At 38.7% G+C, this 121,896-nt stretch overlaps 1 protein-coding gene and 1 long non-coding RNA gene across 3 annotated transcripts; one reads left to right on the top strand and one right to left on the bottom strand.

The window, feature by feature from the left end:
• The first annotated feature begins 204 nt into the window (after positions 1-204).
• Positions 205-95,268, top strand: MIB1 (MIB E3 ubiquitin protein ligase 1). Of its 2 annotated transcripts, XM_019986554.2 has the most exons (21): positions 206-558; positions 18,452-18,623; positions 20,425-20,554; positions 27,195-27,299; positions 28,595-28,661; positions 30,035-30,239; positions 34,803-34,986; positions 36,237-36,381; positions 38,496-38,629; positions 43,114-43,221; positions 52,437-52,634; positions 53,736-53,887; positions 70,748-70,880; positions 72,830-72,916; positions 74,562-74,723; positions 76,814-76,995; positions 78,483-78,675; positions 82,968-83,046; positions 85,919-86,032; positions 87,411-87,511; positions 89,864-95,268. In XM_019986554.2, exons 1-21 carry the CDS (start codon positions 330-332, stop codon positions 90,002-90,004), a joined length of 3,021 nt encoding a protein of 1,006 aa, XP_019842113.1. In that variant the 5' UTR covers positions 206-329; the 3' UTR covers positions 90,005-95,268. The 2 variants fall into 2 exon arrangements, with proteins under 2 accessions (XP_070634945.1, XP_019842113.1); XM_070778844.1 differs by lacking the exons at positions 87,411-87,511; positions 89,864-95,268 and having other exon boundaries at positions 205-558; positions 85,009-85,967.
• Positions 57,692-63,844, bottom strand: LOC109577766 (uncharacterized). The gene is made up of 3 exons (XR_002183579.2): positions 63,568-63,844; positions 62,848-63,013; positions 57,692-61,686 (listed from the first exon to the last, which is right to left on the bottom strand). It is a non-coding gene; the product is annotated as an uncharacterized lncRNA (long non-coding RNA).
• Positions 95,269-121,896: the final 26,628 nt, after the last annotated feature.

Raw genomic sequence — 121,896 nt, 5'->3', positions numbered from 1 at the left:
CGCTGTAGCCCGGCCGGGGAGCCCGGAGGAAGCGGGGGAGTCCCCGCCCACGGCCCCCTCCCCTCTGCCCGCCCGCCGCCGCCTCAGCCTCCGAGCCGCTGCCGTCCGGCCTCCAGTCCGAGAGGGGGGCGCGGCGGCGGCGACGACGGCTGGGGAGCGGCTGCGGGCTCGGCGGGGACCGCGCCGCCGCCCCCGTGAATTATTCCCACGTCCCCCGGGGCTCGCTGCCGCCCCCGCCGGCGCCGAGAGTCCGGCCCGGGCCCAATTCCCTTACGGGCCCCCCGGCGGCGGCGGCGGCGGCGGCGGCGGAGCCCGCAGCTCGGGCCCCGATGAGTAACTCCAGGAATAACCGGGTGATGGTGGAAGGAGTCGGGGCCCGCGTAGTGCGCGGCCCGGACTGGAAGTGGGGGAAGCAGGACGGCGGCGAGGGCCATGTGGGCACGGTCCGGAGCTTCGAGAGCCCAGAGGAGGTGGTGGTGGTGTGGGACAACGGCACGGCTGCCAACTACCGCTGCTCCGGGGCCTACGACCTGCGCATCCTGGACAGCGCGCCCACGGGTAAGGGCGGCCCCCGGGGCTCGGGGCCTGCGCGTGGAGCAGGGGCAACGCGGAGTGGGTGGGGGGCGTCGGGCGGCCTGGGCGAAGCCCCGCGGTCCAACGCCTCCCCCGCCGCGCCCGGCCGGAGGGAGCGGGTAGGGAAAGAGCCAGAGGGAATTTTAGGTTCCTTACCTGGTAAACACAAACTTACAGAAAAAAAGACTCCCCTGCTTCCCTTCCCTCCGCCCAGTCCCCAAGGGAAATGATGGCTGCACCAGTACAAGGATGCTTTCAAACCTGGAAGGCACAAAGCACCGGGAAGACAGCAGATCCCTCCCCTCTTCCAGGGAAGGGATCTGGAGAGGCCTGTCCAATTGAATTGAAATAATCAGCCTCCAAGTGATAAGTGTCTGAAGGGAGGCTTGCCTTGCCATATGGTGTTTCGTTGGCCGGTAACAATTACCGAGGGGCCGTTGGTACCTCGGTTTTGTTGCGATTCCCTTTCTTCCTCATCTGACATGCAGAAAGACTTGGAGTTCTGTAGCTGAATGCCACTTGATACCCTGTGGACTGATTTTTCATCTAAATTGTTTCCTTGTGTATCTTTATAGCAATAGAACGAAAAACAGTCTCAATATTGAACCCTTTCTTTGTGTTAAATACTCTCTCAAGTGGAAGATAGGCATAGGGTCACCTGGTATCTTTTAACATCTCAGTTCATCTGTAAGGTTAAGGCAGAGACTTATCCATTAACAAGGCTCTGAGTCATTGTCTTTCTCGATTCATCACATTTCAGGGAACTGTTGGTTACTGATTCTAGAATTTTTCTGTAATGTAATCACCTGAAAGCTTGTTCTCAGAATAATTTAATCGAATTCGTTTTCACGTAGATTTATCCTTGGGACCCTGTTCAGTAGGAAATAGTTTCAGATTTCATATTTGATAGTTTTCAGCATGCTTTAGCTATTTCTAAAGCTTTATGATTGAGTTTGGCAAAATCTAACAGATCCTGTAATGGGTACATAGTTATTATTAGCAGCCAATAGAAAGGAAATTAACACAAAGGCAATTCAGTTATTGAATAGATAATGCCTAGAATTGTGTTTCTTAGCTGGTTGTTTAAATGTTGCAGAAGATTTATGTGCAGGGCCAAAAGAAAAGATTTCCCGGTACAGGAAGGGACCACCAGTGTGTTCTTACAGAATACTCACTGGAAGCATATGTAAATATCAATGTATTGTAAATCTGCAACCCTTTTAAAACAGTGTTAAGAAACTACTGTATTACTCTCTTCTGTACTTCTGCTTCTTATCTTAATAGTACCTATTATTGATTGTTATACTATGCTATGCTAAGTCGATTCAGTCGTGTCCCACTCTTTGCAACCCTATGGACTGTATAGCTTGCCGTGCTCCTGTGTCCTTGGGATTCTCCAGGCAAGAATACTGGAGCGGGTTGTCATGCCTGTTTCCAGGGGATCTTCTCCATCCAGGGATCGAACTTGCATTCCTTATGTCTCCTGCATTGGCAGGCAGGTTCTTTACCACTCGCGCCACCTGGGAAGCCCCTTGGTGATTGTTCCATGTTAGCAAATATAGGTCTACCTTATTATTTTATAGCTGCATAATATTCCAGTGATTGTATGCCGTACTTTATTTAACCAGTGGTGTGTTGATGGACATTTGTATTGTTCCAGGTCTTATTTACAATGATGTTTTGAATGAGTCCTTGAACATGTATATGGATGTGTATTGAGCGCTGCGGAAGTGGAATTGCCGCATCAAAGGGTACATATATGTAACATTTTGGTAGATGTTGACTAAATGCCCTGCAGAGACATTTTTACCAATTTGCCCTCCTAACAACACTATGGGGCATATTCTTGTTTCTGGACACTCTTAATTAAAACTTTATCCTGCTGGCGCAAGCTAAACTTTGACCACAACTCAACAATTTGAAGGCATCTTGGGATCCGTAATGGTAGGTTTATGGGAAACTTTAAATATCTTTCCAGGGTAAAGGTAAAGTGTAACAAATCCTCTACTGCAGCAGGTTTTGAAGGGATATTCCTGTTCCCTGCATGCTTTATAGTATGGGATATATCTGTCCTATAAATAGTTTCATTATCTTATGTAAAAACAGGTATTTTTCAGAGGTTTAAAAATCTTAGTTTACAAGATAATTTTACACATTATTTAATCTGTTGGTATGTATCAGTTCATCTTGTTCATCGGATGCTGTTAGCAAACGTTTTTAAAACCCCTATAGAAAATTAGTGTTGCAAATAAAGCAAGAAAGTAAAGTTTCTTAAAGGAGGCAACGTCTGCTCTGTTAAAATGTAGAGCAGTCCTGTTTACTGTTTGGGACAGGGTTTCTCAGTTTTGGCACTATTGCTGTTTGGAACTGATTAGATAATTCTTTGCTGGAGGGGCTCCCCTGTGCACGCGCCTCTGCCCACTGGTAGTAGCCATGATAACCCAGAATATTTCAGACAGTGCCAGGTGCCCCCTAGAGAGCAGGGTTGCCCCCAGTTGATACTCATTAGTTTCAGGATATGTGCTTATGTGGTAAAAGTATACCAAAAAGTAATAATAAATGCCAAACTCAGGGGAGTGGATATCTTTACATTGAAGGAAGTGTAGTGTGGTAATTTTTTTGGTAAATTTTATGTCGTAAACTGGGTCGTGGGTGTGTAGGTGTTTGTTATATTTTTATGCCTTTTGTGTTCTTAAGCTTCATTGTTTTTAAAATTCTTACAATATTTACCAGGACAACTGAGATTGATTATTCAAGTTTTTGTTTCTTATGTGTACTCACAGTATATGAATAGAAAATTTATTGAAGTCTGGGAATTAAGAAATGGGTACGTTTTAAAATAAAATTCTGTGAAACTTCCTAAGAATTAAGGATTCTGGAGTGGTTGAGTCATTTTGAATCTTTCTGTTATTCCTTTACTGTGTTTTGGAGATTTTGTCCAAGGGTTGTATGTGGGGTCTGTCACGTTTTGGCACATAAGCTTTATTTTATTTCTTTCGGGTGTCATATGATAAGTTTGAATTTATGGCTAGGATAGTCAAGCTTTGAAAAGAGGAGCATTTAGTGTATATTTGAATGATATAACTTCTGTCTTGTATCCAGATATATTTGGTTAATTTGTAGTGAGTAAGAAGATTGTGGAAATACCTATGTTATTGAATTCGTTGGGAGTTCATTTTGGGAACTGTGTAATCAAGTAGGTATAGTCAACATTTTATCATTTAGATACTGACTTTATAGGATTGGGGAGAAATGTCTTTTTACTCACTGCTCGTTTTTTGGTCACTTGACCTCAGTGTTGTATTGTTACCAGAGAAAGAGTGGAGAAGATAATTTGCGTTGCCCATTAAGGTTCTGTCTACCCTCCTGAGTATGGATAGTGAAAGTTAGAAGTATAGATGATTTTATTTAAAATCAGCTTCTGGTATTGTTGGTCCAGGCTGTCTTGGGGTGGTTCTTTGTCGTTTTCTTCCACCTCTGGCAAAGAGTGCTTCTTGGTCACACGTGGACCAACTCCTTAGACATCATGACTCAGTTGAAGGCCTAGCAGTGCTCACCCTGGTTAAAAAGTGAAGTCAATTAATAACCCTCAGCATTTCCTTTCCGAGCCCCCTTATTTCTCTTCTGATCTACAGGAGAAAAGAGTGTTATCTGGGGAGAGAGCCTTGGGAAAAAACAGGACTTTTGTGAACAGTGTTTGGAGAGTAGGATGCCAGACCTGAAAAGGATGAGATATTGTGAGATGAAAGTGAAAGTGAAGTCGCTCAGTCGTGTCTGACTCTTTGCGACCCCGTGGACTGTGGCCCACCATGCTCCTCTGTCCATGGGATTTTCCAGGCAAGAGTATTGGAGTGAGTTGCGATTTCCTTCTCCAGAGGATCTTCCCGACCCAGGGATCGAACCCAGGTCTCCCGCAGGATGCTTTACCGTCTGAGCCACCAGGGAAGTCCTAACCATTGTGAGATGGTTTTTGCTAAAGGCATCTGTAAGGAGAGCTTGATTTTCCTAAAGAGCCTATCTATTTTGAAGACTTAGATAACATACCTTTTCCTTTTTTATCTTCATCTACTAAAACGACGTTCTAAATGATGAAAGTCCATCTAGTTTTAATACTCCCTGTAGATTGCAACTTGGTTGAACGAGGACCTCAAGAAATCAACTTGAAGTTCTCAAGAATAGTTACCCCTCTATCAGTACTTGTCAGAGAGTAAGCATGGCTATGGTTTTTCCAGTGGTCATGTATGGATGTGAGAGTTGGACTGTGAAGAAAGCTGAGCGCCGAAGAATTGATGCTTTTGAACTGTGGTGTTGGAGAAGACTCTTGAGAGTCCCTTGGACTGCAAGGAGATCCAACCAGTCCATTCTAAAGGAGATCAGTCCTGGGTGTTCTTTGGAAGGAATGATACCAAAGCTGAAACTCCAGTACTTTGGCCAGCTCATGGGAAGAGTTGACTCGTTGGAAAAGACTCTGATGCTGGGAGGGATTGGGAGCAGGAGGAGAAGGGGACGACAGAGGGTGAGATGGCTGGATGGCATCACCAACTCGATGGACATGAGTTTGAGTGAACTCCGGGAGTTGGTGATGGACAGGGAGGCCTGGCATGCTGCAATTCATGGGGTTGCAACGAGTCGGACACAACTGAGCGACTGAACTGAACTGAAGCATGCAGGTCACCTGGGAACCTTTAAAAATGCAGATTCTGATTCACTAAGTGTGGAATTCAGCAAGGGTAGTTTAAAAGCTCCCAGGTGATGGAGATGATGTTGGCCCTTGGACACACCTGGTCTTAGTTGTGGCATGTGCTTAGTTGCTCAGTCGTATCTGACTCTTTGCGACCCTGTGGACTGTAGCCCACCAGGCTCCTCTGTTCATGGGATTCTCCAGGCAAGAATACTAGAGTGGGTTGCCATGCCCTCCTCCAGGGGATCTTCCCAACCCAGGGATCTAACCGGGGTCTCCTGCATGGCAGGCAGATTCTTTACTGTCTGAGCCATCAGGGAAGCCCTAGTTGTGGCATGCGAACTCTTGAATTGCGGCATGTAGGGTCTAGTTCCCTGACCAGGGATTGAACCCAGGCTCCCTGCATTGGGAGCACAGAGTCTTAGCCACTGGACCACCAGGGAAGTCACCTGTAATGCTGTCTTAATATATGGTGGTGGTTTAGTTCCTGCTGCTGCTGCTGTCACTTCAGTCGTGTCCAACTCTGTGTGACCCCATAGACGGCAGCCCACTAGGCTCCCTGTCCCTGGGATTCTCCAGGCAAGAATACTGGAGTGGGTTGCCATTTCCTTCTCCAGGATCAAACCCAGGTCTCTTGCATTATAGGCGGATTCTTTACCAACAGAGCCATCAAACTACAGGCTTATCTCTGTGGTTAGATTAGATATTTCTTTTTGGATGTGTCTCCAGGTAGCCTCCCACAGGTTCTCTCCTCCACCTTTAATTGCTAGACAGTATGATTGCAGTGTTCCCTGTGCTCCTTTCTGCTGCTCCAGGGATGCTGGTTGTAATTGTCTTTTGCATGAGATGATTAGTTGAGGGGGAAGGAATGTGTGTGTGTTTGTTCCTTGTATCTCCATTTTCTATCAAAACCATAGCTTTGGATGAGTATTTTCTGAATAAATCGCTCTTCTCAAAGAGCTTTGGACTCATTAGATGTACAGGTGGATTCCTAACACAGATAAAAAGAAACTCACGCTTGGAGAGATGAAGAAACTTGTTCAGTCCCAAAGCTGGTGAATGGCAGATTATAGGGACGAAAACTCAGTTAATTCATTGCTTTTCCTCATCATCCTCTCTTCTGTTTATAGTAGTTCAGAAATGATCACCATTTGTACCACTTTTCCTGAGGGAAAGTTGACTAGAAAACTGAGATAAATTGTTCTAGTCTGTGATATGGTTGTTTGATTAACTTAATGTAACACTATGGTTGGACATTAATGGTTTACATGTATCCCACATGTAACATGTAATCCAGCCCTATGGGACCCCTCCTTTAAGCCTCTTACATTTAAATAATCCTGTTTTTTCATTGTTTTCCCATTTTTAGAAGTGGTGGATTTGCGTGGTTTCCTGTCTGCTGACTGGACCCTGATTAATGCAGTGTGTTTACCTAACTCAGTCTTATGTTTCTATTTCATTTACCAGTTAAGTAAACATTTTTATTGAAATTTAGCTGGTAGTTTTCCATCTTTTCTGATCCTGATCATTTCTTACAAACGAATTGGAAGGTGTTTCATTTTTATATTTTGAATAAATGAATTCAGAATCCACTGAATTTAAGATGAAATAAAATGATTTTCTTTTATGGATGCAGATATTAGAGTTTATTGGTGACACACAGTGTTTCAGCATTAAAGACCACATAATGAGGGAAGTATCTTGAGATGTCACTTTTCACCTTGCTTACTCTAGTTCCCTTTAGACTGCATTTATTTTCTTATTTCTTGTCAGACATCACCTTTACCTGGAGGGACAGATTAAATGGTATAATTAAAAAATATATGTATCTTCTAGGAAGCATACTGTTAGCAACCACTTTTCATTCTAGAAAAGGTGTGCAATTTGGGAATACTTACTCTTATTTTGTAGGAAAAAAAAGAAACTTTAAGCACTTTATCTCAAGATAATCAACGTGTGGTTTCATATCATTCAGATGTATTCTGCAAGTCTGCCTAGCTATGTCTTAGTGTGCCAGAAGTGAGCGACATTGTTAGACCCTCAGCTGTCAAACTCCCACCCATCCTCACTACACCTTGTATTGTGTGTGTTGTATGATTTTTTTTTGTTTTTAGTGACGCACTGAGGGTTCTAGTATCAGCTGAGTAATGTATAATTACTAACCTAATTTAATTCTTAGATTTTTAGAAAATAGTAAATGTGAACGTTTTAATGGAAGTCCATACCCTTTTTCAGAATGCTTGGGACTGAGTTTATAAACTTTTGGAATTTAGAGCTGTAATATGGTATTCCACAGCGTACATATCACCCACTTCCAGGTTCAGAGCAGCACCCGTCATATCAGATACACCAGTATTTCTGCAGAAAGCGTATGAATAATTATACTAAGGGAAAAACATCTGCTTCACTGAATACACCGAAGCCTTTGACTGTGTGGATCATGACAACCTGTGGAAAATTCTTAGAGATGGGAATATCAGACCACCTTACCTGCCTCCTGAGAAACCTGTGTGTGGTTCAAGAAACAACAGTTAGAACTGTACATGGAACAATAGATTGGTTCAAATTTGGGAAAAGGAGTACATTAAGTCTGTATATTGTCACCCTGCTTATTTAACTTATATGCAAAGTACATCATGCAGAATGCTGGGCTGAATGAATCACAAGCTGGAAATCAAGATTGCTGGGAGAAATTTCAACAACCTCAGATATGCAGATGATATGACTCAAATGGCAGAAAGTGAAGAGGAACTTAAGAGCCTCTTGATGAGGTTGGAAGAGGAGAGTGAAAAATCTGGCTTAAAACTCAGCATTCAGGAAACTAAGATCATGGCATCTGGTCCCATCATTACATGGCAAATAGAAGGGGAAAAAGTGAAAACAGTGGCAGATTTTATTTTCTTGGGCTCTAGAATCACTGTGGATGGTGACTGCAGCCATGAAATTAAAAGATGCTCCTAGGAAGGAAAGCTATGACAAACCTAGACAGCGTATTGAAAAGCAAAGACATCACTTTGCTGACAGAGGTCTATATAGTCAAAGCTACTGGTTTTTTCTGAATATTCATTGGAAGGGCTGATGCTGAAGCTGAAGCTCCTGATGTGAAGAGCCGACTCATTAGAAAAGACCATGATGTTGAGAAAGATTGAAGGCAGGAGGAGAAAGGGGACGACAGAGGATGAGATGGTTGGATGGCATCACTGACTCAATGGACGTGAATTTGAGCAACCTCCAGAAGATGGTGAAGGACAGGGAAGCCTGGCATGCTGGAGTCCATGGCGTCGCAAAGAGTCGGACACAACTGAGGGACTGACTGAACAAAACAACAACATAGCCTTTTGTTCATTCAGATCAGGATTTACCACTCAGTTTGCTGCTCATTTACAAACAACTTGAGAATTTTGGGATTTTGGAATAGATAAGAGATTGTGGGCCTGTCTCTTCCATTTCAAAGCACATTCTTTTGTATTTCCTGGGTCATGTACCTCACTTTGGAGACTGTTGTACTGAGTCACCAGACAAGAGCTTAAGCATGTGAAGTATCTGTGGGAAAATGGCTCTTTTAGAACATTGCTCATTCTCCTAAGCCCATTTCTTTGCTCATATACTTTCAGATGTCCCCATGGCCAGTTTAGCTTGCCCCCCACCCCCTTTTAAACTGGGATGTTTGCATTACAATAAACCACCTCCTCGGACTGAACTAGGAACACAGAAACAATTTGATCTTTTTCCCATAGATTAGCTCTGTGTAAATAGGTTCTTATGAAATAGTCTGGTATCTAAGTTATCTTTACAAGTTCATTTCTGAGGGAAAATGATCCTGAATTCTAAACAACCAGCTTTTAAATGAACTTGTAGAACACAACTAAGATAAGGTGGGGTTTAAACTAATGGAGGAGATAATGGAACGTAGCAGGTAGTCCAGACACTCACTTCTGGCTTGGAGTGACTTTGGGAGTATATTTACTTTAGTAGATGCTTGCTGTGGTTAGGATTAGTTTATATTCTCTATGCACACTCATGATAAGAGTATATGGCTTTCTCCCAGGGGTGGGTTTATTGTCTTGATGATAATTTTGTTCCTAAAAAAGCAAAAAATGGGGTGGAAACTTCTGATATTAAAAAAATCATTATTTGGACTTTGGGAGTTTTGTAGGGCTGCTGCTGCTACTGCTGAGTCGCTTCAGTCATGTCTGACTCTGTTCGACCCCATAGACGGCAGCCCACCAGGCTCCCCCGTCCCTGGGATTCTCCAGGCAAGAACACTGGAGTGGGTTTTGTAGGGCTAGTAGTAATAATAAATCGTGAAAGCTTGGGATTGTGATGTTTTACATTATGGTGCCTTGCTTACCTCCCTTTGCCAGCCTCTCTTCGTGGAACAGTGGAAAATGCACCGGGTTAGTAGGGAAGTTAAGGTGTTTGTTCATTCTCTGTTTCCTCATGTGGACTTGTTAACTAGAGGATCAGACATTTACCGGACTTGCATCATGTGTCAGAAATTATGCCAAGCTTTTTACATACTTTATCTCATTTAGTCCTCATAAAAGTGTTATTTGATAGCCTTCATTTTACCGATGAGAAAACAGGCTATGGGAAATGAACAAGTTTGCCCAAGATTTCATAAGTAATTGGTTGATGGTTGAGGTTCACATCCAGGCTTGTCAGTTCTCCCCCACCCCCCATACTTTATAACATTAATCTCTCTAAACTTTAATTCTTCATCTGTCAAATGAAGTTGGAGTAGGTAAAGTTACATAGATGTTTTGCTTCTAAAATGAAATAATGAAGTTTTATCTGTTAGGAGGGAAAAAAGTGGATGAAGTTCTCATTTTTGTTTCATTTCATTTTCTACTCTCGTGTAATAAGTGCTAAAATAGATAGCAAATATATTACTGAAATTGCTAGTTGTGTGCCTAGTTTGATACCTTGTTTCTTTTGTTTGAATTGTGTGAGGCATGATTGTTATGCAAGCTTTTAATAAAGTAGAGTAGAAAAAATAGATGAGAGAATAACTTGTCCAACAGAAAAGATGAGAGAATCGTAGATTTTGAGTGAGACACTTTCAAAGACATCTCCTTAACTCAAAATAAGAGTTGGTTGGAAGTCGATGGTGTTTCACTCTACTACACTATTGAAATTAACTAAGAAATAGATAATTTTTTCATTTTCCCAAGGGGCACTAGTGGTAAAGAACCTGCCTGCCAATGCAGGAGACCTCAGTGACAAAAGTTCAGTTCTTGGATGGGGAAGATCCCCTGGAGAAGGGCTTGGCAACCCACTCCAGTGTTCTTGCCTGGAGAATCCCTTGGACAGAGGAGCCTGGTGAGAGGAGTCCATGGGGTTGCAGAGTCAGGCACGCAGACAATCTTTTCAGTTTTTAAAATGTATCTCTCTGAGATTTATTTGGTTATTAGAATGGGATTCAATAGCTTTTATTTTGAGTGTAGTATGTTAAATGAGAAACATGATGCCCTAGATATGTAATTATTCTTCAAACAAAATCAGAGCTAAGTAAAGAAAAAACCCAGGTGGAGTCAAGAGCATAAGAGGCCAAGCTTTGTAATCAGACTTACATGGTTTGAATTTGAGCCCGCATATCCTCAATTTCTTCATCTATAATTGAGAATAATAATGCCTACCTTTTAATATTGTTGGGAAGGTTATGTGATATATGTGAAGCACCTAGCTTGGTGTACTGATTTAAGTAGTAATTAGTATTAATAATAATCTTATTTTCACTAATTTACTGTTTCTCAAGAGTAAGGAATGTGGAGTATACCAAGCAGCTGGCAGGTCACAAAGGCCTCACCCTCATCAGGAATTTTAATTACACTTCAGTCAGTTTCTAAACAATAAGTACTTTGATGGTTCAGGGAGGATAAGATGCATATTCTAGTTGGTTAACCCTCTTTAATCTCTGTAAACTTTTTGTCACCCTGATTTGGCTTAAAATTGAGTGAATCCATAAATCAGAAATAGGAATTCCTGGTTAGTTGAATTACATCAGCAAATAGTTACGCCACAATAAGTAATTGCGTTTAAACACAGGTTGATGGTTTGTATATTACTTCTTACTGTTAGGTGAAATCTTTTAATTAGGGCAAAAAGGTAGAGGGTTAACTAGGCACTGTACTAGTCTAGGAATGCTTATCTTTTATTTTAAAAGTTTATTACACAGTATTTAAGGTATACTGGTACATGAGTGATTAATAAATACCTGTGCACCTATCTACAAATAAAGCATTTCTGATGTTTGAAACACTGTACTTCTTCCCAATTTCATCCCCTTCCTCTCGTAAAGTAACCACTCTGTAGAAATTCTGCTACCACTGTGTAGAAATTAGTAGTTCCTATGGATTTCTTTACATTTATGCTATGTTGTATATATCTGTAAACAATCAACATTTTTGTATTCTTGTATAATTTTAAAATGGAGCATTATGGTTGAAGAGTTCATCCATGTCGAATTGTGTGGCTCTTAAAGGTTCATTTTAGATACTCCATTATATACCTCATATATGTCTGCACTCTCTTGTTAATGAACATTTACATTATTTACTCTTGCTTCACATAATGAACTGCTTATAGTGAGAAACTTCTCTTTTTCGATCATCTTTTCTCTCTAGAAATTTAGCAGTTTACTTAAATCAATGCTTTGTGGATTTGAACTGTTTTCCTTGCCTCTTTTAAGAACTTGTGGTTATTGATTTCAATTAGCATGTTTTACCGTTTTCATAAAATTAGCCAACAAAAAGACTTAAGCTATGTAAATTCTCTAAGTTACTGAATTTAGGCGAGATGTCATTAAATGTAGAGCAGATGGTCATTTAAATATTAGAATGAGTCAAAAGCTATCATCAGGTGGTTCATTTAACAGTGGCAGATGTCTTCATAAAGCTTAGCAAAGGGAAAGAGCGTTACTCTCTAGGGTGATGTGGTATTCTATAAGGAGAAAAAGCACTAATGGGGTTAGTTAAGGAATTAAATTTCAAGAAAGGGAAATTTTAAGGAATAACTCTTGCTAGGGCTGAGGAGATTTTGAATGGAAGAGGACAGTTTTAGGTGAGAATGAATTGGGTGGATGAAGTAAGGGCAAACAAAAAAGCTACCACAGTAAGAGGTTACTAAAATGTTGGCCTTTTCATTTAAGGCTCTTTCTCCTTTTTAATGTTTTCTTTAAATATCAACTTTTGTTTTAAAGTCAATTCATTGCATTGTCATTAAAAATTCTCTCCTGCTCATTTTGGTGTTGGAGCAGCTGCTTTGTTGACTTTCTACAGTTCTCAGCATTGGTCGGTTTCACAGCTGTTCGGTAGCTTTGTTGGCATTTGAACTGTGGGAACCAAAAAAGGATTTGGGTGTGCTTTTGTGTGCATTAATGATTTTCTTGAAGTATTCTTAAAACCATGAATTGTAGGAGGGTGTTTTGTTTTTAACCGGTTATCATTGTGTGTTTAAATGGTTCCATTTAAAGAAAGCGTATACTCAGATTATGAGCTGATGAATGTTATTCTTGTACGTGTGGAAAATGCACTTAGAGATGAAAAATATGTAAGTAGGGGACTAGCTGAAACCTGGACTTGTCTTTTTTTGGTCAGGTGGGGATATGTTTTCCCTTTGGCTCTCATCAGTCCACACTGCTTTGAAGAGCTGGGCCAGTAGTTTAGGGTGTGCCTCTCAGTGTGTGTGGGGCCAGTTTGTTTAGTATGCTTGGCTTTTTGTGATGGCATAGGAGACCTATCTTAGACCTTGTTCAGAAATGTAACTGTTGTGTGGACATTTACTGTCACTGCTCTTTGATATTATGCAGTTTTGGGTCCTGGTGTTTTCCTGAGTTAAGACAGATTAAGGAGTGTACGTGTTAGGTATGCATTTTATTTTCATAAGCATGGAGTAACTAGGTTAGGCTATGGGTTAAAAGAAAAAAACTTTGAGTTGTTAGGTACCACATTGCTAACGTAACAATTTGAAAGTTGGTTTCTATAAATCATTGGAGTTCCTCGTATTTTTATTTTCAGCTTTTATTTTAATTGTAAGGGACATATACCAGCATTTCTGATGCTTATACTGCATATTAAATGCCCCTTCTTACCCAGATGCTTCCTACAATTAATACACACTGAGTGTAGAAAACTTGAAAAACCACAAAGGGGAATGAATCCCATCAAGCACATTTTGGGGGTTATCTTTCTAATTTTTCTGTGCATATGTGTTATACATATAATTTATTTACCAAAGTGCTGTATTGTAATTCTTAGCAAACTACTTTATAAAATAATAATATTGTTTACCATCTCAGTAATGTTTCTTCTGCAATGTAGTTTAATAACCACAGAGAATTTTCCTTTATGGATTACCTTAGTTGATACATAAATTGTCTCCTATTTTCAACATCAGTTATGTTAAATTTTTATTTACTACAAAAAATTTGGTATCACTGGGTGTACCTTTTTAAAATTTTCAAGGCGGGGTCAAAATCTTTAAAAAGCATTTAAAACATTTTGCAGGTACCTTCTCTGTAGATATTGTATCAATTTCTGTTTCCCTCGCAACAGTATCCATCTGACTGGCTTTCTTGACACCATCTTCACATACATGGATGTGTTATTTGTAATGTGTGCTGATTCAGGAAGATAAAGTTGGTATCTCTTGTACTTCCTTTTTAAAGTTATGAAATTATAATAAACAGACACTTCTCCAAAAAAGATGTACAGATGGCTAATAAACACATGAAAAGATGCTCAACATTGCTCATTATTAGAGAAATGCAAATCGAAACCACAATGAGGTATCATCTTACGCTGGTCAGAATGGCTACCATCAAGAAGTCTACAAACAGTAAATGCTGGAGAGGGTGTGGAGAAAAGGAACCCTTTTACACTGTTGGTGGGAATGCAAACTGGTTTAGCCACTATGGAGAACAGTGTGGAGATTGCTTAAAAAACTGGAAATAGAACTGCCATACGACCCAGCAATCCCACTGCTGGGCATAGACACCGAGGAAACTAGAAGAAAGAGACCCGTGTACCCCAGTGTACATTGCTGCACTGTTTACAGTAGCTAGGACATGGAAACAACCTAGATGTCCGTAGGCAGATGAATGGATAAGGAAGTTTTGGCACATACACACTATAGACTGTTACTCAGCTATAAAAAGGAATGCATGGGGCTGAGTCAGTTTGAATGAGTGGATGAAATGAGCCTCTTATACAGAGTGAAGTAAGTCAGAGAAACACCAATACAATATATTCATGCATATATATGGAATTTATAAAGACGATAAATTTATAATGATGATCCTATATGCAAGGCAGCAGAAGAGACACTGATGTAAAGAACAGACTTCTGGACTATGGGGGAGAAGGCACAATCATTATATATGGGATGATTTGAGAGAATAGCATTGAAACGTGTATATTACCACATGTAAAATAGATGACCAGTGCAAGTTCGATGCACGAAGCAGGGCACTCAAAGCCGGTGTGCTGAGACAACCCAGAGGGATTGGGTTGGGGAGGGAGGTGGGAGCGGGGTTCAGGATGGGGGACACATGTACACCCGTGGCTTATTCATATCGGTGTATGGCAAAAATCACCACAATATTGTAATTATCTACCAATTAAACAATTTAAAAAACCAAAAAATAATTCAAAAGTGTACAAACAGCAAACAAATGTGGAAGCGCCCTCCCCTTCCTCATCTGTGCTGCCTCGACCCACTGTGTGCAGTTGGGAGGAGTGGCTTGGTTTTCTCCGTTTGTACACTTTCTGTATGGGTGTGCTAACATGGTTATGTGTGTGACTTCTACATTTTGTGTCATGCTTAGACTTTACTCAAGATTATAAAAGATGCTGTTCAACTATTTTTTCTAGCACTTTTATGATTTCCTTTTTTCATATTTAGCTCATTATCCTTATTTTTGCTACACTGTACTCCAGAGAACTATAACAAAGATTGTATCTTATTTTTAACTTGCTTTGTTTTAGTTGCAATGGTTGCATAACAAATAGCCCAAAACTTTGTATTGTGGAAGATATTTGTGTGCTCGAGGCTTAGTGGGGAATGGCCTGCCTCTGTTCCACCGTTGTCTGGGGCTTCAGGGAGAAGAGTCAACAGTGGAGGGGCTGGCCCAGCCAGGCTTCCTTGGGCATGTCTTTCCACCTCTCTGTGGCAGCTTCAGGTAGCCAGACTTAGTATGAGAGAGTGCCCACGACATGGCACAGTGGGGGCGGTGGGCGCCATGAATCTTGAAACGGGGAGAGAGAGAGACACATGGACAGACAAATGGCACAGAAATCATGCAGTGTCACTTTGGCCACCTTCTGTTAACCAAGGCAAATGTCCCCTCTGGTTCAGGGGGGAGGAAAACAGACCTGCCTATTGATGGTCACTTGTTATTCATTGTCCTGTTGTCAGAGGAGCACTTGGGGTGGATATAGTTGGTGAGATTTTCTTTAGAAAATAATCTGTTACACCTTTCCTCCATTTTAAGTATACACTCAGTTTTCTAGGAATGTAACTGATATAAAATCTTAAATCAGGTGTATATCTGTATTTCAGTATTAAAATGATGAATTAAAAAACTCATATAGTGATTTTTGCCATTATTAAAAAGTGCGATTTTTATGAAAATTTAAAATTCACTTTAGTAGCCTTGCATCAGATATGACAGTTGTTCAAAGTCTTTGTTGATAGGTTTTAAAATTTACCTTAAAATCTTAATGTGAGCCAGGATAATTTCTTTCTTAACTCGGTAGACTTTTGCTATTTGTGTTGGGAGATAATAATTACAAGAATATTTACAAAATTATGTTTTCAAAATGAACACTTTAAGGAAAGGTTATATATTGGTTTAAATCAAAATATAGCAGATTCTTAGTAACCCTTGTGATTAGCCAGATTATGGATTCCTTGCTACTTAGGGGAAAAAAAAAAACAACCCTCCTCATATGATTGAAAAACACCAAACAAATCCTTTCTCTGTACACATTTATACACCCCAAAAGGAAGAATAGATGCAAATTGCATTTGGCTTTCTGATTTATATTCTAAAAACACTAAAGCATGCAGTACCAGTGAATGCTGGTAGCTCTGAGTTGTGCAGCCATAAATTTGGTTTTTAATTTTAGTTTACAGTCTGTTAAGCTGGAGTCTAATCTCCTTTGAGCCTGTGGCAGATGATCACTTCCATGATTGAGGCAGTCAGAATTAATTAGCCGTAGGCTAGAATGGGAAGGGCCGGATGAGCTACCCTTGAGTAGGTCTGTCTCGAATGGCAGGTGTGCCCTCTGTTGCTGTCGTGGAGTGAACACAATGAAAGGAACCCAGGGGATAGGTACAGCTCAGGGAAGCTATGAGCTTTGGGGGAAAACCAGAGATAAAATAGTAATTAGTGCATGGAGAGGGTGGGTAATTTGCTAAAATGAAGGTCATCCACACATGAATTAATTGATTATTCTCCATATGTAGTCTCTGGGAAATTGAGAAATTTGTTCTTTAATTTTTGTATAGAGTATTGCTATATTTGCCAAGGATATATGACAGCTTTGATCATTAAATTAGAATTGGTTGACTAGTACATTTAATATATCTCTATTAAGGTTAAGTGCAGTCTAATTCCTTATATTTGCCTTTTTGCTCTAAATGCCTTTCTAAGTATGTTTACCTCTGTTATATCACTTCAGCTTCACAATCTCTCTTTCCATATTGTCCTGGTCTGCTTGGGCTGCCATAACAATCTACCACAGACTGGGGGATTTGTAAACAACAGGAATTGATTTCTCAGATACTAGGTAGTCTGAGTTCAGAGTGGTGATGGCTAGTTCGGTTCCCTAGTGAGGGCTCATTCCTTCCAGTGTTCATTTCTCCCCACCCCATCCCTCCCTCGCTTTTACATCTTAACCATCTCAGCGTAGGCACTTAATTTAGAATCTGGTTACCATCCTTATAGAGATTTTAAATTTGGATATAGACAAGAGTTCAGTAGGGTTTTTCTCTTTTCCGGGAAGTAGCAGTAGTGTATGAGTTCTTGTTTAGTTACAGCGGTACTACTTTTGTGTTATAGTTCTTGCGTATTCTGCACATTCTCATTTTATTCTTAGAACATACCTTTCCTTTAAAGATCATATCACTTCCTCCAAAGGGAATGAGGTTCTGAGAACTAATAGGACTCATATTTAATTTAATTATTGGAAATTTTTCTAAATTTATACAGAACAGAGAGTATAATGAACCCCCGTGTTAACTGTTACCCAACTTCAAATGAGCAGTCTTGTTTCATCTCAGCTCACCGTACTTCCCCTCCTTCTCCACTGTGTATTTTGAAATAAATACTGTAGTTTTACATGTAAATATTTTAGTTAAAATGACTTTTGTGGACACAGAGAAAGCTATTATTGACAGAGCCAGAATTTGATGTAGGAGGGTGTCAGCATCGGGCGTGACCACACAGCATGTCATAAAGTAGTGACACTGATGTTCACAGGCCACACATTGTTTAAAAAACCCCTGGTTTTAATTTACGTGAACAAGTGATCTTAGTGTAACAGAATAGTAAAGGAGCAGTATTCCCTCGTCTTCGTACCATACAGTGTCAGTAGTGGTATTTTTGGTGGAGGTTGTTTTACCAAGTGCTTGTTTTCTTTTTCTAGCATTTATTACTTCTTTTTCCTTAAGGAAACAACAACAACAAACTCAGCTATGTTATTTCCCATTAAACTGGGAAGCAAAAAGTTGTCATTACCTAGGGATAAAAGCTTAAGTTAATTGACTGTTTCTGGTATTATGAGAATAAAACTGTCTTCTTCTTTGGAATTATTTACCTGGAGAATAGGTTTGTGTTGCTCAAAAAGTTTTTAATGTGTTTGAAGTCTGAAACATCTCCTTGATGATAAAGGATTTTTCCTTCTCTCTCTGGATTGAACGTAAGTTTCAGGTTTGGATGAGAGCAAGGAAAGTGCTACTGAGAAGTGTTCTTACTAATGACAAAAGAAGGAATAGAAAAGGTTTAGTCTGTAATTTGTACTCTTTAGAATATTTGCTGTTATCTTGAAACCGTATATGGTTCATTTGAAATATTGTTTCTTGCTTTATTGAGCTATTTTGTAAAATGCTGTGTTCCTATTTTTTCCCTCAGGGAATACTGTTCAAATAAACAGTACTTGAAATTAATGTCAGCATGCATCTCTGTTTTAACAGGCATCAAGCATGATGGAACCATGTGTGATACCTGCCGCCAGCAGCCTATCATTGGCATTCGGTGGAAGTGTGCGGAGTGTACAAATTACGACTTGTGCACCGTTTGTTATCATGGAGATAAACATCATTTAAGGCATCGCTTTTATAGAATTACCACACCAGGGAGTGAGCGGTATGGGAATCAACTTTTCTTTTCCAATTGCGATTCTTTGTCTCTGTTACATTTTTTGTACCATTCAGCCTTAAAAATAGGATTAGGAAATAGCTTCTGACAGCTGGTTTAGTAGGAAGTAGCAGATAGCAGGCTAGATGGGGACCAGGGCCACCACAGACAAGAAGAGAACTGGTGCAGCGGAGCTAGGTGCGTTTTTCCAGGATAATCGGGGCTGTTCGTTCTCTTGTATAGAGACGTGGCCCTGCTCAGTGTTTGGATGTGCAAGGGTGGCCCAAGGAAGGCTGATGGTTTTCTCCGTATGCATTCTATCCTGTGAACACTAGGGCACAGTTACGGAATCAAGAGACATTTATTCAGACTATAGAGCTTTAAGACTGTACTTGGGTAAATCTGAAGATAAACAGGGCATGTTATTCTTAAAGCAGTTTACAGGTTAAGGGATTGTCATTGATCAGCAGTGATTATCATGTGATGTTTCGGACTGTATATACAGATACATAAAAAGTGTCTTAGGAGCAAAGAGAGGAGTGTTGAGTGTGAGTGGGTGCAGAGGTTTCGCTGATGGAGTATTCTCAGGGAGCTGTGACTAATGCAGAGAAACGAGTCAAGTCGGTGAAGGGAGGCGGCAACAGGAGTAATAGAAAGATGGATTTTTGTGTCATACTGTCCTGGTTCAAATCCTGGCCCTGCCATTTGTTGAGTCATTTTCTGCAAATTGTTTAGTTTTGTCTTTTGCTTATAGTTTTTAAAGTTGGAGTGTAGTAAAGACATTTTGAAAATGAATAGTGAGATGAAAGTAGAATTTAAAAATCCCAGTTCTGTTTGATTTTTTAGGAATGAGAAAGCTGTAGGAAAATAAGGGATGGAAGGCTTTGGAGAACCATGCTTGTCTAGGTAGCTGCATGTACAGTCTCTTTCAAGGTCCGTAGTCTTTCGTAGGTGTACACTGCTTTAGAGACAGTTTGGTGTAGATCAGATCCAGGCCACAGATGTATTTTGCTTGACTTGCTCTCAATTTTTGAGCAATTACTTAGCTTGTAAAACCTGTGAAAGGTGAATTTCTGTGAAAGGTGATTTCACAGAAAGATCACTTTATGAATTCTAACTCCCCCTCCACCCAGGCTGTCACCGCAGGGCCTGTATTTGTTCCTGGCAGCGGCTGGCTGAAGCCCAGGAGCATCTGTCCCCTTTAGACAAAGCGTCCTCTGGTGCTCACCAAAGTCCCTACCACTCCTTATTGTCTTCCTCTGCCCAAGGTCGAGTGCCATTCGTCATTTGCCATTGCCGTGGTGCCGTCTCTCTCAGGCCCTCGTTTGCAGTGTGTGCCTGGCAGTTGTCGGGTTTTGTATAGGCCATCTCTAAAGTAGTGAAGAGTTGCAGTGATACCCTGCAGTGGTCAGACTGGATTCATGTGTTGATTCCATTCCAGTTTAACTTTTGTGACCTTGGGCAAGTTATGGATGCTTACCTCTTTGGGACTTTTTGTAAAATGAGTAATGTAATAAATAGTACCTTTATCTTAAGGTGGGTAACAGAGTTTATATCTCTGTTTTTATGTATAGGAAAAGCTAAGTGAGTATAAACTGTTGTTATTATTCCAACTACTAATGTCTTCATCAGCATACCTTAGGGAATGTGGAAAGTATTCCTGTTACTTTTATGGTGTTAACCAGAGCAAAGAAAAATCTTTTGTGTTTTCAAAATAACCTTTTATATAGTCGTTATTTTAAAAAATAAATTGCCACCCATTACCAATTTTATTTTTATATAAAATTGAAAATAGAGAATCTTCTTTTAGGGTTCTGTTAGAGTCTCGTAGAAAATCGAAGAAGATCACGGCCCGAGGGATCTTCGCAGGTGCCAGAGTGGTACGAGGAGTGGACTGGCAGTGGGAAGATCAGGACGGAGGGAATGGACGCAGGGGAAAGGTAAAGGTTGTTTCTGATCCGTCATGTTATTCTCGAATACTGTGTATTCAGTAGATGTTAAAACTACTGTGATTGAATTTCGTGGCCCATTTTCTTTAAGGCCAATAACAGTTTCTTAAACTTTTTATTTTTTTTCCCCTGGGAAGAAAAACGATTGTTCCCTCTCTGCTGTACACGTTGGTGTTCAGTGAGAAGATTGGTGGGTAGAAAGTTTTCTTTTCCTCCTTTAGGCTTCACGTTGCTGTTTTGCTGTCCAGAATGCCTTTCCGAACATCCTTTTTGGGCCAGTCCTCCTTAAGCAGTATCTCATGCTCTTGGCTTTCTTGTTATTAACATTTCATGTGAATTTACTTGCTTTATGTTCCATTCCCTCACAGATGCATTTCTGAGAGATCATAGGTAGAGTGGTCTGGGGGTCAATTACGGCAGTTATTCTGAAGGGAATTTTGTAGTCTCTTTAATGGGGTGGGATAACCAGAGATATCAGGGTAAGTGGGTTGTTGGTTTTGCTTATTTTGGATTTCGTGTTGCTTTTGCTGATGATGCAGTCGTTGATCAGTCAGCAAATCCTGAACGTATGTTCTGGGTGTTTTGCTCGGTGTACTGAATGTGTTTTCAAATCCTGAATGTGTGTTCTGGGGGTTTTGCTTGGTGTACTGAAATTAATAGCATTTCCCTTTGAGACTTCAGCGTCAGTCCCTGTTCCACTGTTACCTTCTGTAAAATATTGTTCTTAGCATTAAGGAATGATGACTTTAAAGTCTGTGTCATCTGAGGAATTCTTCCTAGGGACTTGAAGGCCTCTTGTACTACTTGGTGCTATGTAAATTCTTTTGAATTTAAGATTTTTAAACATTTGTCAAATAAAATGTTTTCCAAATTCAGAGTATTGCTGTATTGATTTCATTTTTAAATGATAAGGTCTAATGTTTAACGTTTGGAAGTCAGACAAATAATTTAGTCTTTTATCTTTTAAGTACTTTGATTTTTATTAGGAAGCAATGCTTTTTAAGAAAAACTTTAGTAAATATTTACTGACCACATAGGTGCAGGACTGCAAGGAGATCCAACCAGTCCATTCTAAAAGAGATCAGTCCCGGGTGTTCACTGGAAGGACTGATGCTAAAGCTGAAACTCCAATACTTTGGCCACCTCATGAGAGGAGTTGACTCATTGGAAAAGACTCTGATGCTGGGAGGGATTGGGGGCAGGAGGAGAAGGGGACAACAGAGGATGAGATGGCTGGATGGCATCACCGACTCGATGGACATGAGTTTGGGTGAACTCCGGGCTTTGATGACGGACAGGGAGGCCTGGCGTGCTGCGGTTCATGGGGTCGCAAAGAGTCGGACATGACTGAGCGACTGAAGTGAACTGAATTAGGTGCAGGATTCTGTTCCAGGCATGAAGGTTGTAGGAATAAACAGAAAAGACGAGGCTCCTACTCTTGGGAGGCCTGTGTTCTCATTAGAGGAGATGGAGAGCCAGAATTCAAATCTAAGTTCTGTGACCAGCAGCATTAGTGTCACCTGACAGCTTGTTACAGGCATGCTAGGTAATAGGTCACCTTCCTCCTGGACTTGCCAAATTAGAATCTTCATGTTAATAAGATACCGAAGTCACTCAAGTGCACGTTAAAGTTTGAGAAGCACATTTCTTTCTTTCTTTCTTTCTTTTTTTGTATTGGGGTATAGCCAGTTAACAATGTTGTGAAAGTTTCAGGTGGACGACAGAGGGACTCAGCCATATATATACATGTGTCCATTCTCCTCCAAATTCTCTTCCCATCCAGGCTGCCACATAACATTGAGCAGAGTTCCCTGTGCTGTGCTATACAGCAGGTCCATGTTGGTTATCTGTTTGAAATACAGCAGAGTGTACATGTCCATCCCAAACTCCCTAACTATCCCTCATCTCCCCTCCCCACCTGCACCCTGGGCAAGCATAAGGAGAAGCACGTTTCTAGAAGCAACACTAGACCACAGACCAGTGTGAGTTTGGGGAAGACGCCATCTGTGGCTGAATGGAGTGCTATCGGGGCATGCTTGGCAAGCCAGTGGCAGAGCAGAGGTATCCCTTGGGGGGTGGGCACAGGAACAGCCTTGTCCCAATGCAGAGGGTCTTGGTGAGTGGAACTCAGGCTGGATGTAACCCTCTGCTTTCCTCTTTGGCAAGGCCTTTTGTGCAGTAAACAGCTTCTGCAGTTGTTTACTGCAATCCTGTGTCACATGGGGTGTATAAAACATATGTTGAAGCTTGAAGAATAGTAGTGAAATTTTAAAAGGTAAATTTTATTCCTACTCTACGGATTAAAAAAGAGTGTTACGAATACCTGTAAAAGCCTTCTGTTTACTCTTTCCCAGCTGCAAAGCCCTGCAAGGTAACTAATTCTTCCTGTCATTATTCCCTTGTTTGTCTTTATTACTGTATGACTTAGTGCTCTGTATTACAACATTTAGGATTTAAGTTTTTGAGAAACCAAGTAGCAAGCAGAAATCTAGCCTTTGTAAAGACAGAGCAGAATTGTGCTTTTAGACGAAAGCTTCTAGGGAGAAGATAAACTGAATTTAGTCTCTGGATAATGACATCCCTGGGAGCTTGTAAGAGTCTTTCTGGGGTAGTCAGTAGACACGGTCATTAGTAGGTCCTGGAAAACACGGGGCTCAGCACGGTCAGGACACCAGGAAGGGCAAAAGTATGGACCGCGTGCTGTACACTGAACAGGAATGTAGTCAGAGGGCATGTGTTGTTTGCTTCCAAGCTTACCATGATACACCTCAAAGTTTTAGGAATAAGGCAAAGCAGAATATTCTGTTGAGTGGGATGAGAAACCTCGGCTGGTTTAGGTGGCAGGGAATGGGGGAATGCAGGGGAGAGTGGGAACCTCATCATTACATAGTCCAATAAGCCAAGTTCAGTTGAGAATTTGGGTCCGGCTCACTCAGGCAGTGTGTCCTTACGTCGATAAAGTGATATGATGGCAGTGGACATCTTGGTAATGAAAGCCTTAAGCATGTCTGGCCCGTGAGTCACGTGGCTGCAGTCAGATTGCCCTTGACACCTGGTACCCAGCAGGCATCTTGGCAGCCTTTGATGGATGCCTTTGTCTCTTTCCTGGCTGGATCTTGTGTTTTCTGTATCCCATTACATCATCTTCCTTAGTTACTCTTCCTTTTGATGGAGTACATGTCCTATTAATGTTTTTTGAAAGAGTGCATGAGAAGTAAATTTTTTAATACTTTCATTCTATAAAGTGGTTTAGCTTTATATTCTTCCTCACACTTAATTATGTGGTCAGAGGGTTAAAAAAAACTGTTTTTCATCACCTTTTCAAAAGCAGTTGCTGCTAAAGCCTGAAGCCACGTAAATGGCACTTTTCAGGATTTGTGTTATATTGACACTTCTTAGGTGGAATACAGAGTAGCAGTTTTGAAGCTTTGAGTCATCAGTATTACATTTTTGGTTTGTTGATTTAATACTTGTTACATTTTAGGAACAAAAAGAAAAATAAATGAAACCATCTTGCACATATGACTCTGAGTGAGGGAACTTAATGTAATAGGAAGTCTTCAGGGTAACATTATTTAAGCACATGTTTGAAATGGAATATAATTTTTGTCTGACTCTTTCTGACCCTGTGTGTGAATGAATAAAGTTTTTAATTCCCCCTTTTCCTTCATGGCTGGCGCCTCTCTCTCCCAGTCCTCTGGTGTAACCCACACAAACCTGGTGTAACCCACGTGAAGGTGGTAGTGTATTCTTATCTTTTTTCCTTGGGGTTCAAGATTCCCCATTCTCATTACTCTGTGTTCTCAACTGTAGGGTTAGTTTGAGCCATATTAAGGGATAGATACCAAATTGGGTGATGTTGTATTAGTACTGATACCGTCTATGGCCTGTCACATGCCTGCATGTACCATGGTGTTTTGCATGGTGACAACAGCGTTAACACAAAAATAAGCAGGTCAAGTGCAGGCTTTGACAGACATGATGTAAGGATAGCATAGAAATGTGTAGTATGGTCTTAACTATCTGTGTTAGTATTTCAAGACTGTTTTCATTTTACACATGCTTTAAATATATGTTAATTGCCTCATACACATACACTAGATATATTTTCTTGTTTTTAAAAAACTTTATTATGGAGAATTTCAAACATACACCAGAATGGAAAGCATAATATAACAAATACCTGTGCACCCAACATCCAACTTAAGAATTTATCAGTGTTTTAAAAACTGCCATTTATTTGTTGAAGAAATCTTTGTATTTTTCTGATTGATTCTTTATGGTATTGTTTAACGTGTTCTTCTAACTGTTGTATTTCTTATAACTTGTTAGATGTAGAGAAATGAGTAGATTCAGGGTCAAGTTTATTTTGGCAAGAGTACCTCACTTCTGGTGTGTGTACTTAGATCGCACATGAAGAAGGCCTATAAAGTCTTGATTATCCTATTAGTGGTGTTAAGATTGATCAGTGCAGAACTTGTCAGTTTGATCTTTACAGAATTTCTCAGTGACCTTCTACCTAATGGTTTTAGTAGCCATTCCACACATATTTATTAATCAGAATCGAAACTAAGAAATTAATGAAGTTATTTTCTTATGCTTTCCACTTTATTTCCTCCTTGATAAACTGAATCACATTAACAAATGAAGTGATTTCATTTAGTGATTCACAGTTTGAGTAATGAACTTGCTTATGTTCCAAGTAATTTGAAATTTAGGATGAATTCGATTTAAACAAAATTTGTTTTTTAAAAGTTGATCAAATGCTTTTTTGTCCCTCTCATAAAAGCACAGGCTTATTTCATCTAGCACTGCATTTGTAAAAATAAATGAAATAGAATCTGACTGTATTATAATCGAAAGCGATTTTTCTTTCCTACCAATTGTATGTTTCACTTGAGAATGTTAGAAACTCTTGCTTTTGGAGATTATTCAGTGGTTACTTGTGAAAATCATAAACCAGCATGGCAGCGGTGGACCCCACAGTCAGGATGCTAGTTACCTCTGCTAGGAGGCAGCGGGTGGCGTTGATGAGAGGCACGCAGGGGGGACTCCACAGTCAGGATGCTAGTTACCTCTGCTAGGAGGCAGCGGGTGGCGTCGATGAGGGGCACGCAGGGGACTCACAGTCAGGATGCTAGTTACCTCTGCTAGGAGGCAGCGGGTGGCGTTGATGAGAGGCACGCAGGGGACCCCACAGTCAGGATGCTAGTTACCTCTGCTAGGAGGCAGCGGGTGGCGTCGATGAGGGGCACTCAGGGGACTCCACAGTCAGGATGCTAGTTACCTCTGTTAGGAGGCAGCGGGTGGCGTTGATGAGAGGCACGCAGGGGATTCAAAGTACTGGTTATTTTCTTTTTTTTAGTCTAATGTTCGTTTCATTTTTTAATTATTTTTTAAAGTTTGTGTTAGATTTTTATAACATATAATTTATTTTAAAATTAGAAAGAATACTTATTTACTAATGCTTTGAAATATTATTCAAGTATTTAATTAAGTCCTAAGCATAAACACTTTTTATCTCACAAAAGCACTGTAAAATACATGGCATGCAAAATTGTTTCTTTAGCACAGGGTGAAAATGAAGCGGTCATTATGTGTCTTATTTGAAATAGTAGTCTGGTTTTAAGGGCATACCTTAAAGATTACGCTCAGTATCAGCCTGGCATTCTGAGAAACTATGAAGGGTGGTTGGTAAGTGTCCAGATGGAGAGTCCTGAGTTGCCACGTACAGCCTCCCAGTCTGGGCTGTAGACTGGGTCACTTGAAAACCCCAAGTTCAGTGCGCACTGTGTGTCGTTTTTGTGTAATTGATTCTTGGCCCTAGATCAATGGCAACTCCAGTTTTTGTTTTTTTTTTTAAATATTGACTGCTCTAACGAATCCGTCTGGTCTGGTGGCATGTGGGGCCTGGAGGTGGTGTCTGGGTTTCTGTTGTAGTCGGGGCGTTTTAGCTTGGATGGCCTGGTTTTCAGGGCAGCTGAGGGGCACTGCTGGAGGAACCAGATCTCTCAGGCCTTCTTTAAACATGACCTTTGAGCCTGTGCTCATCCGCATTCAGCTAACCAGAGAGCTGGGTTATCTTGAATTGTTCTAGGTATTTGGTCAAAGATTTTACATTTTGTATCAAAAAACAGGTTTAAAAGAATAACACTGCTGTTAGAAGGAACCCTTTAAGAGTACAGATTTTAAATTTTGAATTGAATTATGTGTTTGCTGATAATCCATCACTGTAATCACTAAGCCTCTCAATATAAAATTTCTGCTGTAGTTTTAGGGACTTCCCTCGTGATCCAGTAGTTAGGACTCCATGCTCTCTCTCACTGCTCTGGCCCCAGGTTCAATTCCTGGTCTAGTAAACTGAAATACTGCAAGCCATGCAGCATGGCCAAAAATAAATAAATAAATAAAGTTTCTGTAGTGCTTTTAGAAATAACCTTATAATATTCTGGAAAAATATCTCTAATTCAACTATATGTTAGAAGTGACATATATTTGGCAAGTAAGTGTTTTTCACAATCCTGTTACACAGGATTGTAACTGAAGTAATTTTAAAGATTTAAATATGATTAAAAGAATCAGCCTCTTCTCTCTTCTTAAAGATTTTTTTTCCCTCAAAAATTTCCCTTAGGTAACAGAGATCCAAGACTGGAGTGCATCAAGCCCGCATAGCGCAGCCTACGTTCTCTGGGATAATGGTGCTAAGAACCTGTACAGAGTTGGCTTTGAGGGCATGGTAAGTGTAAGAACCATAAAAGATGAAAATATTGGATGGGTGAAAGAAAGGAAATTAAAAATAGCCCTTATTGTAATCTTTCATTTTTTGTTGTGTCATTTCCTTTTATCATAATACAGCCATCTGAATCATGAGTATGCAGTAGGAAGGAACATCTGTAAAGTGAGAATTTAATATAATAGGTGTTAACATTATTTTTAAGGCGTTTTTTCCCTGTATTTTTAAAGTATACTGTTGATAATTGAACATGACTGACATAGAAACATTACTCAAGTGCTTAAGGAGTAGTATTTATATATTGGTTGATTCTCATTCTTTTTTGATGGCTGAGTAGCACTCCTTGTATGGTTATGCCATTGTTTATGATATTTCTGTTGATGGGTGTCTGGGTTGGTTTTTTGTTTTTGTTTTTCATTGTTGCAAGCACTGTTTCAGTGACACACATCCTTGTGCATATGTCTTTGTACATTTATGGGTATATTTTCTTAAGATAGATTCCTAGAAGTGGAATTGCTAGGTTAAAGTACCATATTAAAACAGCTTGACCCATGACTCTTTGGCTAGGATTGAACTAAATGTGAAATCCAGTGGCAAAGGAGGCTGTAACTAACAGAGAGTTGGATTGTGTGTGTGTGTGTGTGTGTGTGTAAAGGAGCTCATTTTCTTAATATAGTAAGTATATATTGGTCACTTTATACATATATATATGTGTGTGCATATATATATATATATATATACATATACACTAAGTCACTTCAGTTGTGTCCGACTCTATGCGACCCCATAGACAGCAGCCCACCAGGCTCCCCCATCCCTGGGATTCTTCAGGCAAGAATACTGGAGTGGGTTGCCATTTCCTTCTCCAATATATATATATAAAATGAGTCAATGCCTACCTTGTATATCTCATAAAATTGATTAGAAAGATCAAATGAGTTGACCTCTTTTTGGTAAAAGAATGGAATATATTTTAAATGGAATGTATTATGTACTTTTTAAATACAAGATTTTTGTTTTAGTTCTTTTTTTCCAACATGTATTTTTGAAAATATTTCAGTGGTAAAGATCCAGACATTTTAATTTTGAACTATAAAGGAAAGCTTAAAGTATGACATATCTGAAGATCAAGTTTATAGTTGTTGATGGGTGTTTATGAAAGCAGTGTTTAGTGTGATTATTAACCCAGAGCTACTTCTGCTGAGGATATGTTCTGAATGAACATTTTTGCCTATTTTAGGTGTTGAGCTATACTTGAAGCTTTCAAGGGTGATTTTTTTGGTTTCTTTTCTTTGTAGTCTGATCTGAAGTGTGTCCAGGATGCTAAAGGAGGTTCTTTCTACAGAGATCACTGTCCTGTGCTAGGTGAGTTAGCAGACGAGAACATTTCTAAATAATGGGTCAGAGTTCATGGAATCAGAAAAGCGTTTCAACTGGGCTTTAAGAAAATTAGTTATCATTAAAGATTTTTAAAGGCACGCTCTTGGTTATGTTTGGTTTTAAAAGCATTTGTTCCTTTTTAATGATTTATTTAGTCTCTGAAAGAGTTGTCATGTCTTGCTAAATTGATACATCATTTATAGGGCATACCAATACTGTATGAAACTTTTTTGTTTTAATCATGAGCTTGTTGAAAAATTTTGTGTTGTATTACCATACTTATACATACTTACACTGCTGAGAATAAGACCTAACAATTTAATTTACCATACTTATACATACTTACACTGCTGAGAATAAGACCTAACAATTTAATATTTATAAATTCCTTAGAATTTAATTCCTTTGAAAATATAACAGCTCCAAGATTAAGATAATATGATAAATATAATGTATGATTAAAATAAAGAACAAGAAAACCAAAACTACTTTCATTTTATAGATTCTTCATTGTTGCTACAATGAACATTTGCCACATTCTTCCGATTAAGCCTTTAGGCTCTTCTGATTTAGCTGTTTTGGTGTGAACTCTGTGTTCTTTTCAAATCATTTGTTTTCCCTTATTGCCCCAAAGTGCTGTTTTCTTGCAGCATACCTTAATTTTTTAGAAAAAAGGAGAATATGGAAGAAAATCTTACGGTTTTGATGAGAGATGAGATCATCTCTCTTGCATTCAGAAACATTCTTCTTTTGTATTTGGGCTTTACAAGAAAAGTGTAGAATCAACATACACATTTAGGATCCCTCAGCATAGTGTTTGATGATCATGCATCCTTTGTCCCAGAAGTAGCTTTGAAAATAATCTTGGAAATGGGCTTTTAAAATATTTAAAAATTCTCTTGAGGCAAAAGTCACAAAAACCATTTGGTAAATAATAATAGTAAGCACTTCAGAGAAAACAAAATTCCAGGAGTCTCTTTCATATTCTTTAGTTAGCTATTCCGACTCTTCAACAGGTCATCCAGGCAGAAAGGTGAATATTACCAATGCCCAGAGCTTTGTGTTCTGATAGTCAGTGTCTTGTCATCTGTAGATGCTGCTCCTCTTCAGTCATTGTTATAAATCATTACTTTATTTCTTCTTTTGAGTCTGTTTGTTTTCTTTTCTTTCTTTTTTAAGGCTGTATAATTCTAGATTTTTATACTCACATTTTATTCTCAAAACGTTTTAAGATTAGATAGTAACTGAAACTCAACTGTCTGGGGCTTTTTTTTTTTTTTTTTTAATTTAAAACAGTGCAGTTGCCTGTTGTTGCTGTTGTTTTCCTTGTCCTTGGTCACCTCCCTCTGCAATTACAGGTGAGCAGAATGGCAACAGGAATCCTGGTGGACTGCAGATTGGTGACCTGGTCAACATAGATCTCGACCTTGAAATTGTACAGTCTTTGCAGCACGGTCATGGCGGATGGACTGATGGCATGTTTGAGACCTTGACTACAACTGGAACAGTTTGTGGCATTGATGAAGATCATGACATTGTAGTACAGTATCCAAGCGGCAATAGGTTGGTTGTATTTCTTAATTTTCAGTAATGGCAAGTGAAATTTGTCTACAGAGGAACTCTGAGCCTACAAAAAGCAAATAATGTGACATCACAAAGACTTCTTACAGCTAACTCTTCAGTAGTAGAAGAAAACCCAGAATACCTTGGTAAAGTGGAAGGAAGCAAGTAAGAACTGTGTGTGTGTGTGTGTGTGTGTGTGTGAGAATATTCTGTGCACTTTTTTCTCCCTTTAGTGAGCAGAATACATTGTATCAGTATTGTGTCCAAGTGTAGCTAAAAAGTTGTCTGTTCCTGGTGGACTGTATCAATCTACCCTGAATGAACAGGGTAATAACAGTGAACTCCTCTGGTCCCTGTCTCCTGTTGTCTCATGGTGACACAGCTCTACCTTGCCACACACTCATCGGTATCAGCAACACAGCACTGTGTGCATTTAGTCATTTCTGTAACCTTACTTATACACCATCCTTCCACGCTCCTTGTCTTCCTCTTCTCTGGATAACTCCTCTGCCTCTGTAAATACTGAATATATGCCTGCCTCCTCTCTCCAGCTACCCTCCCTGGTACATGCATACAATATTTGTCTGTTTAAGCCTCCTATTATCCACTAAAATGGTTATTTATTTGATCTCTAGGTTTCAGGTTTCTTGGAGACTTGGGCCTGTGCCTTTTATTTGTTTATCCCTAGGGGCCAAAATGTATCCAGTTTACTAATATGTTTATAGTATTTTAGAGAAAAAATAATAGTTAATTGTCAAATCTTTATTACTGCCATGTACTTAAAGAAACTTAACTCTCCAAGTTTCTTTAGGGGAGGGTTTATATATAGAATAAGAAAAATAAACAAATTGCTAACCAAAGTATAGAATTAGCTCTAATTGTGTTCAGATCTGGAGAATATACGTGATCATATCAAGAGATGCACAAAAAACATTTGACAAAATCCAATATCCTTCATGGTAAAAATACTAAATAAACTAAGAAAAGAAGGGAAATTCTTCAGCCTGATAAAGGGCATCTCTGAAATCCTACAGTGAACAGCATCCTCAGTGGTAAAAGACTGAATGCTTTCTCCTTTAAGATCAGGAACAAAACCAGAATGTCTGCTCTCCCTGCTTTTATTCCATCTTGTCCTAGAGGGTCAAGCTGTGGCAGTTAGGCAAGAAAAAGAAACAAGAGGGAGAAGAAAGAGAGAGAAGAATTTAAGCCATCTCTGTTCACATGTGATGTGATCTTGTGCATAGAAAAATCTAAGGAATCAACAAAAAAAATCTGTTAGAAGTAATAAATGAATTCAGCATAGTCATGGGATATAATATTAATATAGAAAAATAATATAAAAAGTGTGTTTCTCTACACTACAAAGAACAACCTGAAAATGAAAATAACAATTCTGTTTATAATAGCATCAAAGAATAAAATACTTAAGAATAAATTTAGCCCATTAAGTACAAGATGTGTACACTGAAGACTATAAAACATTATTAAATAAATTAAAGATGACCTAAATGAATGGAAAGATGTTTCATGTTTATGGATCAGAAGACCTATTATCGTTTAGATGGTGCATTCGTTTCCTAGAATTGCCACAAATTACCACAGAGTGGCTTAAAACAGCAGAAGTTTCTTCTTTGACAATCCTGGAGGCTAAAAGTCAAGGTGTTGGCAAGACTGAGTCCTTGTGGAGACTGAGGAGAGTCTGTCCTGTGCCTCTTTCCTGGCTTCTGACGTGGCTGTAACCGTTGGTGTTCCTTGGCTGGCCAGTGCGTCACTTGTTTCTCTGCCTCTGTCACTTGGCCTTGTCCCCTGGGAGTCTGTCTGTCCCTTTGTCTTCACATGACCTTCTTTTTTGGGGTGAGATTCCCTGTGTCTTCACATGACCTTCTTCTTTTTTGGGGTGAGATTCCCTGTGTCTTCACATGACCTTCTTTTTTGGGGTGAGATTCCCTGTGTCTTCACATGACCTTCTTCTTTTTTGGGGTGAGATTCCCTGTGTCTTCACATGACCTTCTTCTTTTTTGGGGTGAGACACAAATTTATTTTTAAATTCATTCAAATTAATCCCTGGTTAGTCAAGTTCAGTATCAAAGATTATCTGCTTCTGAGAGCCACGTAAACTGTCCTCTGGCCCACTATTTTCTTTTCATCAAGCCAGCACTTGTAGCTTAGCCATCCGTGAGGAAAGAACCCTAAGGAGGCGTAGAAGAAAGTTAATTGAGCTCATGGAAATTCTAAAATGTTTTACATAGAAAATTATGAAAAGATGGTTGTATATGACCTTTTAAGGACACCAGTCATTGGATTTAGGGCAAAGGATTTAAAAAGACGTTTTTTAACAGAAGATACTAATGTTGCTCAGTTGTATCCGACTTTTGCAACCCCATGGACTGAAGCCCACCAGGCTCCTCTGGCCCATGGGATTTTTCAGGCAAGAATATGGGAGTGGGTTGTTATCTCCTTCTCCAGGAGATTTTCCAAACCCAGAGATTGAATCCTGGCCTCCTGGCAGGCAGATTCATTACCATCTGAGCTACTAGGGAAACTTCTTACAGAAGGTACAGAAATGGTCAATGAATGCATTGCATTAGTCTGCTAGGGCTGCCTTAACAAAATATCACAGACCGGTGGCTTAAACAACAGATGTTTATTTATTTATTCTTTTTTTTTTTTTTTACTGTTCTGGAGGTTAGAAGTCCAAGATTGTGCCATCAGGGTAGGTTTCTGGTGAGACCTCCTCTAGGCTTGGAGAGGACTGCTTTCTCATTGTCCTCACATGGCACCTCGCCTTTATGACATCATTTAACCTTACTTTTCTCCCTAAGGGCCCTGTCTCCAAATACAGTTACATAGAAGCCATAGAGCTTTACCATGTGAAATTTGGAGGGACACAATTCATTCTGTATCACCCTTGAAGAGATGCAGGACATTATTAGTTACTAACATTATTAGTTCACAACCACAATGAGATATCACTTCACATGCTAGAATGGCTAGAATAGAAAGGTAGGATAATTACCGGTGTGGTTGAGGGTATAGAGAAATCGGAACCAAGCCCTCCTACATTAATGATAAGTAGGTGAAGTGGTCTAGATGCTTTGGAAAACAGTAGTTTCTCAAAATGTTAAATATAGAGTTAACATATGACCCAATATGTCCACTTCCAGGTTTATATCCAAGAAAATTACAATGTGCCCACACCAAAATCTATACACGAATGTTTGTAGAAGCATTATTCATAACAGCCCACATGTGAAAATAAGCCAAATGTGTATTGACTCCTGAATGGATAAGCAAGTTGTGGTATATCCACCCAATGGAACATTTTATTTGGCTATAAAAAGGGATGGAGTACTGACATATGGTGCAACATAGATAAATCTTGAAAAAATTTGTTGAGTGAAAGAAGCCTGTCACAAATGGTCATATACTATCTTATTTTATTTATAGAAAATGTCTAGAATAAGGAAATTCATAGAAACAAAGTATATTACTGGTTGTTAGAGGCTGGGAAGAGAGAGTTGATTTCACAGTGACTGCTGATTGTTATGGGGGTATCTTTTTGTGATGATGAAAATAAAATTATTATAGTGGTGGTTGGTTATACAACTGAATATACTAAAGCCACTGATTTATACACGTTAAATCAGTGAATTGTATGGTATGTGAATTACATCTCAATAAGGAAGGGAAAAAGAAATCTTAATTTAAGTTCAGAATAGTGTGTATTAACACATGTTGTCTTAAATGGCCTCTTATTTGGAAATGGTAAATTAACACAGATTAGGATTATTACTTGCAGAATTCTTCCTTGGTCCAAATTCTCTTGGGTACTAGTGTTATTAGTAACATAACATTTGACTTTTAGAAAGAAAATGTTTTTATTCTTTAAGAACATTTTATTAAGTACTTATCCTGTATTAGGGCCCGTGATTAGTGTTAGAATTACAGAGACAGTTAAGACATGGTCCTCTACTTTGAAGAAGTTTCCCTTTAAATTTGGATAGATAAAGTCTGAAATAGCTGCATTGAAATGTTTTAAGTAGTTGTGAGAAGTGAATATTCAGGCTGTTCTGAAGCTACAAAAGAAGAGCGATCATTTCAGCTGGGCAGATTAGCTCTCTGTTACAACCATCACTCAGCATATTAATAGAAGATCTGCATTCCATATACAATGGAATATTAACCGTGGTGTCTAGTGGTGTGCAGAATGGCGATCCAGGTGTGTTTGTGTGCAATGGAACTTTCACTTTACATGTTTCTGACATGTTTTAATCATTAACAACGAGTGTGTATTACTTTTATAACAGTTTTTAAAGCATGCAAGTGATAATAAATCTAGACAAAAGGGTATCATACTAGTATGGTAAGATTACGGATGACTGTTCTCTCAAATTTGTGTAATAAATTCTAAAAAGAAATACAGATCATTCAAGATGTAATTGTAGAGGATTGTTTTACACTTTGGATGTGTTATAGTGCTTTTCTCCCTCCAGTGGTTAACCATGAATGTTGTGCTGAAGTTAAGTAAACTTACCAATTTTGAATTTTGGCTTTGGTTTTTAGGTGGACCTTCAACCCTGCTGTTCTCACTAAAGCAAACATTGTCCGAAGTGGGGATGCTGCTCAGGGTGCAGAGGGAGGCACCTCTCAGTTTCAAGTGGGTGATCTTGTGCAAGTTTGTTATGATCTGGAGAGAATTAAACTTCTACAGAGAGGACATGGAGAATGGGCAGAAGCTATGCTCCCAGTAAGTGTATATTAAGTCCTTTGGGAGTCGGAACTATAGCTTGCTTATGTAGTTTTGAAAAGCTTTGATGACTTTAATTTTAGAAACTATAAATTAGCTTAATCCTTTGAGAATTGTACTCTTCACTGGCAGCTTAACATCTGTATGCCTTTTATTTTCTAAATTTACTTCAGTTAGAGTAACTTTGTTGTTGTTGTTTAGTTTTTGAATTTATTATTTTTATTGAAGGGTGATTGCTTCATAGAATTTTGTTGTTTTCTATCAAACCTCAACATGAATCACCCATAGGTATACATATATCTCCTCCCTCCTGAACTTCCCTCCCATCTCCTGCCCCTTCCCACCCCTCTAGATTGATAAAGAGCCCTGTTTGAATTTCCTGAGACATATAGCAAATTCCTGTTGGCTATCCATTTTACATATGGTAATGTAAGTTTCCGTGTTACTCTTTCCATACATCTCACCCTCTCCACTCCTCTCCCCATGTCCATAAGTCCATTCTCTATGTCTGTTTAGTTGGTAGGTTGTATCCAACTCTTTGTGACCCCATGGACTGTAGCCCACCAGGCTCCTCTGTCCGTGGGATTCTCCAGGGAAAAATATGGGTAGCCTTTCCCTTCTCCAGGGGATCTTCCCTGACCCAGGGGTTGAATTCGGGTCTCCTGCATTGGCAGGTGTAGTTGTTGCTGCTAAGCCACCAGGGAAGCCCTTAGATTAGCCTGGGAAGATCCTTAAAGGGCTATAGTTAATACATGATAGATAAATCTAATTTGATAGAGCCTTTAGTGGAGAATGTAATGTTAAGGTGAGACAAAGAGGCTTCCTGATCCTTCACCCCAGAATGACAGTGACTTTCATACTTCTGTCTTGAAATTAGGCTTGATTCCAAAAAGGATTTAAACATAGATGTAAGCTTTGAGCCCTTTTTGGTTTAAGTTTTTTTTTTGTTTTTAGAAATCAGATTTTCTTTAGTTACAAGTTTTCTAGAGGTATCTTAAAAGGTTACTTTTTTGAATAAGATTGTCATGATTATTTTTATAATCTTGTGGAAAGGTAATAGTTTTATTAAAATATTTTTTAAAGATACTCTATAAAGTTTGTGGCTAGTAAATAACCCATTTGAATACGATTGTTCTTTAAAAGTTTTTAAAATTAGGAATCAAGTAAAACGAATACTTCAAACATGTAAAAACTGATGATTGATTTCTATAATGTAAACTTGGAAACATAAATCTAATCTTGTTGTTAAGACTTTAGGTAAAGTTGGCCGAGTACAGCAGATTTATTCAGACAGTGATTTAAAGGTGGAAGTATGTGGAACATCTTGGACGTATAATCCAGCGGCGGTGTCCAAGGTGGCGTCCGCGGGATCAGCCATCAGCAACGCGTCTGGTGGTATGTTCTGTTTTGTGTTTCTTTAAAAGCAATGTGGTTTACGTTAGAGCCTTTCCTCATTCCCCAGTTCTGGTACACAGATAATGTTTTATGTAATCTTAATTTTCTCTCAGATCACATTACCTCACTTGTATATTAACTACCTTTTCAGTTCAGTTCAGTTCAGTTCAGTTGCTCAGTCGTGTCCGACTCTTTGCGACCCCATGAATTGCAGCATGCCAGGCCACCCTGTCCATCACCAACTCCCAGAGTTTACCCAAACTCACGTGCATCAAGTCGGTGATGCCATCCAGCCATCTCACCCTCTATCGTCCCCTTCTCCTCCTGCCCCCAATCCCTCCCAGCATCAGGGTCTTTTCCAGTGAGTCAACTCTTCGCATGAGGTGACCAAAGTACTGGTGTTTCAGCTTCAGCATCAGTCCTTCCAATGAACACCCAGGACTGATCTCTTTTAGGATGGACTGGTTGGATCTCCTTGCAGTCCAAGGGACTCTCAAGAGTCTTCTCCAACACCACAGTTCAAAAGCATCAATTCTTTGGTGCTCAGCTTTCTTCACAGTCCAACTCTCACATCCATACATGACCACTGGAAAAACATTTTAAACTTGCGCTAAATGTCTCTCTTTTTTTTTTTATATGATGAACCACCTTTGTACTGGCTGAGGTATACCCTGTGAAAATTCCATAAACATGTTCTTTTTCTCGGATATATCAAGGGCTTCTCCATGTCAAAGAGGAGATACCTGAAATTCAGCATGCTACTCTTTAATCAGAACATTTGTTTTCTGCCACAGAACCATCACTTTCTTTGACTGCCTTATTTATTTTTTTAATTTCCAATATTATTGCTAGCAGATGGCTTTCTTTCAGATATTTTTATATATCAGCCATACCTTTTCTCTTGTCATTTTATGAGAGGTATTGTACAGGCCACAGTGGGTAGAGAGAGCTGTGCTGAGATGTGAGTATGCTGGATGCTTGGGTAGACTCAGGCCCAGAGCTTTTCTTCTCGTGATCCACCTGTATATCTACACTCAGTTCATTAGACAACTGGTTACAACTCACTGTATGAATATAGCTGACATCCAGAAGAGAAGATGGAGCCATAACTGTGCACAGTAAGAAAGTAAAGGAAAACATTGGCTGACCTCCAGCTTTATTTTGTACTGCCTCTACTTCCTCTGCTTGTGTCTCATCTTTCCTGCTGTAATTTGCTAATGTGTTTGAGGTTAAATCAGGTGGTGTTTATTTTTACCTTGTGGTTAGATAGCATCACAGTAGGCTGACTTTTATCAGGCTGGCCCAAAATTTCATCCATAACATCTTACAGAAAAACCCAAATGAACTTTTTGGCCAACCCATTACATATTGAAAGAGTGAAAAATTGTTAATATCCTTTTCTCAAATAATGTGGATTTGGTGTTGGGCCTCACTTTGTGACTTCTTTCCTTTCCAATAAGTAGATCCTAGAGTTGAGGAGAACTGGGTAGATTCTCTACTGATCAATGCTATTTGGAGAAAAAAAAAAAAAGCCTTATGAAAGGGTTTATATAAGCACATATCTGGTTCTTTCTTGTTTTAGTCAGAACCAGTCAGTTGGCACCTTTGAAGTATTTTATTTTAATATTTTCAACTGAAAATTGGTTTGTCCCTAAAATATTTCCCCAGAGACTATAGAGATTATATTGCTTTTGTATCATAATCACTGATTTGTTGCATTGAGGTCTGAGAGCAGTAAGATACGCTCAAGACCTGAAAGGCAATTTGTATCATTATGATACTCCTGTGGTAGTGTGTTCATTTATAATGTCTTTGGTATGACTCCAAAATCTTGAATCATAGTTTATGTGTGACTCTTTTTCTGAAATTTTAACTTGAAGTACATGAATTGGAGTAAACCAGGAATAATTGTGGGCTCAGATTGAAAGCAGTTTTATATGGTAGTAATTGTAACTTGCGAGGGTAGTATCTATAGCTTAGTACCAAAGTAATATTAATGATAGACATAATAAAACAGGAAAAGTGTGTATTATAGGCATGTGGGTAATGCTTGTCTGTTAGTAGTTAAGATTTGAGATCCTCCTATATTAGCAGCTTTATTTGATGCTTTACAGAAAGACTCTCCCAACTCTTGAAGAAATTATTTGAAACCCAAGAATCTGGTGACCTCAATGAAGAATTAGTTAAGGCTGCTGCCAATGGAGATGTTGCTAAAGTGGAAGATTTGCTAAAAAGACCAGATGTGGATGTGAGCATTTTAAAATTTATTTGAAGCATATGCAAAAATAGAATAGTTAAAACAAACCTTTTACTCAGCAGTTATTAAGATATTGCCACATGTGCTTCATCTATTCCTTCTTCCTTGTTTTTCTAAGGTATTTTAAAGATGACACTGGGCATTATTTCTTCATTGTGCATTTCTAGAAGATATTGACATTTTCTTATTTTAGTACTGACTTTTGAACTTTATGACTTCAAAATTTACTTTTAGGTTTTTAAGTAGTTGGTGTCCTTTGGGGAAATTCAATGAAATTTTCTCATGTAAATGTTACAATGTTTTAACAATATATTTTAGTAAATTTTATAAGCAATTATCCATCCTTCTTTTCAAAACATTTAACCTAAGCTTTCCCCCTCTCCTTGTGAAAGTTGACTGTTTCATGGTTCATAATGCAGTTGAATTAGGAGTCATGCATTTTGTACATCTTAATAGTTTGTCTTGTAATGTTACCATTCACCAAAGCCATAGTTTAAATGGGTTCAAACTGCAAATTGTGGTTCTCACTTAGTTATTCACTGGCTTTAGCATCGCTACTGTTCTGGAACCAATACGATGTCAGTCAGTGCTGGCCAAAGGATTGTAGGTTGAATGTCACTTTGAATCATTGTCACTGTGCAGTCAGGGCTTTCGTTACCATATCTTTGTATGTAAGTATGCCAGACAGTTTGACAGAGATCAGATCTATAATTTATAAGGTGAAAGTGAAAGGTGCTCCATTGTGTCTGACTCTTTGCCACCCCATGGACTGACTATACAGTTAATGAAATTCTCCAGGCTAGCATACTGGATAGCCTTTCCCTTCTCTGGGGATCTTTCCAACCCAGGGGATCAAACCCAGGTCTCCCGCATTGCAGGCAGATTCTTTACTGCCACAAGGGAAGCCCAAGAATACTGGAGTGGGTAGCCTATCCCGTCTCCAGCAGATCTTCCTGACCCAGGAATCGAACTGGGGTCTCCTGCATTGCAGGCGGATTCTTTACCAACTGATCTGTCAGGGAATCCCGAAATTATTCCTATGATCTCATGTGGCATTTCAGGTTTGTTGGGGATCAGTTGCAGCAGCATGGCACAGTAGTTTCTTGATTGGTTGTGAGCTATGTCACAAATAGTTTCAGATATTAAAGTACCAGATGTTTTTTTGTGTTTGGAACGTAGAGTCAGACTTCTTTTATATTCACTTATGCAGATTTACATTTTATTATACTTAATTTTTTCTTCATTACATTTAGAATGTAGTACATTCTAAAAACTTAAAGGGAAAAATAGTTCTCCAAGATTTGTTAGGAAAAGCAGCATCTCCTTCTCAGTGCTATTTTCCTTTTCTTCAGAGGCAACTATTTTTACCTCTTTAAGCTGATTTCCTTCATACAATTACCTCCTCATCTTTCAGTAACATACTTCTATTGTTATTTCTTGACTTGAAGTTATGTTTTGATACTGTTCTATGAAGGCGAGGATTCCACTTTCCTTCTCCACTTTTAGCCCATCCTTTCCACACACATGCATACCTCTTCCAAGTTCTTAATGTGGTATTGCATTGTAATTTTGTTGATGTTAGAATTAATTTTGCATGTTATTATTCAAATGGCATGCATATCTCAGCTGTGGAGGATACTCGATTGCGTTTTCTTGCACAACTTTTTGCTTTCCTTGGTGTTCATCAGATCAGATCAGATCAGATCAGTCACTCAGTCGTGTCCGACTCTTTGCGACCCCATGATTTGCAGCACTCCAGGCCTCCCTGTCCATCACCAACTCCCGGAGTTCACTCAGACTCATGTCCATCGAGTCAGTGATGCCATCCAGCCATCTCATCCTCTGTCGTCCCCTTCTCCTCCTGCCCCCGATCCCTCCCAGCATCAGAGTCTTTTCCAGTGAGTCAACTCTTCGCCATGACGTGGCCAAAGTACGGGAGTTTCAGCTTTAGCATCATTCCTTCCAAAGAAATCCCAGGGCTGATCTCCTTTAGAATGGACTGGTTGGATCTCCTTGCAGTCCAAGGGACTCTCAAGAGTCTTCTCCAACACCACAGTCCAAAAGCATCAATTCTTCGGCACTCAGCCTTCTTCACAGTCCAACTCTCACATCCATACATGACCACAGGAAAAACCATAGCCTTGACTAGACGAACCTTTGTTGGCAAAGTAATGTCTCTGCTTTTGAATATGCCATCTAGGTTGGTCATAACTTTCCTTCCAAGGAGTAAGTGTCTTTTAATTTCATGGCTGCAGTCACCATCTGTAGTGATTTTGGTGTTCATAATTGTTCTTAAAAAAAAAAACAAAAAAAAAAAACACCTGAGATGTAATTTACATATGGTGAAATACATGGATCAGTCAGTTTTGACAAATGCATACACCTACATAATCCACAGCCCTATTGAGATGTAGAACACTTCCATTGTTCCAAAGGGTTCACTTGTTTCTGTTAACCCCAGGACATAATCTAAACACTTTTGTTTTCATTTGTTAGTAATCTGTATTGTTATTATTAATTCTTCTCCAGAATTCTCTCTTAACTGTGTAATCTCTTAAGACATTTAGCACATCAGATTATGTATGTGTTTCATCTGAGAGAGATTTCTCTCAGTGCCTCTGACGGGGTCCATCTGAAATGTCTCTTACTCATCATCCTCCAGGTTCCTTTCCCCTCTCTCCTGTGCTAGATTTCTTGTTTTCTTTATCCTCTGTCCCTCTGTCTCTAATTTTATTCTGTTTTTTGTGAAGTATGGCTTTCAGTAGCTTCTTCAGAAAAAGGGTGATGAGAAATACACCTTCAGTATATAACTTTTTTAACCTTACAGTTAAATTTTAGATGGGAGGAGAATTCAAGTTTAGATACCATTTTCCTTCAGAATAATTCCATTTTCTTCCAGCGTTCAGAGTTGCCCTCTGATTCCTCATCCTTCATGTGAGCTGTTTTATGTTTTCAAGCATGAAGATCTCTTTTTTCACCAGTGTCTGAACTTGTACAGTGTTGTGGATCTGTCTTCATCCGTTGCTTTTAATGTTTGATCTTTTTATCCTGGAAATCATGTCTTTCATATATGGAAATTTTAGAAAAGTTTTTAATTTTGGATTTTAGTTTTAGAGCAGTTTTAGGTTTTATAAACTGTAATTGAAAGATATAGCGATTTTCCATCTGTTCTGTTTGTTGAGATTGTTTTTGCTCTGTTGTATTACCTTTGCTTCTTTGTTAAAAATCACTTGACTGTATTTATGAGAGGCTGTTCCTGGGCTTCCTGTTCTTTTCCTTTCTTCCGTTGGTTTATTCTTCGGCCGGTACCACACTGTCGTGACTACCGTAGCTCTGTAGTATGCCTTGGAGTCAGGCGCCACACTGTCGTGACTACCGTAGCTCTGTAGTATGCCCCGGAGTCAGGCAGTGTCAGTCCCCCAGCTTTGTCGCTCTCCTTTAATACTGGGTTGACTGTTCTGGGCCTTTTGCCTTTCCATATAAACTTCCATCCAGTAACTTGCTGGGATTTTGATAGTGATTATGTTGAATCTGTGGATCAAGTTGGGAAGAACTGACATCTTGACATTATTGAGTCTTCTTATCCACGAACATGGAGTATTGCTCCATCTATTTAGTTCCTTAATTTCATTTATCAGAGTTCTGTACTATTCCTCATGTACATTTTATACACATTTTGCTAGAGTTATGCCTAAGTGCTTAATTTTAGGGGGTGATAATGTAAATGGTATTGTGTTTTTACTTGCATTTCCTTGTTTTATTAGTAATATTGAACATCTTTTTTATGTTCATGTCACCCATTTGAAATGTCTTCTTCAGAAAAAATGTCCATTTTTCCATGTTGCATTTCCATATCCATTTACACAACACCTGAAGTGAAGAAAAGATTGGATGTTACTGCTTTATAGTAGAACAGTTGTAGAACAGGAATTGGATATTGCTGCTTTATAGTAGAGCAGTTGAACAGTTGTGTATAGCTGCCCTGGTAGCTCATTTATGTACCCTTTGTGGTAGTTTGGTTACCATTGACATTTGGCTGTATTTGTTGAATTTATTTATACTATACTAGACAGTATCTTTTCTAAAAGTCTTCCATTCACCTCATTACTTTTTTTTTTCATTGAAACAGACTCTGAGGTTTAATAATAATTAAAGTAGACACATATTTAAAATAAATGTAACTTCCCTTTGTCCCTCCTTCCCTCTCAACCTTTTCTGTTTTCAACTTTGCAGATTGGCTAAAAGTTCTTCCATAACTCTTTTAACAGTGGAACTCTCAGAGTGCCTGAATCCCTCCCTAACTTAGAAATGTGATACAGATTACGTTTCTGGTGATCTGTATCAGGAAATACAGAACACTAACCTAAATTGTTCTCATAGGATCATTCAGTTTGTTGGGTTTAAACCTACACCATGTGTATGTATTGGCTCTTCCCTTTTTGTGACATTCCTTCATCCTTTCTTTTTGTGTTTAGGTGAACGGACAGTGTGCTGGTCACACAGCTATGCAAGCTGCTAGTCAGAATGGACATGTTGACATTTTGAAGTTACTTTTGAAGCAAAATGTGGATGTAGAAGCAGAGGTAATTAAGTTTTAAAAATATTTAAGTAAAAATTAATGTCCTAGAAATGGTCCTTCTGTATCATTGAGATGGATTCTTTTTCATGTTGAAATTTAATATTAACTCAAGGCTCTTCTGATTAAAAGGAAAAAAATTTGAGAAAAGACAACGTGAAGCATTTTGTGTTTTTCTGTGATCTCTTGATATTCTAGGCATAACCCTAAGTGAAGAAGGTTGAGTTTCCTTTTGCTTTCATAGGACTACTGTGCTGTTGAAAGCTCAGCGGTATTTACCCATGACTCATACTGGGGAAATTGAGGAAAGAGGAATATAAATCACATGGGGCAAGATTTTCCCTGATCTATGACACACAGAGGGCTTTCCTTGTTTTTTTGTTTTTTCACTAGGGAACCAGTAAATTAGAATTTGTTTAGTCTTACTGCTTCTTAACCTTAATATGGGTTTTAAAAGATTTTACAGTGTGTGTTTATCACACTATGTGTGTATATGTGCTTAATTTAATGTAGAACATGTTCTTATTAAAGGAGAAATTAATGATTCTTACTGGCATTGAAATTTCATTGGCTGGTGTGGGCAGAGGGCTTCCCTTGTTGCAGTTAACTATAACTACATCACTTAAAAATATATTAGAATTGTATTTGTTTTAGTCTAATGCAGAATTATTTAGGAATAAGCCAAATTCTATCAAATTCAAACTGGGCAAAATGTTGCAATTTTGTCCAAATGACACTCCCATCTGAGGAAGCTATTTAATAAGGATTTCAATGTTAGAGGGCAAAATTTGTGAATCAGCCTGGTTTTACTAATTATAAAAATTTAAAGACATGTTTGAAAATAGAAGTCTTACATTCTTTTTGCCTTTTTCCCCCAGATATGTATATCTTGAGTTGCTGAATAGCTACTAAAGAACCAGTGGTATTTTAGGTCATCCTTGGTGTTAGCATTTTCTTTTGCCTAGAGCTTGAGTTTTACATTAGCATATTAGACATTTGTAAACTATACACTAGTTTTATTACTGTGATGTATTTCTAAGTGAGATTATATAATTTGACTTTGCGTTTACAGAGTACCTTTAAGTCACATCTATCTTGGTTGTCAATTTAGGAGCCCAGTATGTGTTATAAGGATTTTTTTTTTTGGTGATGCAAGAGAGACTTAGTATCATGTAATATTTTGTAAATATTACATTTTGAACATCCCATTTTTTAATGAATCCAGAAACTACAAACTAAAATATTACAACCCTTCTGACTTTTTTTTGGCCATGCCTTGCAGCATATTAAAAAGCAGACATATTACTTTGCCAACAAAGGTCCGTCTAGTCAAGGCTTTGACTGTGTGGATCACAATAAACTGTGGAAAATTCTGAAAGAGATGGGAATACCAGACCACCTGACGTGCCTCTTGAGAAATCTGTATGCAGGTCAGGAAGCAACAGTTAGAATTGGACATGGAACAACAGACTGGTTCCAAGTAGGAAAAGGAGTACGTCAAGGCTGTACATTGTCACCCTGCTTATTTAACTTATATGCAGAGTACATCATGAGAAACACTGGACTGGAAGAAGCACAAGCTGGAATCAAGATTGCCAGGAGAAATGTCAATAACCTCAGATATGCAGATGACACCATCCTTATGGCAGAAAGTGAAGAGGAACTAAAAAGCCTCTTGATGAAGGTGAAAGTGGAGAGTGAAAAAGTTGGCTTAAAGCTCAACATTCAGAAAACGAAGATCATGGCATCTGGTCCCATCACTTCATGGGAAATAGATGGAGAAACAGTGGAAACAGTGTCAGACTATATTTTTGGGCTCCAAAATCACTACAGATGGTGACTGCAGCCATGAAATTAAAAGACACTTACTCCTTGGAAGGAAAGTTATGACCAACCTAGATAGCATATTGAAAAGCAGAGACATTACTTTGCCAACAAAGGTCCGTCTAGTCAAGGCTATGGTTTTTCCTGTGGTCATGTATAGATGTGAGAGTTGGACTGTGAAGAAGGCTGAGCACTGAAGAATTGATGCTTTTGAACTGTGGTGTTGGAGAAGACTCTTGAGAGTCCCTTGGACTGCAAGGAGATCCAACCAGTCCATTCTGAAGGAGATCAGCCCTGGGATTTCTTTGGAAGGAATGATGCTAAAGCTGAAAGTCCAGTACTTTGGCCACGTCATGCGAAGAGTTGACTCATTGGAAAAGACTCTGATGCTGGTAGGGATCGGGGGCAGGAGGAGAAGGGGACGACAGAGGATGAGATGGCTGGATGGCATCACTGACTCGATGGACATGAGTCTGAGTGAACTCCGGGAGTTGGTGATGGACAGGGAGGCCTGGCGTGCTGCGATTCATGGGGTCGCAAAGAGTCGGACACGACTGAGCGACTGAACTGAACTGAACTGAACTGAACTGAGTCAAGGCTATGGTTTTTCCAGTGGTCATGTATAGATGTGAGAGTTGGACTGTGAAGAAAGCTGAGCGCTGAAGAATTGATGGTTTTGGACTGTGGTGCTGGAGAAGACTCTTGAGAGTCCCTTGGACTGCAAGGAGATCCAACCAGTCCATCCTAAAGGAGACCAGTCCTGGGTGTTCATTGGAAGGACTGATGCTGAAGCTGAAACTCCAGTACTTAGGCCACCTCATGCAAGAGTTGACTTGTTGGAAAAGACCCTGATGCTGGGAGGGATTGGGGGCAGGAGGAAAAGGGGACGACAAAGAATGAGATGGCTGGATGGCATCACTGACTTGATGGATGTGAGTTTGGGTAAACTCTGGGAGTTGGTGATGGACAGGGTGGCCTGGCGTGCTGCAATTCATGGGTTCACAAAGAGTTGGACACGACTGAGCGACTGAACTGAACTGAACTGCAGCTTTTAGGGTCTTAGTTTCCGGAACAGGGATTGAACCTGGGCAATGGCAGTGAAAGTGCTGAGTAATGACCACTAGACCACCAAGGAATTCCCCAGACTTTTCTGATTAAAGAAAATCAGCTGAGAGGCTTTAAAAATCAAAAAAAATTTTACCTGATTTTTAAAAAAAGCTATACTTTGTGATTCAGCATTACTAAACCTTACAAAGTGAGACTATCCATAAATGTGTGTTTCTAAAGACTTGTTCACATGAGAGGTTGTGTAGAGTAGGGCTGCGGCTAGGGGGCTGGAAATGAAGTTGGCACTATTTTTCAAGAATAGGGTTTTTTTTTTCTTTTTTAATTGAGCTCAAATAAGCAAAACAGTTATTACTCTCCATGTAAGATTGGAGTTGGAGTGAGGCCAGTAGTTTGTAAATAACATCATTCAATTTGGAAACTCCATCTGTTACTAAACAGATATGTGTGGCCTTCTACCATACTGCCTCTTTTATTTCCATTCTGAGCATTTTCTGTTAAAAAAACCATTGTAGGAAGATGTAATTTGTAGAGATAGTGTGAAAAAGGGGTAATTACACATCTGATTAAGTTAATAACACAGTTTCCCAGTGGGTAAAGGGAAAACTACATTCAAAAATTGGGTTGAAATATAAATCATTGCCTAAGACTAAAGCAAAAGTTCAGCAAAGTTTCATATTTCTAGAATGTAAGATTCAACATTGTAATAAATAGCAATATAATTTACTTAAAACAGTGATTCTTAATTGGAGGGCATTTCTGTCCCACAGGGGACATTTTGTGGGCACATTTTTGACTGTCCCAACTGTTTGGTGGGGAGCAAGGGACTGACAGGCGTGTAATGGATAGAAACTGAGGCTGCTACTAAACATCCTTGAATGTACAGGGCAGTTCCCACAGCAAAGAATTATCCAGTGCAAAATGTCAGCAATGCTGATTGGAAATCCTGGTTTAAAAGAGAGAGAAAATAGTTAGTTTTTCAAATGCACTTAAAATTGTGATTCATCATTTATAAATTAATCGATCTGTTTGTAAATTTATTATTGGAAATTTAAAACATTTGTAAAAATAGAATAGTTTAATGAATCCTGTGTACTCATTATTCCACTTGAGTTATTTTTTCTGGCCAAGTCTGTCTTATCAGTACCCTCTTAACTCTCATTTCCTCCACTGAATTATTTTGAAGCAAATCCAGATATCATATTATTTCATTGGTAAATAGTTTTAGTATGTATCCTAGAAGATAAGTGCTCTTCTCTTAAAACCTTTATTATACCTTTAACACACCTAGACACAATAATTTAACAATGATTTTTAAAAAATCCAGTTTTATTAAAAGCTTTCAAGTTAGCTGAAGAATAAAGAGAATAATATATTTTGTTCTCTGGGAATCTCATTCTGCATCCTTTAATTTTATTCTTCTACATCAGGAAGTGAGCTCAGGATAGTATAGCTCACAGATTGCAATCTATAGCCCGAAGGCCAGGTCCAGCCCTTCATTTCTTTTTAAAAGTATTATTGGAACACAACACACTCATTTATTTATTTTATAGTGTAGTCTGCTGTTGTGCTCCAGCTGCAAAACTGAGTGGTTGTGTAGTTGTGACAAGAGATCATGTAGCTTATAAAACTTATATTTACTTTCTGGCCCTTCACAGAAAAGTTTGCTGGCCCATAATATAGATGACTATTTCGGATTTTTTAGTTGATTTAAGCTGTTAGAAAGCTAAATTATTTGCTTTATATTATACCTTTCAAATATGTGATTAGGTTATATTTTTTCCCTATTTCTTTTTCTAAGGGAAAACTCAGAGCTATTTTGGAAAGTTGGTTGTCTCCATGTATGACCTACTGAATACAGTAGGGTTACATTCTGTTTATGTGTAGGTAAAGGCACCGAGGACTGTGGGATTTTAGGTATGTCGATTTGGGTGAGCTCATTTTTTCATCCTCCAGGGACTCAGTATTTTTTTTTTCCTACTGATGAATATAATGAGTAAAGGTGTGGAGGATTGAATGGAAACCCAGTTTTAAAAAGTGAGTTCTTTATAATAAGTTTTTCAAATATAGTACAAATATATACTGATGATATCAGCAAATTTTAAATGGTTTTATTGTTTAAGATTAATGAAAGCTCTTTTCAATGGAGAATATTAATAGGGAATACTACTAGACTTTTGTCAAAAAACCCAAGTTTGAATGGTATTGTTGCTGTCTAAAATAATATTTGGGCAAAAAGTTTAATTGGTTTAACCTTCTGTTTCCTCATCTATGATAATAATTTGAAGGGGTGGAGAGTGAGTAAGGGAAACAATTAAGATACCACTTATAATATAGAACACAATGGAAATTTAAGGTTTCATTATTATCTGTGTTCTTATTAAACATTTCTCTCCAACTAGAGAAAGTTTGGAGAAGGAAATGGCAACCCAATCCAGTGTTCTTGCCTGGAGAATCCCATGGACAGAGGAGCCTGGTGTAGGCTACAGTCCATGGGGTCGCAAAGAGCCAGACAATGACTGACTGACTTCACTTTCACTTTTCTTTTCAGTGAAAGCTAGCAATTTCTCAAAAACAACAACAACAAAAAAAACAACGAACAAATCACAGATGCTAATTCTATGTGATTCTGTTTATCTGGTTAATGAAAACAAAACTGTAGAAACATTGTATTTAACTGTAATCTGCAAAGGAACTGGCAAGTAGACTTTAAGACTACTCAATTCGAGGAAATTCTTTTTTGGAAAACAAATCAGGACTCAGAATAATAATCTCCAGAATGGCTCTAGGAATTAGCATACATGGTTCCTAGGGATCCATGTTAGTTCAGGTTGTGGCTAGAGGCTTTTCCACTTCCCTTTCCCTGCACACTCCCCTTACCCCAAAATACTGATAGTTAAAACCATGAAAAGATCTGATTTATTAATAGAAGACCCAGGAAACAGTCCTTAAGGTGCCTTTTGCAGGAAGGCAGAGTGCAATCTGAGATTGCCCAAACAAAAAAGGTCAGATTTTTAAAGGGGCCATATCATACTTTTATAGTCCTCTCTTATCAGCACCTTTATTTAGTTGCACAGGTTGGGTCTTAAAAATCGTCATTGATTCCTCTTTTTCCCCTGTACTCCTTATTTGGAGTATCAGTAAATCCCGTTGGCTCTGTGAAATTTATCCAGAATTCACGCAACTTTCATCCTTCCTGCTGCCACTGTGTTGTCTCCTCGCACTTCTCCCCAGATGTCTTCAGGGCCTTTCTCACTTCTCAGCTATTTACTCACACCTTCCCTGGGAGGGGTCATCGCTTGGCTGTCTTGTCTTTCTTCCCTGCTATCTTTTCTCCTTGGCATTTCCTCCTACCAAACATTTACATTTTATTTACATATTTCATTTTTAATGTTCTCTTTACCCCACTAGAATGGCAACTGAGGACAGGAGTTTTGTCTTGCCTGTTGTTTTATCTCTGTGTCCATCACAGCACTGAGTTCATAGTGGGCACCTAGTCCATGATTACTGAATGAATGAAAGAACACAGCAGAATGTACCATGTCCACATAGTCTGTTTAGGTTTAAGTATGATCAGGATATCAGCGTCTTGATTAATTGAATAAGTTTTATAGAAAATAAGATAAGGTGCGATGTTACTTATGAAATTTGAGAATAATAAAGTAGTTGACATAATTTGCTAAAAATAAATTAGAAATTAGAGTTAAACTAATTTTGTGTGAGGCAGGGACAGTTTCATAAGAGAAGAGTTGCCTGAACTGAGTTTTAAAGAATGTGTGTTTTCAAGCCAATAACATAATGAACAAGAGCATTTGAAGTCTGAGAGCAGCACGTGAACATCTGGGCTCAAGTCAGTTGGTTAAGTTAGTTTTATGTGTGAGGGAAGATGGCAGCAGATGAGTCTGGAATGGTCCACAGAAGTAGGCTTCAAAGAGGTTTGTTCTTTATAGAGTTACATGAAATAATTTTAAAGATAAATTTTGTGTTTTATAAAGAAAATTCTGTTTTTTGTATGAAGAATAGATTGAAGTAAGAAGGCTGGATGAGCTATGGCAGTAGGTCAGGTGAATGAGAATGCAAGCAGGCCTGAATCACTTAGATGTAGAATTGGACAAGAGAGAACAGAGCCTAACTGAAGAGTGAAAGCCATCGAACTTGGTGCTTCCTTGTAGGGGTTCAGCAAAAGGAAGTAGATGAGCCTTGACTGATAGGTCCTGAATGTGCTGACTGTGGTTTTATCAGCCAGCAGAGGGGAGGGTGGAACAAGAGCAGGTTTTAGAGGTTGGGAGGAAACGAAGGGGGGGCAGAGGGTGGAAAGGACCAAGATCAGTGTTAGATTAAATTGGGGCCCCTTTGCAAGTCTCTTTAGATCACCTTTTGGAAGTGAGCTGTTGTGCTGGGCCTCAACAGCTTGTTTGGTGGCAGTATCAGAGACAGAATAAAGGTCTTGTTGTTTGAAGCCTTTTGAAATACTTAAGATAAATTCGGAAGAAAGCAACAAAACCTGGAAGCTACAGTCTTTGTGGAAGTGAGGTTTTCTCATTTAGAATCAAAATCTGGAAATTAATTGTTTTCTAGTGCGTGTATGTATTTTCCAAAATCTTTACATTTTCCTTATGTATTTCCCTTTGACAAATATATTTGGGTTTTAATTTTTTAGGTATTATTTTTTTTGAACATAAGCAAATTGTTGTTGGAACCTGCATTAAAGTGTTTTTGTAGCAGTTCTCTAACAGTCATTAATATATAGTACATTTCATAAATAGTTCCTATCTTTATTCAGTGAGTGTCAGTGGATGTTCTCATTTCTAATGGAAGGAGTACCACTAGATAGGCTTAAAAATTATAACAGAAAATGAATCTAGACTGGAAGTGAGGAAGATCTTAAATCTAAGATTATGAAATACTGACATGTGTTACTAGAGAAGTTAACAATATACACACACAAACATAATTTTTTTTTTTTTAAGAAGCTTGTTTTTCCCTGGAATTTTAGATACAATACTGCTGAGAGGCACACGAGTTCAGTCCTTACTCTTTCCTGTAGTGGTTTGCTAGTTCCTTTTGGCTTAAGGTTGAGAAGTAACAAAGACTCCTAACCTTGTTCTGCTGGAATATTAGTAGAGGAGAATTTCTGAATTCTGAATTTCTGAATTGTGGTTTCTTGGCCTTTTAAGAATGATTGTCAAGCCATTGTGGACTCCTGTTTGAGCAGTTTTACTTTTAGCATCTATTTGAGAAAATACGCAAAGACCAAAAACTTATTTTGAATTCAGCAACTGTCGTATTCATTTGTTTAAATGTATTTAACCATGGTGATATTTATCTGCATTATCTTTGGAAACTAGTTCAGAAGCCCAAGTGCAATATGGATTTTCAAACCACTTGCCAAAACTATAGAGTCTCCCAGGGGCTATCGTGGGTTGGAGAAAGTCTGAGAGTCTGCTTACTTGAGTGTTAATATTTGAGATGTGTATGGAATAAAGCAGTACCCTTATAATATCCTTTTCCATCTGCATCTAACAGTGAGACTCTTTTTGGTATGGACTATGTATATTATCTTTATGGTTCAGTACAAGCATTTTTTTTTTTTTTTTTTTTAGTACAAGCATATTTAAAAAAAAAGCAGTCTCTTACATTTGAGAAACATTTAAGTAATTGGGTCCTTTTCTATCTTTCATCTTCTCAGAAATATGCTAACATTAGGTGAGGCATACCTACTGGATCCCTCTGAAATAGTTTTGGTGGTTTGGATGTATAGAATTATACTTGTTTGTGTTTCATTTTTATCTTTAGATGAAGTGCTTAATAATTTTTTTCTGTTCTTGAATATATAGAAAAGTGTATGCTCATCAGCTAGAGATAACCAGTGTTAACATGAGGATGTATTTCTCCCCCTTAAAGCTGGTTGAGATCATACTGTTCGGCATTCTTCCTTCTTTTTTTTTTAATTACTCAACTGTTAGTATAATTTCTGTGTTATTAAGAAGTCTGTGTAAGATTTTTTTGATGAAAAAACTTCATATATAGTTGTGATCTAACATTTTTCTAATGTTGGCTTACCATCATGGCTGGTAATTTAGGAGTACTGAAGAATCAGACTACTTCTGATGTAACTGTTGGTCTAGTACATGTGTGCATGATATAATGATCCAGGTCATAATTTATCTTTGGAGCTAATCACTAGTCAAATGAATTTCTAGTTATCTTGTTGGCTCCACTCTGTTTCCTTTTCTTACATTAATCTGGTTCTTGATGAATTATTATAGTAGCATCACTTTTTTTTTTTCTTTCTGCAACATTCACTGACTGAGACTTAATGCTGCTGTTTAGGATAAAGATGGCGATAGAGCAGTTCACCATGCCGCTTTTGGAGATGAAGGAGCTGTTATAGAAGTGCTGCACCGGGGCAGTGCTGATCTGAACGCTAGAAACAAGCGCAGGCAGACACCGCTTCATATTGCTGTCAATAAAGGTCACCTTCAGGTGGTGAAGACGTTACTGGACTTTGGCTGTCATCCCAGTCTTCAGGTAAAACCATTAAAGAATTATATTTGTGCAGGTATTTCCAGGATTCTTTTAAATGGCCATACTAGTTTGTGTGGCAAGCATTCCTCTGTTATCAGTCCTTTCTGTATGATCAGTCATAGTGAATGATTCCAAAGGTATGCTGCTGCTGCTAAGTCACTTCAGTCGTGTCTGACTCTGTGCGACCCCGTAGATGGCAGCCCACCAGGCTCCCCCGTCCCTGGGATTCTCCAGGCAAGAACACTGGAGTGGGTTGCCATTTCCTTCTCCAATGCATGAAGGTGAAAAGTGAAAGTGAAGTCGCTCAGTCGTGTCCGACTTTTAGCAACCCCATGGACTGCAGCCTATTAGGCTCCTCCGCCCATGGGATTTTCCAGGCAAGAGTACTGGAGTGGGGTGCCATAGCATGCCATAAAATTGGCAGCTATTCTTTCTTAGAAAAGCCTTTGTTAAGAAAGTGTCAGTAAATTGATTTTGTATGGGGGGAGTTGGTGATGGGGACTTGTAAAAATATCAGCTAGGAGTTGATTTAACTTTATTGATCATGACAGTGAGCTTCAGCAATTCATAATAGTTACTTCAGAGGAGTCTAAATTATTTTAATTGTAGCTTAGTTTATGTTAGATTGTTGGTCTAGTCCTTGATCTAGTCTTGGAAGATTTTCTGATTTAGAAAATATATATGGAGTTTTAGGATTGATTTTATAATAGGTATGGAATTTTAGGGTGTAACTGTTAATGGTAGGAGTGTGGTATAGCGGCCCATTGTAAGCTAATGAGTTGGGTGGGGGTTAGCTTTTCTATCTCATTAAAATTTTAATTGTATTTGAGGATACGTCCTTGCTTTATTTTTTATTTTCTTTGGAAAACTGTAGCATGTTTATTGTATTGTCCATCTAGATTGACTAGAGATTTCTTTACTATAGTGAGGCTAGTATTTCTTGCCTGCATTTTGAAATTTAACACACAGCATGTTTTATTACTGGTTGTTGGATATGGCTTCTGTTTTTCTTTGCTTAGTAGATCATTATAAGAATTAACTTTACATATAATAATTAATTGAAGAAGAGCTAATGACATCTCTTAAAACTTTGAAAAAATAAAGGATTCTGAAGGCGATACTCCTCTTCATGATGCAATAAGTAAGAAACGTGATGACATCCTGGCAGTTCTTCTAGAAGCTGGAGCAGATGTTACCATCACGAACAACAATGGGTTTAATGCTCTACATCATGCTGCACTGAGAGGAAACCCCAGGTAAAGATGTCACCTTTTACTGTTTCCTATGCAATTTAAAAATAGTTTTCTGTTGCGGGCTCTCTTTTTCTGATGCTTATAAGGAAGTGATTTTGGCTTATTTTAATATTTTAAATCGTTTTAAAATCTGAGGAAATTATGTCTTCATTAAAATAGATTAGTTTTATATGGTTTTTTTTGTTAAACTAATACAAGTATCATGAAATGACTATTTAAATATATGTTAAATATGGGTATAAAATATCAGGAAGACTTGCTTGTATTCTAAAGGTTTAATTAAAACGCATTCCACCTGGAGATTTATGTGTCTTCAAGATCATTCTCAGGCATCCTCTTACCAAAACCTCATGTTATCTGTTTTTTTTTTTTTCTTTATTCCAAATTGTCTATTTGCATGGTAATTATTTTTTTTAAACTTTTGACTAAAACACTTTTAAGTTACCTAATTTTTTATTGATAATATAATTAACTATAAACTTCTAGTACAGATGTCTTCTAACCATTGTTAGGGTAATAGGTAGTCTACTGAAAAAAGTGCTTGTTGGTGAAGTTTGAGAAAGACTTTTGGGAAGTCATAAAATTCATAAAGGATCTGCAGAGTCTCACAGAAAAGAAAAATGCTTAGCTTTGCTTAACGTAGAACTTTCTGTAAATGAATTTTTTGGAACAATTTTACCTTGAGAAGCATTTTGGAAAATTCTGGAGAATTCCCCTGGGATCTAATGGTTCGTACTCTGTGCTCTAACTGCTAAGGGCCTGGGTTCAGCTTCTGGTTGGGGAACTACCTCGTGGCGAGGCCCCAAAACAATAATTATAATAATAGTAATAATAATAATAAATAAACTGTAAAAAAAGAAAATCCTTCATTAGGTGTCTTGTGTTTATAGTTGAATCAAGCTACGTGTATTGACTGAGGAAGATGTTTACTTGGAAGTTTATTTTGATAATTTAAAAATTTTAAATTAAAAAATTTGAGATGTAATTGACATATGATACTATATTAATGTCCCTTGTGGCTCAGCTAGTAAAGAATGCACCTGCAATGTGGGAGACCTGGGTTCGATCCCTAGGTTGGGAAGATCCCCTGGAGAAGGTAACGGCTACCCACTCCAGTACTCTGGCCTAGAGGATTCCATGGACTGTGTAGTCCATGGGGTCGCAAAGAGTCGGACGAGACTAAGTGACCTTCATTCACTTCACTTTATTATATTAATATCATGTGTTAAAAATAGTGATTTGATATTTGTATATATTGTGAAGTGATTGCCACAATCTGTCTAGTTAACATCCATCACCATGCATAGTTCCGAATTTTTTTCTTATGATAAGTTTTAAGATTAGCTCAGCAGCTTTCAGATATACAATTCAATATTATTAACTGTAGACACCATGATTTCTTATTCTTTGGTTCCCTATTGCATTTTTACATCATGTTTCCTTTTACAATAATTTTTTGCTGTTTTTTTTTAGCTTCTTAAGATCGCCACTAGAGGGTGAGCACAGAGAACAAAAGGAGTTTATTCAAGTTGACTATTGGTACTGTAACAATAGGTATATAATCTAGGATGAAATAAATGGCCATATTTTAGGTTATGTCTTGATTTGTTTTTTTCAAATTACAATATTTGAACACTTCAAATATTTAATGTTGACACTGTAAAGGAGAGAAAATAGTATATCTGTTCCCTGCCTTTTAAATAAAAGGTGGTGATGACAGATTTACCACGTGCAAGTAGTTAACATGCATTATCTCATTTAATCCCTTGAACAGCTTTTTGAAGCAGGAAGCAGGTGTTAATATCCTAATTTTATAGATGAAGAATATGAGGCTTATAAAGAAATGAAGTTTTTCAATACTTGTATTCAAGATCATGCAGCTGCCTAGTGGAACAGCTGGTACTTGAGCATGGTCTATTTGACTTTAGAATCATTTGATCTTAGCTGCCTTATATTATTTCCTCTGTATTTTGGGCTGTGAGGTAAGGCTGGAACACATGGACAGTGAATGATTTAACCAAGAGTATACCAATACATCAAGCTGACTTGTGTGTCATGAGCCTGTCTTTTAAGTTTATAGCCCACTAATTAAAATCTCTCTGCCCACCTTGACCTTCAGCTATACTGTACTACTCTCTCTCCCTAAAAGTTTCTGCTCTTTTCCTTCACTGATTAAGCACTTTCTTTCTTTAAGATCCCCTTAACCGACTTTCTCCCTGAAGTCTTAGATTTCATCTTTGAAATTATTTTCTGTTTGCTCTATACTTCCTTGTTCTGTGTTCTTGTTTTCTGCAGTTATCTTCTTTGTGCTGTCCCTTAGTATGTGCATTTTTATGTTTCTTTCTGTTAAAATTTTGGGCACAAATATTTGTGTGTCTCCCATAATGCCTTGACTATAGGTGAGGACTCAATACATGTTAGTCTTCATTTGACAAGACAGTGTTAGATATCACAAGAGTATATAATCAATTAAAATAAAAATTCTGTAGAGAAATTGTCAGGAGTTCATACAGAGCAAGTATTTCAAGTTAGAATTGGCAAAAAGATTTTCTTGGGGGAATTTAATTTAGGTTATATAATATTTTTAAGTTGTAAAGTTTAAGGTAGATTAAAAACTAAAGTGTTTAGTAGGAGATGAGTAACTTTTAAATATTTTGAATTGTTTAACTTTATTGAGCACATTGAGAGCAGGCTAGTATATTTAATAATGTTAAACCAAGGAGGGGGAAAAAATACTACTTCTGTTTCTTTAATTCCTGAGAACTCCTCCAACCAGATAATTGGTGTCAGGTGACATAAAAAAAGAGAAAAAAATAAACACTTTCATTCTACAACAAAGTGGTGCTTTAGTTAAAGGTATATGACTTTTAATTCCTATTTGCTCAAGACATTTTATGCAGTTGTGACTGTAGATTGCCAGATAAAGGATGATTTTAATTGAACATGAAGGAGTATGAGAAGATGATGCAAGTTATTTATTTGTTGTAATTGTAAGCTGGGTTATGTTGAGTTTTTTTTAATATCAGATTTCTTATTAAAATTTTTGACTTTTCTTTCCTGGTACTAACCAGTGATGTCGTAAGACAAAAGAAACCACTGAAACTCAGAATTAAGAGAAAAAAGGTCTTCTCATTTTACAACTGAGGAAACAGGTTTGGAGAGTTGAAATATCTATATAAGTAAAAGGTAGCAATGCTTAGTATTTTGTTCCTTTTTTGAGGATTAAAGTCTTTTGGTTCAGTATCAGAAGAATTACATACTTACTATTTAAGTCTGTCTGCCAAATGCTCTGCAGTGTCATTGTCTCCTTTTCCACCTTACCTGTCAATGTTCTGATAAATAGCAGTCAATTAATTGCTAATCATATGAAAGGTAGTGACTCAGCATTTCTGCAGTTTTGTTTTATATAATGTTATGAAGTGAAGTGAACGTCACTCACTTGTGTTCGACTCTTTGTGACCCCACGGACTATCCAGTCCATGGAATTCTCCAGGCCAGAATACTGGAGTGGGTAGCTTTTCCCTTCTCCAGGGGATCTTCCCAACCCAGTCAAACCCAAGTCTCCCTCGTTGTAGGCAGATTCTTTACCAGCTGAGCCACCAGGGAAACCCATATAATGTTACGCCTTTCTTTAATTTAAAATAGTGCATGTCCACACTGTGGCATTCCTGTTAGGGTTTCAGGTGACCTTCTCAGATATTTTCTTCCTTTGAAAGAAGTTTTGGTTTTTTTAAAATTTTGTGGCACAGTCTGCATTTCAATATCATTTCATTTCTGAAGGACAAGAAATTTAATACAGAGACCATAAATGAATAAAATAATTTTATTTGAAAGCCTTATATCATTCACACAGTTTTTCACCAAACTGTTTATTAACATCATATACTATTATAGCTCTTTCAAGTAGAATTAACAGTTACAAATTATTTGATTTAAACCATAATCTGAATAAGTAAGTTGAAATCAGTTGACATGTGATTAATAATGATAAATGAAAACGCTGGCTGTCCTGTAGTAATCAATGCATAGCTACAGCTGGTTGAAGGGGACCAAATCCATTGAAGAGGCGATTTGGTTCCATTTTACCAGCTCTAGCAAAGCATTGCCGTGCTGCTAGCTGGGGACCTAAAACAGCTGAAATTTTTTTATTTGTAAAATTATGATTATGGTCCTTCCTCAAATGTTAAGAGAATCTCGTATCAGTGTTTCAGCCATGGACTGTAAAACTATTTTCTGAAGGCACTTTTCGTGTTTCCCACTCCAGTCGTGCAGAAGTCTTTACCCTTTAGCACGTTGGTAGTGCATTAAGGAGTTATCAATGTACATCTTTATTTTTAACACCTTTGCTGAATTCTTAAATATAGACAGTGACCTATTTCAAAACCAGCACCATTTAAAAAGAGCATATAGACCTTGATGTGTATCAGAGTAATGTTTTCTGTTTATCTTTGAGCAGTAAACCAAATAAGCAGGTGAAATAGGTTAGGGAAAAATACTGCTAGTCAGTCACACTTTCCTACCGCCACTTCTTTTTTTAGCATAATTCTTAAGGACTAACAAACAGCAAGTTGCTGACGGCGGGGAGGGATGAATGGCCTTAAGAAAAGTACCTCTGGTACCCTTTGGTTTATAAATAGATCACACGTGGATTCAGTGTATTGCTTAGACTTGTGTTGAAGGAACTGCCATGCATGATAGCTTATTTTTCTTTCTTTTTGCTTATGTAGTGTCCCTAACCATAGGTTAATAATTGAACTCTTTTAAAAGTCTAGTTCCTTGACTGAATTCTCTGTCATTTCGGGTACAGATTGCCTGGTTACTTCTCATTATCTGCTTAATAATACATTGTGGTTAACAATAATCATGAATTTGAGTATGGAAATTATCGTTAAAACTCAGTACAGCAAGTTTTTGTTAAAAGGGAATTGCAATATTGAGAAGGGATGTCTTCTGAAAATACCTTTTTAAAACTTTTAAAATAACTTTTTAATAACTTTTAAAAACTTTGAACAGTTATAGTTTGCCTGTAAGGTAAGTGCTCTCACTGAAATATAAACAGTAAAGAAATAGTTACGTGTTTTGAACCAAACTGGGAGAAGGTCAACACTAATTCAGGCAATATTCAAACACTTCTCGTATTAAGTATATCCCGCATCTGTTGGCTGAAGGGTATCATGCTGCTGGTGAAATTAATGTAACTACAATTATTTCCATCATTTATTCTAATAGAAAAGAAACAGGTGTTAAATTGCCTGGACTTAAGTGCTGAAGATAGCAATAAAACTGACTTCTATTTTTACTAGTTCTATGGGAGCTGTTTAGCAGATCCAGTTGCTCAAGTGTGCTTTGGATGGCAGTTCAGTTTCATATACTGGCCATATCGGGGCAAGAGAGGCCGGGGGAAAAAAAATAGTACAGCATTTGATAATGTCAGCATCTGTTATCCCTGTCAGAGAGACAGTTGAAATGTTTGAGTTACAACAGTGTCAGCAGATGCCCAGAGTTTAATATGTACTCAGTTAAAAATGAACAGCTGATCTAAGTGATAGATGTGACATTTTAGAGTGATTGAAAATACTCTTAGATATGTTAAGTTTAACTTGCAAGCACTAGGATCAGTGTATAATTATACTTTTTCAAATGAATAATAGATACTGTCATTTTCTAAGGTTTGTAAGCTCTTAATATTGTAGCAACAAGATTCTTAGTTGCTGGAATGTTTTAAAATAATTATTAAAAACTTTTATACCCATAGAATGGTGAATATAATTGCTTATTATAAAGCGTAGATATAGTAATACCCTTTGAGTAGTTTCATAGAGGAACCTCTATTTTTGAGGTGTATATTGTCAGTTTTTAATGTTTAGGGCGTGTGTAGTTAAACTTAATGAATGGAATATGAAGCTTTGCCATCCTTTTTGTGGATAATCAGGATGAAGGTCTATTCTTGAGTGAGTTAAGCTTTGAACTGATTTTTTTTTCTTTGAAAATGTAAAATTTTAAAATTAATGAACTTTTGTAATTTACAATAAATATTCTATAACTTCTATGCTTGTATGTAAGTCATTCTCTCCTTTTTAATCTGATTAAATGAACATCACCTTTTGACAATTATCTAGTTGTCTTATTAAACAAAATTAACAATTCATGGATAACCTTATGGCCATTTCTACTCAACTGTGACAAAAAATTTAGACATGTGATGACATATGTCTGAATACTCTAATCAAAAGAAATGATTAGAATATATGAATATTAATATTTATTTTCTAAATCTATTATAGTAGCTTAAAATAGATACTAATAAATTGTTGCTAAGAGCTTTATCATTTATAATATTTATCAATATAAGTATATATTGTACAAAATAAATTTTACATAAAATACAAAATGTATTTTAATATCTCTAGCATACTATAAATGGTAGGCTATCATGTTTATAAAAAATTGAATTGTATTTGCCTAGTACCAATAAAAGATGGTTATTCTTTCTGGATACATTGGTTTCATGATTGTAGTGTTTCATTTTATGTGCCCTCTTTGGAGAAAGCAAATTCAAGGATAGTATAGGTAATAAATAAATTTATTTTAATATTTGGCAGTCTGTGACCAGTGTGCCCTATTGATTTATACCTATTTCCCAGAATTTTATCATTTTTCTTGAATAAATTGTATGTCTTGATTTAAACTAAGTACTTACATAGCATTGAAAGTGGAAACTGGATTAGGGAGAAGGACAGGGACCACTTTTTTTCTTTGAGAGTAGAATTTTACTTGAAAGATAGTCTTTTAAAATTATAACTATGTCTGTAGCTTTGAGAAAGAAAACTTAAAACACCAAAACTTGCTCAGGAATTCTTACAATATTGTTAAATTATAATTACATTGTTAATTATACTTATTCTTCATATCAAAATATGAAGAATAGCTGTTGAAATGCAAATGAAGTCAGCTTTTGTTAAATGTCAGCCCTTCTAATATGATACATTTAAATTAAAATTAAATTGTGGAGACAGAAAATGGGTCATGTGTATCATTTTTTTGTACTAGTATCGCTGTTTTCTCTTTTGTATTCAAATTTTAATCATGTGAGTACTTAATTTAAAAATGTAGAATGTCGTATGCTTTAAACTTAAAGGATTTAAAAGGAATTCCATGTTAATTTTAAATCTACTTCAGAAGAACTTTTTTCCTCATGAAATATAAATCAGCAACATTTAGTTTCCATCTGAAAGAAATAGGTACATTTTCTGGTGTTAGTAATGCCAAAGGTCATCTCTTTGATAGGTTAATTTAACATACGAAGGTCATTCACATAGCTGCAGTCTAGTTTCCTCTTGGTGGTTTATTGCCTACCAAAAATACATACTTCTTTACATTCCATAGCATTGTATGTTCATATGGGTACATAAAGAAGTATGTACTCTGAGTAGGTATTACTAAGTTGTTAGCTGTAAAAACATGAAATGTTTTATTTTCCCATTTTTTAGTAAAACTTTCAGCTTACTGATGGAGAGCAGTGGTAGATTGTTTGCAGAGAATATCAAAGACTAAACTTTATAACATTTACCTGAGGCATGGCATTAGTGCTGTTTATGGTTCCTTGTTCTTGGTGGACATACACTTCTAAACATTGACCAGTTATCTGTTGAACTTTGTCCTGGTTTGGTTCTTTTTGAGAGAGATCCATTGAATCAGTGGGGATTTACAGAGTGTATTTCAGAAATTGGTAAGATCAGCCTAGTGTTTCTTCATAGTCTTCAGAGCAAATTTCTTCTTATTTTGTAGTTTGCTTCTAGAACCTACAAGTAGACAATAATTAATTTGGTGCATGTACTTTTTACCAGCAAGATATCTTATTAAAGACTTAATAATTAACCAATTAGTACTACTTCTGATGTTGATTCTAAACTTGAAAAAACAGGGAGAAAAACTGGATCTTTTTAGAGTATGAATGAACTGAATTTTTTTTAATGATAATTTTTTTTGTTAGTTTTGTTTTTAAGGTCACAGATAAGAACTCATGATCATTTGAAAACCTCTGTGTTGTTCCTTTGTTATTACTTACCTGAGTTTTGCAGTTTGGTGATCCTGTCTGGGTTAAATATAAATTTAGATAAAAGAATTAATATCTAATTTTGGTGAGTTGAGTGGTTCTGATACTTTGATTTTTTTTTTTTTTTTTTTTGTCAATATGAAGGATAAGTACCAGAACAATCAAGTTTTCCAAAGTCACACTTAAAAGAACTGGAAGGTATTGGCTACTGAGCAGTTGGGTTTTAACTTGATCGTTTAGCATGAAAACAAATTATAGTTGGTGAGTTGCCTTTTATTATTGTGGCATTAAGAAGTTAATTTATAAGAAGACCATAAGAAAATTTCAGATCTGAGAGAGGAGGGGGTGTAAAAGACACGGAAAGTAGAATTCCTGCAGCCCGTTGTAAGAAGTGAGTGTAGCTCACAGAGAGCAGAGGACCACGTAGCGGGAGATGGCCCAGTACTACAGCAGTTTCAGCAACGCAGCATTTGAATTTCACCATCCGTATTCTGGTTTAATTTTGTGCCCAGCTATCAGAGGAAGCATTAAAAAGCATTTTGTGATCTCCAAGTTTCTTGGTTGACTAAACCTTGAAAGAGTTAATAGTTTTTAAAAGATAGTATGCTCTGAAGGCAGGTGGCCATTTCCTAGGGATACAGAATCACCACTTAATCTGAAACAGTAAAGACTGACTCTTTAAAAATATAAAAGACAGGAATGGACTTGTACAGGTTTGACATTGAATCATCTGTCATGATATTTGAACAGCATTCCTTTTTACACTGCATAAGGTCTCTGCTTGAACTGTGAAACGGCTTTGCCCAGGTAGAATTTAACAATAAAAGCATGTATTGAGTCGATAATAGGTAAGCATGCAGAAAACCATAAGCCTTCATTAAAGTACTGTCCTGTGGTGCTGTGTTACCTGTGAGCTTAGTGTCATGAGCAGGGAGAGAGAGAATGACCCAGAGAGTCACGCCAGCAGCAGCCATCTCATCTTGATCGGCTCTTCACTCTATTTGCTGAATCAGCGCTTCTTTTCATGAGCCGGGGGAAGTAAAGGGGAAGTGTCAGTGAACACAGGACCCCACCTTTTAAGATAAATTTGAAAAACAAGTGAACAAACAAAGTATATCAGCCATCTTTTCCCTCTCCCTTTCCTTATGCTTAAGGGAAAAAAAAAAACATTTCAATAAAATTGAGTCAGCATTGGCCATTTGATTTGGAATGTCCTGTTACTGGTGTTGAATGGATATGAGTACCTTGTCTCTGGTGTATAGAAAGTGAAGCAACGGGGAAAGGTTGCTTCAACGGCCAAGAAAATGCACCTCACTAATTGCTCAGATGGAATGCTTCAGAAATGGGGAAAAAGTTGTAGAGGAGGTTACTTTTACAAACTAAAAAAGACACACACACACACACACACACACACACACACACACACACAAACCCAGCAAAAACCAAAACACACCTCACTCCCCCCCACCAAATAACTGTAAACATTCACCCTGTTTCCTTTGCCCACCAGAGGACATTGGGGTCTTCTGACTTCTCAGGAAATAATTCTGCATCTTTCTTGCTGTGGAATTTTTGTTTGTTTGTTTTTAGTTGCCAGGATTAGATGGTAGATCTGTATTGACGCTACCTTGTCAAATCCAGAGGTCAAGTCTGCAAGCAAGGTCGGGACTTCCACATGGTCACTACAGAGGTTAACTTATATTCTTCCCTCAGTGGCCACAGGCTGAACTGTTCAGCTTTATAGGCAGCTAAGCATTTGAAACATGCACTCCCAGGCAAACAGGCTCTCTTGTGCCTCTCTCTTCCCTGACCATATTTAGTCAACCATAGCAAAAAATAGTCTCTCAGCTGTCGATTGTCGATCCAAAAGCTGAGGAAGCCTCTATCTTGCTTTCTGCCTATTGATTGTTCATCCTGTGGTCCAAACACTGCCTTGCCATTTGTCCTGCATTTTTTTTTTTTTTCAAAGCACTGCCAAATAAAGCGGTCTCTCATGTTTCCACTTACACATCCCAGATTTATACTGAGCTTGCGCTGAGGCTAGGAAAGCCTGATGCGGCTGCCACTATACTTAGAAGCACTGCAGCGAAAAAAGGAAAGAGAAAAAATATTATCCTGGCTAGTAGCAAGACAGGCTTTGGACAGATATGGAACAAGTAAAGTCGCTGTGCTGCCAAAATATATTTCATAACCTGTTTTTTTAAATCAGTAAACAAAAAAATCAGGATAATGATATTTTACATAGCTCAAGGCCTGAAGGGATTTTGTAGTGTTACCTTTAGAGCTCGTTGTTGCTATACATTCTTTTTAAATTTAATAAATAATAATTGAATGGAAAAATATGTAGAAAGAGTAAGTAGAACCAATATATTGAAGGTGAAGAGATCACTCAGGAGGAAAGGAGGAATGTGTAAATGAAATCTTGGAAGTGCTACTTAAAACTTTTAAATTAAAAAAAAACTTTTAATTCAGTGTCACTTTTAATAAATTTTTTAGTAGTGCTTAGGTGAGAAACAGGGTCTGGAATGCTTTTTAGTAATTGTGTTACTTTTCTATTGAAACTTTGTAGTTATATAACTGTTATAATGCATTAATTAAATTCTACTTTATTTTCAAATGTGAAGTGGTTTTTTCCTCCTTTCTACATTGCTGTTCCACTTTACTTTTCTGAGATAGCATTTAGGCATGATCATTTCACACTTTATTACAGACTCAAAATAGTCACTAACCTTTCTGTAATTTCTTGTTGCTGTTCAGTCACAAAGTCCCTGACCCAGGGATCGAACCCGTGTCTCCTGTATTGCAGATGAATTCTTTACTGCTGAGCCATCAGGGAAGCCCTTCTGTAACTTTGTCACATAACACATGTTATAGGGGAAAAATACTTTTGTTCTAAACTTTAATAGCATATCACCATAAATTTTAATATTGAGGTTTGTTTTTTAACCAAGGAGAAAAAAAAATTTAACATCAAATTCCGCAAACCTATGGCGGTACAATTTAAGATCTAACAAACCTAAGAATGCCTAGGAAAAACCAACTATACCTTGTTCTTAATTCATATATAGTCTCTTAAGTATTGATTTAGTTCAGTTCAGTTGTTCAGTCATGTGTGACTCTGCGACCCCATGGACTGCAACACGCCAGGCTTCCCTGTCCATCACCAACTCCCGGAGTTTATTCAAACTTATGTCCACTGAGTCGGTGGTGCCATCCAACCATCTCATCCTCTGTTGTCCCCTTCTCCTGCCTTCAATCTTTCTCATATCAGGGTCTTTTCCAATGAGTCAGTTCTTTGCAGGAGGTATCCAAAGTATTGGAGTTTCAGCTTGAGCATCAGTCCTTCCAGTGAATATTCAGGACTGATTTCCTTTAGGATGGACTGGTTGGATCTCCTTGCAGTCCAGGGGTCTCTCAAGAGTCTTCTCCAACACCACAGTTCAGAAGCATCAATTCTTCAGCAGCCAGCTTTCTTTATAGTCCAACTCTCATATCCATCGATTCAGTTAAGAACCAAAAAGAACTGTTAACAGTTTTCTGAGCTCATTCTCCTACAAGGGAAATTTGTCCTTGACATCCTTTTTGTCTTTAGCATTTTTTATAACATAGCAGTTTAATTATTTCTGAATGGCTGTTTTAAAACAGTGACATAAAGCATGCTTCTAGATACTGAAGTAATTTTAGACACATTGTGAGAAGATGATGCATCTCAGAGTACAAGATAGGTCAATTTGAAGACTTTTAAACTACCTCATATTTCCTGACCATTTTGTAGCAGTCAAAGTCCTCCTTTCCCACCTCTCAAGCAAGCACTTACATAGTGTATGAAAGGACAGGCACTTTTCTAAGGCCTTTAAAATCCCCATAACAGTCCTACGAAATAGGACTTGTGATTCTTTACACATTTTATAGATGAGGAAACTGAGGCATAGAAGGCAAGTACCCTGCTCACGTCACCAGCCCTTTTGTTTGCTGGTACCAGAATGTGAGCCCAGGTGGTTTGGCTTCAGACTTAGATATTTACCCCTGTGCCTGTCGCTGCTGTGGTTGATAATAATGCAAGCAGTTAGGGCCTGGACTCTAGGGGACTGGAACCTGTACCAGGAATGTGGCATATTGAGCATTCTTGGCCCCAGTATGCTGAGAAAAATGACCGTTTGTTTGATTGTTTCTTCCTTTGTTTCATTCAAGTGAACTTTGAGCACCTCATACTAGGTGCACACAGAGGGAAGAAAGATGAGTAGAATGGCGTCCCTGGCTTACAGTGCGGAAGAGATCCTTTTAGTTGTCCTGTTTTAAGAATGATCGAATCCTCCTGCAGCCTGTATTGTCATTGCATATCTGTCATTTTGAGCTAATTTCTGCTGCATTACCAAATTCCTAGTAAATGAATTCAAGCTAAATTAATGAACCTTTTAATTACAGTATCTGTCAAAAAAAAGTTTGTGGGGAACAAAATTAAGCACACCAAAAAAATTAAAATTTAACATTTGAGTCATGTCTGTGTATCCCTTTAAATAGATGAAAGAAAATAAAAACTGTCCATATTCATTTGCTAGAATGATTATTACAGATAGCATTCTTGTCTCCATCCATTTAGATAGGGGTGGGTGTGTATTGAATAAAGATGTGTTCAAACTGTTACATATTAACTTGCTCTTAGCATGACCTACAGAACTTCTGCCTGAGATTTATCAACTTTCTTAGCAGGTTCCTTTATGGATTCTGTACTAACATGCTTAAATTATATTTGAGGGATTGTTCAATATTCAGAATTTATTGAACCCCTAATATGTGCTATTATCTCAATGTCTTTTTTACATTCAGTAATACTAATATGTAAGGCCTCCTCAGTTTAGCTACTATGGTTTGTTTGGAAAAATGTTGCCCATCTCTGAAGAAAGATTGCAAAGCATGGCAGGTCCTAAAAATGGAGCCATTGCCATTTGACTGTTACATACCAGTGCAGACAGCTGCTTGTCCCCTCTGCTTCTTAGAGCTCATTTGCTCATCATTCAGCGAACGTTTGCGTGTTCCCATGTGCCAAGGATTACGCTCGGCACCACTATTAGTTGTTCCGGAACTTAATGCTTCTTTGGCACTATTCACAAATGCCTGCTTAACTGGTAGTAAGATCTTATCCTTAAACCATCCATGTCCTTAACCTTTTGGAAAACAACCAGATTGAGAAATAAAGAAGAATGTTTGAACGTTCGGGAAAGTATCTTCAAATCTCATACAGTGCTCCACCAGTGAGAGTCTGTTGGCTTAGTAAAATTATTGATTTATTGAACTGGTAACATCCTTATGCCAGGAACTCTAAGGGCCTCAGTGCTTGCAGCATAACAACAGAAACCTCTTAATTAGCTAAGGTGCTGTGGGAACAGCTGACCTTCGTTGGTTGTATTGTGGAGTCCTCAGATTGCCCCACAGGAGGAAAGGAGACAGACCATTCAGAACTACTCTGGACATGAAGGGGAGGGGACCAGAGACTGTTGTTTTTTTTCTCTTAGCTCATACTGCAGGCTGGGCCCAAAGATTGACTTTTCTTGAGGTGTTGTATTGTTTTTGTTTGCTTTTTGTGAAGGCAGTAGGTCAAGAACTAACATTAATTAGCAGCTTTCCTATTAAGATGAGAAGGTTATAGATTGCTCTTAAAATTAAGCTACCCCAAATCTCCAGTATAGGAGAATTCCAGATCATTTATGTGAATACTCTATCTTCAAGGAAGTAGAATATAACTTTCCACCTTTTAAGAGTAGGCTACCTGTAGTGACTTCCTTCCAAAGAGTGTAGTAGTAGTCTGTAGTAGAGAAAGGGAGAAAAAGAGCAACTCTACAGTGGAGGAAGTGGACAGATGCTCCCTCAACCAGATGGCTATGGTTAACATTGAGAGGTAAGTCATGCTGATAGTGTGCACCCTTGATGTGATGGAATGGCACTGTCTTTGAGACTTCCTCCTCAAAACTCATAATCCCAGTTGTAATCATCAGAAAACATCAGACAAATTACAAGCAAGGAACATTCTATCAAATAACTGATGAGTACTCCTCAACACTGTCAACATCATCAAAAACAAGGAAAGTCTAAGAAACTGTCACAGTGAAGGGGACCCTCAGGAGCCACGACAGCTAAGTGTAATGTGGTAGAGAAAGTACGTTAAATAAGGACATTGGAGTGAAGTATGGTCTTTAGTTAATAACTGTCAGTACTGGTTCCTTAATGGTAACAAATGTATCATCCTAATGTACAGTATTAACAGGAGGGGTGAGGAACTCTCTGTACTGTCTTCACAATTTTCTGTAAGTCTAAAATCTAGAAGTTAATTTAAAAATGGCAAAACCAAAAACTAATCTGACCACTCCTAGCTAGCTGTTGACTTTTGCATTAATTTTGATTTCGGGCTATCTGCAGTATTTCTCCAAAACTTAGAGCATTTAATCAGGAGTTGATTTTGTTGTTACAATTCGGTTATCATAAGGTAAGTTTAGTCTTATATTCTTTTAAAAGCATATTAAAACAAAAAGTATATTTCAGAATAAATTTTATCAAGACCAATCTTAAAAAGATTTAGTTATGTGAAAGGGAGCCTTTTTTATTTGAATGCCGATGACTTTGAATTTGTGAAAATGGTGAAATGGGTAGATTTGTGTGAAAGGGGTATAAGCGCTAGATTTGGAAGGGGGCTGTTACAGATGTTCAGAGGAAAGGTTATGAAAGTCTATATAAAAGATACTATATAGGAAATAATAGTTTAGTTTTAAAAGGGAAAGTCAGCAGAACAAAGGGAATGCAGGAGTGGGAAGGGAGGAGAGGGTCTAGAATGATTCCCATATTTCTGACTGGGGTGGCTGGTTAAATGATAATAAGAATAACCAAAATCAAGAATACAGGAAGAATTCTTAGGAAGGAGAAAAGGGAAATTTGTATTGTGTACTTCATAGGTCTATAAACTTAGAACTGTAATAACACTGTAATATTGAAGAGCTTTAGACTATACTAAAACATTTTATTACATTCCCTCATTTAGTTCTTACAGAACTCTCTTCATATGACTTTATAGGCCCATAGAGATGACTAACACTAACATTAATAAAAATGTCAAATTATTTTTCATATGATGATGTACCGTTAAGAATTTGAGTCAAAAATCTACATAATTTCTAGTATTTTATTTTAATCCACTAAATGGGGAAGTCCTTACAATTACTGAAAATGAACTAAAGCAAGAATCTTCGGCTTTGTATGAGGTCCGTGAATGGAACTTAGATTCCCTCAAAATTATATGTAAAGATTTTTATGTGCATTTTTGGGGGAGGGAATGGTTCCTGGCCTTCCACAGATTTCCAAAGAAGTCTGTCATTCATGGACAGTGATTTTAACTTTAGTAACAACCACTGAAGGCTGTCTTTTAAGTTTTGATTCTCAATATGCCTTGGGTCATTAACCTGTTTGAAAATCTGATAAAAGCTACAAACTTCCAGATATGAGTACAATTTTAGAGATTCGTGGGTTCTTTAGAGCGTGTTCTCAGATGTCTTGGACTTCCTATGTGGGATTCATGGACCACTGCCATTAAACAAACATGTTCTGTATCACGTTAGGTCTTAGTTTCATTATTTAGAGACTTAACAATTTCTTTTACACACGTTCTTATTCTGCATCTTCAGACTGTTTCTCCATACGTTTAAAATAATTTGTTTCAGATTTTTCTCTCCTGTGTGTCCCCTTAGGAAAAACTATCCCAATATGTACCTTACTGTTAACTTCTTGCCCTTTTATACTCTAATGACAGAATTTTAAAAGCTTTTCTGCGTTTACTGCCTTTTTTAGGTATGGGGGAACATTCAATATCTAATACATCTATCAATGTTGTCTGTGCCAAGTCCAGTACTGTTTATAGAAGCCATTCATTATCTCAGGTGTCAGTCTTTAAAAAAAAACAACAACAACAATTAGTGGACAGATATTAAGGGAAATTTTTCCCAAATTTTTTAAAAATAAAAAAAATTATTTTTAGATTTTTCCCGAATTATGAGTTTTCCACACAAGATCTTTGTTAGGAGAAGTTACCGGTGAATGGTAAGAAAGTTGCTTCTTATTTTACTTTCCTTTTTGAGGGTAGGCTAGCCTTTTCTTTACAAAGCATGGTTTCTCAGTAATTAGTTCCCCTGATCTTTCCTGGTTTAATCTTTGGTGCTCTTTAGGATAACTTTCTCTTTTTTTGCTTTGGAGATATTTGGTTATCATATTGTAAATTTTAAATATTCGAGTGCCATTTTGTGTGTTTCGATATCAACTAGATTTAGCACTACTAAATGACATGTATCAGATTTTTAATCCCACAGAATTCATGGTAATCTGCCAGCCACATAAAATTTGTCTTAATTATCACTATTTTTCCCAATTAACTCTTGTTACCTGATTGTTCTTCATTAACTCTTTCATTATATATTATATACTACTCTAATTGAACCTAAGAGATTCCACAGATTCAAACGATATCCTTATTAGGGTATATTTCACCTTTGGGCTTTTTCCCTCTCAGAATATTTCCCTTTGTAGCACTCCCATTCTATTTTGATTCTACTCTCCAAACAGTGATAATTTGTTTACCTCTTAAAATGTCAAAGGGCTGTGCATTTGAGATTTAGAAATTTTGAATTTCTGTTTGTCTCTTAAGGGCATAATTTTCTTTAAAGAGGAATATTTTCATTTGAATTTAAGAGTTTTTTGGAATATTTTTTTATAAAGAAAATAATAAAATATATAACTAAATATCAAATTAGTATAAATTTGCCTTTCAGCGCAATGCGTGTTTTACTGTCTAAATTACCAAGACCGTGGATTGTGGATGAGAAGAAAGATGATGGTTATACTGCCTTACATCTGGCTGCCCTTAATAATCATGTAGAAGTGGCCGAACTGTTGGTGCATCAGGTAGGAAAAGCATTTCAGTAATTTTTAACAATTTTGGGTCATTGCTAATCATTGATTTATTATTACTTTATCAACTACTTACGGATGAGACAGTTGGATGGCATCACCAACTCGATGGACATGAATTTGAGCAAGCTCCAGGAGTTGGTGATGGACAGGGAAGCCTGGTGTGCTGTAGCCCATGGGGTTGCAAAGAGTCAGACATGACTGAGCAACTGAACTGAACTACTTACTAGTAGATTACAGTAAAATCCCATGGTGATGCAAATTCAGCTGTAGTATGAACTTAGTCTTTAGTGGTGCTTCAGTGGAGGGAAGTAGTAGTGGGGGTGTGGGTAGGGTGGGTGTGGATCCTTAACACCTCCAGTATTCTCTCTGCACAGCCTTCCTGAGTTGGTCCAACAAAATAGGCATCAGCTTAAAGGGATTTTCCAGATTCACTGCCACTGTTGTGGAAGTGTCACTCAGCTATGTCATCACGAAGCAGTATGTTGATGTCTAAATCAGTGTGGCAAGTTGCTACCAGCTGACACCAGGCTGCAGTTAGGACCTAGGGACTCAGTTCTCAACAACTGCTGGACCCCTTGAATCTGTGTGGATAGCAGGGTGGCTCACATTAGTTATTTCATTTATCTTAGGAATAAAATACCTCTACATTTTTATGAGCTTAGATTTTGAGGGGAACCTATTGATTACAATTTTATGATGTTTTGGTATATTCAGCAAAATTTTTAAATGCTTCAGACAAGCATATGCCATAGGGAAGCAGTAAAGTTTCCAAAGAATTATCTGTGACTCCTGACTTCAAGGAACTTACAGTCTAGTGAAGAAGATGAAATGGCAGGGAAACTTAGTAGATAGTACATTATGTGTAATTGGGTCTTATATCATAAGATGGACAGTCTATACAAAGACATTTAAAGAAAGAAACAGTTCAAAAGCTAAACTGCCTTTCCCCTGCCATTATAAGCCTTTATTATTAAAGTTAATTCTCTTAGAAGTGTTGTTAACTATGATAAGTTCCTTTTCATCCAAAATCCAAACTACTGACCTAAGCCAGTACCACACTGTCTTGGTTGTGCTTAGTCGCTCAGTTGTGTCCGACTCTTTGCAACCCCATGGACTGCAGCCCACCCGTCTCCTCTTGTCCATGGAAATTCTCCAGGCAAGAATACTGGAGTAGTTACCATGCCCTCCTCCAGGGGATCTTCCCAACCCAGGGATTGAACCCAGGTCTCCTCTATTGCAGGCAGATTCTTTACCAGCTGAGCCACCAAGGAACCCAAAGAATACTGGAATGGGTAACCTATCCCTTCTCCAGGGGATCTTCCCGACCCAGGAATCTAACTGGGATCTCCTGCATTGCAGGCTGATTCTTTATCAGCTGAGCTGCTAGGGAAGCCCACTGTCTTGGTTACTGTTACTGTTGCTTGGTTACAGTAATCAGTAACTGAACTGAAGTAATAACTATAGTAACTATAGTAATCAGTAACTGAAATCAGTTACTCAGTTGGAGTAAGTCCTATAAATTTGTTGTTTTTTCTCAGACCTACTTTAACATTCTAGGTCTTCTGAATTTCCAAATACAATATGAAGACTCACTGATACATTTTCAGGAAGTACTTACTTAAAATGAGCTGATTATGTCTGTGGCTCTGTAATGGAGATTAAAAGGGAGCCGTGTTTGACTCTGTATTGTCCTTTGTCCTGTAACTGTCCTTAGGTGGAATCACCACAGTAAAAATAGTTTTAAATTTGCCGTTCTATTTCAGAAAGTTGGCTGTCCCACCACTTCTTCCTGCTATTCACATCTGTTACCATATATTACAAGGTCTAGCCCTTGGAGGGGGCGTGCTCAGCAGCATCCAGTGTTATGGCTTCCTCATAGAGAGCTAGATTATGTGCTTCCCTCTTGTCACATTTAACTGTAAGCCTTGTTCTTCTTTCAGGGAAACGCAAACCTGGACATCCAGAACGTGAACCAGCAGACGGCCCTCCACCTTGCCGTGGAGCGGCAGCACACCCAGATTGTGAGGGTAACGTGTCTACTAAAGTGAATCTTACCCCTTTAAATTATATGTTGTTAGGCTTCTCCGAAGGCGTAGTTAGAGGTAAAATTATGATTTTAGGCTGGTATTTTAATCAGTTGGATAAAGAGTTTTAATTTCTAATAGGAAAAATCTTAACTCTTATATTCAAAGTTTTTATAATTTTGTTGTCAGGATTTGTAAATTCCTGGAATATTAAATCAGAGAATTTCAAAGTAACATATACATTTTTTTAAAAGTATACTTCCTTTTAATTTTTATAATTGAGAGTGAACTGTAATTAAAGCCTTTGGCTAGACATTTGCCAAACATTTCAAAGAAGCTGGCATATGTAATTTTATATTACTAATCTGGTGATTCCAGATCAAATACTTGAAATGATCTGTTTAAACTTTTTTGTAGAGCAGTGGTTCTTAAAGTTTGGAGGCTGAGCAGCAGCAATAGCATCACCTAGGGCTTTGGCAGAAAAGTAAATTCTTGGGCCCCATCTCAGACCAACCAGAGCAGAACCTCTAAGGGTGGGAACTAGCAATCTCGGGTTTTACAGGCCCCCACGTAATTCTGATGCCGATTTAAATTTGAGAGACCGATCTACAGAGACGTTTTATATAATCTTTTTGAAGCACAATGAACAAAAAAAGAGCAAAATAGTAATTTGCCAAAACAGGTAGGACTGTATGCTTGAGATTGATTTCTTTGTATGGTGTTTTTCTAAAACTCTGATAACATTTGCGGAAAGGTTAGGGAACTTGTTAAAGCAAAGTTTTATATTTACTGCTTAAAATATCTGTTAAGGTATATCAATTATGCATTATATGTAAGAGATTGTAACTTAGCAAACATTTCACATTTATAAAAAATTCTCTTGCCAGAAATTCTTCATTTCTCTGATGTTTGGACTTATAACCCTTATAACCACACATTTGGAAAAAAGTGACCACAGGGGATGGAAAAAAATAAATGCATATTTATTTAAATAATAGAAGAATTTTGAGTATTGTGATTTGGTCCTATTGGAAATACTTAAAATATACCAACTCACATATCTGAAATTAAAAGAGGAAAAAAATGTCCTGAATTTCCTCCAGTTATTTTGATCTTAGAGTAGAATAATTAACCTGCATATTGGTTCTTGTTTTTTTCTGCTGTCCCTAGTTCAGTATGTTTGAATAATCAAGCTCATCATTATTTGTAAGCAGTCACAGGGATCAGAGTGGTGGTAAGCAAACACATAAGTTAACTTTCATGGCAGCCCCGTCAGATAGGGCTCTCACTTTAATTTTATTACTTTAATTTTACTTTTTTTAGCTTTATTAAGTTATAATAGACAGATGGAAATTGTATACATTTAAAGTGTACAATTTCGTATTTTGATCCAGGTGTACATTGTGAAATAATCACTATAATTAAGCTAATTAACATAGCCACCATCACACACAGTTTGTGTATCTGTTTGGTGAGAACAGTTAAAGTCTGCCTTCTCAGCAAATTGTAAGAACATGATACAACACCATGCAAAGGGGGGCTCTCCAGAACAAATTCATCTTATGTAACTGAAACTTTGTTACTTTAGATGTATTATAATTTCTTGTGGGTGGAATACTTAGGAAAAAGAGACATTTTTCTCTTCTAGCTTTTGGTCCGTGCAGGTGCCAAGTTAGATATTCAGGATAAGGATGGGGACACTCCTCTGCACGAAGCCCTGCGGCATCACACTCTGTCTCAGCTGCGTCAGCTTCAAGATATGCAGGATGTGGGGAAGGTTGATGCTGCCTGGGAGCCATCCAAAAACACGGTGAGCAAAGATAATCGTCACTTCTGTGCCAGGAGGAGCATATTTTAATGCAAGGTCTTATATTTATGGCTCATAGAACCTGCATCTGATCAGATATTTCATCAAAAGTACAAATGTAGGAATTTAGTTTATGAGCTAAACACTAGTCAGTACTGACTGTATTGTTTGCATTCTTACCAAAAGTTGTTTGGTTCTCCTTATGCAACTTAAGCCATTCAAGCAGGAGTGCTGTGGTGTCTTGTTGTGGTTTGGGGTTGCATTTCCTCATGACTACTGGTATTGAACATCTTTTCATTTGCAGGTTTACCACCCATATATATTTGACAAAGCTGTCACTTAAGACCTTAATTTATTATGTTGTTGAACTGTTTTCTTACTACCAGTCTGAATCAAGTTCCGTATCAGATATGCGATATGCACATACATTCTCCCAGTCTGTGGCTTGTCTTTTCATTCTTTTAACGGTATTGTTTGAAGCAATAGTTTTTTTTTTTTTTTGTCTTCAGACTTTAAACTTTTTATTTTGAATCGGCGTTATAGCCAGTCAACAGTGTTGTGGTGGTTTTAGGTGAACAGCAAAGGCGCTCAGCCACACCTAGACATGTATCCATTCTCCCCTAAGCCCCTCCCCCTCCAGTCTGGTGCATGACATTGAGCAGAATTCATGTGCTATACAGTAGGTCCTTGTTGGTTATCCATTTTGAACATAGCTGTGTGTACATGACCTTCCCAAACTCCCTAAGTATTCCTTCCCCCCAGCAACCAGAAAATTTTCTAAGTCTATGAGTCGAAAAATAGTAATTTTAATGAAGTCTGATTTAGCAATTTTTTTCTTTTATTGTTTGTGTCCTGAGAAATCTTTGCTAAATCTAAGGTCACTACGGTTTTTTCCTGTTTTGTACTAGAAGTTTATAAAGTTTGAACTGTTACATTTAGGTCTGTGATTGATTTTGAGTTAATTTTTATATACACAGTATGAAGTATGGGTCATCTTTTTTTGCTTGTGGATATCATCATTCCAGTCCCATTTGTTGAGAAGGCTATCTTTTTCTACTGAATCGCTTGTTGTGCCTTTATCTAAAATCAGTTCTCTTCTGTTAATCTGTGTCTTTAGCTCTGTAATGCCAATGTACTGTCTTGATTACTGTAGCTTTATAATAAATGTTGAGGTCAGTCCAACTTTCTTCCTGTTTTTCAAAGTTGCTTTACAATTCTAGGTCCTTGACCTTTCCGTATGAATTTTAGAATCATTTTTAAGAATGTAAAAGGATTCTGAGACCAAAGTGTTTGCTAATTGCTGCCTGTCTTTCTGTATGATCATGGGTAAATACTCTAACTCCTATGTGCCTTGTTTTTCTCATTTTAAAATGAGGGGAAGGGAGTAACTACCTCCATAAGGTTGTAAGGATTAAATGAGTTAGTTCATGGAAAGTGCTTAAAATAGTTCTTAGTCCACTGTAGATGCTCCATCAGTGTTAACAGTTATTATGACTATTTTCACACAGGATGTGAGTCAGTAGCTCGGATGACAGTAGAACCTGATTTCTCTCATTCTCCACTTTGTGTCTTAATTCCTAGTTCTTGGTTCTTTTCTCAGTTATCTCTCCCCTTATTGTTTCAAGTTGGTTGCTAACAGCTCCAGGGCCAAGTTGTTAGAAAAGGTAGTACTGTTTCCTCAATATCTAAATCAGAAGTTCCATTCTTGAGTCTTACGGGCTTTAATTAACTTGATTTACATTATGTGTCACCCCTGAACTAAGCACAGATGAAGTGGGTATCTGACTGATTTGGACCATCTTTGGTTCACTTCTGAACCCGGAGGATGGGTCAGTCCTCATACTGTACACCTGAGGACACGGGGTGAGTGAGGGGGGAATGATACTAGGACTGCGCCCCGTAGGTGTCCTCACGTCTCTGTAGTGTGTATGCTCCTTCCAGACATTTTCTTATTCACACATACGTATTCATACATACATGCATACATATATACGCAAGCACACACACACACGTATGTATGTATGTATATTTGGTGATAAGAAATGATAACAGATTCCTAAAGGAAAATAATGACTCTTTTCATATGATTTCAGTTAATAATGGGACTTGGTACCCAGGGGGCTGAGAAGAAGAGTGCGGCATCTATTGCCTGTTTCTTGGCTGCTAACGGTGCTGACCTTAGCATCCGAAATAAGAAGGGTCAGTCGCCACTTGATCTCTGTCCTGATCCAAGTCTCTGCAAAGCCTTGGCAAAGTGTCATAAAGAAAAAGTCAGGTTTGTATTATTTATTTTTATAAAACCTAATATTCTGTACATAAAATATTCTGTACATAAAGTGTCATGTCGTTTCACAATTAAGGACTTGGTTCTTGTCATTAAACATTTTAGTAGTTGTCCCTTGAACTTTGTACTTTCTTTCTTTTCGTAAATTTATGTATAGTGATGAAATGACACCTCTTTGGAATCCATACATAGAGCTGTGTTACAGGGAAATTAATATAATGAAGTATTTTCTTATTGAAGTATAGTTGATTTACAGTGTTATTTTCTGATGTACAGCAAAGTGATTCATGTATACATATATATACATATTCTTCCATTATGGTTTATTACAAGATACTGAGTATAGTTACTTGTGCTATATAGTAGGACCTTGTTTGTTTTATATTGAATATGTAGTAGTTTGTATCTGCTAATCCCAAACTCCTCTAATTTATCCTTTCCCTACTCCTTTCCCCTTTGGTAACTGTAAGTTTGTTTTCTATGTCTGTTTCTATGTCTGTTTTGTAAGTCAGTTCAGATTGTATCATATTTTAGAGTCCACATAAGCGATAGATGATATTTGTCTTTCTCTGATTGACTTTGCTTACTGTGATAATCTCTAGGTTCATTCATGTTGCTGCAAATGACATTCTTTTTTTTATGGCTAAGTAGTTGTATATAGAGGTATATACATATCTTTAAGTATATTCTTAAGGAATGTAAAATTCTATTAGAGAAAGACAATGTATCTAAAAATATATGGATAAAGGCACCATAATTACTGCAATAATAACTTAAACGCTGGGGTGCAGGGGAAATCACTTTGTGAACGTGTGAGCGTGCGTTTCCGTGAGTCTCTGAAGGTTGTAGTAGAAGCAGTGTGTCCCTTTTCTGTTGCTGTGGTTGGTTGTGCATATGTATTTCTGTGTCGTGGATATATATTTATGGGTGTGCTCTGGCTTTCTGTAATAGAATCTTTATGCTCCTTAAGGATAAATTTAAAGAAATGTCAAAACAGCAGCTGCAGTGACCTATTTTTCACAGTTCCCTGTCTGTCGTGGACTCTGATGATGCTTCTTCTGTCTGTACTTAGGGCAACTAACATGGGCTCTAGTTAGGATTTTTGTTTTATTCCTATGTCCTGTGTCTTCCTCAGCTGGTTCTGTATAGATAAAAAAAGATTCTGAGTGAAACTGTTCATGTTAGTTTTTTTTTAAGCTAGTGTATTTGACTTCTGTGTTAGAAGATTCACCCTTTTTTATTGGGTGAGGATTTGTTCATTGAAATTTGAATTGTGCTATATGTACTGAAAAAATGCAGAGAGGTAGAAGAATATAATATATACAGTGTTTCATATACAGATGATAAGGCTTAGTTTTTAAACATAACTCAAGTTTTTATGCAAATGAATGATGCTCTAGATGTTTTAAAACATTTTAATTAATGAATTTCTGACAGATATTCTGATAGGTTTGATTAGAATTATTTTCTTTTATTAGTGGTCAGGTGGGCTCCCGAAGTCCTTCTATGATCAGTAATGACTCTGAAACCTTAGAAGAGTGTATGGTGTGCTCCGATATGAAGAGAGACACTCTATTTGGCCCGTGTGGGCATATTGCTACCTGTTCTCTGTGTTCGCCACGAGTCAAGAAATGCCTCCTCTGTAAAGAGCAAGTTCAGTCCAGGACCAAGGTAGTATGTTTTTCATACAGTGTTTTATTATTGTTTGATCTCTGAGACTACAGTTAATGATAAATAAGATTATATGATGCCGTGTGTCTGTTTTAATTTTGTTCTTCCTAAGCAAGATCTAAACATGGGAATGTATTATTTATACATTTATCAAGACACCAGTTGAAACATGTAAACTACACTATTAGTTAAAAATAAAAGTTGTCGACTATTTTACTTTCAGAGTCTCTTATCACCTAAAGATGTGTTTAATTCCATTTTGTGGTTTTAGTTACTTGTATATTACACCTTTTTTGAGCGCATGAAATGTTTTGTATTCCTCTTTGTAGAAGACCAGTTGATTTTTTTTTCAGTAGAATATCACATAGTCTGGATTTATTTGATTGTGTTATCATGGTGTTCTTTGTTTCTATATCCTTTGTATTTCTTTGAACTGGAAGTTAGATCTCACAGCTTGATTAGTTTCAACCTAGACATTTTTGGAAAGAAAACTTTGTAGATGATGCTACTCGTTTGATATTGTGTCCCACTCTTCATTAGGCAGATGAAGTCTGGTAATCCTGTAATTCTTTATGGCCAAATTCTGTATCTCTGAACTTTTTATCTCATCTGACTCCTTTTGTTTTTTGAGTAACAGATTCTTTTCTGAGTTTCTGGTTTCTTTCTTTTTTCCCCATGTAACTTAGTGCTTTATCATCTTACTCATTTTAGTTTATGAAATAATTGATTTTCTTTAGTTTTTCTTAATGTGTGTATATGTAAAGTGAGGTTTAAGTTTCTTACAAATAATCTTTCAAAGTGAGTAGCTTAAATCAAAAGATACTTTGGTTTTCTTTGGCTTCGTTTATGAAGGTTATACTCTTTTCTCGTTCCCTTGTTCTTTTTATTTTTCTCTAGATATTTCCTAAGCTATACATTAACATTCATTATTAGAAACAAGTTGGCACTAATTCTCATGATGAACTAGCTGGCAGTGACTTGAAAGGTGAAACCTTGCCAGTGCTTCTTGCATTTTCATAGGGCTTCTTCTAAGACTGTATGTTTTTTATGATTCAAATGACTATATCATTGGTAAAATTTTAGGCACAGGAAAAAGTTCCAGGAGTTATTTTTGGGTGAAAGGTATTAGATTAACATATGTGATGGTTTAACCTGTTTATAAAGGGGAGGAGGATATACTGGCAGCACTCACTGTATGCCAGGCACTGTGTTGGCATTTCAGATGTATTATGTTGGTGTCAACCTGCTTTAATAAATTAATGTGAATCGCTTTACTTGGTATTTATAATTTGCTTTAGTTACCTGCTGACAGAGTAACAGTTTGGGAAAGAATCTGAAAGGATGAAAATTTAAGTAATTCTCTTGTTTTTAGATTCTGTGTATTCTGCTGTTGTGCTTGAAACTTTTTGTTAGATTAAACCCTATTTCAAAAATGTTTCTTGAGCACTTGTTTTCTAACCAAGTCAGAGATGTATATGATCGTTCCCTGCTATAAATTAGTAATCTCTTGACAAACTATGACTTACCAGTAAAAGCTACTCTTGTGTATAGGGACGTCACCGGTGCTGTAAGACAGATGTGAAGTGAGTTCAGATCCCAGGGTTGTGTAAACCGGAGTCTCATCTTGTAACTCTTATTGATCCTCTAGTCGCTCTGGTGTTTTCAGTGGAAAAAACTGAATCTCAAAGAAGTACACTGACACTTGGGTCTTGAACTCAGTTTTCTTGATTCTTAAGTCCCTGCTCTTTCCTCTGTGTTATGATATACAAACAAAATTAAAAACGGTGTCCACAAGAGAGGGTTGACAGAACAGGAAGGTAGAAAGGAAGGAATGTGTTGTTACTCCTTTTTAGCCCAGTCCTGAACTCCAGGAATCAGAAAGCTTTCTGTTTGTATTTTAAGTTACGGAATTTTCATTCCCGTGCAAAAGTACGAAAACTTACACATACCCTCCCAAGAGGTTTGTCAAGTTGGTTGTGGAACCCTTTGAATATAAGGAAATAGTGACCCCAAGTGGCTAAAGGATCATGAACATCTTCATGAAGATAAATTGTAAAACTATTATTTGGATGAGGAAGAATAAATGAGCTTGGTCTGTTTAGCAATTAAAGAAATACAAATGTGAAATTATGAACTATTATTAACCATTCTCATCAAATTAGCAAAAACAAACTTCAAAAATTGCTAGCCAGGGAAGTGGGAAATGAGTACTCTCTTAACACTGCAGTTGGCTGAATCACTGGGTTCACTTTTTTTTTTTTTGAGAGACCATCCTGACAATATATATACAAACCTTTACAATAAACATGCTTTGATATAGTAATTCCACTCCTGGGTATGTAACCTGGGGAGAAAATCCAGAAGGGGTAACATTTGTGCTTGGAAAGCTCTTTTTAAAGAGCTAATAGCTGAATGGGTAAGTGATTATTATATTGGTTTGCTAGATTATTTTAACGTCTTTATAAACAATTCAGATACATAGACAGTTGTGTTGGGAATCAACACATCTTTTATATAGTGACGAGCAGAGAATCATCATGTGTTAGGCACTGATTGTATATTAAGCGTTGAACTAAACGCTTTACGCATAGTATCTAGTTTATTCTTTTTTTTTCAACTGTCACATTTTAATGTTTGGCCAGTATTTAGCACATATAATTCCTACAATATTTATATGAAGATACCCCTTACGTAGAGATGGCTGAATCAGTCAGAATTCTAGCTGCTGATGTTTGGGATTTTCATTTCTTCTTTCACCCAGATTGTGCCTGCTTTTCTTTTTAGCTTACTAGCCAGCAGATAGCTAACGTGCACACCTTTGAAACTTACCATGGTCCTCACTCCTTCCTTTAGAGAAAGGAAAGACTTTCTTGGGTGCTATGAAAAATATACCTGTCTCCAGGGTATGGGTCCCTTAGCCACTTTTCCAGAGTCTTCCTGTTTTTGCTCCCCTTCCTGTGGTTGTGCTGGTGCACTGCATTGTGTTAGCAGCTTGGGGACTTAAGGTTATCGTTCCCTTCTTTGTAGTCAGATCTTGAACAGGCCTAAAGCCTGGATGTGTAATTGTAGACTTGGAAAGACCACCCTGGTCTTGCATCTTATAAGCTGTAGGAGACTGAAATTTGTTTCTTTCAACTGTTTTAAATCAAGTTAGAAGCTTAGCAGATATCTTAGATTTCTTCTTGTCTATTCTGTACATTTTATTAGTTTCCAAGTTCCATTCTTAAATATCTCTCATAACTCTTTCTGCTCCCCTGTCTTGAAAGGGCCACCTAACTCCTCTCCCTGTCTTCTAATTGACTCTTCCTACCTTGTGAAGAAGGATTGTTCTTTATTGTTCAGAGTTTTTAAAAGCTTCATCTCCACAGTGTTAGGTAACTTGTTAGTACTGGAGCTGGAATTGGAATCCAGGAACATTAAGATTCTGACCAACCATGTCTTACTGCTTCCCATGACGTTACTATGTCCATAGCAAGGTCTAAGTTGGGAAGGTCCAATATTCGGTTGTTTAGGTGAAGAGGTGAGCAGTGAACAGTATTGTTAAGTGACACAAGTAGGGGTGAATGTGTGTCAGAAGGAAGGAGGATGAGTGAAAGGTGAAGGTGGAGCCAAGGGTGGTGGGCAGGTGGGGGTCAGAGAACCAGAGCAAGCTTAAGAAATCATTATACACGCAGAACGCAGATTAAGTGGAGAAGAGGAAGAAAAACAGGGAAATCATGATTACTCTGTGGAGGGCTCTGGCTTTAGAGATCAGGGGAAAGACTAGTTCAGAGCTCTGGGCTTCAGCCAGTGGCTGGGGGGAGGGTCCATGTTCTGGGAAAGGATGTGCTAGGTGGCAGTCCTCAGATGTGGGTCAGTAAACCCCTCCCTCCTCCTCCTCAAGCTTTAGCAGTCTGGCTAATCTGGTTAGATTTTTATGAATGTTAGAAATCTATCTTATTAGTCGTTTGTCCTTTTAATGTTTCTTTCAAAAGTAGTTTAAGCACAAAAGAAAACTGAAGTCTAGTCTATTCTCCCTGACCTTGGAGGAAGTGGAATTTTCGGTGTCATTCTTTCAGACAGGTAGGGAGACTGAAGTGGAATGAGGCCAGCTTAGCTGGGGTGTTTAAAAAAATGTGAGAATAAGTGACCAAGAGACTAGATCGAGGACAGAGGAGAAGCCTGTGGTAAATTCCTCTGTGTGGAAGCGTTTCCTTACAGAGGAGCAATGCATTTGGATACAAAAGGAGCTGTTAGAGTCACTCGCTTTATTTGTGGATGTTCACGCTTATGCTGTACCCTCTTTTTCACAGATTGAAGAATGCGTGGTATGCTCTGACAAGAAAGCAGCTGTTCTTTTTCAGCCGTGCGGACACATGTGTGCTTGTGAGAGTAAGTAGCCCAAATAGAACTTCCTCAGAATTATCATAAAAATAGAAAGCGAAGCAAATTATATCTTTGAATTTTTTAAAAAAGTAACTCACGAACAGAGGTGTTGGTAGCCTTTGAGACTCCCCATTTGTACTCAGTACAGATTTCACCACTCTCCCTCCTTGGTCCCAAGTGTTAGCGAAAGCTCGATGCACTGCATTCCCCCAGCTCAACTTTTTATTTCATTTATGTGTGAGCATAAATGAAATAAAATGACCTCTTTGTTTCCAAAAATGAACGTTGAAACATTTAGTATGGCCTTTTTCCACGTATAAAATGAACACGTTTGCATTTGTCTGCACCTTTGTGGAGCCTCTCCTGTGTACACTGTCCACTGCTGAACCACTCACAGCAGCCATTTGGGGCAATAATTTCTGGCTTTCTTAACCTTCCTTAACCTCTATGTCAAGAGAGCTTATAGAAATCTTTTCTTTATGGAGGTAATATTAAAATTTAAGAGGCGTTTTAACCTTTGCTTTTACATATCTCCCTTGTTCTTTGCAAGTTAATATATTTAGTATTAATGTTCTCCCTTTTAATTTTTACTTGTCAGTGAAAGATTTTAAACATGTTTAACAGTTTGTACTTAAATGGGCCCAAGCTAAAATATGGTGTTTCCTCTTATGAAATAGTTCAGTCACGTAGGTGTTGGTTTTTAATATAAAATCTGACTAAAGTAAAAAACTGTGTGATAGATTAATCTCATTGGCACAGATTTGCTTCAAGCATTGTTTTTTTTTTTTTTTTTTGGCCGCTTGTCAACTAAGAAATGATCAAGGTTTTCTGCTGTAACATTCTGCTCCAAGTTAATTGTTTCTGTTTACCAGAGACTGGTATAATGGCTATTATCAGCTGTCAGAGGGCAAGAAAAAAGAGAATTCTGTCTTAAGTAAAAGCTCAGGTTATGCAAGTTTTCATAGCCCAGGAGTTAGCCAACATTTTCTGTAAAAGGTAAACTAGAAAACATTTTTGGCTTTGTGGGCTCTGTGATTTCTGCAGTAACAACTCAGCCCTTTCCAGCTGCTTGCTTCTGTCATTGTAGCGCACGGACAGCCTTAGACAACATGTAAGCAAATGGGTGGGACTGTTTTCCATTAAAACTTTATTTATAAAAGCTTAGTGACCAGTTGGGTTTGGCCTGCAGTCTGTGGTTTGCTGACCCTGTCATAAAGCTGGTTATAGTTAATAGCTGGTAATGTGGACTCTAGAGCCGTAGTGTAATATTTTCCCTCAGGAGTTCCCCAAAGTTTTTACATTATTTTTGCTTTAGAATATAATGAGAACAACTGCTGATTTTATTGTGTTCTTAATTTGTGCCAACTATTGTAATCTCTTTTTGAGTATTTCCTCATTTATTTTCATAAGAAACCTAAAAAGTAGATTGCTTTCTCCGTTTTACAGATATATTGTTATTGGTAAACATATATTTGCTAGAGAAGCTGAAATTGTGGGGAAAAAAATGTCCCTTTCTCAAGGAATATATAGTACAGCAGGTGGTCCAGTCTCCACAGCACAGTAATCAAGGAAGGAGAAGTTACAGCCCTTTGGACAGGCTGAAGAAAGATTTTATATCAATAATATAACAACCTAACTTAATAGTTACAGGAATTTGAAATAACTTGTTGTTGCTCAGTTGCTAAGCTGTGTCTGACTCTTTGTAACACCATGGACTGTAGCCTGCCACACCCCTCTGTCCTGCATTATCTCCTGGAGTTTGCTCAAATTCCTGCCCATTGAGTTGGGGATGCTATCTATTTGAAATAATAGTGGCTACATATTACATACTCAGGCTGTTAAATTATAAACTCAAGAGAAAAAAGTCTGCCCTCAAATTGAAGACAAATCCCAAACCAGTTGTCTGCTAGCAATAGCTCCTACCTGGTTCATCTTGCCTAGGCCAGCATCTGACCCATCTCTTTTTAGGCCTTGGCAGAAGATCGACCTTGACAGAGCATCTGTCCACCAGCATCAGCACTGTTGAGAGTCTATGACCCCCTTGTCCACACTGGTGATTTTACGCTTTGTTAAGGTTTACTATCATATCATAAAGATACCCTGCCACAGTTTTTGTTATTTTTCCTGTTTTTGATTTGACAAAGACACTTGGTACCATAGGCTAAGATATGGAGTACACTTTTCATAATAAATGCTAATGGGAAAGGTTGTGTTGAAGCACTATGTATTGTTTTATAATTAATTAATAACTTTAGGTGTAACATTAATAGTCCATAACATAGAATTGTGCCTGAGAATGTCTTCTTTGAATGGGAAAGCATTCTACCTCTAATATAGAGGTATTAGAAAGATAGTCCATTATGATGAATTGTCCTGACTGCTAACATTAAAAAAGTAGTCACTAAGCAATTTCCTTGTTAGATTGCATCAATTTGATAGGAGGAAGAGAATTGTATAGTATATTTTAGGAATTTAAGAGACTAGTGATAAAATAGTTACAAAAGAAAGTAGTCTTTAAAAATATCATGCTGGCAGCCTTATAATTCTTGTTGCAGTAGTTAAATTCATGAAAGGTCTCTCCCTCCTTTATTCTTAAGCCTTAAGATCTTGAAATATTTATGTTACATATTTAAAAAAAAATTTGAACCTTCCCCTCAGTTTATTCCAGTGTATTAAAAAATGCCGTTATTTTCATAATGATGGGCTTTCGACTCTAGAAGCTACCAGTGAAAAATATGCTTTCTTCGGTGGGTAACATCTTGAGAAGGTAGAACTGTGTATTGCTGTAACTTAGTGTTTATCTCACTGTTAAATGAGTGGAGGGAGGCACCCCTGTTGACGTTTTCTTCTGTGAGATGCGTTGTGTTGCTCTTTGCAGACTGTGCCAGCCTGATGAAGAAGTGTGTGCAATGTCGGGCAGTAGTTGAGCGAAGAGTGCCCTTCATCATGTGCTGTGGAGGGAAAAGTGCAGAGGACGCCACGGACGATATCTGTGAGTGGGTTTCTTACTTTGCTGGGACTTTCACAGACACACCTTCTCCTAGCACGCTGTACTGTTTGCTTGTAACACAAGGTGTGTGACTCGAATCTACAAGGAACAGGTGCACTTAGGAAACCGGAAATTGTATTTTTCTAACTTGTAATATTTTGGAGCTTTAAGCATTAGTCTTTTTAAGGAAGTATCCATGTGTGTTTTATAACAAAGTATTGTTGTGTTCTTAAAGATACTTTAACTCTTTTTAAGATGAAATTTATTGTGTCTCAGGGCAGGAGGACATCATATTAAAAATTATTTTTCCAGTTTACACATGTATTAACCTTATTCCTTTATGTAATAAGTTTACCTAGTGTGTTTAATTATTTTATGAAATAGTCATCATTTGTGACAGAGTATAGATAAATGGAAGTGTAACCCAGTGAATAGTGGAAAGATGAAAAGTAAGTTATTTACCTTCAACCTTCTGTACAGTTGACCCTTGAACATCATAGATTTGCACTGCCAGGGTCCACTTAAACTTGAATCTTTTTTTTTTGGCCACACCACATGGCTTGTGGAATCTCAGTTCCCCAACCAGGGACTGAATCCAGGCCACAGCAGTGAAAGCCTGGAATCCTAACCACCAGGCCACCAGGGAACTCCCAAAACTTGGATATTTTTTAATAGTAGATACTACGGGACTACATGGTTCGTGTGTGGTTGGTCGAGTCCAGTAATGTGAAGAAACTGTGGATTTGGAGGCCTGCTGTAAGTTATTTGTTGATTAACCCTTGTGTTGTTCAAGGGTCACCTGTAGCGTAGCGGTATAAACATAGTTTTCATCTCTGCACGAGACGTACACTGGATGGTCTCTTTGATTTCTTTGTTCTGTGTAGGATGAGGAATAACGTTAGTGTAGCCACTTTGTTTTTATCCCCAGTAGAGCAGGGTAAAAATCCTGGGGACAGATTAACCAGAGTAAAAGTCCAAGTATCTAGAGAATAGGAAAAGTGAGGTAAAAAATTTCCCTCCATTGAGTAGGTATTATGGACCTACCTTTCTTTCACAAAGTTCCTCATCTCGGATCAGTAGCAACAGGAGAGCCTTGGAAAACCTGGAAGTCTCTTTGTAGCGTGGATTATTGTCCGCCTGAGTTAAACATAACTAGAAATTAATGTGTAAACCTATTTCTTTTTGAAGATTATAAATGAAGTTTAACATGAATGTCACTGCTGTATCCGTTGTCCACGTGGGAAAAAAGTTTTTTAAGAGCATTCGAATAATAGTATCGTGTTTTTAATAAATAAAAGTAATAATTTTGAAATAAAAAAATCATTTTTGCTTCACAACAGTCATAACACTGATTCTTTGTGTGTGGGATTCTTTATTTTAGCCAGTGGGAATATTCCGGTGCTGCAGAAGGACAAGGATAACACCAACGTCAATGCGGACGTGCAAAAGCTGCAGCAGCAGCTACAGGACATCAAAGAACAGGTAACGGCGCTTCTCCACAGTGAAGAGCGACTCCCAAGAGCGCCAGTGCATCCTGTTCTAAAAAAGTACTACATTGTCCACAGCAAGCGTGGTCATATTAGTGTGTCACTTGTGGTATTTGCATATTTGCAGTCAGCAAGATCTGATTAGAAGATTTCTTCAGGTGCTTGACAAACTAGGAGATGCACCACACCCAACATGAGAAAATGCTCCGTCACACGTTTCCTGCCTAGGGGGGGAATGTTAGAAACTGTCAGTATCGAGTGTTCAGGCAAAGTACATAGCAGCCGCAACTCACACAGTGCTGATGGGAATATTAATTAGTAAAAACACTTTGGGAAAGTTTGTCATCATCTCATAAAACTAAATAAGATTTTGTTTGGGGATGAAAACTTGGAAAAAATAATCACACAGATAGTGTTTAAAATCGAAGGATGGTGGTTGGTTTTGGCTGGGACATGGGGGCAGTTTGATGAGTAGTGATGGTTCCGTTTCATGACCTAAGTTATTTACTTACATTTGATCAGTTTGTGAGCTTTTATTAAACTGTACTTGGACCTGTCCACATTTCTCTATAGATGTGATACTTCAGTGAAAAAGAGAAAAAGATACACACACACATACCCTCCATAAGAAAAGCAAGGGAAAGATAAATGTTAAATTCAGAAACGTCATTATCAGTGAGGGTTGGGGAGGGCGTATTCATGCCTAAGCTCGGTGGTGGTTATTTGTTTCTTTATATATTATATACACCAACAGAAGTACTCTTTCATATCTGCTTAATATTTAACAAAAGCAACATTAAAATGAAGATGTTACCTAAAACTTACAGGTTCTGGTTTAAAAAAAAAGTCTTTTTTCCCTCTTATCTTACCGTTTGACCCAGCACTTAAATCTGATTTAATTCAGAGGATTGAGCAGGAAGGGTATTCTTTGGTTGGCAGTCATATCAGTGCTGCCGTGCAGTTGTGCAGAGTTCCACTCTTGTCTTTTCTGTCTGAAGTTTTTTCTTTCTTAGATAATCTTTATGTCCATATTTCATCACTAAAGTATTTAAGTAGTTAAAGCTCATTTTCTGTGGCATGTTCAGGTTTCTTACCCCTTCAAGGTTACCAAGAGAAAGCATCTGAATAAGTCTCTTTAAATTTTAAACCTCCAATCTCTCTCTTACCCCAATGTCTCTTTAAAAAACAAAGATTTATTTTATATGCCATTAAGGCTATATTAATCCAAAGTAACTTACCCTGGACTGCACAGATGTGTTTACTTTTGGAAATAAGAGTTATTAATTAACTACATAAACCTCTGGGAAGTTTAATGAAAAAGAAACTATTTTAGTTTTAAAAAGCTGCTTTGGCTTTTTAAAATAAAAACTGATTTTTCTATCCCTTTTCTTCTCAAAACTTCAAAGATAAATGTGAAAGTTTACCTTGGAAGAATGGAGCCAGCAAGTGAGACTGTAGTTCTTTTTTTCTATTGTTTTCTTCACGATGATTTCTGATATTGTCAGAGTTGGTAATTACATTTTCCTATAGGCTTTAGGCCTGATTTATTAATCTGGACATTTTTATTTAATTATTTCATTTCTGTGTTATTTGGGAAAGGTATAATTCAGAATGAAGTATTAAGATATATAATGTTTTTATAAACATACAATGTACTTTGTGAGTGTGTGATTTTTTTTCTAGAAAATTTCATAGAAATATACTCCTGAATTCTTCTAAGTTGATGAAGTTACATTTAGCAATAGCTAAGGTTAATTGTTTTTAACCAGAGGGTCTATACTGAAGGCAGTGCAGTGCAGCTTCACGTCTAAAAGCAGGAGCTCTGGGGCCACACGCACCCGAGCTCACATTCTGGCTCGTCTTTAGCATCCCTAAGCCTCAGTTTCCTCTCTTGAAGTGAGAGTGATACAAGCTTTGGGCCTGGATCACATCTAGCATCGTGCTTGGCATGTGTGTATGTTCTTAGCACTATCCCCCACTGCTTCCTGCAATACACTGTGTAATTTTCATACAAGAACAACCTGGTACCTAGAGTTGAACAATCTGAGTCAGACTGAAGGGGCTATTTTCATCCTTTTCGTATTAGATTTTGGCATTTGCATTTTTAATTTTATGTACTATTTATTTTATATTGTACCATTTTATACTGACCTGACAGTACAGCCAGTATTTCTGTTTTTATAAGGATGATACCTTAAAGATTCAAAAATTTAAAAGTGTCCAGCAGCCAAAGATTATTTGACTACAACAACAAAAAAATTAATGACATTGCAGAGTTGTCAGATTATACTTTCAAACTAGAAAATAGCTCAGCATTTATTACTTTGTTTATTATCTCATATTACAGACAATGTGCCCTGTGTGTTTGGATCGTCTGAAGAACATGATCTTCCTTTGTGGCCATGGGACGTGCCAGCTCTGCGGAGACCGGATGAGTGAATGTCCCATCTGTCGAAAAGCTATCGAACGGAGGATTCTTTTGTATTAACTAAGAAACCCCCTGTGTTCTGTTAGCTAAAATATTTTGGCCATGAGATCTTAGTGAGCTTTTCAAGCTAGTTGGAGGTTCTAATGAATTACTTTTTAATTTCATAGTTTCTTTGCTAGAGTGTAATTAGACTCTAAACGTACCAGAACAACTACAACAAAAAAACTCTACAAAACAGTGTTTGAAGCTGTGTATTTTTTGTTTTCCTTTCAATTGAAACATCAAATCCATGTAATTCATATATAATTTGCCTTCTGCATCTAAGGGAGAAAGTCCTTTAAGCATCTCCTGTTATTTTTTGTTTTCATTGCATTTTCTCTCACAGTTTATAAACATTAGACCTCAAAAGATATACTTCCTTATGGTCAGCTGTCTTTCAGTTTATCATGATTTTTACAGTGAGTTGACACAGGTACCCAGAAAGGTCATGCATCATATGAAAGGTGCAAGTCAAACTATTATGTTTCATATATTAAATGATAAAATTATAGTACAAGTTCTGCATGATTAAAGGAATACTGAAGCGAGGATTCTCCTTATAAGGTTACTTAAAATTATCCAAATGATTGTCTCTAAATTCTCAGAGTAAATGGAGATACAGAATGAGAGAATAGTGACTTTGCATTTAACTTATTTTCTGGATTCAAAGGAAAATTGTTTCACTTGTTTCAAAATGACTGAGACATGAAAAGGAGAACTAAGCAGTCGCAGTGGGGAACTGAAGGCAGGGCAGGTGGGGGCATCCAATAAAAGTGCTTTTATTGGATAAAAAGAAAAACTGTTATAATTGCCCTTGTTACATTAATTTGTACACTGTTCAGCCAGCTTGTGAAAAACTGACGGTGAAAAACGGGCCTCAGTTTCCCCTGTGGTCACTTACTCAGGCTTGATCTGACCAGTGAAATGGTGTTGCCCTGTTTGGGCCCCCGGGGTTCAGTTTACCTTTCCCAAAGTGCTGAGTAGCAGGAACCCAGGAAGGAAAAGCACCGTCCTCAGTGAGGCGATGGCCTTTCTCCTCTGCGTCAGTTCTGCCACCGTCACTGTTTCTGTCTTCCTCAGAGGCCTCGCTTCCATCATCTTTTAGATAGTAGAACTGACTATAAACAAAACAGTCTCTCATCATACCTAACAATGGGGATATTATTTAACCTGTCAGCAATATCCAAGACCTTGTAAATAACTGATGATAGACACTGAATTTAGAAAGAATGACTAGGACATTTACAGAAATATGTCTGATTATCTGTGTTTTTGTTTTGTTTTATTCTGGAGCATCTAATTATTTTTTTCTCTTTCAACATCTGGAATGAATATACACATAAGTAAGTGTTTTGGGGTTCATTGCTGCTAGATTATACAAATATCACCTGTTTACAGTAGTATCTACTATATGTGTATAAGTTGACTCCTAAGGATAAGTATCTTTTTTGTGGGTTTTTTCCCCTTTGACTCTGGTTCTTATTTCATTTCTCCTGCTGTAACAATTAAATTTGAAAGTACAAGGTCTCTAGCCCTCATAATACCATGTTTCTGGCTCATTAATGCCTGCTGCCTCTGCAAGCCCTGGTGAGAGCAATGGTGCACTTTGCTGCCTTTCTAGTCTCGGTAATTCCATGTCTGTGTTTAGTGGAGTGACTTACCATTTAGAACAGTACAAATTTTTATAAATTTTAAATTTGAAAATTTATATTGACTCTACTCAGTTACCTAATAACAGGCTACTGAGGCTGTTGTTGAAGCCATATTTTGAAGTTATAAAAAGAACATCTGTCCAGTGATGTTCACATAGAGAGACAAGACTATTTTCTTTCAGATCTGTAAACAGTGTCAGTCAGGGTTTTCCTCCGTGTGCTGCCCATCTCTTTTCCACAAGGCCGACTGTAAGGAGGGAGCACTGGCTGACTCGTGCTTAGCGTGACCAACCAGAGAATTGTATAGTCTGGAGCTTTACTTCACTTATTGTTATAGGTCTTCTGAGCTACAGTGCTTAAGCTTACATCCCTAAAAGGCAGTTTCATCTTCCAGACTAGCTTATTTCGTCCATATTAAAAATATAATACCCTGTAAACTATTATAAAAGGCACAAAGTCACTGTAACTGTAGTGGTGTACACTTGTGGATTTTCTCCATTTGTACCACTTTGAAATTTGTCTAGTGAAAAGAAAATGTTTTTTCATTCGTGTTTTTAAGCACCTGAAAAATAATTTTAAATTTATTTTTGGTTTGTGAGAGAGAATAAGTTTAAGAGCATCATTTTTTAAGTGACTTTCCTCTAATTCTATGAAATGGCTACCTCTTATCATATGTCTCAGCAGTACTCCCAGTTAGGACGTGCCCTTGTCATGATCATCTTTTTATCTTGTGCCTCGAAGGAGCTTTTGCTTTTCCTAGAATCGTTAGGAAAGAAAAAAAAACACCACCACCAAAACTGTCATGCATTCACTCAAAAACGTATTTACTGGGCTTCAGGAGCAAGATACACACGGTGAAAAAATTGTCATCTTCTAAGCACATACAGAATTTATCATGCAGCCATTGCGTATTTGAAGTATTCTTTTCAAAAAGAAGGGATCTAAAGATACTGATAGCATTTCTTCCTAATGTTTTGGAAGAGCTGTCATTAGGGTTCCCTCTCTGTACCCTCTCACCTCTACCATATTTTTTCTTTTATTCTAATATTGTCAGCTTTGTGACCCAAAACATACACACAACTTAACCAGATGGTGCTATTCTAATAGTTTTTCTTCCCATAATTTAACATTGCTGTTTAAACTATAAACATATTTCATTTTGTTGGGAGCAAGGAAGTTTTTCAAGAGAAGGTCATTTTGTATTAGTATTGGAATATTATATTACATAAGTGTTTTAGTTTAGCTGGCCAAATTATGCTTGATTGTAAATTTAAACATTGCAGATTGACTATCTGGCTACTGAGGCACGAAATTAATTGATAATGTTGAAAATAACTTTCTTAAATTTATGTCTTTGATGGCTTTAGCCTGTAAGAGCATTTAGCAAATTGCAATGCATGCTGCTTAAGATGTGTCCAATTCAAATTTCAAAGCTTGCTAGGTCATTTTTACGTGGCAGAAATAGCTGGTCTTGTATTGTAGTGTAATGTGTTGCCCAATGCTGTTTTTTGTTTATTGTGAATTTTGGACCCTTTTGGACTAAGAATTATTTAAACTTATGAACTTGGAGAATTGGTGATGGAATTGGATAGAGGGGATGATAGGGATTGCAGCAAGTAGAAAAAGAAAAGTCAGTTTTTGAGTTTAGAGAAAAATGGAGATCATGTAGATTTTACCAAAGCAGTAACTGTAGAAGTATATTCACCTTTCTCATTTTGCAAATTGAAACTGTACCCCCCAAGCAGCAGTCCTCTTCTCCCTCCTCCAGTGGAATAGCATTTTGATTAAATATAAATGGAGAAACACCTGAATATCTTAAGAGTTTGTATTTGCAAGACCTACAGTGATGGTGAATAATCAAGTTTGGGGAAGACAGAATTTCTCTTCTCCCTCCCAGTCATCATCAGTCGTAATTGAGTAGGTTTTAAATATCTGTTAATTAGAAGGATTTATTTCATTTTGAGTCAGAGGGGAGAAGCACACTTTTTAAACATTGTAATTAGGTTAGCTTTGAATTTATACTAATTGACAAGGTATTAGAACTTCACAAATTTTATGTGCCTTGTTGTTGAAAATGTCAGTTTTCTTTAAGTCTACTTTTAACTGTTTTCAAGATGTTTTTTTCCTCTCAAAAAGGCATCTTAATTTTATTTGCTTGAGTATTATAATAGGAATACTTACTGATATTACTTGATGAATCATGTATAGCCTTGGAACCTTTACATAGATGTAAAACTATAACAGTATTAATTACAGTTGTACTTCTTTAAAACACTAAAATTGAGGAAAAGCTATTTAATGCTGTCTCATGTATACATTGCTTTGCTACAGCGAGGGGGACATTTTAGGTTGAGCCTCAGTTTGCTGGTAAGTGGCTGGTAGTGGGTGAAACTAGAGCATAAAGATAGGAAGTAGATAGTAGAACTGGTGAGTTAAAGTGTAAGCTGCTGCATGGGTACGTTCTGCCTCCTTTTCTGCCGGAGTGTTTTCCAGCGTTTATTCATATTTGTGACTAAGGAGGAGATGGAAACCTGAGGTTAAAAATGGAGATTTTTATTTTGTTGAGGAAGCAAAGATGACTTGCCACATCAATTTGGTGCCTAAATCCGTAACTGCAAGTTACAATTAATAATGAAATGTGTAAGAGAGATAATATTGGTGAATATTTTTTTTTCTTGTTCAGTCTATTTAGTTTTGTTTCATAAACATGACTTCTTCCCTCCAAAAAGCAAAATGGTCTTGTAATTTTCTATAGAATAAACAAATGTGCCATTTTGTCTGAAATCAATAATTTCAGGAAGTTATTGAAAGTTCTGACTCAGGGCTTTTTAACAGTTTAAGCAATTGTTAGTTATATTTTGGGAAAATCCATCTACATAATTCTTCAGTGCCTTGAAAGAATTATTAACTTGGCAGCACTACTAAAACTTTATAGAAGGTGGTCTTTGGTGTGCATTTGTCATCATACACACATTGATAAGTTGTATTTCTTAGCCCATGTAATAGCGATACTGCTTGTGTGCTGGGTTTGGGTAATTCTTTAAAGGAAGTTTTCTTAGATTTGCACTTGATCATCTTTTTTAATGGATTATTTATGGCCATGACACTGTTACCAGGAAAGTACTTCTATGTTAAGTCATTATGCCAAGTCCTGTATCAGTAGCACCTGGGAAGAGGAGCTAGAATTCATACCTTTTGCTATTTTAGCAAAAAAGGAGAATCTGTTTGGAAAACAGATTGTCTTCCCCTCAAATGAAAAGAAGACCTTTTGTTTAAATGATTCAGTTAAAAAAACTTCTTTTTAAGAAAATCATGAATTGCATGACACTCTTTAACGCTGGTCTTACTTAGACTGAATCCACAGAATTTTCTGTTCAGTGAACTAGTGTCATTCTAGATACATTATATTTAGTGATAGAAGGCAGTTTAATTGACTTATAGCAGTGATTTGCTTTATATTTTTTCCAGTGTTTTTTAGCTTTCATTTGATTAAAGTCTTGTTTGTGAATATAGTTTTTGTATGGCAAATGATTCTCATTTATTAGCTTTCTCTTAAAAAGTGCTTAGCAAGAGCTAAGCTTTTAAAAATAAATGCAAACATTTACCATTAATAAAGTGTATGATGTAATATCATTATGTAATGCTTTTCGCTGATCTTTTAAAACTATTCTCCTTGGATGTATACATGAATTTTGATTCTTTATGGCATTTGAAAACAAATCTCAATACATCAAATATTTTTATTGGGAAGGAAATTATCATGTCTTTGAGAAACAAGGGACTATATCTCCAACTCTATACAAGACATGGGTGCTCATGTCTAGAAGGCTGTCATTGCAATTGTTTACATTTAAGGTACCTCTCTATCAATGGGGCCAAAGGTTTTCCTATTTTAACACCTCACATTCTCAGGATTAAGAGATATTGTAAAAGTAGTCTAAAGGATAAACTTGATAGAAAATAAATCTACTAGTCACGAAAGACTCAACTTCTTCTATAAAAAGTTTATTATACTTCACAACTCCAATGTAGATTTCATTTTCAAGAGGTAAACATTTTAAAACAACGATTTACTTGACTTTGTTAGCATTTTGTGACTAAATCAGTAATAGAAGGGTTTGTGGGTTATTTTATTTTTCAAGTTAATAGAAGTACTTATTTGTGAAGTTACTGGGAGGTTGTCTAATTCAAAAATTAAGTATGTATATAACTCAGATGTTTAAGAGGAAAACCATCTAAAACAAAAACCTTTTAAAATTGTTTATTTGAAAAAAAAAAAGCATATGTATTCCACCTTTAAAATTGTGAATTAATTTTTTTATAACCTCTAATTAACTGTATTTGGGGGTTTATTTCTATTGCTGTATAATTAGTCATTTCCTGGCAATATTTTTTATTAAATTGAAACTCTGTATAGGTTTTTAAAATAAACCCATTTTAGAAAATCTGATTTCTACTTTTTATCATTGATAGATATTCATTCTTCAGAGAAGTTAAAATTGTTAGTCATACAGTGTAGCATTTCCCAGACTGACTAATAATGAAAACTTTTAAATGATACATTGCAGGGCAGTGATAGGAGTTTAAAAGATAGAACGAGTGTGTGGATTAAAGTAGAACACCAAAAATGATTCTCCCATAAATTAATTGCTAAAGAATGATCATCTGGCTAATAGTTTTTTTCTCCTTATAACAAAACTAGTTGAGAGATTTATTTTTATCTTAAGGATAAAAAGATGATAAACATTTATATGAAAAGATAAGACAAGACCTGGAACAGTGACTGTCAGTCCCGGAGTTGATGCTGTGTCCCTGCAGCCACTGGGCAGTGCTGCCTTTGCACTGATTTTAGAATCAGATACCATGTACTCAGGCTTAAAATGCCCGTTCATGTTAGGTTCTCACTCTTAGATATGGCAACTCTCTGAAAGGCAGATTTTCAATCAGTATAAATATTATTTCTCATTCATTTAAGACTGTTGACCTTACTTTTAGTTCCACAGAACAGGTAATATCTTGAGTGAAATATTGATGTACAGTTTGGGAAAAGCCTTTATAGGTGAAGTTAACCCTGATTTAATACAAAAATAGACAATTGAATCAGAGTATCTTTGGCTGCTGACCATGGCCAAACCACACTGAAGAAAGACTGAAGTTCACAAAGATTACATGCCTTTAGTATGAATGTAATGGTGCAAGAGTGTTGTGTTCGTTTCTTATTGCTCTGCAGCAAATTACCATGAATGTTTTGGCTTAACACAGTAGGAGTCTGGAAGGTCAGAAGTCTGACTTGAGTTTCCCTGGGCTCAAATCAACCTGTTGTCGGGGCTTTCTGGTTGCTCTTAGGGAAGTTCCATGTCCTTGCTCTTTCTAGTTTCTGGAGGCAGCCCACTTTCCTTGGCCCTTGTTTGTCTTCAAAGCCATCAGTGGCCAGCTGAGTCTCACATTGCATGTGAGTCTGACAAGCAATGCCTCTTCTGCCTCCTGAAGTTTTCCACTTTTAAGGATCCTTGGGACTTCCCTGGTGGTCCAGTGGTTAAGATCCTACAAGCCATGTCGCATGGCCAAAAAAAAAGAAAGAATCCTTTTTTTTTGCCCATGGCAAAAGAATGAATCGGCAAATGAATTGGTGAGAACTTTCAGCAAACTAGGAACAGAAAAGAACATCCTCAACTTGATAAAGAACATCCTCAACTTGATAAAGAACATCTACAAAAAACCTACAGCTGACATTACTTTGAGACTTAGGAACTAGGTGCTCTTTCCCCATAAGGTTGAGAAGGAGGCAAAGAGGTCCCCTTCTAAGGTCCTAGCTAATGCAGTAAGACAAGAAAAGGAAGTAAAAACTATACAGATTGGAAAGAAAGAAAACTGTGTCTGTAGATGACCTGATTGTCTATTTGCAAGTTTCTAAAGAATTGACAGGAAAACTCTTGGAATTAATAAGCAATTATAGCAAGGTTGCAAGATAAAACGTTAATGTACGGAAGTTAACTGCTTTTCTATATACCAACAATGAAAAGTTGAGATTCGAAATTTAAAATAATATCATCTATATTTGTTGTTTAGTCACTAAGTCCTGTGTAACTCTTTTGACCCCATAGACTAGCCCATCAGGCTCCTCTCTCCATGGGATTTCCCAGGCGAGAATACTGGAGTGGGTTGCCATTTCCTTCTCCAGGGGATCTTCCCAACTCAGGGATTGAACCCCTGTCTCCTGCACTGGCAGGCGGATTCTTTACCACTGAGCTATCAGGGAAGCCCACCACTTACATTAGCACCAAAAAAATACTTCTGTATAAATATAACAAAACATGTGAAAGATATATATGAGGAAAACTATAAAACTCTGATAAAAGAAATTTTAAAAAATCTAAGTAAATGGTGAGAGATTCCATGACTATAGATAGAATCAGTATTGTTAAGATATCAGTTCTTCCCAACCTCATCTATAGATTCAGTGCTGTCCCAAACAGAATCTCAGAGAGTTATTTTATAGACATCACCAAACCAGTACTACAGTTTATATGGGAAGGCAAAAGACTTGGAATAGCTAGAAAAATATTAAAAATGAACAAAGTCATAGGACAAACAATATCTGTCTAAAGACTTACTATAAAGCTAAAATAAGATATTGTAGATCAACTATCTCAATTTTTTAAAAACCCATCAAGATTGTGATCCTGGCAAAAGATTGGGCAAGTGGATTGATTAAACAGAGAGCCTACCAATAGACCCACACAAATATAGTCAACAGATCTTTGATAATGGCAATGAAATGGAGAAAGGGTAGGCTTTTAAAGAAATGGTATAGAAACAACTGGCTCAGCAGTAGAGAATCCTGCCACTGCAGGAGACAGCAGGTTTGATTCCTGGGTTAGGAAGATCCCCTGGAGAAGGAAATGGCAATCCACTCCAATATTCTTGCCTGGGATATCTCGAAAAGAGTCAGACACGACTTAGTAACTAGAACAAACCAGAAAAACCCCAGCAACAGCTGGGCATATACATGTAGGGAAAAAAAACACCTAGATTCAGACCTTACACCTTTCACAAAAATTAACTCAAAATGCATCATAGAGCTAAATATGAAATGCCAAATATAAAACTTCTAGAAGATAACACAGGAGAAAATCCAGGTGACCTTGAGTTTAGTGTGTATGTATTTTATTCTACTTCATTTCATTCCATCCCTTTTTGCTTTGTTTTTTTGCTGCATGCTTGCAGGATTTCTCTATCAGGGGTTGAACATGGGCCATGGGAGTGAAAGTGCCCAATCCTAACCATTAGACCCCTAGGGAACTCCCTAGTTATAAGTTTTTAGATACCACACTAAAAGCATGACACATGAAGGAAACGATTGTTAAATTGGTCTTCTTTAAAATTAAAAACTTACACTTTGCAAAAGATATTTTTGAAAAAATGAAAAGTAAGCCACAGGTTGGAAAAAAATACCTGCAAAACACATAAAGGGGCTTGTATACATAATGTAAAAAGAACCCTAGAACTTGAGTATGAGAGCATCCCAATTAAAAAAATGAGCAAAGATAAAGCTCAGTAAGGAATATATTGCATATGGCAAACAAACATAAGTGTTTCGCCTTTTGAGAAACTATGCCAGACACAAAAGGTCACATACTGTATGAGTCCGTTTAAATGAAATGCCCAGAATACAGACATTATTCTATACAGACAGTAGACTTCGGTGGCTGCCAGTGACTTGGGAGAGGGGTGAAGGGGGACTGACTTCTGTAATGGGGTTTCTTATAGGGGTGATGAAAATGTTCTGGATTGAGTTGCATAGTTACCTAAAAACCACTGAACTTTTAATACTTTGAAGTGGGGAATTTTATGATACGTGAATTGTATTTCTATTTTAAAAAAGAATATTAGTGATCTCCATAAGTAATCGTGTAGAGATCCCGTTCGCTGAGGCTCTTCTCCAGGAAACGGACAGTTTGGCTTGAGAGTCTAAGCATCATCTTAGCCTCTCCAACCTGGTAACCAGGATTTGTTCAGCTCCTCCCATTCCCAGCCATCAGATGGCCGCTCTCTCCCCGTGATGTTAAAGTGAAGCCAGGCTTTGCCTTGACACAGTATATTTACTCAGAAGACCTGTTTAAAGAAAGGCAGAGGCTAATTATTTCTGGTATAGTCGATTGATTGCATGAGTAACCTTGGGAGATAACAAAGGACAGGGCAGCCTGGCATGCTGCAGTTCAGAGGGTAGCAGAGTCGGACATGACTGAGAGACCGAAGAACAAACTGATTAATGAGTTGTTTCTCTGTATCTTCCAAAGATGCCCTGTTCTTTTTTTTAAATGATATTTTAATTTCATGGATTTAAACATTTTATACATTTTATTAATAGTATATTGCAGTTACACTGTACTCTTTGGCGCTCACACTGTCCCATCTCTGGTCAGTGGAAAGTTACTCAAACTGGCTCCTGAGTTCTATTGACTCAAACGTGTTCCTCATTGGGAGTCTTCTTGCTTTCTGAAATGACAAGATTTCCAGTCTCATCCTGTATATTCTCTGCACAGACGTGGAATAGAACATTTCTCCAAGGACTCCTGACTCTGTTTAGTGATAAGTGATATCTAGAGGCCATAATTTGGGCGCTAGAGGTGTCACTGCTTTGGGGTTGGTCATTGCTTCTTGGCCTTTTCAGTGGAAAGAGCTAGGAACATGTTTAAGAGACATGCTATGAGTTGAAACTGAAGAATCGTGGAACTCAAATTCAGGACCACTGGGTGTTTATTTAGCCTTATCGGTTTTATGTCTACCTCTCTTTTCAACCAGTTAATAAATGTATTTGCTTTATTGCACAGTCACAGTGTTATCACCAACAGTATGATTTCTGAAAACAGTTAAAATATTTTTGCAGTTTTTTTTTTTAAACATTACAGTAAATCCCACTGGGGATGTTTTAGTGAAATGACTGTGTTTTGAAGACCCTGGAGTAGCTCTCTCTGTATCATTATGTTATCAACTCACTTTCAGATATTAGGAATTGCCTTCATCATTAATTTTTTAAATTTCATTTTATGTTACATGAAATATGTACATTTTTCAAAGTCAGTTCCACAAAGCAAGATATAGTCCAGGAAGTCTAGCTTCCTTTTCTATCCCTTCCATCCTCCATTCTCCTATAAATAATATTATGGTTTATTTTCCCTCCACTGCTTTTATTTTAATACTACAAAATACACGTATATATTGATCCCCTCTTGTTTTGAAAAACACAAATATGCATACTCTGCGTGTGGTCTCTGCCTAACCTCTTACATCTTAGTAAAAACGACTTAATATTATATAGAATGACTTTAAAGAGTTGCTCCATAGAGAATGGATACATGTTTACGTATGGATGAGTCCCTTTGCTATTCACATGAAACTATGACAGCTTTGTTAATCAGCTACACCCCAATACAAGATAAAAAGATCAAAAAAAGAAAAATTGTTCTGCAGAGGGAAACAGGAAAAGGAAAAGTAGGAGAAGTTGCCTGTTATTCCAGAGCTGAGAGAGGGTGGCCTACAAAGTCTACTTCTGGCTGCCTGGCTCGGTGAGTGGGAGGTCAGAGTGGCCTGGAAAGTTATGGGCGTCATTCTGGGGCTCTGGCCAAGTGATCCTAAGCCAGGCAGGTTGGTTTCCCGCTCCCCAGACTCTGGTTTAATCCAGCATCTTATCCTCCAGCCCCATCTCCCCTCCCCCCGGGAAGAAGGGCAGTGTGTGGAGTCATCGGCCAGCCCCTGGAACCTTCTGAGGGGGAAAAGCACACCAGCTGATGTCCTGCACCATGCCCCCCATCTCACCCCCGCTCCCCCTACTGCCAGGGAATGCTGAGGGCTGCTTACCCTGGAACACAAGGAACCTCAAACTGCAGGTTGGAAAAACAGGAATTGTCTCCTTCCAGTCTCAGCAAAGAGTATTTACTTCTGAGTGGGACCTCAGGCATTTCCTATGGGAAGATAAACGCAGACACACACCAGAGCCCAGGACAGTCCTGGCCCCACTGGGGAGGCAGGGAGTGGGAGGGGGGCGGGTCTCTCTGTGCCCCTTCTCTGGAATTCCGCTCACACTGGGGAAACCAGGCTTCCTGGACAAGAGGTGTTCTCTGTGTGTATTGTCAGAGGCTCTGTCAGACCTGGTCTCAACTGAGGAAATTGTTCACTGAAAAGAAACTTCTAGATTTTTTTTTTCTCTTTTCAAAAGATGTTCTATACAGGAGTGTGAAGTGACTGTCCAGTGAGCATCAAGATGATGAATGAATATGACATCCTTATCTTTAATGATAGCAGCCTACACTGTCATTAAGCACCTACCATGCACATCAAACTCACTAACAATGAGTTCATTTTACCTGTGAGGATGGTGAGACTCAGAGACATTAAACGGATTGCTTAGTCTTTCATTTAGTCAGTAGCTGTGCTAGGATCCAAAACTGCATTTCTTTTTCTTATCTGCCCCCTACCCTTCCTTACATCGTTTTTTTTTTTAAAAAAACAAAAGTATCACAACTTGACATCACACATCTCCTACCTTTGATGAGAGCCCTGATATGTGTTGGGGGAAAAAAGTTGATATGAGAAATAACTGAGAATTTCAAGTTGAATGGGAAGAAACTGGGCAGTTAGTAACATACCTCACCTTCCTGCCCCCTGATTTTTTTCCCTGAAGGACGGTAGAAAAGTAAGTTCCCCAAACTGGGATCTCTCTGGGTGCACCCATGTTGAAGGACAGGGAAGCCTGGCATGATGCCATCCATGGGGTCTCCAGTCAGACATGACTGAGCTACTAAACAAACAGGTGCACCACCTTCTCTCTTCCACAAGGGGTCAGTAAAATCCTCTTAGTGAGCTGAAGACCCGTTACTGCCATTAACCACTCCGGGACAGCACTGGTCCACGAGGATCGTTCTATTACTGAACGGAGCTCTGACCTTCACTCCTGCAGTATCTTGACAGGAGAGCAGGCTATTTTGACTAGGTGTTAATGAGAACCAAATCTTTGGTTTACCATTTACATGTCTGATGAGTGGAAGAATTTTTCACAGGCCAGTCTAGGACTGCATTCATTTCAACCCCCCCTTTTTTTCCCTCCTCCACAGTCTGTGTACCTTAGGTACCAAGTGCCCCAGGAATATTAAGATACTCCTTTCAGCCCTGCTTTTCCAATCATACCACCAGGTGGGGAGAGTGATGGGAAGGGTCCTAGGAGCCATGACCATACCAGGAAGGCTTAGCAGTAACATAAATACACAGAGGGGCTTCCCTTGTGGCTCAGCTGGTAAAGAATCCGCCTACAATGCCGGTGACCTGGGTTGGGAAGATCCCCTGGAGGAGGGAAAGGCTATCCACTCCAGTATTCTGGCCTGGAGAAGTCCATGGACTGTATAGTGGTGTTGGAGAAGATGCTTGAGAGTCTCTGGACAGCAAGGAGATCCACCCAGTCAACCTAAAGGAAATCAGTCCTGAATATTCATTGGAAGGACTGATGCTAAAGTTGGAACTCCAATACTTTGGCCACCTGCTTCGAGGAACTGACTCATTGGAAAAGATCCTAATGCTAGGAAAGACTGAAGGCTGGAGCAGAAGGGGACGACAGAGGATGAGATGCTTGGATGGCATCACTGACTCGATGGACATGAGTTTGAGTAAGCTCCGGAAGTTGGTGATGGACAGAGAAGCCTGATGTGCTGCAGTCCATGGGGTCGCAAAGAGTCGGACATGACTGAACTGGACTGAACTGAACTGAAATATACAAAGAAGTTAACTGCAAGTCACCAGGATGTATCTAAATAAACCCCAAATAAATGCATCCTTATTGTACACCCTCCCCATCTACCTCATCTCAAAAATGCAGGGCTACCTCATGGCCACCTGACACAGAGAAGTGAAAGAAAAGTGGGAGGAGAAATACTGAGTGGTCTTAACTGATTGCATTTAAAATATGTTACTTTTGCCTGTTTTGCAAACAACATGACCACATGAAGGTACTCCTGGACCTTTCCCAGGACTGCCTGTCTGGTGGGGCCTGCAGCTCAAGCTTCTTCAGTACTAGGGGGAAGGACCCTGTGGACACCCAGCTCACGCTCAGCCTTGCCACAGCTGGTGGGGAGAGCAACCCCAGCCCACTGCCGGCAAGGATACGTGTGGCATCTAGTGACAGGCCCTCTCCTGCAGCAGGCAGGCGGTGACAGGATTCCCCCATACCCCTGAATATTGCAGTCTCTGCTGCTTTTTGGGGGGAGGGGGAGGGGGCCGGGTCCTCCATTATTTTATTTGCATTCTGAATCTGCTCTGTGATCACTTAAATAAACTCCTTGCAAGTTAAGATACATTACCAATCAACAAGCAGTCAAGAAAATAGAAAGTAACCCAGGGATGTCCTGGTGGCTCAATTGGTAAAGAATCCACCTTCAATGCAGGAGATGGGCGTTTGATCCCTGGGTGGGGAAGATCCCCTGGAGGAGGAAATGGCAACCCACTCCAGTATTCTTGCCTGGAGAATCCCATGGACTGAGGCACCTGGCAGGCTACAATCCATGGGATCACAAAAGAGTCGTCGACAGGACTTAATGACTAAACCAACCCCCACCCCCGACCCCAGGAGTGCCAGAGGCAATGGGACCACCACCCTCCCTCATTGCTCCTGCAGCCCAAGGGACTTGGTCGTTTTCTATACGTATTTATCTTTGGTGACAGCCCCCAGCTCACTTGCTCCTGCATCCCTTCCAACAAAGTTGTAACTGGTTCCCTGTATTAAATCTTCCTCTGAAATGCCTGAAGTGCTTTCCATTCTCTTGGCAGACAAACTCTGATTGGAATGAAATGTAATTTTGGGGAGGTTGTGGGTCATTACATCAGGAAGGAAGGTCAGGGGAGACTCCCACGCACAAAGCACGACGGAAGTGAGCACGCTGATGGAGACGTCAGGCTGCGCCGCCATCTTGTGTTGTCCAGTCTCCTAGGACCCGCACTGTGAAAGCTTTGCTCACGCGCTTCTCCTTGGCCTGAAACCTCCACCCAGCACACCTCTCACATCCTGACCCAGAGCCCTGGAGCTTCCCAGGAACTCCCAGGCCCTCGAATCTCTCCTCTATCTGCACTCCTACAACTTTTAACAAGCAATTCCCACAGCAACTATTTGTTAAGGATCCACTCCAGGCTGGCCTTCGGGTAAACCTTCGTGTACTGCTTACAAAGCATTTTATGTGAGTCCATCTCTGTTGAGCCAGATTATAAACAAATTGGTGACAGGGACTAGGATTTCTCACGGGCCTATCACAGTTCTGTGTGCATGTCAGCACTGAATAAATACTCATTTGATTGATGCAGTTCTGCCTCCCCTCTGAGGACCAAACCTCTTGGCAGTTTCTTCCAAGGAGACTGGAGACTGGGTGTTGAACGTGGCGTTATCTCCTGTAGAAATTCTAACGGGATTTACCCCATCTTTACTAATGGGCTCTTGCATACTCCTCAGCTCAGAGCAGAGGCAACTGTCCTCCAGTAAACCGGTCAGCAGCTGTGAGTCAGGGCAAGATGGCAGCCTGAGTCCAGTTCCTGACACCCCTCACCCCGGATTTCTTACTTTGTGAGTGGCAAGTTTGGCCGGGGGGTGGGGGGGGGTCACCTGTAGCTGGATCACACTCACTGTCCCCTCATGCCATGGTCACGCTGCGTCTGGGTATCTCAGATCCTCCCTTGTCCTGTGTCTGTCCTGGGAGTCTCAGCCTCACCCAGGTTTAGTGTTGGCTTTGCCCTCAGCAGCCAAGGCGGGTCTCACGAGTTCCCTCACCTCCCCAGGCTCTGCTTTCCTCCCATGGAGACTGGAGTAACCTTCAAAAATTAAATAGCACTGCCTGCTTTAAAAAAAAAATTTTTTTTAAATTTCATCTACTTTGCACATTTAATTTAAGATCCAAGATTCTGAGGCTCTGCCATTTGCCAAGTCCTTATCTGCCTCTTAAGGAAGTGAGGGTTCTTTTATTTGGGGCTAGTTAAGCTTAAACTCTGTGTCTCAGCTTCCTCATCTGTGAAATGGGTGCATTCATGACCTATGCCTGACAGGGGAGTTTTGAGTAAACATCTTCCCATCTGGGTAATTGCCAAGTCTGCCTTCCCACTACCAGACCCCTAGGTACAGCCTCAATCATCCTTGGTTTCTCTTTTTCTCTTTGCTTAACCCCAACTCATCAGCAAATCCCCTCCCATACCCTATTTTCTTGTTTACTGTTTTTCTGCCATAACCAGAACATACATTCTGGGAGGGTATGGCCTCTGCCAATCCTGGTCACAGTTGTATTCTCACAGCAGAGTCTGGCACATCATGGTAGGCATTCTTTAGATGTGTGCTAAAAGATTGGAGTGAGTGCCATAACATGAAATTGCTTCATAAATTAAAAGGGATTATCAAAAGTGAGTTTTCACCAATGCAACAATAGCTAACAATTATGGATGGTTTACTACTGCCAACCACTGTGTTAAAGATTTAGTATCTATTATTATCTTGTTTCATTCGCACAGCAGTATACGAGAGATCTATTATTATTTATGAGTTTTAGTCAAATAAATTGTTTTTTTAGTAGCGTAGGTATTGATAAGAAAGAAGGGAGATAGAGTTACCAGTTGGTTAAACTGTGATAAACCCACACCTGGAGGAACTTGTCATTCCTTTTTTTTTTTGAAAACATGACATTGTGATGTCAAACTTGTGTCTTGTTTCCCGAAGCAACTCCTCTGAACTCGGCTGGGCTCTGCGTGAGGACGTAGGGTAAAGTAAATGGGCCCTTTAGAAATATGCTGACCTGTCATTTCACTCACCCTTCTCCCCTCCTAATCTTCTAATAACTTGATCGCTGGGAAAGGGGCCAAGTATGGAAAGCCCTGCTGGCAGGCAGAGAATTTCTGCTCCAAAGGGAACTTTGGGGTCATCGGCCGGCCCCCTTCTTTTGACCCAGGAGGACATTCAGTCTTCAGGAAGACGGTCTCCTGATGGGACAACATTGCTTCTCTTAGCCAAACTCCTTTTCCCAAATCAGAAGATGAACCATACACTTCATCAGTATGTCCTGAACTCTGCTAGCTACGCGATGATTTTAAGGAACAAGGGACCACCACTCGTTTCCTTTGCTAACTTCTTCCTGCAAAGCTGGTATTTTACTTGGATCCTTTAAAAAATATTTGGGATCCCATTATTCCCTTGGGTGATACATGGGTATCTGTTCTGATGACAGCAGAATAATCGTATACTCAGGGAAATGAAGTGCTAGGGTTTTACTGTACGGTTTAGAGGTAGGTCGTCCAGAAACCTGCGGGTGGAATCTATCATCGCAAATCCAAAATCCCAACCCAGGGTGGAAAATATTTCTGGAGAGACTTGTAGGCAACGGGCAAGACAACTTTGTTCTGAAGATCGGTTTACAAAAGCATTCTTCTGGGGGCACAGTACTTGAGGGACTGGCCTACTGTGTTCCCCCTTTGCCTGGCAAAATAATAAAGCAACTCTTTCTTTCTCCTCCATTCAAAAAAAGAAAAAAAGTTCTTCTTATTTATTTGTGAGTTGTATAAGAAAGCAAGAAAAGCAGAGTGAAGACAAAGTTCTAATATTCATTTTTATTAATTCTAGAAATGTTTTATTTTAAAATATGTGCTTGCCATTGCTTTCACTGAATAAATGAAAACAATTATAAAATGTAGCCTATGTTCTTCCAGAATTCTTGCTGATTGTCAGAAACAGGAAAATATTGTAATTTCCCACGAAACGCCAGCATCAGCATAACAGGTTAGTACCATGCAGTGCCATGCCATCGTGCGTTTCCTGGGCCCCTCACTAAAATGTTGTTTTAAAAAGACATTCCGACTGCCTCTAGTGCCAAGTGGATGCTGCCTGGATATTCCGTGATGGTGATGAACAGCCTTCTAAGTGCATGTACTGAATTTAAGAAACACAACACCACAGCACGTAAAATCACATGCCAGATCTCACACGGCCGCCAAATCACATCCGCCTCTATCTCTCTGGATGATCCTTCCCCAAAATATAGGCCTGGCACCTTGCCCTGAACATCAGCCAACTGGACATTAGCAGACCAGGGTAGAGAGGGAACTCTAGCTCTGTTCTCCTATAAATCTCAACCAGAGCCAAACCTTGATTGTCCGTGGTTGCGGGCAGAGGAGAAGGGTGCTGTGGGGCCATGAGTAAACAGAGCTTGCTGATAAACTCAAACCTTATTTTAGGCAATTGGAGAAAAATTAATTTCCAAATTATTTGGGTTTTTTTTTTTTTGAATGCACTAATGAAAAGGGTAACAAGTAATGACAATTATATTCAGAGTCTTTTCTTTCTTTCTTTCTTTTTGTATTGGAGTATAGCCATTCCTGGGGCTTTCCTGGTGGCTCAGATGGTAAAGAATCTGCCTGCAATGCAGGGGACCCAAGTTCGATCCCTGGGTCAGGAAGATCCACTGGAGAAGGGAATGGCTACCCACTTCAGTATTCTTGCCTGGAGAATTCCAGAGGAAACTTTTGGGCTACAGTCCATGGGGTCGCAAAGAGTCGGATATGACTGAGCAGATAACACTTTCACTTCTCATAGTGATTAACAGTCTTGTAGTTTCAGATGAACAGTGAAGGGACTCAGCCATACATATACATGTATCCACTTGCTGTGAGTCTCGAGTCTTGGAGTCTTTTCATTATAACCATTTTACTTTCTGGGTTAGGCACTGAGGAGAGATAACATAAGCCAAACGTGGTACCCAGGTGGAGCTGGAATAGCAGAAAGGACTCAGGAGTTCCCAGACTGGAAATCAAGTCCCCAGATAATTGAAATTTAACTATGATACTGATTTCTTGTGTAATTACTCTGGAGTTAGCTTCTACAGTGTAAAGGGCACAATCTGCAGAGATTAAGTTTTAATCTAGAGGTTCACATTAATATTTAAGTCCCTCAGGTCACATACTTAATCCTTGAATAAGAAACTGTATATTTAAAAGTCTGTTACAATATACACATAGGCAAGCAAATGCTCTGAACACAGCCCAGCAAATAGCTAAGAGGATTTACATTTGGGAAGATGGAAGGGACCAGTAGAAAATAGGTATGGGAGTGGGGTGTTTTTAATTTTTGGCTGTGCCACGGGCACATGCAATCTTAGTTCCTGGCTAAGGATCGAACCTTTGACCCTGGCTGTGAAAGTGCAGAGTTTTAACCACTGGACCAGCAGGGAAGTCCCAGAAGTGGGATGTTTTTTTAAAAAGTTCTTGGCTTAAAATTTTAAAATGAGAGTATATTCATGTAATACACATAAAATAGCATTATGAAAATGAGGTGTTTTTTTTTTTTATTTGGTTGCACTGGCTTCTGAGATCTTAGTTCCCTGACTAGGGATCAAACCCATGCCTGCTGCAGTAGAAGCTCAAAGTGCTAACCCCTGGTGACCAGGGCAGTCCCCTACTCAAGATATTCAAGTGAGGTATCTTGAGTCAAAGCTTCTAGAGGGCAGAGATGGGTCGTGCAGCCCCATGTCCATGGTACATCAATATATTTGTGCTGACCCAGCCTGAAAGCCCTCTTGACAAGTTTCTTTTTGAAGCTGTATTTGTCTCACTGGGGTAATTTTATTTGCTGAGAACTGAAATTTGCAGTATCCTTTGTGATTTGACATTTATGCAGTCCTTGTATTATGACAGTGCTTTAAAATTACTTGCTGTTTCAGTACCCTTGAGACAAAGCTGCCACCTGCTCTCTTTTTTTGACAGGTAAAGAGCTGAAACAAAAGATGAAAAGTATCTTTGCAAGGTCTTATAACAGTAAAGAGTTAGCAAAGGCTAGGAATTGTTTTTGATTTCAGATTATTTGTGATATATTGCTTTCCCAAAAGTCTTTTGTGTGTGTTAGTCACTCAGTCATGTCTGATTCTTTGCAACCCCGTGGACTATAACCAGCCAGGCTCCTCTGTCCATAGAATTCTCCAGAATACTGGAGTGGGTTGCCATTCCCTTCTCCAGTGGATCTCCCGGACACAGGGATCGACCCCAGGTCTCCTGTATTGCAGGCAGATTCTTTACTGTCTGAGCCACAAGGGAAGCTCTTTCCAAAAGTCTTTAGTGTTGTAAACTCTGATGGGATCTGGGTAAAGTCTTCACTTTCCTAAATGTTCCATAATCTAAAGTAAAACCTCTTCACTAGTCAGGACTGGGGCAGAGACATGAAGAATCGGGTTCTTCTTCTAGGGCCTTCACAGAAAGAGTCCCTGTGATTTCCTCTGGGTTCTTCACTGGAGACTGACTCAGGGGCCCCAATGTCATGACCACAAGGGTGGTGTTAGGGTCTTGGGTAAGCATTTAGATGTTGTGTGGGCACAGTGCCAAATGCAGAAACGACTTCCACTGTGGGGAATATTAGAGAGAACCTGTTGAATTTTTGAGGGGCAAATTGACGTGGCTCATTTCTTCTCAATGTGGACTTTGCTTCCCCTCTCCTGCCCAGCTCAAATCTGGAATTTATTTTCCAAGAGTAGCCAACAATGTCTTATAAAGTTGAAAGAAATCGAGTTGTTATGTTTCACCCCCAACTAAGTGGTCTATATTTTCTTTTATGAATTAGAGTTTGCAGTAATAGAACAGCAATGATAATACTTTGTTGTTCAGTTGCTAAGTCGTGTCCGACTGTTTGCAACCCCATGGCCTGTAGCGCACCAGGCTTTCTCATTCTTCACTATCTCCCGAAGTTTGCTCAAATTCATGTCCATTGAGTCGGTGATACCATCTCCTCCTCTGTTGCCCGCTTCTCCTCCAGCCCTCAATCTTTCCCAGCAATAGTAATATACAGAGGAGGTTATGCTGGTCCAATGAAGAGAATACATTTTCTTCTTCTTCTTCATCTTTTTTTTGGTTGCTCCACTGGAGAAGGAGAGAGAATCTCGGTGGAGAGAGGCTTTGACAGGTACAGTATAACTTATCAGGCTTTCAAGTAACTAGCTGAGGTTAGCCTCAGTTCAGATATGTCAGAGCTGTCAGAGGCCAGGCCTGAAATCTGTAAGGCATTACAGACTGAAAACCCAGCGAGGACGGCTGAAGGTCTCAGTGGGAATTCCAACACACAGAAAGAGTCTGGAGTGTCTCCATGCTTGGGCCTGACCCTTGATAATACTTGGAGTTTGCTTTTTTTGTTGTTGTTGCAGGATTACTAAGTTCCCTGGGTTTTTGTTCTTTTGGCTCCTGAAATTGGTCCATTGCGCCTCTGGGACAATTCGTCATTGTGCGGGGGAGAGGCGAGGGATCACCTCCACAGGGTCTACCCCCACCCCCCAGAGCTGGGGGAAGCTTGGCTATTAGAGATTAGCAGGCAGAGCTGACACAATCCTCCGTGTTAGCTGGGGAGAGAATGGATGCATGCGAGCAGAGATAAAGTTTTCAGATGCCTTATGTTGTTACTACTGGTTTTAGAGATGCTGGTGGAAGCCAGCAATGGTAACGAAATGCACTGCCTGAAATGTGGCTTCTTTTTCTACCCCGCTCACCAAAGTGAGTGAACGAAATGCTCCCCCAAACAGGCAAGAAAAAATACTTGAGTAGAAAGAAGTGGGATTTGAAATTGAAACTTTGGGCCAAATTGACCAGCGGTCCTCAGCCATCCACATAACCTCTTTGACTCTCGGTCTTGCCACAGGTACAATGGTGGTGACGAGGATACTTTATTTGTCAGCTTGATGAAGGACCATGTAGTGATGTTGCTGTCCATGAGGTGAAATTCCAGTGTTGGTTATTAATAGAGACTTTAGGGTAATTATGAATCAGCACAAACTTTGTGAAATCAACAAAGGATGGGACTGCCAGTGAGTTACTCTAATCAAAGTGAGGTGGTAGGAAAAAATGCAGGCTGCGGGAGAAAATGGCAAAAGGAATACAAATCCCCAAATGAAAGAGTATCTCACAGGGATGTAAGCTGGTCTCCTTCTCTCCACCCCTTGCCTTATTGGAGGGTCTTATAATCAAAGGAGGCTGGAAAATAACTGTCCAACAAAATGAGAAATGCCTACCTGTCTAATCCAGCCTTGTGTGTATGGAGGAAGGGGAGGAAGATTTGAATTTCCCTGGAATAAAGCTCAGTGAAGAAATTTTATTTTAAAAATCCTCTGGTGTGACAGAATGGGTTTATTTCCTACCTGTGTAATCTTGGCTTTTTCACAGTCATTCCATTTTTAAGTAACACCCCAGTTCAGTTCTCTCTGAGAGAGAGAGAGAGCCTGCATTGCACAGATTCATGTTTTGATTTTATTCTGTAACTGAAAATCTAATTATCTCTCTGTCTCTGTCTCTCTCTGATTGTTGTTCCTTTATTCTTGTTTATCCCGAAGTCAAATTGAAGACTCCAAAGTGCTGCTTCCAGGCTGATCCCTGAGAACTCCATGCTGGTTTTGTACGGAACACAGCAGAGGTCAGGATGAAGGAAAGGCACAGTGAACGGAATTAACTCAGATCCACTCTTGTTTTATTTTCCATGGAGTTTCACTGAAGTTTGTGTTTTGAATATAGTCAGTTACACAAAGCCCCATGAAGTGAGAACGTAGGTGGGCCTGCTTGTTTATGCCTTGAAGCCATGCATTTTTCAGTTCAAGATATAAATGGTCTCTTTTCTGGGTGAACATCCCTTTCAGTAGAGCTTCCCAGGTGGCACAGCGGTAAAGAATCTGCCTGCTGATGCAGGAGATGCAAGCGACACGGGACAGGCTTGTACACTACACATAAAACAAAAACAATTTGCTTTACTTTTAAATTTATTCATTGTTTTACTTATCCTTGATCTGAAAATGCATACTCCATCTCCAGTACTGAAATTCTCTCCTTTGCATCATGGAAAGCCAGGCTTCTTTCTCTCTCTGAATCCTACCATGCTTCACGGTGAAGCCATCTTGGACCAAACCAAAACTCATGGAGCTCCTGTGATAATACTCAGAACATAACAAAAACTCAAAAGACTGCTGCTCTGCTACTGGGTATGGCAAAAGCATCACAACTTATTCATGTACCATTCACTGACAGGTGAGATACTTCTTTTATCAATATTCTGTGTTGCCTTCCTCCTAGAAAGTCTCATTTAGTTGGTAAGTGGTAAGGTCCCTGCTGTTTAAAATTTTTTTTAAAAATTTATTTATTATTTGATGGTGTTGGGTCTTAGTTTAGTCATGTGGGATCTTTTGTTGCAGCCCATAGACTCTCTATTTGGGGAGCCGGCTTAGTTGCCCCATGGCCTGTGGGATCTTGGGTCCCCCCCAGGGATTGAATCTGTGTGCCCTGCATTGAAAGGTAGATTTCTTTTTCTTTTTTTTACTTAATTATTTGGTTGCAGGAGGTGTTAGTTGTGGCCTGAGGAACCTTTAGTTCCGTCATGTGGGATTTAATTCCCTGACCAGGGATCAAACTCAGGCCCCCTGCATTGGGAGCACGGAGTCTCAACCACTGGACCCCCAGGGAAGTCTCAGGCCCCTGCTTTTTCCCAGAAGCTTTTCATATGGTTCTGATATGTGGTCAGAGCTAGGAAGCACTGAGTTTGTGATACTCGTACGGTTCTTTCATTTCCATCCATGAATGCCTTCCATCCACTTAACTGTGAAATTCCCGAGAGGCTGAGGTTACTGTGCTTCTTGCTTTCTTGTGTCTTCCGCAGGGTCTCACATCCGGGGGCCATGCAGTGAATTGAATGAATGAGGTGCGTGTGTTGTGGACTGAGCTGCATCTATAGTGAGAAAAATCACTATAAACGAAATGGTTATGTCAGAAACACGTGGCTTTTGTGGATTGTAGTGACACGTAGCACTTCCTCTGTGCCAGGCATGTAACATACTGACTCATTCATCCTCACCATAACCCTATATGGTAGTTACTTTATTATCCCCATTTGACAGATTAAGAAACTTGAGGCTCAGAGAAGTTGGTGCAGTATTAAAGGTGACGGCAGGGTTATAATCCCAGTCTACACATCATTATACTACAAGTGCCTTGAGGAGACCAGCAGGTAACACAGTGTCTGTAGCAGGGGATGAATAAATATTTGCTGGAGGCGTGTGTGAGTGCTAAGTCACTTCAGTCATGTCCGACTCTTTGCAACACTATGGACCATAGCCTGCCAGGCTTCTTTGTCCGTGGGATTTTCTAGGCAAGAATACTGGAGTGAGTTGCCATGCCCTCCTCCAGGGGATCTTCTTGACCCAGGAATCCAACTCGTGTCTCTTAGATCTACCCGCATTGGCATCCCCAAGTGCCACATGGGAGGGATAAATAAAAATGTATAGAATAGTCCAGACCTGGACATATTAAATTTTCATAGAGAAGGGGACAATCTGGAAAAGTAATCTAGGTTGAGTTGTGCAAGGCATGACTTCTATGGGCTGGGAATTGGGGTCCCAGGATCCTTCAGGTGTGTTGACAGGATGACCAGATGTCCTGTTTGCCTGGGCCAGTCCTACCTGATGCCTGTTATAATTACTGCTGCTGCTGCTAAGTCACTTCAGTCGTGTCCGACTCCGTGCGACCCCATAGACGGCAGCCCACCAGGCTCCCCCGTCCCTGGGATTCTCCAGGCAAGAACACTGGAGTGGGTTGCCATTTCCTTCTCCAGTTGTAATTACTAATAATTACTAGTAGGGTCCTCATTTCAAATGCCCTGTTTGGATGGTAAATTATATCAGCACCTTAAGTCTACAAATGATGTGAAAAGAGACAGACTCTCTGAATACAAGGAGGAGCATCAGATACTATTTCCTTAACTGGTGCTCCCAGAAGGTCAGCTTCTTTCCCTTTCTGTGCATGAACACTGTGATGGTTCTGTACCTGAGGGTGCTGACTGCCGCTGTGTCTCTACTCTGCAAATCCCAGGATCTAGCTTCCCAAGAACGCCTGTATTTTTTTAAATTCTTTATTTTTGACCGTGCCAGGTCTTCGTTGCTGCCAGCGGGCTTCTCATTGCAGTGGCTTCCCTTGTTGCAGGCACTGGCGCTAGAGAGTGGGCTCCGGAGTGGTGGTACACAGGCTTAGTTGCCCTGAGGTATGTGTTATCTTCCCGAACGAAGTATCTAATGTCCCCTGCATGGGTAGGTGGGTTCTTAACCACTGACTACCAGGGAAGTCCGCTCTGTAGTGTTGATGACTAGATGAGATTGACCCAGGCAGCTGGGGTTTGGGTTATCCTGCCACATCTCCCTCAGAAGGTCATCCATGGTGGGACCTCCCCTGGTGGTCCAGTGGTTAAGAATCTACTCCAATGCAGGTGATGCAGCTTTGATCCCTGGTCGGGGAAATAAGCTCCCACATGCTCCGGGGCAACTAAACCCAGGCACCTCAACTATAGAGAAGCCTAAGCTTTGCAAATAAGACCTGATGCAGCCAAAAATAAAATAAACGAATTTTTTTTTTTAATAGCACATCTGTGGTCATCACATCTCATGGATAGTTTTGGGTTTGGAAATTATCCACAGTGTACTGATGTGTATAAGTTTATCACCTATAAGAACAGAATCTTTGCCTTAGTATTTGTTAGTTTTGTCACTTCACTCGCTTTTTCTCCCTGTGCGTGCATAAAATCTTTTCTGTGTAAAAACAAAACAAACTCACAAGTAGTATTAACCATAGTGTTGTTCTGGGAATGTAGACTTCTGGCAAAGTGATGAAAAACCACTTTCCAAATATAAAATTCCATGCCAATGTTCAATGGAAATTGCTGGCATGGAGCATGTGCTGGGTACAGCTCCAAAGACAGGCTGTTATCTTAAAACCCAGTTTCCCTAGAGATGAGCTTGCTTCCTATTTACCTCCTGGGTCAAAAGAGCTTGAGTTCTTCTGCAAACTCATCTGAAGATACAAATCCCTGAATGTCACTGAGGCCAGGTGTTTTCCACAGAAGAGTGGAATTTCCCAGCTGAAAAACTTCCTTCCACTCTTGTTCTGCCAAAGCTCTGGGTTACTGACCTATAGGAGGGCATCTTAGGGGTCTGACTTTGCCCCCATCGAAGGCTTGTCCAACATGAGGGGAGGGGCGAGAGCAGAAGAGGAGAAACTTTAGTCACCCACGTGTTGGAGGCTATTGTGAAAACTGGTATCTTAGTGATGTAGGAAATAACCTACTGTATACTTTGCCCTCTTGGTGATTTTTGGGCTTCCCAGAGGGTGCTAGTGGTAAAGAACCTGCCTGTCAATGCAGGAGATGTGAGACACGTGGGTCCATGGGGTTGCAGAGAGTCGGACACGACTGAGCACAGCACACACGTAGTGGACTGTAGCCTGCCAGGCTCCTCTGTCCATGGAATTTCCCAGGTGAAAATACTGGAGTGGGTTGCCATTTCCTGCTCCAGGGGATCTTCCCGATCCAGGGACTTGGGTCTCTTTCATCCCCTGCATTGGCAGTCAGATTCTTTATACTATACACCAAGGCACTGACGGCGGCAGCCTGTGGGGCTCGCTGTGGTCCCTGGCTGGGGCAGGCCAGGGGGTGGGCTGAAGAAGCCAGTAGTGATTGGGTGTGTAGGAGCATTAAAGGGAAGAGCTGTAGGAATCAGACTGAAGCTTTTTAGCAAAACCCCAGGGCACTATGGTCCTTTTTGGATGTCTGTACCTTTCATGCATTTATGATGCCGGTAGAAAGAAAACCAGAGCTGGCTATTCCCAAATCCTTTAAAACCAGCCCTTTGGAGTTCTGTGTGTTTGCAGATGTAAATACTAAAGGTCACTAGGGCTTAAAGCACCCTTTTCCCTCCAGCATCTTCCTCACCCCTAGGGGCCAGAGCTGATTCGGGAGAAAGTCCCCTTGCAAGAAATCTGGGGGGGAAGCGCTGTAACCCACCTCCCTCCCTTCTACCCTCACTCCCAAAGCAACCAGCTGCCTGGTGCCCTGGCTTTTTACTCCTCACTGTGCCCAGAGGGCTGAGCTCTGGTTTTGGGGGAGGCCTCTTTCCCGGCTGGTTGCTAAGGCCGTTGCAGACTCCAGGCCTGTTATCGGGAGGAGCACAGTTTAAACAGGCCTTATCACTGTGTGTTCAATCAAGGTTTATGAGGGCTGATAAAGGTGTCACCTAGTTGCTTGCGGGTTCATTAAAACTCTATTCCCTGCTGGGATGGAAATGCAAGAGTGTTTGTTTCATTTTAATTTTTTTAAACACAATTTTGGGAATAAATAGATGCTGTTCTGGTGTTAAATACGTCACTGTGGACAAGCTCATCTGTGTCATCAGATTCATTTGTGCTGGTGGGGGTGGATAAGGGCAACCTTCATGGGCAACTCTCTTGAAAACAATAAACCCAGCTTCACCGACACAGCGGTCTTCAATATCATAGGTTATCATAATTGCTCATTTAATAATTCAGTACACATCGCTACCCTGGCTTAGGGGCACCAATAAGCCATTGTGTGCTTTTAATTTTGTGTCCTTTTGTGTTACTGGATCATTATAGCAAAAAAGATGTTTGCTTTAGTCTTTTATTTTAATAAGAGATTTCTAACCAAATGTGTTTGACATTGTTCCTCTATGAGTTTTTCCTCTTCTGTTAGAAAGAAAAAAAGAGCAAGGTAGCCCATGTTACCTCTATTCACCTCGGATTGTGTACAAGTCATAGGAGCTGCAGGAGCATAAAACAGCTTAAGAAATAGTCTCCACTCAGAAGGGCTTTGTGCTCTGTGAGCTTTATTACTGCTTCTGGGTGTGTGTTAATCACTCAGTTGTGTCCAACTCTTTGTGACCCCATGGACTGTAGCCTGCCAGGCTCCTCTGTCCATGGAATTCTCCAGGCCAGAATACTGGAGTGGGTAGCCATTCCCTTCTCCAGAGGGTCTTCCCAACCCAGGGATGGAACCCGGGTCTCTAGTATTACAGGAAGATTCTTTACTTTCTGAGCTGCAAGGAAGCCCATTCTTGCTTCTACTGAGACCTAAATATTGGCCCAGAATTTGCACAGAGAGCACTTCATGGCTCATTTAATATTTTTTCTGTCTATCAATATTAAGGGAGAATTGCAGAATAAAAGGTAAGAAATGTTTTGACTTTTTGTGTCTCCCTGTCCCCTCTTCCAGTTCAAAAAATGCCATTGCTTTATTATTATTATTACTTTATTTATTTATTTATTTTTGTTTTGTTTGCCCGTTTTCTATTTTTTGGCTGTACCACTCGGCATGCAGGCAGGATCTTAATTCTCTAACCAGGGATCAAACTCATGCCCCCTTCAGTGGAAGTGCGATGTCTTAACCACTGGACTGCCAGGGAAGTTCCTATTTTTATTTTAAATCATGGTGAATACACATAAAATTTGCCATTTTAACCATTTTCAAGTGTATTATTCAGTAGAAAGTGAAAGTCGCTTAGTCATGTCAGACTCTTTGTGACCCCATGGACTGTAACCCGCCAGGCTCCTCTGTCCATGGGATTCTCCAGGTGAGAATACTGGAGTGAGTAGTCGGTCCCTTCTCCAGGGGATCTTCCTGATGCAGGGATCGAACCAGGATCTCCTGCATTGCAGGCAGCTTCTTTACTCAAGCTTACCAGGGGTGCCCAGAAATAATAAATGATTAAATCATATATTTTGAAAGCATTCAGTAGAAGTTTGGAGTAGACACTGTTAGTGTTGCACCTATTGCTTCCTGCCCTCCATTTTCCAGAACATGCCTCCTGATGGATTTCGGGTTTGGTCTGTGCCTGCTTACGGCAGGACAGAAATGGTGGGGAGCTCACACCCCTGGGAGCAGCAGTCAGCCAGGGATGGAGGGCATTGGAGGACTAGTAGCTCTGAGGCCAGTTCTTCGTCATCTCCCAGAGCTCCCCAGGGAGATGGAGGGCCAGCTGCCCCCACCAACAGCCTGGTCAAACACCCTCGAGAGTGGCTTCCTTCTCCTCTGCATCTCGTCTCCACTATCTGACTGACACTTCCTCAGAGTGCCTCCTAAGTAAACCGCCTGCATGCAAATCTCACTTCAGTGCCTGCTTCTGGGGAGCTGCAACCTACGGACCTTGGAGTGTGCAGCCATCGTCAGACTCAAAGCGTTCACGAGCTTCTTTCTCCTGTCCTCGCCAAGAGAACATCTTTTCTTTCCCAGGATTTGAAACCAAAGTTGCCTTCTCCTGCCTTATGCCTCTGTTCCTTGTCCAGCCTTCCCTTTGGCCTCTCTAACTTTTCCCCCTCTTCACCATTAGTCTTCTTACCCCTCCCCATCCCAAACTCTGCTTCTTTTCCCTCCAGCACCTCCAAGAACTGCATTGTGGGATATGATGAACAGACGTTTCTCTGTATAAAGTCTGACCATCTGTGGTGGAGAAGAGGTATGTCCCCAAGTATTAAATTTAATTAATTAATATTAAATGAACCAGTGATTTTATTCCTAAGACAACACACAGCAGAGATGTTCAGAATGTCTCAGGATGTGTGTAGCAAACCAATCGCCTTCAGTGGTTAAGCAGAATTGTCAAACATCATGGAGATGTGAAGAATGGGCAACAAGCGTATGAGACAAGCTCACCATCATTAATTATTAAGGAAAGGCAAATCAAAACCACGGTGAGGTATTATCTTAGTCATCTCAGGGTAGCCTAACAAAATACCGCAGACTGGGTGGCTTATTAACAACAAAGATTTATTTCACACAATTCTGGATGCTGGAAGTCCAAGATTAGGGTGTCAGCACGGTCAGATTACAGTGAGGGTCGTTTTCTAGGTTGCAGATGGCTGCCTTCTCATCTGATTGGCACACAGCCGAAAGAGCTCAAGCTAGCTCTCTGGCCTCTTCATGTGAGGGCACTAACCCTGTTCATGAGGCTCCATCCTCATGACCTGATTACCTCTTTTTTAAAAAATGTATTTACTTGGCTGTGCCAGTTCTTAGCTGTGCCATGTAGGTTCTTTGATCTTTATGACACTCAGGATCTTTAGTTGCAGAATGGGAATCTAGTTCCCTGACCAGGGGTTGAACCCAGACCCCCTGCACTGAGAGCATGAAGTCTTTGCCACTCGGTCTAAGTCACTTCGTCTTAGTCACTGGACCGCCAAGTAAGTCCCTGGTTAACTCTTAAAGGCCCATCTTCAAAGACCATCACATTGGGATTAGGGTTTCAACATAGGAATTTGAATTTGGGGGTGGGGAAGAGAATAAATAGTCCATAACAGATATCACCTCACACCCATTAGGATGGTTGCTATCAAAAAGACAGAAAATAAGTGTTGGCAAGAATGTAGAGAAATTGGAACCCTTGTGCGCTGTTGATAAGAGTGTAAAATGCTGCAGTTGCTATGGAAAACAGTACCATGGTTCCTCAACAAAGCAAAAACAGAACTATAATACAATCCAGCAATCCGACTTCTGGATTCCCAAAAGAATTGAAAGCAGGGACTAGAACAAGTGTTTTGTACATTCATGTTCATAACAGCATTATTCACAATAACCAAACATGGAAGCAACACAAATATCCATCCATGGATATCCATGGATAAACAAAATGTGGTATATATACAATGAAAATAATACAAAGAATGGAAATCCTACCTCACGCTACCACATGGATGAACCTTGAGGACATTATGCTAAGTGAAATAAGCCAATCACAGTGGGACAATAAGTTGTCTATGATAGTCAGACTCACAGAAACAGGCAGTGGAATGGTGATTACCAGGGACAGGAGTAGGGAGGGAAATGGGAAGTTACTGGTTCATGGAGACAGTTTCAGTTTTGCAAGATGAAGAGTTCTGGAGATTGGCTACACAATGATATAAATGTATTAATATTTCTTTATTATTGATGTTTTACTGTACCCATCAATTCTAAGATAGACCCCCGCCTGCTCATTCTAACATTTCTAAAATTAGCACCCCGACTCATAATCCACGGGCCACCTTTCAATTGCTCTCAGCCAGCTGTGACAGACTTTTCCTTCCCTGTGCATGAGTGACCTTGAATATTATTCTTGGTAGCCTGACTGGACAGCTGCAATCTCTTGATGTTTCCAGTCAAAAAGGACCATTTGAAAAAGTAATATCCTGATTATTGTCTGAAAAAATTCCCTTCCATTGATATCTTCTGGGAAGAGCAAGAGAACACCAGTGTCAAAACTTGCAGAATGAATATCAGCAACTTGGAAGAAAATTCTGGAGGTAATAGAGCTTTCCTGTATAAGGTTGAGTTGTATGAAATTGCCACGATTTTGGTTACAGTCAAATGTCAGCCATTTCATTTGGTTCCTATTTTTAAAAAAGTTGTCACACAAATATTCTTGGTGAGGAGGAAACTGCGTGCAAAATATGGGTGGTGATGAGTCTAAATTAAAAATCCAGAAGAGCTGGACTCTGAGTATATAAAGAAGTTTCAACAATGCCTGAATTGATTCATTTCACTTATATTTTCTCTCTCTTTATATATGGCAAGATAATATTAAAAAATTCATCCTAAGTAAGTCTAAAAGAACTTGCAAAAGTATAAAATTTTACATGATAAGAAAACATTGTGTCATAGTGTAAATTGGCAATTTTCCCTTCCTTTCATAAGCTGATGGGACATCTTACAATCTAAAAGTGCTCCGAGTTGGTGAAATATGATATTTGTTTACCATGGGCCTCAGATGCAGAGTGAGGTTAGTCATAATTCTTGCTTCATGTCACATTTTCACCCATGGTCTGTAGGAGGCCCATCTCTAATTTTTAGATAAGAGATAAAAATATCTTCTTTTAGGTATTAGATAATATCTAGTTCTTCCCTTTTATCATCTCATGCAAACATATTTATCCTTTGTTGGTTTGAGACACTGCAAATATCTTCTCCCATTTTATCATTCTTTAAACTTTGCCTATAGTATCTTTGGTGGAGCAGAAATCCCTAATGTGTGTGTGTGCATGGGTTAGTTGCTCAGTCGTATCTGACTCTTTGTGATCCCATGGCCAGGCTCCTCTGTTCATGGAATTCTTCAGGCGAGAATAATGGAGTAGGTAACCATTCCCTTCTCTGGGTGATCTTCTTGACCCAGGGATTGAATCTGGGTCACCTGCATTGCAGGCAGATTCTTAACCATCTCAGCGACTAGGGAAGCCAATATTGATATAATTAAGTTGATTTTTCTGTCAATGCCTAATACTTCATGGTTTTGAAATTTTGTTTAAAGAGTGGTTTGCCTCTAGGTCACAAAGATTTTCTCCCATATTTTCTTTACATCTCGTACCTAGGTTTGTAATCTATCTTGAATTCACCTTTGTGGTGTTAGGTGGCGACTGAGTTTTGTTTTTCTCCCC

The sequence above is a fragment of the Bos indicus genome, chromosome 24 (genome assembly GCF_029378745.1).
Source record: "Bos indicus isolate NIAB-ARS_2022 breed Sahiwal x Tharparkar chromosome 24, NIAB-ARS_B.indTharparkar_mat_pri_1.0, whole genome shotgun sequence".
Lineage (NCBI taxonomy): Eukaryota > Metazoa > Chordata > Mammalia > Artiodactyla > Bovidae > Bos > Bos indicus.
Note: the sequence above shows the minus strand (reverse complement) of the source record. Positions and strands in the feature narration are given on the sequence as shown.

Bases quoted from the DNA above. Each gene is read 5' to 3' on its own strand.
- MIB1 (XM_019986554.2), top strand. From the start codon at position 330: ATGAGTAACTCCAGGAATAACCGGGTGATGGTGGAAGGAGTCGGGGCC. The intron at 38,630-43,113 runs GTGAGCATTTTA...TTTTGTGTTTAG, and splicing joins TAAAAAGACCAGATGTGGAT to GTGAACGGACAGTGTGCTGG. The intron at 52,635-53,735 runs GTAAAACCATTA...GAAAAAATAAAG, and splicing joins GCTGTCATCCCAGTCTTCAG to GATTCTGAAGGCGATACTCC.